The sequence below is a fragment of the Mesoplodon mirus genome (assembly GCF_964341445.2).
Source record: "Mesoplodon mirus genome assembly, chromosome: 15".
Classification (NCBI taxonomy): domain Eukaryota; kingdom Metazoa; phylum Chordata; class Mammalia; order Artiodactyla; family Ziphiidae; genus Mesoplodon; species Mesoplodon mirus.
Window position 1 is genome coordinate 83,782,113 of NC_138991.1, and position 121,896 is coordinate 83,904,008.

At 44.7% G+C, this 121,896-nt stretch overlaps 1 long non-coding RNA gene across 1 annotated transcript; it reads right to left on the minus strand.

The window, feature by feature from the left end:
* Positions 1-28,656: 28,656 nt before the first annotated feature.
* On the minus strand, positions 28,657-121,688 carry LOC309816958. The gene is made up of 3 exons (XR_014296078.1): positions 121,498-121,688; positions 120,904-121,039; positions 28,657-28,736 (listed from the first exon to the last, which is right to left on the minus strand). It is a non-coding gene; the product is annotated as an uncharacterized lncRNA (long non-coding RNA).
* Between the last annotated feature and the right edge of the window lie 208 nt (positions 121,689-121,896).

Sequence of the window (121,896 nt, forward strand, 5' to 3'; positions counted from 1 at the left end):
CCACCTTGTAAAGAGAGAGGCTCAGTCTGGCTCCCACCCAGAGGTGAATGGGGCTGACTCTAGATTCTCCCCGGCTTGGAGGGGGCAGAGGCGGGAGCAGTGGGCTGACGGGGCCACACCCTTCTTGGGATACGAGGCTCTGAGCTGAGCTTTGGCCAACGTTCAACGCCATCTTCCGTGACTTGCGCCCTGCACAGCGTTTTGTGCCTATATTTATCCATCTGCAAAATCTCTTTTCCTTCCCCAACTACTCCCAGGGATATAAAATACCTTCAAGGTACATTTTTGTTCATCAGACAAAAAGAAAAAAAAAAGGCACTACCGAAATAGAAGAGATTACTACTACTGTATGACTGTAAAAATGCTGATCAGGGAATTGGGAATTCAGGCGTGATGGGACAGCCGCGGTAGTGAATATTTTAGAAATAAAACATACGTGATAAAAGAATGATCAGAGCGGACTAATTATAGAACGGAGCCTATTAAGGGAAGCGAGGAAAATCTATGCTGAGGGGAAAATGAGGAGAAAATTGGTGAGCAGACAAAGTAGAAAACGGAACGAAAAATGTTCGTCATCTTTTACACGGAGCGGCCTCTGAAATGTGATGGGTGAAAGGCACAGGAGTATCTGGAGAGAAAAGTGGTCACTGTTGAACACGAATGCTTTATTCTATATTTCTGTATATCGAAGGCACTGAGGTGTAATTCACACCGAGTGCAATCCATCCTTTGCAGTGTGCACTTCTGTGGGTGTTGACAGACAGGTGGAACCTCTCCCGCAGTGAAGATCTAGAACGCTCCATCCCCTTCAAAAGCTCCGTCTCCACACCCTCCTTCCCGCCCACTGCTCAGGCTACCACAATCCATCTTACTGCCCCCCGCGCCCGGGAATGTTCTGCACAAGCCCTGGGATAACGTTTTTTTTTTTTTTTGCGGTACGCGGGCCTCTCACTGTTGTGGTCTCTCCTGTTGCGGAGCACAGGCTCCGGACGTGCAGGCTCAGCAGCCATGGCTCACAGGCCCAGCCGCTCTGTGGCACGTGGGATCCTCCCGGACCAGGGCACGAACCCGTGTCCCCTGCATCGGCAGGCGGACTCTCAACCACTGCGCCACCAGGGAAGCCCTGGGATAACTTCTTGATGAACAAATCCAGGAGACACATTTGAGACACTTCAGATGTTTATTCAATGGAGTGCGGTCCAGAAGGAGGTGTGACGGAGGCACAGGTGTGGGTGCGGGCAGAGGACAAATGGCAGAGCCCAGACCTGCAGGTCTTAATCATCGAGGTGAAGGCGAGGCGTCTGGGGCATCGGATGACCATCTTGACGGGAGCGGTGAAAATCAGGAAAGATCAGGAAGAAGAGGGAGATTCGAACGTGTCTCCGGGTTCCCTTCACTACCTTTGAGATGTTGTCGTCATGGAGACGGGGAAGAGGCCCTGCAGGGGTGGGTGTGGGGCAGCCACCCGTGACCGGTACTGAGAGGATAAGGTGCTGAGTCACCTTGCCCACCTGACCCTTCCCTGTTGGGGGCTTTCTAAGTGCAGTGGGGCAGCGCAGCGATGGGGCTCTGATCCTCAGCTGTGCTATCTAGAGCCTCTTTTGTTGGCTGTTCAAGTCCCCCTTGAGCAAACAGTCCAGTGCACCGCTCCCTCTGCACCTGTCTCATGTCCCCTGGGGGTGAGCGGACGTGTGCACCCAGCTCTGACAAGGTCACGTCCAGCGTCTCCTGTCTGCAGACCTCAGTGTGGTCTTCCGCTCCAGGAAGGCTCAGGCGACACGACTGAGTACAGAAGCCAGGCTTGTGCCTTTGTGCCCTGATGCACTGAGACTCTGGTTTCTCCATCATTTTCTGAACTGGCAGGGCGGCTCCCACATCTGGGAGATGTTTTTCCTCCACAGCGTTGGAAGGAAAAAGAATCCCCCTGGCATCTGGCGTTCGCTTGGAGTCTGCCAGGAGAATGGACCGTGAGATAGAGTGTGAATGAGGGTCCTAGGATGGAGGCTGAACTCAGACGACCAAGCATCCCAGGAGGACCTGTGGAGTCCTGGAGGGACCTGGTGAGAGAGGACGTTGCTGTCTTGACTCTAAGACTTGAGAGCTGCTGACTTCGTGGGGAATCAGGCAGCTTAAGTGTAGAAATACCAGATGGTCGCTCATTTAAAGCGAAAGCTCCAGGTTCTATCTCTCGTTGTGCTGGCCGCTCTGGACTAGGACCCTAACCTCTCCTGGGGGTTTGCACTCACCCTTTGCCCTTGGGGTACCTGAATGAAGATGTGTGAGAAAAAGGGCATTTCTCCAGGGAAGTTGTATCTGTCCAAGGGCCGTGCACATCTTCAGCAGAGGCTGCAGGGGACGCTGCTGGTGCTCAGCCTCTATCCCCTGGGTCCCGGTTATGGTTTGACGGGTCTCTCTCAAGATTCGGTGCACCTGTGCCCTTCTGCAGAGGGCGGCCCCTGGGCCACTGGAACTGCCCCCCACCCCTGCCCCCCATGCTTTGCTGGGTCCCATCCCCGTCTCTGCCCTCCCTTGCTCCCTGGCTTCTTCTGGGAGAGAGTCCTTCATGTGTCCTCCCACTTGACCGAGCTCTTCACTGGTCCCTTCTCACACCCTTGACCACAGAATACTGGCGTTTCCCACCGCCTGGCCTTGGCCTTGCTTTTCCACTTACCTCCCTTCCTTGGTGATCATGGCTACGCTCAGAGCAGATGTCTGTCCAGCTGGAGCTCTGTCCAGTGCAGCTCCTGAGACCATCTCCCCACCTGTGCTCAGGCTACCCTGCCTGATGCCTTCACACCTGTCCACCCCCGACCTGGGCCCCTCTCCTGTGTCACTGTCACACCTGTGCACTGTCCCCTTCCAGGTAGATCTTTGTGACGCTATAGGGATGCCCTCCCATCCCCCTCAGCAGAGAGGGTTCACCAGGTGTCTGGGAGGCCAGGCGGGTCAAAAATCCAAGGTCAAGGTAGAACTGTCCCTTTGAGCCTCGTTCAAACCAGGTCATATCAAACAGAGCCAAACCGACAAACGACACAAAGCAACTTCCTGCAAATCAGACTCAGGGCCACTTAACTAACGTTCCTTGCCTGCAAACGTCTATTAGGATACATCAGCTTTATTTTAACTACTTTTCACAGACAAATGATATAATGTAGAACAGCTTTTTGTTCAGTTTTAAACAGATTGTTTAGTTTATCTATAATTCAAAATACTAAACAGATTCAGCCGGTGCCACAGATTCAAGAATCCTGTACCATTTGTCCAAGTAGCACAGTCTCTCCTCATGCAGGGGATGGCCAGCTTCACCTTCTAATTACAAACAGCTCATACTCAATGCAAAAAAATTCAAAAACAAAACAAAACAAAACAACCAACCCACAGAAAACACAAAGATTAAACATCTTTCATGCATCCTGCCTCTCAGAGATAACCACTACTAATATTTTGGTAATGATCTTGTGGTTTTAAAAATATGTATACACCCACCCATACCCACATAAACTATACGTATTTATAACTTGTCAATGATTTATAGATAATTATAAAATTAAATATTTGTGTAAAACTACGAAGTACACACATTTACAAAATTAGTGGCATACTCATCAGCATACTTGGATGTCTCCTTTTTTCTCTTTGCAGTATATTATGAACTTTTTTGCATAATAAATATTCTTCCTCAACACCTTTTTTTTTTTAAGGGGAATCTATTATGTGAATTGCCTCATTTTCTTTTTTTTTTTTTTTTTTGGTAAAGGGAGATTTTCTTGTGCATTCTTTTTGTCCTTGGGCATGCTCCTATCCTATCTCATTGGGTTCTCATAGCAGCTGGTAAGGAACTCTTATCGTCATTTTGTAGGAAATACACGCCAGCGGCCACGGGTGGCTCATGAAAAGTGGTGAGTGTGACTAAGCAGCCTCAGAGGAACTGGGACGAGGCCACGGGGGCTGGAGCAGAGGGGGCCCATGGCCACGGTGAGGATTCTGGACTCTGCCTTAAGAAGAATGGAAGCAATGCACGGCTGTAAGCAGGGGAGCTGGAAGGATGGAGTGGGGACAGAGTGTGTATGTGGAGACTGCTGAGCAGGTCCCTGCAGTGGGTCAGGCAGAGAGGAGGACAGCCCAGGCCAGGATGCCTGGGGAGACAGAGAGAGGCCGATGGGGTCTGGAGGTATTGGGGTGGCGAAATCGACAGGTCTTGGGCTGGGTGTGGTTACCCTGATTTAGAGAGAGGGGATAAAAGCGCTTTGTAAATGTTGAAACAGACCCGAGATCAAATCGATTATTACGAGAATTAAGGGGGGAGAATCTTAGGGCAATGAATCTTGCAGCCGTGTGTGTTTTTCCTACAAGCTCATGAGAAAGCCAAGGCAAGCATAGCCCCCATGTTTAGATGGTTGTATGAGTCAGCGTAAGCACCGCTAGCTGCTGCGACAGATAAACCTTGAGCACGTTTCTTTCTCTTTCAGGTCACAGACGGATGCAAGCTGGGCAGCTTTCTGGAGTCAGGTCCCTTGTGGAGGGGCAGTTCTGTTGGGAGACAGGGTGCCGCCTGTCTTGGGCACGCTGAGGCCAGGCGAGACGACCCTTCAGTAGAAGCTGGTGTGGCAGAGTAGGTTTTCCAAAGATGCGCCACGTGTTCTTCTACAGACCACTGCGCCACCAGGGAAGCCCTTAGGCATCAATTTTATCCACATCAGTGTATGCATGTCAATCCCACTTGCCCAATCCATCACACCACCACCTCCACCCCCACCACTTTCCCCCCTTGGTGGCCATACGTTTGTTCGCTACATCTGTGTCTCAGTTTCTGCCCTGCAAACTGCTTCACCTGTACCATTTTTCTAGGTTCCACATGTATGCATTAATATATGTGTTTTTCTCTTTCTGACTTACTTCACTCTGTATGACAGTCTCTAGATAATATCCACGTCTCAACAAATGACCCAATTTCATCCCTTTTTATGGCTGAGTAAAATTCCATTGTATACATGTACCACATCATTACCCATTCATCTGTCTGTGGGCATTTAGGTTGCTTCCATGACCTGGCTCTTGTAAATAGTGCTGCAATGAACATCGGGGTGCATGTGTCTTTTTGAATTAAGGTTTTCTCTGGGTATATGCCCAGTAGTGGGATTGCTGGCTCATATGGTAATTTTATTTTTAGTTTTTTAAGGAGCCTCCATACTGTTCTCCATAGTGACTGTATCAATCTACATTCCCACCAACAGTGCAAGAGGGTTCCCTTTTCTCCACACCCTCTCCAGCATTTGTTGTTTGTAGATTTTCTCATGACACCCATTCTAACTGGTGTGAGGTGATACCTCATTGTAGTTTTGATTTGCATTTCTCTAATAATTAGTGATGTTGAGCAGCTTTTCATGTGCTTCCTGGCCATCTGTATGTCTTCTTTGGAGAAATATCTATTTAGGTCTTCTGCCCATTTTTGGATTGGGTTGTTTTTTTAATATTGAGCTGTATGGCTGTTTATATATTTTGGAGATTAATCCTTTGTCCGTTGATTCGTTTGCAAATATTTTCTCCCATCCTGAGGGTTGTCTTTTCATCTTGTTTATGGTTTCCTTTGCTGTGCAAAAGCTTAGAAGTTTCATTAGGTCTCATTTGTTTACTTTTGTTTTTATTTCCATTACTCTAGGAGGTGGATCAAAAAAGATCCGTGATTTATGTCAAAGAGTGTTCTTCCTATGTTTTCCTCTAAGAGTTTTATAGTGTCCAGTCTTACATTTAGGTCTCGAATCCATTTTGAGTTTATTTTTGTGTATGGTGTTAGGGAGTGTTCTAATTTCATTCTTTTACATGTAGCTGTCCAGTTTTCCCAGCACCACTTATTGAAGAGACTGTCTTTTCTCCATTGTACATCCTTGCCTCCTTTGTCATAGATTAATTGACCACAGGTGCGTGGGTTTACCTCTGGGCTTTCTATCTTGTTCCATTGATCTATGTTTCTGTTTTTGTGCCAGTACCATATTGTCTTGATTACTGTAGCTCTGTAGTATAGTCTGAAGTCAGGGAGTCTGAGTCCTCCAGCTCTGTTTTTTTCCCTCAAGACTGCTTTGGCTATTCGGGGTCTTTTGTGTCTCCATACAAATTTTAAGATTTTTTGTTCTTGTTCTGTAAAAAAATGCCATTGGTAATTTGATAGGGATTGCACTGAACCTGTAGATTGCTTTGCGTAGTACAGTCATTTTCACAATATTGATTCTTCCAATCCAAGAACATGGTATATGTCTCCATCTGTTGGTATCATCTTTAATTTCTTTCATCAGTGTCTTACAGTTTTCTGCATACAGGTCTTTTGTCTCCCTAGGTAGGTTTATTCCTAGGTATTTTATTCTTTTTGTTGCAATGGTAAATGGGAGTGTTTCCTTAATTTCCCTTTCAGATTTTTCATCATTAGTGTATAGGAATGCAAGAGATTTCTATGCGTTAATTTTGTATCCTGCTACTTTACCAAATTCATTGATTAGCTCTAGTAGTTTTCTGGTGGCATCTTTAGGATTCTCTATGTAGAGTACCATGTCATCTGTAAACAGTGAGAGTTTTACTTCTTCTTTTCCAATCTGTATTCCTTTTATTTCTTTTTCTTCTCTGGTTGCCATGGCTAGGACTTCCAAAACTATGTTGAATAATAGTGGTGAGAGTGGACATCCTTGTCTTGTTCCTGATCTTAGAGGAAATGCTTTCAGTTTTTCACCATTGAGAATGATGTTTGCTGTGGTTTTGTCATATATGGCCTTTATTATGTTGAGGTAGGTTCCCTTTATGCCCACTTTCTGGAGAGTTTTTTATCATAAATGAGTGTTGAATTTTGTCAACAGCTTTTTTTGCATCTATTGAGATGATCATATGGTTTTTTCCCTTCAATTTGTTAATATGGTGTATCACATTGATTGATTTGCGTGTATTGAAGAATCATTGCATCCCTGGGATAAATCCCACTTGATCATGGTGTATGATCCTTTTAACGTGTTATTGGATTCTGTTTGCTAGTATTTTGTTGAGGATTTTTGCATCTATATTCATTAGTGATATTGGTCTGTAATTTTCTTTTTTTGTAGTATCTTTGTCTGGTTTTGGTATCAGGGTGATGGTGGCCTCATAGAATGAGTTTGGGAGTGTTCCTTCCTCTGCAATTTTTTGGAAGAGCTTGAGAAGGATGGGTGTTACTTCTTCTCTAAATGTTTGATAGAATTCACCTGTGAAGCCATCTGGTCCTGGACTTGTGTTTCTTGGAAGATTTTTAATCACAGTTTCAATTTCATTACTTGTGATTGGTCTATTCATATTTTCTATTTCTTCCTGGTTCAGTCTTGGAAGGTTATACCTTTCTAAGAATTTGTCCATTTCTTCCAGGTTGTCCATTTTATTGGCATAGAGTTGCTTGTAGTAGTCTCTTAGGATGCTTTGTATTTCTGCGGTGTCTGTTGTAACTTCTCCTTTTTCATTTCTAATTTTATTGATTTGAGTCCTCTCCCTCTTTTTTTGATGAGTCTGGCTAATGGTTTATCAATTTTGTTTATCTTCTCAAAGAACCAGCTTTTAGTTTTATTGATCTTTGCTATTATTTTCTTCATTTCTATTTCATTTATTTCTGCTCTGATCTTTATGATTTCTTTCCTTCTGCTAACTTTGGGTTTTGTTTGTTCTTCTTTCTCTAGTTCCTTCAGGTGTAAGGTTAGATTGTTTATTTGAGATTTTTCTTGTTTCTTGAGGTAGGCTCGTATAGCTATAATCCCATAGGTTTTGGATCGTCTTGTTTTCATTGTCATTTGTCTCTAGATATTTTTTGATTTCCTCTTTGATTTCTTCAGTGATCTCTTAGTTATTTAGTAACATATTGTTTAGCCTCCATGTGTTTGTGTTTTTTACATTTTTTTCCCTGTAATTCATTTCTAATCTCATAGCGTTGTGGTCAGAAAAGATGCTTGATATGATTTCAATTTTCTTAAATTTACTGAGGCTTGATTTGTGACCCAAGATATGATCTATCCTGGAGAATGTTCCGTGTGCATTTGAGAAGAAAGTGTTATCTGCTGTTTTTGGATGGAATGTTCTATAAATATCAATTAAATCTATCTGGTCTATTTTGTCATTTAAAGCAGTTTCCTTATTTATTTTCATTTTGGATGATCTGTCCATTGGTGTAAGTGAGGTGTTAAAGTCCCCCACTATTATTGTGTCACTGTTGATTTCCTCTTTTATAGCTGTTATCAGTTGCCTTATGTATTGAGGTGCTCCTATGTTGGGTGCATATATATTTATAATTGTTATATCTTCTTCTTGGATTGATCCCTTGATTATTATGTAGTGTCCTTCCTTGTCTCTTGTAACATTCTTTAAAGTCTAGTTTATCTGATATGAGTATTGTGACTCCAGCTTTCTTTTCATTTCCGTTTGCATGGAATATCTTCTTCCATCCCCTCACTTTCAGTCTGTATGTGTCCCTCGGTCTGAAGTGGGTCTCTTGTAGACAGCATATACATGGGTCTTGTTTTTGTATCCATTCAGCAAGCCTGTGTCTTTTGGTTGGAGCATTTAATCAATTCACGTTTAAGGTAATTATCGATGTGTATGTTCCTATGACCATTTCCTTAATTGTTTTGGGTTTGTTTTTGTAGGTCCTTTTCTTCTCTTGTGTTTCCCACTTAGAGAAGTTCCTTTAGCATTTGTTGTAGAGCTGGTTTGGTGGTGCTGAATTCTCTTAGCTTTTGCTTGTCTGTAAAGCTTTTGATTTCTCCATTGAATCTGAATGAGATACTTGCTGGGTAGAGTAATCTTGGTTGTAGGTTCTCCCTTTTCATCACTTTAAGTATATCATACCACTCCCTTCTGGCTTGTAGAGTTTCTGCTGAGAAATCAGCTGTTAACCTTATGGGAGTTCCCTTATATGTTATTTGTCATTTTCCCCTTGCTGCTTTCAATAATTTTTCTTTGTCTTTAATTTTTGCCAATTTGATTACTATGTGTCTCAGCGTGTTTCTCCTTGGGTTTATCCTGTATGGGACTCTCTGCGCTTCCTGGACTTGGGTGGCTATTTCCTTTCCCATGTTAGGGAAGTTTTCGACTATAATCTCTTCAAATATTTTCTCTGGTCCTTTCTCTCTCTCTTCTCCTTCTGGGACCCCTATAATGCGAATGTTGTTGCATTTAATGTTGTCCCAGAGGTCTCTTAGGCTGTCTTCATTTCTTTTCATTCTTTTTTCTTTATTCTGTTCCGCAGCAGTGAAGTCCACCATTCTGTCTTCCAGGTCACTTATCCGTTCTTCTGCCTCAGTTATTCTGCTATTGATTCCTTCTAGTGTAGTTTTCATTTCAATTATTGTATTATTCATCTCTGTTTGTTCTTTAATTCTTCTAGGTCTTTGTTAAACATTTCTTGCATCTTCTCAATCTTTGCCTCCATTCTTTTTCTGAGGTCCTGGATCATCTTCACTATCATTATTCTGAATTCTTTTTCTGGAAGGTTGCCTATCTCCACTTCATTTAGTTGTTTTTCTGGGGTTTTATCTTGTTCCTTCATCTGGTACATAGCCCTCTCCCTTTTCATCTTGTCTATCTTTCTGTGAATGTGGTTTTTGTTCCACAGGCTGCAGGATTGTAGTTCTTCTTGCTTCTGCTGTCTGCCCTCTGGTGGATCAGGATGCTTTTTAAAATCCTATTCATCCTATTCCCCCAATCTCTATCTATATATGAGAGAACTTTCTATGTTTCTGGGGTCCAGGTTTTTGAAACTAAAAGCCAAGAAATGACTGTCTTAGTTTGTTCAGGTTGTTATAACAAGATACCACAGCCTGGGTGGCTTATAACATCAGACATTTATTTCTTACAATTCTGGAGGCTGGAAGTCCAAGATCAAGGCCAGCATGGTTGCATTCTGGTGAGGACCCGCTTCCTGGTTCATAGCTGGAGCCTTCTCAATGAGTCCTCACATGGTGGAAGGAGCAGGGGATCTCTGTGGGACCCCTTTTATAAGAACCCTAATCCCATTCGGGAGGGCTCCATCTTCATGACCTAATCACTCCCAAAGGCCTCACCTCCTAATACCATCACCTTGGGGGTTAGGGTTTCAACATATGAATTTCGGGGGGAGAGAAACATCCAGACCACAGCAATGGCTCATTTTTTTTTCTGCATTTCTGCTTTGCATTCTTTCCTTGAGGCACCACAAAGCAAGGTCAAAGGAGATAACAGACATGAGAAAACGCCAGCTATGATTTGAAATTAGAGGTGAGGGTTGTACAACATTGTGAATGTACCAAATGCCATGGGATTGTACATTTCAAAAAAAAAAGTTCACTTTGTGTTATGTGGGTTACACCCCAATAACAAAGAAAAAAGGAGGCATTAGTTAATCATTCAAAAACATGATCGCACTGCATTACAGCATCATCTCAGAGCCAGGTGGAGGGTGAACTCAGCACATTTAAATCTGTGCTCGCTAATTGGAGTGAGCTCAGGCTTCTGGCAGTGGCGAACAGACTCTATGTGATTAATTCAGCAAATGTCATGGTCAAGAGGACAGGCTGTGGAGAAGACTGGGGGCCAGGGCTTGGGGTCCACTGCCTGGCTCTGCCACTTATGAGGGGTGTGACCTTGGGAAGACTTTTAATTTTAAAAAATTGTTCATTTATTATTAGTGGCCCAAGAGGAAATAGGTGACAATGATCCAATATTCTATGTTTAACTTCTAATGTCTTATGAACTTTCATCCAAGGAAATGTCAAATCCAGCCATGGAACATCCAAGAAAGAGGGTAATCAGAAGTCATAATGTCCCCAAATGTTTCCAAATGTTAGAAAAATGAATCACTGAGGGACTTCCCTGATGGTGCAGTGGTTAAGACTCCATGCTCCCAATGCAGGGGGCCCGGGTTCGATCCCTGGTCAGGGAACGAGTTCCCACATGCATGCCGCAACTAAGGAGCCCACACGCCGCAACTAAGAGCCAGCGCAACCAAATAAATAAATATTTTTTTAAAAAAAGGAAACATGAATCACCGGCCGACTTTGCAAACACTTCTGGGAGTCACAGGTACTGAAATCCTCCATGCTTTGGTGTCTTCACTGGGGACTTGGCAGTAATGATGCCACCCGTCTGGGTGAGGGTGTGGGGGGTCAAGGTTGTGTAACACCCAGGTCGGCAGATGTCAGCTTTCCTGCTGCTGTTGTGATTATTACTAGTTGTGGTTCACCTGTTGGTTCTGTGCAAGTTCAGTGATGGCGGGAAAAGTGCACCGTAGACTGGCCGATGCAGAGCGTGCCCAGCACTCGATAAACAGTGTAATGGGTAACCGAATGAATTACATTCATATTCAAAATCCCCAAATTCTATGCCCCCTGGAGTTTGAGACTGGGTCATACCCTCTTCTGCGCTCATTTTTGGGTTCCTAACCCCTCACGGTGGCCAGTAGAGGAGCCCCCCACCCCAGGAGGCTCTAAGAACATGTTTGCTGGATGAATGGCCACATCCCAGAAACTGATTCGGGCTTGCTGAAGGTAGGAGATGGTGACGAGCGTGCCTGTCATGGTCGGAAAGAAATATCTCCTGGAAGTTGAGCTTGGTGCCCTAAAGCCGGCAGTGCTCAGGGTGAATCCAGGAGACTTTGGGTCTGGTGGAATCCGGCCAGCTTTGGTCAGCAGCAGCTTGAGGGGGCAAACAAGGCTAACTTGCTCCCGTGTCAAGTCCTGTGACTTGCAGACCCAAGTCAGCCAGAGCTGGTGGGAGAGCAAGAGTCAGTCTCTGCCTTCGATCTCTGGCCGACTCATCGGAACCCTGCAGCAGGAGTCAGTCCACAGTGTGGAATCCTGCCTGATCTCGGGGCTTGGCCAAGAGGGCCAAACTGGGTAGGGTGAGCCAGGACTCCTGACTGGTGGCCCACGGGGGCAGGAGAGCTCCGAGGGGCCAGTCCGGACCAGGAGAGGCTGAGGCAAACCCGTGGCTGTGAGCATCTGTGGCCGGGAACGTCCAAGCAGATAAAGCTGGTGACCCAGCAGGACGCATGCGGGGAAGCAGCCGGGGTGGCTGACACACACGTTGTCATCTTCTATTTGTAAACCAGTCTCTACCTCCTACTCCTCCGGTTACTGCTGTAAGTCTGACTCCTGGGGCCCGCCACTTTCGGACACGACTCAGGGGCAGCCCTAACAGACGTCCTTCCCCTACAGTGAGTCCAAATGTCCATCTGTCACCCAATCAAATGACCTATTGCATGCCAGGGGCCCTGCCCAGTCATTCTGGGCAGCGCCATCTTTGTTTTCTGACCAGCAGGGCATGTTTGATCAATGATTTGAACACCTTATTGCATTTCACCCTAGTATTTCATAATAATACTCTTGTAATTCTGTAGTGCTAAATCTAGTGGTAAGAAGAGTGTGGAGGTGACCCAAATTGAGATGAAGAGAGAAAGCACTGGGTGTGGGGAAAATGGTGATCTTTTCCACAGGTGGATTCAACTGGGAACGAGAAAAATACGAAAGAATGTGTAAAATGACCAGAGTCTAACACTGAGGGGTGTCTCGACAGGGCCTTCCCCTTCAATTTTGCAGTTACGCTCACAGTTATGGTTTATTACAGTACGAAGATACCGATTAAAATCAGCAAAGGTAAAAGAATCACAGGACAGAGTCCAGGAGAGACCAGGAGCAAGCTTCCAATTGTCTTTTCCCAGTGGAATGGTACAGACAGCTCTTAATTCTCCCAGTAATGATGTGTAATGACACCTATGACATATTGTCATCCAGGGAAGCTCACCCAGGCCTTGGCTTCCAGGTTTGTTACTGGGGTCAGTCACATAAGTATGGACTGTCCATGTGGCTGACTTCAGTTATTCAGTCTCCAGCCCTTCCAGAGGTCAAACTGATACAGCAGGGCCCAAGACCCCAACCATGATTCATACTGTTAGCATAAACTATCTGGTGTGGCCCATGGTCCCCATGTAATACAAAGACACTCTTATCAGGTAAGATATTTCATGACCTTAAAGGTTATCTCCCTGGAGCTGGTCAGGACCAGTCCTTTCTTTGGAAGGTGCAGGGTTTGGGCAACTCAGGCCTTCTGAGCAGTCATTCAAGACCCAATACATGAGAAAACTGTATAATTACATGTAAAAGAATGAAACTAGAACGTTCTCTAACACCATACACAAAAATAAACTCAAAATGGATTAAAGACCTAAATGTAAGAGTGGATACTATAAAACTCTTAGAGGAAAACATAGGCAGAACACCCTTTGACATAAACCACAGCAATATCTTTTTGGATCTACCTTCTAAAGGAATGAAAAAAAGAAAAATAAACAAATGGGACCTAACGTAAAAGCTTTTTCACAGCAAAGGAAACCATAAACAAAACAAAAAGACAACCCACAGAATGGGAGAAAATATTTGCAAACTTTGTAACCGACAAGGGATTAATCTCCAAAATATACAAACAGCTCATGCAGCTCTCTGTCAAAAAAAAAAACAAAAACAAACAACCCAATCAAAAAATGGGCAGAAGATCTAAATAGACATTTCTCCAAAGAAGACATACAGATGGCCAAAAGACACATGGAAAGATGCTCAACATCACTAATCATTAGAGAAATGCAAATCAAAACTACAGTGAGGTATCACCTCACACTGGCCAGAGCAGCCATCATCAAAAAATCTACAAACAATAAATGCTGGAGAGGGTGTGGAGAAAAGGGAACCCTCCTATACTGTTGGTGGGAATGTAAATTGGTACAACCATTATGGAGAACAGTACGGAGGTTCCTTAAAAAACTAAAAATAGAATTACCATATGATCCAGCAATCCCACTCCTGGGCATATACCTGGAGAAAACCATAATTCGAAAAGATACATGCACCCCAATTTTCACTGCAGCACTATTTACAATAGCCAAGACATGGAAACAACCTAAATATCCATTGACAGATGAGTGGATAAATAAGATGTGGTACATACACACAATGGAATATTACTCAGCCACAAAAAAGAATGAAATAATGTCATTTGCAGCAACATGGATGGACCTAGAGATTATCATATTAAGTGAAGTAAGTCAGAAAGAGAAAGACAGGGACTTCCCTGGCAGTCCAGTGGTTAAGACTTCACCTTCCAATGCAGAGGGTGTGGGTTCAATCCCTGGTCAGGGAGCTAAGATCCCACATGCCTCAGGGGCCAAAAAACCAAAATATAAAACAGAAGCAATATTGTAACAAATTCAATAAAGACTTTTAAAACATGGTCCACATCAAAGAAAAAACTTAAAAAAAAAGAGAAAGACTATATCATATGATATCACTTATATGTGGAATCTAAAAAAATGATACAAGTGAAGTTATTTACAAAACAGAAAGAGGGTCATAGACATAGAAAACAAACTTCAGGTTACCAAAGGAGAAAGGTGGAGGGTGAGGGATACATTAGGAGTTTGGGATTAACAGATACACACTAGTAAATATAAAATAGATAATCAACAAGGACCTATAGGTGTTAATCAACTATACTCCAATATAAAACAAACATTAAAAAAACACAAGACCTAGCACAAACACGACCTCCTCAGAGAAGCTTCTGCTGAGCAGCCATCCTGAACTACCCTCTTCACTTCCTATCGTTCTGTCTAGGTTTTTTGTCATCATTGCTCTTGGCCATACTTTTTTCTTGTTTGTGTATCGTCTACCTTCTCCTCTAGAATACAAATTCTTTGAGGGTGGAGACTTTGTTGCTCGAGCTGTATCTGAAATGCCAAGCACAGAGAACGGCAAAGAACAGGCAGGTAATAAACACTTTGATGAATGAAGAAATCTGGACCACCCTGGGCTGATTTCTAAGATCTTTTCTAGCTTTAAACAACCATTAATCAAGTAACTGTATTCCTATTTTTTAAACTAGACTTCGAGTTCTTGTAGAGAAAGACTTTCTTGTGATTTTTCTACCTGAAAGTTCTGAAGGCTGGTAGACAAGAGCAGGTGCTGAGAAATGCTGGTTGAATGTGTGACTCTTCTTTCCTTGAATGTCCCACAGCCTCATGCTCTCCCGAGGTTTCCCCTTCCTCGCCTTCCTCTCTCTTCCCCCGTTTCACTAATATGACGTGTGAATCGGGCTGCTGACCTCACCTGTGGGTTCTCCCTACTTGGGCCTCTTTGGTAATGAGCTGGCACTTCCTGAGATGACAAGCGTGTCTCTTCCTTAAGAGCTGTGGCTCTCTGACAACTTCACTCCAGCAGGAGGTTCAGAAGATGCCCAGTGGAAGCCAATCTTATTTGAACCCTCTTTTCTTCTTTTTGCCACAGCAGGCTTGGATGGCACGTGTATTAGTGCCCTAGGGCTGCCCTAGCAAATTACCAGAAGCTGGTGGCTTAAGGCAACAGACATTTATTCTCTCACAGTTCTGGAGGCCACAAGTTGGAAGTCAAGCTGTCAGCAGGACCACCTTCCCCAGGAAGGTTTAGGGGAAAATCCTTCCCTGCCTCTTCCAGCTTCTGGAGGCCCCTGGTATTCCTTGGCTTGTGGCTGCATCACTCCAATCTCTGCCCCCATCTTCCCTGCATCTCTCTGTGTCTCAAACCTACGTCTTCTTTCTCTTCTAAGGACACCAGTCTTCAGATATGGGACCCACCCACAATCCAGGATAATCTCATCTCAAGATCCTTCACTTCATCACATCCGCAAAGACTCTATTCCCAAATAAGGTCACGTTCACAGGTACTAGGACTTAGGACTTGGACGTATGTTAATGGGGGATGCAATTCAACCCACAGTAACACTCACGTTGCCTACAACAAGGAAAGCACCTGAAGAGTCCTCTTTCAGGGTCTGGCTGGCAGCTGGGTCGTGCAGGCTGGGATCGTGGGGCTGCACAGATGCCAAACTTCCACGTAGGATTATGCCCACGACTTTGGTCAGCTAATGGGGTCTTCTTCCCCACCTTGATTGTCCTGTTTATACACTTACATACATCTTTGCAGAAAAACCTCTGAAAATTAGCTGGAAATTAGGTGGTTGGAGATCCCAGGAGCTGGTAGGCTATGTTGGGTGGAAGGGTGGGGAGGTTGGGGTGCATCCAGCGCCAGGAAGAAGGTATCAGGGCCCCCTGTGCAGGAGGCGTGCACTCAGCCCCTGGAGGTGACTATGAGCATCTCACCGGGAGATCCAGGATTTCTGTCATCCGCACCATGGAACACTGTCTGGTAGAAGAAAGGGATGGTGGTGGACATGTATCCAGGAGTGAGAGGAAGTCTGGGGGACAGATGATTGATGAAGAGATGTTTGTCAATTCCTTCCTTTAGCTGAAGCTAAAACTGTTACAAAGCCAGAGGTTCCTTCCCTTCCTCACCTCCTCCTAGGTCATGGTGATCTTCATGTTTGTATCTCAGCGGCTGACTGATTCTTGATTCTTCATGATACACCGTTCATTAAGGAAGGCCTAATTTGGTTACCTAGGGATGGCCTCTATTCTGTTACTGAAATTTAGCCCCCCTTGCATTTCATTTGGAATTCAGAAGGCCAGATAAGCTATACACCCCCTGGTCCTGCCTGTTTTGGTTTAAATTTACCGTCAGATACAGCAATAGAGGATGCAGCCTGCGGATCCCTGCTCTCAGCCCCAAGGTTCTGCATCAAAGTTCTCAAAATTCATTATCAAAAGTCAAATTCAAGCATCACCTCTCCAAATTCAAGGGCAGTGACCCTGAGCAAGCCAAGCCTGTCATCTGTTTTTACAAGGCTTTATCTAAACCTCAGACTCGGCAGAACATTTTTCAGATTATAAATCTAAAATATGCTTCATATGAAAATACATTTGTTACATCAAAATATTATACATATTTATAATTATTTTCCTATCTCCAGGAAATCGCTCCCATTTCCCTCAGAGCTCACAAATGTTCAGTTATTTCTTAGGATTACACAAATGCATCTCCAATTTTGTGCCCCCTCCCTCCCTTTTTCTCATATATTGTCTCTTATTCATGTTGGTTCTCCTCTTGAATCTTCCACACCCACATGGGCTTCATCTCTCTGCCTCTAGCCATTATGCTCTGAGCATTGTTCTTTTTCCTTCCCTTCCCCATTTCCCTTTGGGAAAGGCTCCGAAAACTGTTTTTCAAGGCATGACTTGACTACTTTCTCTTTCTTGTAATTTTCACTAACTGGCTCCAAAACCCATTTATTGCAAGGCTTTCATGGACCAGACTTGGTGATTCCCAAAGAGATACTAAGACCATTTAGAATGAAAGATGCATGCAATAAGATGATGGGAAAAGAAAAATAAATCAAAACCATAAAAAGGAACAAATCTGCTCTTTCTAGGACTAAGTTACTGTGATTAAATTTTACCTTGGGCTCTGGGATTCCCGTTGGTCTGGGCATTGAGGGAAAGAGGGCTGCCTACGTTACACTGTTTAATAGGGAAGAATGCTGGTCCATTTGTTAGTAAAGATCTTTTCTGGTTTTAAACTACAAAAGGAATTTTTCCAGTGGGTGTCATGCAAGGGACACTGACATAACGGACAAGGCAGAGATTATCTTGACCTAGAAGGCTCCTGCCCCTCCAAACAGGAACCTGGGCACCCCCTCCTCAGGATGCTCCTGTGTGACTTAGCTACAGAATGCCCCCCATGGGACTGAACAGGTTGACCCCCTGAGCAGAGGTGAGAGAACGGACCATTTCCTTGCTGGAAAGCACCCGCCCAGGTCCCACTCAGGTGCTGCTGTTGATACAGGTTCTGCTGTGGTATTAATATGCTGCTTGGGTCGGATTCCCAGCCAACTGGTTCTTTTTAAAATAATTAATTAGGTTTTGGCTGCGATGGGTCTTCGCTGCTGCACACAGGCTTTCTCTAGTTGTGGCGAGCGGTGGTTACTCTCCGTTGTGGTGCGTGGGCTTCTCACGGCGGTGGCTTCTCTTGTTGCAGAGCATGGGCTCTAGGCGCGCGGGCTTCAGTAGTTGCAGCTCACAGGCTCAACTGTGGTTCGTGGGCTCTAGAGTACGGGCTCAGTAGTTGTGGCGCACGGGCTTAGTTGCTCCGCGGCATGTGAGATCTTCCCGGACCAGGGCTCAGACCCGTGTCCCCTGCATTGGCAGGCGGATTCTTAACCACTGCGCCAACTGGGAAGCCCCCCAATTGCTTTTTTTTTGTGCGGTATGCGGGCCTCTCACTGCTGTGGCCTCTCCTGCTGCGGAGCACAGGCTCTGGACGCGCAGGCTCAGCGGCCATGGCTCACGGGCCCAGCCGCTCCGCAGCATGTGGGATCCTCCTGGACCAGGGCTCAAACCCGTGTCCCCTGCATCAGCAGGCGGACTCCCAACCACTGCGCCACCAGGGAAGCCCCCCCGCCGATTGCTTCTTGAAGCCACTCCAGGTCCCTGATGATCAAACGAGTTCATTAACTTTACCCAGAAAACTGGCTGCAGGTGGGTTTTCCCATGCACATTGTCCTGCTTTGTGTCACAGGATCTTGTAACTCTGGCTTCCACTGCTTGGACCCCAAATCACTACTTGGCCCAAAGGAAGTTATCAAAAATGATGGTGATGGTGGTGATGATGATGGTGGTGGTGGTGACGACAATATCAGATAACCTCACCTTTTTTGAGAGCGTAAATCGTGAGTCACTGGGCTAAGTGTTGGTCATGTGTCTTCTCATTTAATTTTGACAACAGTCTCATGAAGCACGTGTTGTTATTATTTTGATCTTCATGGCCCAGGAGATCAGAGGCCTAAGATATGGCTGAGCTGGACAGTGACTGTATTGGCGTCCCAGGGCTGCCGTAACAAAACACCACAAACTGGGTGGGTTGAAACGACACACACCTACTCTTCCATGCGAGGACTGCCATAACCAGTCTTGCCTAAGGTCAGAGTACCAGCAAGGGCAGAGCCCTCCAGACCTGGGGCCTTAACCGTTCAGCTGTGCTGTTTCCAAACAACCTCATTAGTCCCCCTGCTGGGGTGGGTCACCCAAAGGGCAGGGGGGGCTTTGAGGTTAATGTTGGCACCGCGAGTGTCCCCTCAGGGCCCAGCACGCTGCTGAGCACATTGCAGGCCCTCTGTGAGGACAGCTCCTGGCTGTTCATGAACCACCTGATGGATGCCCGCAGGCACCGCTCAGCCTTACGCCATGTGGGGATTTCCCAGCACCCCCCATCAGGAGTTTCATCTGAACCTCAAACACTTCTGGGAGGTCAGCAGGGGGTTCTTGTCCGGGCTTCTGTTTGGATCCACAAAGACTTCCTGGGCACCTCTCTGGGTCAGGCACGAGACACTTCCAGTTTGGTGGGGAAACGTCAGACCCATGAGCAGACTGATTCAATATGGCGGGAGGTTGGCCCCGGTGCTTTAGGAGCAAGAGACGGAGTGCTTAATCCCAAAGGGGTTTGGGAGGAGGTGACACACCTGATCGGGGATTTAAAATTTTATTAAAAAAAATCAAATTCATATATGTACATGCTTGAAGAAGTGGAACAGTCCTCCATGGTTTACAACAAAATTCGTGGCGCCTTGCTCTCCCTGACCCCACTCTAGTTTTTCCCTCCAGTGTCCATTTTCAACCCATTTAGAAGTTTCTTCTGGTGTTTATAACCATGTTATTAAATGACACACGTATCCTACTGTTTCCTGATGAGAGTTCAGGTTTCTGACATCCTCTTCGCCTCACACCCACTTCCGGCCTTCCCAAAACATGGAAAGGAAGGATTCCCATTTGGTGTCTGCATCATCATGACCTAAGTTCTCATCATTCACGCTGGAGCCACGCACACTTCTATGCTTCCATTTCTGTCCTTGACATTTTTTCATTTTCTCTGGATTCAGTAGTTCCTTTTGTAATCTGATGAGTTCTCTCTGTTCCATCATCTGTTTTCCACCAGCACCCTGGACCTGGGCACCTTTTTCTTTTTCTTCCCAGCTTTACTGAAATATAATTTACAAATAATATTGTGTAGCTTTAAGGTATACAATGTGATGATGTAACACACGTATGTACTGTGAAATGTTTACCTTGGTAAGATTAGTTAACATGTGCTTCACCTCCCATCTTGCAGCTTTCTGAGGGATGATTTTGGATAGGGATATAATTTTTTAAGCTGTGTACACTAGAGTCAGGCTTTCCTGTTGGTAGCACGAGCTCCGGGTAGCCTTTTTTTTTCCTTCCTCCTGGATTGATTGGAAATTTCAGTTTCTAAGGCAGCCCGAGGATTCACCATCCGGTAGTTTGCATGCACTTGGATTCTCTTAAGAACTGCTAATGCCTGCAGTTTTTTCCACGATCTACTCCACCACTTGTACCTGTGACATCTTTTGGGATTTGAGAGGTGGAACAAGAGCTTTCTGTTTTGCATCTGTGCCATCAAAGGAGGCACCTAGTACGTCAGAGCACGAATGAGTGTAACTGAGGCAAAGTGGTGGTTGTCTATCGACTTCAGATGTTTAACCACTAAATAAATTGTGTTTTCCTTTTTTAAAAAACAAGGCAGAATCATTTATACGAGACCACTAGAAAGGAGATGATCTGACAAAATTATTAAACATTTAACTGAACGGAATGTACTGGGTGACACTGAATTTGGGCTGAGCCTTTGTGGTTCACGATGTCTCCTCCAGGGCCTGGCCCCTGAGCTGAAGGTCATGAGCTGCATCCAGATGACCTTGCGAGCAGGCTGCTCTCTGCCTCGGATTTCCTTTCCTGCAGATGTGGAGCTTGTATCTCAGATCCTGATTCTCCTGACGGAGGTCTTCACTGTCTCCCTACTGCCTAAGAACTTCCTGAACTCTTTTCCCTCTGAAGAAGCAATAATTTCCTCTCCACCTTTTCCAGATGAACTCCTTAGTGGATGCACACCAAGACCCACATTTCTGGGACTCTCTTTTATAAAGTTAAAGCATCCAATATCACAGCAGAAACTCAGCGACAAGGTCTTTTGTTTTTTAAGTTACAAGAGTGAAAACTCAGGGTAAGTGTTTTCATCTGCACTGTCCTTTGCTGAGCTGTGGCATCTCCCCACTTTTTCGGTGTTGAGCTAGAAAATTAGAAGGGAAGTCCACTCTGTCACTCCCTCACTTTCTCACTCACCACATACCCCTTAGACTTCTTTACATTTGCTAGACCAAAAGAGGTCACTGGTACTTTAACTTCCTAATTCTGCTAGAATTCAAGAGAGGGCTCATGAGATAAATGAAAAGGCTGCTTAACTAGGAGATCAAAGTGTGTGCGGGCCACTCTAATTTCCCCTCACCTGTCCATGGAGGATTAACTCAGAAGATTATGAGATTTTAGAGATAACATGAGCACAAGCAAAAGCCCTCCAGAAAGACAAGGAGCTACTTAGTATTCATTGCCAAGGGTGAGTGTTCAGTATCTACAATACTCAAAGAAAATTCAAGAGTGATTTTAAATTCTGTTTCAAACATCTCCTCTATTTTCTCTCCTTTCCTCTAAGACATCTCTGAATAAGAGCTTCCCTCCAACTGCCAGGGAAAAATAGTAAGCCTGATCTCACGGGAGTCAAGTCATTTTTGCCCCTAGTAGAGGTAGGGTTCAGGATGTTTAGATTAGTCAAATTTTATTTTCTTTCTCTTTGCAGAGTTTTTGGGATTTTTGACAAAAAATGTTTTAAAAAGTATAGAAAAATGGACGTAGAGATTATCATACTAAGTGAAGTAAGTCAGAAGGAGAAAGACAAATACCCTATGATATCACTTATATATGGAATCTAAAATATGGCACAAATGAACTTATCTATGAAACAGAAACAGACTCAGACATAGAGAACAGACTTGTGGTTGTCAAGAGGGAGGGGGGGAGGGATGGACTGGGAAATTGGCGTTAGTAGATGCAAAACTATAATACACAGGATGGATAAACAACAAGGTCCTACTGTACAGCACAGGGAACTATATCCAATGTCCTGTGATAAACCATAATGGAAAAGAATATGAAAAATAATATATATATGTATAACTGAATCACTTTGCTGTACACCAGAAATTAACACAACAATGTAAATCAACTACAGGTCAATAAAATAAATTTTTAAAAATGTATGGGAACATGTGGGGGGGTCAGTATTCTGGAAGCTTCCATTGCACAGACTTGTTATGATGTGGTCCCCCTTTGTGGTGTGGAGGACAATCTCAGTCCAGAGCTTCTCGAGATGAAGCCATCTATCATAAAGCTTTGGAGGCTTGTTCTACCAGGGATCCCAGATGTCAGCAGGTATCCAGATCCACAGCCTGAATCAGGTCTGGAGAGCTGCAGGTCATCACTTTTCTCCAGACTTTGAGGCCCAGGGACCCCTGGCATCACTTTCTGTCCAGTGTCTCACTATTCTCCTTTTCTCCATTTTCCTTCCTTAGGGCACCTTTAACTGCATAAAATGCATTATTCCAGAACATTCTAATATGTGCTCATAAATGCCTGCCATTACCCCTTTCCCACATGATTCATTTCTAATTAAAAGCAAAAGTCCTCCTACAGTAATCACAGCAGTATGGTAATGGTGCAAAAACAGAAATATAGATCAATGGAACAGGACAGAAAGCCCAGAAATAAACCCGTGCACCTATGGTCAACTAATCTATGACAAAAGAAGCAAGAATATACAACGGAGAAAAGACAGACTCTTCAATAAGTGGTGCTGGGAAAACTGGACAGCTATATGTAAAAGAATGAAATTAGAACATTCTCTTAACACCGTACACAAAAGTAAACTCAATATAGATCAAAGACCTAAATGTAAGGCCGGACACTATAAAACTCTTAGAGGAAAACATAGGCAGAACACTCTATGACATAAATCTCAGCAAGATCCTTCTTGACCCACCTCCTAGAGAAATGGAAATAAAGACAAAAATAAACAAATGGGGCCTAATGAAACTTAAAAGCTTTTGCACAGCAAAGGAAACCATAAACAAAATGAAAAGATAACCCACAGAATGGGAGAAAATATTTGCAAACAAAGTGACCAACAAGGGATTAAACTCCAAAATGTACAAATAGCTCATGCAGCTCTAGGTCAAAAAACCAATCAACCCAATCAAAAAATGGGCAGAAGATCTAAATAGACATTTCTCCAAAGAAGACATAGAGACGGCCAAAAAGCACATGAAAAGATGCTCAACATCACTAATTATTAGAGAAATGCAAATCAAAACTACAATGAGGTATCATCTCACATCATCCAAAAGTCTACAAACAATAAATGCTGGAGAGGGTGTGGAGAAAAGGGAACCCTCCCTGTTGGTGGGAATGTAAATTGGTACAACCATTATGGAGAACAGTACGGAGGTTCCTTAAAAAACTAAATATAGGGACTCCCTGGTGGCGCAGTAGTTAAGAATCCGCCTGCCAATGCAGGGGACATGGGTTCGAGCCCTGGTACAGGAAGATCCTACATGCTGTGGAGCAACTAAGCCCGTGCACCACAACTACTGAGCCTGCACTCTAGAGCCCGTGAGCCACAACTACTGAGCCCGCGTGCTGCCAACTACTGAAGCCCGCGCGCCTACAGCCCATGCTCTGCAACAAAAGCCACCACAATGAGAAGCCTGCACACTGCAACTAAGAGTAGCCCCCGCTCACTGGAACTAGAGAAAGCCCACGCGCAGCCAGGAAGACCCAACGCAGCCAAAAATAATTTAAAAAAACAAAAAAGTAAAGAGTTTAAAAAAGACAAAATAAAACCCCCTAAAAATAGAGCTACCATATGATCTAGCAATCCTACTCCTGGGCATATATCCAGACAAAATTATAATTCAAAAAGATACATACACCCCTATGTTCATAGCAGCACTATTCACAATAGCCAAGACATGGAAGCAACCTAAATGCCCATCAACAGAGGAATGGATAAAGAAGATGTGGTATATATATATACAATGGAAAATTACGCAGCCATAAAAACGAACGAGATAAACGAATGAAATAATGACATTTGCAGCAATATGGATGGACCTAGAGATTATCATACTAAGTGAAGGAAGTCAGACAAAGAAAGACAAATACCATGATATCATTCATATGTGGAATCTAATTTTAAAAAATGACACAAATGAACGTATTTACAAAACAGAAAGAGACTCACAGAGTTTGAAAACAAACTTATGGTTACCAAAGGGGAAATGTTGGGGAGAGGGATAAATTAGAAGTTTGGGATTAACATACACACACTACTATATATAAAACAGATAACCAACAAGGACCTACTGTATAACACAGGGAACGCTACTCAATATTCTCTAATAACCTGTATGGGTAAAGAATCTGAAAAAGAATGAATATATATGTATGTGTAACTGAATCACTTTGCTGTACACCTAAAACTAACACAACAGTGTAAATCAAATATACTCTAATAAAATTTAAAAAAAAAAGGAAAAGTCCTTCATTTAAAGTTTGGATTTAAGATGTCCTTTCTAAAGAGGGCCTTGGGGGTTTAGGTAAACAGAAGGGGAAACCATTTCTGCTCAGCTTTTGTAACTTTCTCTGCAAGTGTGGAGTTTGCTTCTTTCAATTTTAAGTGAAGGCTTTTCAATAGAAGTATAAACAATTATTGCTTTATCGATGCTGTTCCTCTGACTTTGAACAGATGTGGGATATTTCTAACCCGGAGTGTTTCCGGGGGGCTGATGGCCTTGATGATTTTGTAGAGTGACCTCAGCTGATTGCAGGGGCTGCTCCCTTTTGGAGCTGCTGCAGGTCTGGTGAGCTCAGGGGAGAGGTGTGATGTGGTGCCTGTTCCCTAAACGCCAGTGGGAGAAGGTTTTACTTCCCTTCACCTTTGCATCTTGCTCAGTGGACAAAGCTGGGAAACTGGGTATGTTTAAACAGAACTGAGAATAAAAACGTTTCTTTATCTATCCACATCCAGTGAAGTAGACAAGCTTGCTCTCAAAAAAAAAAAGATCTGATGTATAGCTTATTTCTGTGACATAAATACTCTCATCACTATCAATTTCAAGCTACCAGTGGTTTGGCAACCAGCTCACAAAATTCCTGAATATTTAGCAATTGGTTCTAGAGAACAGGGATGATATATTTACAACATACCACTGTGTCTCTCTTGATCTCTCCATTTATATCTATCACCTGTCTATCTATCTATCATTTACTTATCATTCATCTATACCTATCATTCATTCATCTATATCTATCTTCATTCTATCTACCTATTTATCTATCATCTATCTGCATCTACCTATCTATTTTCATCATCTGTGGATCTATCTAGAAAGATAGAAATGTCTCAGGAACCCCAGGTACCCCAGCCCCTAGCTGTTTGAGTCTTTCCAACCCAGACATATGAAGAGAACATTTCTTTCTTTCTTTTTCTTTCTTTCCTTCCTTCCTTCCTTCCTTCTTTTCTTTCTTTCTTTCTTTCTAGCTGTGTTGGGTCTTCGTTGCTACAGGCGGGCTTTCTCTAGTTGTGGCGAGCGGGGGCTATTCTTCGTTGCGGTGCGTGGCATTTTCATTGCGGTGGCTTCTCTTGTTGTGGAGCACGGGCTCTGGAGCACAGGCTCAGTAGTTCTGGCACACGGGCTCAGTAGTTCTGGCACGCGGGCTTGGTAGTTGTGGCTCACGGGCTCTAGAGTACAGGCTCAGTAGTTGTGGCGCACGGGCTTAGTTGTTCCGCGGCACGTGGGATCTTCCCGGACCAGGGCTCGAACCCGTGTCCCCTGCACTGGCAGGCGGATTCTTAACCACTGCGCCACCAGGGAAATCCTGAAGAGAACATTTGGGATGACCCCAGCTCCAGCCTGTCTGCAATCACATGGCAGACCCCAAGCAAGAGCTGCCCAGCTGAGCCCTGTCAACACCAGATTCATGAGCAAATTAAAGGTCACTGCTCTGGGTTGGTCTGTGAGGCCACAGTAGACAACTGGAAGACTCCTCCTTCACTTGAGAGTAAGATGTGTAGGGCCCAGAAGAGAGAGGAGAACGGAGGGGACTGGAGGAAGTGATAAACCGTCATGTTTATCACTTGATGGAGGCGGCAGTGGGGTAGTGGGTCAGCTCGGAGGACGGAGTGACAAGGCCTAAGCAGGGATGGCCCTTGAGGGTCACATGGTCAGGACAAAAGGGAAAGAGAGGGTGCTGACCCTACTGAGGACCTATCATGTGCTAGGGTCCCTCACCCCAAGCCTTCTACCCCTAGCAGGCCTTCCAGTAGGGCAACACCGTGGCTGTAGGCTGTGGCAGCCAGCTTTGAAGAGCACCCCAGTGACTCTCTCCTCCTGGCATTTGTAACAGGGAAGAAGCTTTGTATTCTATTCCAAGTGAATCCCCAAAGGCATGTTGCCTATACGCTTAAATGATACATAATGGCCCATCTCTGGGAACCCTGCTTCCCAGGTAATGAGCATTAAGCTGAAATACCTTTGTTTAGCTCACGGGAAACTTCCTGACCAGGCCCACCTGTGAATGACTGCAGGGAGGAAGAAATGAACACATCCCCTCCAGAGGGTGATGGGAACCAGGAAGTATTTGATTTTACTCCCTCTCCCCTTTTAGTATAAAAGGAGCCTGAATTCTACCTTGGGCAAGATGGCTCTTTGGGACATGAGTCTACCATCTTCTCGGTCTGCTGGCTTTCCAGATAAAGTCACTATTCCTCACCCCAACAGTTTGTCTCTTGATTTACTGGCCTGTCATGTGGCGAGCAGTACAAGCTTGGACTTGGTGACACATTCACATCCTTGTGTGGTCTCCTCCCACATGGTTAGGGCTGAGCTGTGAAGCCACAGGGATCCTGTGGACATGGTGTTCTGTGACCACTGGGGCTGGGTCAGAAGAGACACTGATGCTTCCACCTTGCTCCCTCTGGGGGGGAGGATCTCCATATACACATTTTTGGGGGACACAAACATTCAGACCATAGCACTGTCTTACTAAATTTAGAAGGTGGTCTTGCAAAAGGAGATGATTCCTTCATTCCCGATTTCATTCAAAATCACATCGCCTGCTGGGGCACATGCAAGACCCCAGGAATGTAGAAATGAATACACTGTGGTTCCCACCCAGGAGGATCTCACGTTTAATGAGAGAGAGAGAGATGGAAATGTTAATTATTGTACAATTAGTGACCAATGTCACCAGAGGTACATTCATGAAATGCCACCACAAGCTCAGAGGAGGAAGTCAAGAGGGGCTTCCAGTGAAGGGGACATAAACAGTTCCCCTCTGGTCCCATCCACTTGAGAGGAAAGGACCCACATGGTCATGTGCTAATGGCACTTCTCCACCTGAGTATTTTGGTTCGTGGGATTTGCCAGTGAACAGGGATAGAATTAACAATCCCATGTCATAAAAGACTGTGGCTTGATGTTTCAAAGGAGTTTTTGAAATATCAAAAAAACAAAGAGGGGCTTCCCTGGTGGCGCAGTGGTTGAGAGCCCGCCTGCCGATGCAGGGGACACAGGTTCGTGCCCCGGTCCGGGAGGATCCCACATACCGCGGAGCGGCTGGGCCCGTGAGCCATGGCCGCTGAGCCTGCACGTCCGGAGCCTGTGCTCCGCAACGGGAGAGGCCACAACAGTGAGAGGCCCACGTACCACAAAAAAAGAAAACAAAGAAAAAGGTAAACAGCACTATGCCCTATTTCTCAGAATCCAGAATTTAAACCATTAATATGTTGTCATTTTTATTTCAAATCACTATTTTTTAACATTTAAAGGAGCTAGAATAATATAATAAATACGAAGTACCCCTTGTATCCATCCCCAGCTTCAATCTCCTTTTTCTCTCCCCAGAGGCAATATTATCATAAATTTGGTATATATTTGTCTAGTCTATTTAAAATGATTTTATCACGTTTCAATGAATATATATCTCTATACCATATCGCAGGGTAGCATTTTATGCATTTAGAACTTCTAAAGAAGTTCTGTTATGCATCACATAACATCCTAAAGCTTGATTTTTTTATTCAACATGTTTTCCAAGATATAGCTGTCTTGATACATATATTAGCTTATTAATTTTAAATGCTGTAGGCCATTCTTCTACTGAATGACCATTCCATGATTTATTTATACATTTTCCTACTGATGAACATTTAGGTTGTTTCCACTTTTTTGCTCTTTCCAACAATGCTGCAAGAAGCCCTGTGTACACATCTGGTAGAAAACTGCAAACATTTTTGGACTGTAGACTACAAGCATCACCAGATAAAGCCACCTTGCTCACCAAAGCGGATGTACCAATTTTCACTCCCACCACCATTTAATGCATCTTTATATTAAACGCTCAGTATTGTCAGGCTTGTTGATTTGCCAATTAGTTGTCTGAAGTGGCATCTCATTAACAGGCACATGCTGGAATTGGTTTGGGCTGCTCAGGAGAGCTGATCACATGCATCTCTTCCCAATTCTGGGTTTGGTGATGTCATGACATTAGCTTGAAATTAGCCAGGATGGGAGTATTTACACCATGGAAAGTGGCAAACACGAGAAATCAGGATTGTCCCCTGGAGAGCAGGTGTTAAGCATTTACAGGCACACCCCTGCTTACAGCACCCCTGAGGTCCACCTTCCTACCCTGAATTCAACTCACAGAATTCAACTCAACTCAATTCAATTCAACCTGGTCCCCGGGTTACCAGATTGATGCGATTCTTACCGTTTGTGGCTCTAAGTCTTACACAGGATAGTTGAGGCAACTGTTGCTGTCGTGGAATGTGACATGGTCTTAGCTGTTCCAGACTGAAGGGGGCACCAGGCAAGAGGCGCTCCTGTAAGCAAATTTTAAAAATATCTGTGAACTTCAATGGTTTCTTTATTGAGAGGGTATGCAAACTTTGTATAACTTTCGGGCAAAATGTCTATTCAACTCTTTTACTCATTTTCAGTTGGGTTATAGAAGGTCTTTAATAATCTGTTATGTTACAAGTTAATCAGATACATGATTTGCAAATATCTTCTCAGTCTGTGGCTTGTCTTTTTGCTTTCTTAATGGTGTCTTTGGAAGAGCAAACGTTTTTAACTTTGATGAAGTGTAATTTATCACTTTTTTAAAAAAGATTATGCTTTTGTTGTCATATCTAAGAAAGTTTTGCTTAATCCAAAGTCACACAAATTTTCTTTAATGTTGTTCTTCTAGATGTTTCATAGATTTAGCTCTTACACTTAGGTCTCTGATCCATTTTGGGTTAATGTTTATATACAGTGTGAGTCAAGGATTAACTTCTTTTTCTGCCCTGTGTGGATGTTCAATTGTTCCAACACTATTTATTGAAAAGGCATTCTCTTTCCCTTTGGGTTGCCTTGGCACCTCTGTAATGAATCAATGAACTGTGCATATGTAGGTCTACTTCTTTCTTTCTTTCTTTTTTTTTTTTGGCCACAACCCATAGCATGCAGAACTTCCCTGACCAGGGATCGAACCTGCACCCCCTGCAGTGGAAGTGCAGAGTCTTAACCACTGGACCACCAGGGAAGTCATGTGGGTCTATTTCTGAATTCATTTCCTCCTTCTATCTATATTTCTATCCTTTCAATAGGTTCTTAAATATTCCTGGGGATATCACTTAAAAAATGTATTTCTTTGGCTGCTTCCTATAGAATCTCTTTTTCTTGGGAATCTGGCCTAAGTATCTTTTTTTTTTTTTTTGCGGTACATGGGCCTCTCACTGTTGTGGCCTCTCCTGTTGCGGAGCACAGGCTCCAGATGTGCAGGCTCAGCAGCCATGGCTCACGGGCCCAGCCACTCCGCGGCATGTGGGATCTTCCCAGACCGGGGCTCAAACCTGTGTCCCCCGCATCGGCAGGCAGACTCTCAACCACTGTGCCACCAGGGAAGCCCTGGCCTAAGTATCTTTAAGGGTTGGGTCAGGTGAGGTGCACAAAGGTGTCCAGGGATGTCCTTTGCAAGTATTTTAATTATTCTCCCCCTCCCGCCCCATCCCCCATCCCAGTTTCCCAGGCCTCATGTATCTACCAGGAACTCTTCTTTAAGAATGGGTTCCTGCCCCACTGGACACAGTTTACTAGGAATCTTAAACCTGGGCCAGGCCAGGAACCCATTCATCTCCCATGGGTTTCATCTCTCCATGGACCCACCTGAGACCCTGATGGCCCCTAGGGATGCCCAAAATTGCAGTGATACCAGCCTAGGACCTTCTGCTCTGCTTATAACACAGATATGTAGGAGAGTCACCACAAAGTCACAGAGTGTGTGTGTTTATGGCCATTATAATCCCATTTAAATTACATTCTATCTCCAAATATTTGGGTCTTCACTCTCAGCCCTGAATGGCTGAGAAAATGCCCAGTTACCCTCATGCCGTCAGGCGCCCTCCCCAACATAGCCCACGTCTACTGGGGAGACAATGTAGACAAGCAAACGCATAGCCAAAATATTATGTGAAAGGACAGCTACAGGAATACAGACATGACAAAGAGGAGGCCCAGAAAGAGACCAGTAACCCTTGGAACAGGCTGTGGGTGGTCGGATGGGGAAAGCCTTCAGGAGGCTGACATTTGAGGTGGAGTCGGTCAAACAACAGGATAAGAGCAGGAAAGAGAATTCCAGGGAGAGGAAACAGAATTGGCAAACCTACCCAGGTGTAGACCAGCAGAGGATCGCCAGCGGGTTAGGAATTAGGGTCAAACTGTGAAGCCTAACATGGGAGCAGAGGGAAGCGGAGGCCAGAGGGATCGCATTAGTTCTGTGACTTTGCCCCACTTAAAAGTTTACAATTGTGGTAAAATACACATACATCTTGACCATTTTTAAGAGTAAGGGTCAGCCGTGTTACGAGCATTCACATTATCGTGCAACCATCACCACCATTCTCTAGAAGATTCTGCTCTATCATAGAATCACACAGCACTTGTCTTCTCATGACTGACAGCTCACTTAGCAGAGCCGCCCTCAGGTTCATCCATGTCGTAGCAGGTGTTACTGAACCAGCTTTGTTCTGCCCGCTTGCAGCAGGTCAAACCGCCAGACACCGAGGTTTGCAGCATCGAGAAGGGTTATTCGCGAGGCAGCTAATCAAAGAGACGGAAAACAAATCTCAAACCCGCCTCTCCCAGGGCAAGGGCTGGGGTGTGTATGGGATATACTGACGGAGTAGAATACAGAGGCAGGGCGGTCGGGGGCGGGGGGAGAGGTGATGGGGAGAAGTGTGGGTCTGCGCAGGCGGAGCTGATTCCCGGGCCTCAGCACCATCCGAGGGTGGAGTTTTCAGCCCTCCGATGTTACAAGGTCACCCTGCGACACTCGCGCATGCCCAGTTGGAGGGTCGGTGGTCTTATCCAGTCACGACCAGCTCAGCTCAAACTAGACACAGCTGACTCCAAGTTCCTGGAAAATAACTTGGGCAAACACCTTACGGTTTAGGCTCCGTGATGCCTGGAGGATGTGCAAGTCTTAAACCGACCTTGATTAGTGGACGCGGGTGAAATGGATCTAACCCACGGTTTCATCAGAATTTCCTTCCCTTTCAAGGCTATTATTTTATCGTATGTATATGCTATATTTTCGTATCTATGCATCTGTCAATGAACACTGAATTGCTTCCTTTTACCTTTTGGCTACTGGGAATAATGCTGTTATGAACATGGGTGTACAAACGTCCCTTTGAGACCCTGATTTCAATTTTTGCGGGGTGTAGACCCAGAAATGGAATGGCTGGATCCTATGGTAATTCTATTTTTAATACTTTGAGGAACCACCATACTGTTTTCCATAGCAGCTGCACCATTTAATTTTATTTTTAAAATAAATTTATTTATTTAGTTTTGGCTGCGTTGGGTCTTCATTGCTGTGTGTAGGCTTTCTCTAGCTGCAGTGAGCGGGGGCTACTCTGTTACGGTGCGTGGGCTTCTCATTGCAGTGGCTTCTCTTGTAGAACACAGGCTCTAGGCACGCGGGCTTAAGTAGTTATGGCACATGGGCTCAGTAGTTGTGGCTTGAGGGTTCTAGAGCACAGGCTCAGTAGTTGTGGCTCACGGGCTTAGTTGCTCGGCAGCATGTGGGATCTTCCCGGACCAGGGCTTGAACCCGTGTCCCCTGCATTGGCAGGCGGATTGTTAACCACTGCGCCACTAGGAAAGCCCAGCTGCACCATTTTACACCCTGATCCACAGCACACAACGTTTCCAATTTCCCCCCATCCTGGCCAACACTTATGCTATTTTCTTCTTTTTGGGGGGACAGTCGCCATCCTAATGGGTAGATTCACCCCACTTTTTCAGGAAACTCATTTACCTCTGAGCCACCAGAGTATAAACATTGGCTTCAGGTAATGAATTTTTTTTTTTTTCCCGGTACGCGGGCCTCTCACTGTTGTGGCCTCTCCCGTTGCGGAGCACAGGCTCCGGACGCGCAGGCTCAGCGGCCATGGCTCACGGGCCCAGCTGCTCCGCGGCATATGGGATCCTCCCAGACCGGGGCACGAACCCGTGTCCCCTACATCGGCAGGCAGACTCTCAACCACTGCGCCACCAGGGAAGCCCCCCCCACTTTTTTTTAATGAGTATGGACTTGACTGACGTCTGTCAAGGTTTGATTCTTTGGCTATCAACAAGCCAGTGAGGACCATCTCCGGACCCTGAACTACCAGGTGGTATTTTCGTTACAGGTCTCACCAGATGTGTTCTCTTGCCCTGGCCGGCGTCCTGACTGCTGCGCCTGCCGTGCGCCTCCCTGTATGGACCCTCGCCTCCCACTCCCACCCCCTGGTCTACTGCAACCACGGACCAGGACAGCCTATCAAACAAAGGGAGGGTAAGAGGGAGCAGATGAAAGTTGGGAAAAATGAACTTATTTCTGAGGTTTCCACTGAAATCTGGGTCCTCCTGTTCACTTTTTGTCTCTCCTCTTTCTTTCCGTGAGTGCAATGGTGTGCGTCCTTATCTCCCTCTCATCGGGTTAGAGTGTTGGATGTTCTTGACAAGCTCACGGGCTGTTATAAGGATCAGATGCGATTAGAGATGAGAAAGCACTCAAGTCTGAAAGTGCTCCATCAATGTACAGGATTATTATTAATCTCCCATTGATCTCTTAATACAGGAAAAAAAAAACCCCAAAACAACTAACCCTTCTCCCGTGGGGTTTCCACAGCAAAGAGATGGCTGTGCCTCTCATCTGCCCGGCCCCTCTCCGCCCTTTCTCTGCTGGATCCAAAGTCCTGGCCCTGGAAATTTCATCACCCTTGTGATTCACCACTGATTAGCCCTCTCCGTAAATCAGGGGTTGCACGTCTGTTCTGAATCAGGTGCATATATTACTTTTGCTTGGCTCATAGAAGGTTTAAGAATTATTTTTATTTTGTGGGCAACGTACAGAAATCAGGAAGAACAAGAATTCAGGTTTCTGACTTTTGGGGAAAAGTTCAAAGACTTGGCTACTCTGGGAATACCTTTCTACCTGCTAACAAGGGTCCTCTCCTCACCTGCCTGACTTGCTCTAGGGATGTGAACTGCAACTCTGATGTGACCGAGTAACCCGGTGTGAGGATGGCAGGGATCAAATGCACCAATACTCTCTTTTGGGAATTCATGAGCGACACTGAATGGATTTGGAGAATGTTTGATTTTGGGGTGTGTCTGTGTCCCTCCCAGGGCCTGTAAAACCATCACCCCAGGAATATGGTCATCCTCCCCACCTTCTGGTGAATTAAATCCCTCCACAAAGCCGGGCAGGAAAGTCTACGGGTGGGTAACAGTATCAAGACAGGGAGACTTTGAAAAACTGCGATTCTAAGTGTAAGCCTACATGTGTTCTGTTTTAGGATGAAAACATCCCAGACAGGGCTTCCCTGGTGGCGCAGTGGTTGAGAGTCCACCTGCCAGTGCAGGGGACGCGGGTTCGTGCCCCGGTCCGGGAAGATCCCACGTGCCGCGGAGTGGCTGGGCCCGTGAGCCATGGCCACTGAGCCTGCGCGTCCGGAGCCTGTGCTCCGCAACGGGAGAGGCCACAGCAGTGAGAGGCCTGCATACCGCAAACAAACAAACAAACAAACAAAACATCCCAGACAAATGTGAAGCGTAATCAAATAAAAAGATCCAGCATGATGAGGGGATCTAGAACCAATCTATGAAACGAAAATCCCGCGGTGCCGTCAGCAAGATGCTGAATAAGACGTTCCTCACGTGTATCCTACCACCTCAACAACAGTTTGGGGTCCATCCACCTACAGAAATACTCTTGTAGGAGCTTTGGGATCCAGGTATGACATTGTAAAAGCTCAATGCAGTCCCTGATGAAGGAGAGGATTTTGAGAAGGCAGGCTTGCACCCCGGCAGCAGATGTGCTGACCACGGTCCCAGCTATGGACCCAGAGACAGCTCTGTATCCCCTGAGAACTCGGCTACAGCCCCGTTTGGCTTGGTCCTGTCATCAGCACCACATGCCAAGGGAGGAACCAGGCCCACCCACAGGTCGGGTGTTAGGTGTACAGACCTTGGTCCTGGCTGTGGGCCTTGAAGTGGCCCGTGAACTGGCCCCAGCCCCTCTTGGCTGTGGTCCAGGAGCCCGTGGAGGTGAGTCCTCCAAACTAAGTCAGACTAGATTCTGAAAGGGCCCTGTAACTGGGCTCCAGAAATAGAAAAAAAAATCCTGAAATTCATATAGAAGCATGAAAGATCCTGAACAGCCAAAAAAATCTTGAGAAAGAAGAACAAAGGTGGAGGCCTCACACTTCCTGATTTAAAACTATACTACAAATCTGTAGTAGGTCAAACAGTACGGTACTGGCATAAAAACAGCCACGTAGACTACGGAGCAGAATCAAGAGCTCAGAAATAAACCCACACATATATGGTCAACTAATATTTGACAAGGGAGACAAGAATACTCAATGGGGAAAAGAAAGTATTTTCAATAAACAGTGTTGGGAAACCTGGATATTCACATGCAAAAGAATGAAACTGGACCCCTATCTTACACCACTCACAAAAATTAACTGAAAATGAATCAAAGACTTAAATATAAGACCTGAAACTGTAAAACTCCTAGAGGAAAACAGAGAAAATAGTCCTTGACATTGGCTTTGGCAATGATTTTTTTTGGATATGACACCAGAAGCATAAGCAACGAAAGGAAAAATAAGCAAGTGGGGCCTACATCAAACTAAAAAGCTTCTGCATGGCAAAAGAAACAATCAACAAAATGAAGAGGCAACCTGTGGAATGGGAGAAAATATTTGCAAACCATCTATCTGTTTAGAGGTTAATATGCAAAAAAATATAAAGAACTCAAAACAACTCAATAGCAAAAAACCCAAATAATCTGATTTAAAAAGTGGATGAAGGACCTGAATAGACATTTCTCCAAAGAAGACATACAAATGTCCAACAGGTACATGAAAAGGTGCTCAACATCACTAATTATCAGTGAAATACAAATCAAAACCACAATGAGGTACCACCTCACACCTGTCAGAATGGCTTCAAAAGACAAGAGATAACAAGTGTCTACAAGGATGTGGAGAAAAGAGAACCCTAAAGCCCTGTGGTGAGAATGTAAACTGATGCAGCCACTATGGGAAGCAGTATGGCAGTTCCTCAAAAAAATAACAGTAGAACTACCACATGATCCGGCAATCCTACTTCTGGGTGTTTATCTGAAGGAAATGAAATCACTGTCTCAAAGAGATATCTCTACCCTCACGTTCACTGCAGCATTATTCACAATAGCCAAGACATGGAAACAAGTGTCCATCAATGGATAAATGGATAAAAAAGATGCGTACACACACACACACACACACACACACACACACACACACACACACACACGGAGTATTACTCAGCCATAAAAAATGAAATTTTGCCGTTTGCAGAAACATGGATGGACTTGGAAGGCATTATGCTAAGTGAAATAAATCAGACAGAGAAAGACAAATATTGTATGATCTCACTTATATGTGAAATTTTTAAAACGCCAAATTCATAGAAACAAAGTAGAATGGTGGTTGTCAGGGGCTGGGGGTGGGAGAAGCAGGGATATGCTGGTCAAAGGGTACAAACTTCCAATTATAAGATGGATAAGTTCTGGGGAATCTAGTATTCAGCATGGTGACTGTAGTTAAAAAACTATATCACACACTTGAAAGTTACTAAGAGAGTCGATCTTAAGTGTTCTCACCCCAAAATAAAATCATAATTATGCAACTGATGAATGTGTTAACTAACTCTATCGTGGAAATCATTTCACAATATATACTTCTATAAAACATCACATTGCAGGGCTTCCCTGATGGCTCAGTGGTTAAGAATCTGCCTGCCAATGCAGGGGACATGGGTTTGAGCCCTTGTCCAGGAAGATCCCACATGCTGCGGAGCAATGAAGACTGTGTGCCACAACTACTGAGCCTGCGCTCTAGAGCCCACGAGCCACAACTACTGAGCCCGTGCACCACAACTACTGAAGCCCGTGCACCTAGAGCCCGTGTTCTGCAACGAGAAGCCGCTGCAATGAGAAGCCCGCGCACCACCACAAAGAGTAGCCCGCGCTCGCTGCAACTAGAGAAAGCCCGCGTGCAGCAATGAAGAGCCAACGCAGTCAAAAATAAATAAATTAAATAAATTTAAAAAAATCACATTGTACAACACCTTAAACTTACATAATGTTATATGTCAATTATATGTCAGTAGTACTGGAAAAAATTTTTAAAAATCTTTACCCCCGCCAAAAAAAAGAAAAGAAAAGAAAAAAAAGTCTTTACCCAGTGTGTTGAATAAAACCTGATTCCAGACAAAAATCAAAACATACCTTTTAAAATTTTTGCTGTTTTGGTAACTTTCCTCTGTCTCCCAGTAAAAATGTGGCTAGCCCATGAGTTTTTGGTTCATTCTTACATGACAGACATTCCCAGGTCAGTTTAAGAAGCAAAAGCAATCTCAGATCAACATATCCGACTTGAGATATTCATCAAAACTCCAAGCCTGTTTTAGCATTAAATCTCCATTCTGGTTTGGACCTGCTTCAGGCTGGGAGCCTGACGTGGAGACCCGATTGGTCTCATCTGTTCCCTGTCCTGCTTCTCACAACAAGCTACCTGTAGCTTGGAGAGACATGAGGGGAAAAAGGCGAGAGCTGGTGCTATTGTAAGCCAACTCTGTCCTCTCTAAGCCTGTTCTCTAGGTCCACACAGAATGCATGTTTCCTTTGGGTGGCTGTTTCAGTTATCTGTTGTTAGTTAACAAATTAACCCCTAACTTAGCAGCTTACAACCACCATTTTATTTTTCTGGTGATTCTGTGGGTCAGGAATTGGGGAAAGGTTGGGATGGGCAGTATTCCCTGGAGTCTTTCACGGGGTTGCCTTCATATGGTTTTGGGGCTGCATCATCTCCAGGATGGACCAGAATGGACATCCAAGATGGTGCACTCACACAGCTGGAGCTCAGCTGGGTCTGTGGATCTGAGCGCCCCCAGGTGACCCTTCAAGGTGCCTGGGCTCAGAGAGGGGTGTCCAGGAACCAGTGCTGAAGCCCAGAGATCCAGATGACCTAGTTCTTCAGATTCTCCAGCACATAAGTCAACCAGATGGAGAGTTAGGACACACCATAGTCATGAGAATTGTTGGACTCACCTCCCCCAGGGGATTTCCTCTTGTTTTTTATTTTTTTCCCCAAAGGCTGTCTTGGCTAATATTGGCCCTCTGCATTTCCACATAAATTTTAAAACATTGTTCATTTCTACAAAAATTATAATTTTGACTGGAACTTGAATCTGTAGATTCCACTAACATCTTTGTATTGAACAAAGGCGATTGTAGGCGATTGTAACAGCTTTACAATACGGAATTTTCCACTCCATGAACATAGTATTTAGGTTTTCTTTACTTTTTCTCAGTAATGCTTTTCAGTTTTCTTTAGAGATAAACTGTATAACATTTATAAGATGCATTTCTAGGTATCTGAACTTTTTGTGTTATTAAAATGTTATCTTTTTACAGGCTTTATTTTCTTTTTGTTGCTGGTAGGGGTGAATAGACTTTTAGGTATTGGCCTTGTTTCCAGCAATCTCGTTAAACTCATTTACTAATTGTAATTATTTTCTGTAGATTCTTCTGGATTTCTACAAACCATTAATCTCTGAATAATGCCCTTTTTATTTCTTCTTTTCCAAGTCTTATGTATTTTGTTTCTTTTTCTTGCCTTATTCTTTTTTTTTTTTTTAATATTTATTTATTTATTTATGGCTGTGTTGGGTCTTCATCTCTGCGCGAGGGCTTTCTCTAGTTGCTGCAAGCAGGGGCCACTCCTCATCGCGGTGCACGGGCCTCTCACTATCGCGGCCTCTCTCGTTGCAGAGCACAGGCTCCAGACGCGCAGGCTCAGTAATTGTGGCTCACGGGCCCAGCCGCTCCGCGGCATGTGGGATCCTCCCAGACCAGGGCTCAAACCCGTGTCCCCTGCACCGGCAGGCAGACTCCCAACCACTGCGCCACCAGGGAAGCCCCTTGCCTTATTCTTATCTCACAGGCTCTTCATTACAATGTTGAATTGAAGTGACAGCTGGTATTCTTGTTCCTGTCCTTAAAACTTTTTTTTCAAAATTTCATTAAGTATTTCATGTAGTTTGGTATTGCTGTAATTTTTTAAAGAAATATATCCATTATCATTTGAGGGAGTTCCCTTCTGTTCTTAGTTTGCTAAAAGTTTTTAAAATCACAAATAGATGATAAATTTTATAAAACTTTCTGCATCTATTGAGCAGATACTATAGTATCATTCAATGATTTTTTTTTTTTTTTTTTTTTTTTTTCTGTACGCAGGCCTCTCACCGCTGTGGCCTCCCCCGCCATGGAGCACAGGCTCTGCACGAGCAGGCCCAGCGGCCACGGCCCACAGGCCCAGCTGCTCCACGGCACGCGGGATCCTCCCGGACCGGGGCACGAACCCGCATCCCCCACATCGGCAGGCGGACCCCCAACCACTGCGCCACCAGGGAAGCCCATTCATTGATTTTTGAGTAGTAGATCCACATTGCATTCCTGGAATAAACCCAGCTTGGTCATTAACTGTTATTCTTTTTGTTTTTGTTTTTCTTTTTATTTACCACTGGGATCAATTTTGATATTTTGCTTCAGAATTTTGCACTCAAATTCATGAACGTAATTGGTTTTGTCAGGATCTGGTATACTAACCTCATAAAACGAGTTTTGGAGTGTTCCTTTTTTATTATATTCTCTATTAAAGTCTGTATAAAATTTGCATTATTTACTCTCTAAACATTTCATAGAACTTCTCAGTGAAAACAATCTGGGCCTAGAGTTTACTTTGTGGCGAATTTTTAAATTATAGATTTAATTCATTTAATAGTTATAGAACTATGCAGATTTTTGATTTTGATTTCTTCTTGTGTCAGTTGTGTTTTTCTAGGTATTTGTTTTTTGTTTTTTTTTTGCAATACGCGGGCCTCTCACTGCTGCGGCCTCTCCCGCTGCGGAGCACAGGCTCCGGATGCGCAGGCCCAGCGGCCATGGCCCACGGGCCCAGCCGCTCTGCAGCACGCAGGATCCCCCCGGACCGGGGCACGATCCCGCGCCCCCCGCATTGGCAGGCGGACTCCCAACCACTGCGCCACCAGGGAAGCCCCTTTTCTAGGTATTTGTAAACATCTAAATTTTGAAGTTTATAACTCTGCTCATATTAGCAAATTTGCTCTTATTTTTATTTTAACATCTAAATATCTATAGAAATGTTACCTTTTTCATTCCTAATATCTATTTATTCCTTCTCTTTTTCTTGCCAGAGAACCACTGATTTTATTAGTCTTTTCAAAGATACAACTTTTGGCTTTTTCATCCTGCCTACTGTATATTTGTTTTTTAATTTCTGCTCTTTAATACTTCCTTCTTATCTACTTTCTTTAGTTTATTTGCAGTTTAATTTTTTTTAAGTTCTTGAGATGATTAGATGATTTTTGGTCTCACTGATTTTTGGTCTCATTGATCTTTGGTCTTCCTTTTTAATTTTGGACTAACATGAACAGGTTTTAAAGTTATGAATTAGAAATATTTCCATCTTACTCCACATATAGCTTAAATAACACAGTAATTACCTGTTTTCTTAAGGTTAACTAGAAGCCATCTTCTTGTCATCTCTATTTTCAAGCTTTCTGTGTCATTTGTTTCAGGTGATTTGTTTTAACTATATGTAGCTGACTATTATTTGATACATTCTGAAAATGTTTGTCTCTTCACAGAACTTAACTGGTTTTTTACTTATGGTTACCAATATGTTTTAATACATTCCCGTCTTATTTTATGTTTTATTTCCTGTCTTTCGAGGGTTGATCATATTATTGTTTTATTATTATTCCTCCAGCAGTTTGAAATCAAGTTATATGTATATTTCTATTTTTCTACTAATTGTTCTTAAATTTAAAAAATGTCTAGAGTTAATCAGAATTTTTATTTTCTCCTAAGTAAGACAAGACCTTTCGTATAATTTTACTCCCCTATTTTCTTACCAGTCTTCCCCCTCTTCTTGCTAACACACCTTTCCCAAGTTGAATTCTTTTGGAATGTTTTCAGCTTAAAGTTTTCAATAACACATTTAAAAATATTATGCATCCTGAATTGTCAACAGATAATTTTTTTCTCCCCTCCATTTTCTCAGTTGTCTACACGTGAAACTCATGAGACTGTTAGAGTGATTTTATTTTTTTTCTCATTTTGGTTACTTGCATCTTATGTTGCCTACTTAAATTCATTATTTTTGTTTGTTTTGGTGGAGCAAATCCTTAACTATTTGTTCAAAAAAGATTTATTGGGTGGTAAATGCTTTGAGTCCTAGTATGTCTGAAAGTGTCTTGATTTTGATCTCACATTTAAATATTAGTTTTGGATGGTGTATAAGATGCTGGATTCAAAGTAATTTTTATCCTTAGAGTTTTGAGGTTGCTGCTCCTTTGTCTTCTAGCATCCACTGTTGCCAACAAGAAGGCAGAACCCAGTTTCATTTTTGTTCCTTTGTGGGCAATCTGTTTTCTTCTCTCTCTCTCTCTCTCTCTCTCTCCTGCTTGCTTTGTAAACTTTTAGGACTTCCCCTTCCTCCTGTTGTTTTGCTTATCTGTTTCATTCATTCTGATCAACTTTCAGTGAACCTATTCAACCACAATCCTTGTGTCTTTCTTTAACTCTGGATAAGTTTATTATTAAATTTTTTTCCTCTCCTCCATGCTTTCATTCTCTACTTAGGAAATTCATTTTGGAATGGTTCGATTATTCAGGAAATAATCAGTTCTTAGCTCCATCTATCTACTATTAATTTGATCTGTTGAGTTTAAAATTTTCAGTATCATATTCAATATTTCTAAGACTCTTAATTGGTTCTTTAAAAAAAAAGTCATCCCCCCCCCCTCCGGATCTGCTGTAATCTCACTAGGCATTGCTTTATCTGGGGAAACAAAATACTTCATGAAAAAACAGAAACCTTGTCAGTGTTACCCAGTATTTCAAATGGTTTGAGACCTATGCATTCATAGTTGACCTTAACCTTGGTCATGTGCAGAAAGATCTGAAGAAAGTAACACATCCAGAAGTCATACTGTTAAAAACAAAATTACTCCTGTCAAGGGTAAAGTTAAAAATCTTGAGATTCATTTTAAACCAGAGTAACACGGACTTACTGTATTCCCCAAAGAGGGACAAGCAAGCTAAACAGACACAGTTTGAAACGCTTTAAGAACTCTGCCACTGCGATTCTAACTTGTCACAGAGCCCCATCTGTAACCCTAAATTTAGACCATTCCTTGTTATGAAACCAGGACATTCCATCTTTGTTCAAAAAGGAATGAAAAAGAAGTCAATTCAGCTGCTTTTAATTCATGAAACAGATTTAAATTCAGCTGAGGAAATAAAGATGTTAATTACAGTATTATTTATAATAGCACAAATTGGAAACAACCCAAAAGGTCAAAAAGAAAGAAAAAAAATAAATCATAATCAACGTATATTATGTAGACATTAAAAACGATAGTTATAAAGATTCAGTGGCAAGATGGGAAATACATTATATAAGGCTAAATGAAAAACAGGACAAATTTGTATGTATATTCCTCTTACAATTATGCATATGTAAAATATATCTGAAAATAGGAAAATATAAAAGAAATGTTATTTGTGGTAATAAACTGGGATGCTTTTTTTTTCTTTCTGTTGTAATTTTATTTAGTTTTTATTGTTATTTATTATTATTATTTTCTTTTCCATTATGGTTTGTTACAGGATATTGAATATAGTTCCCTGTGCTATAGAGTAGGACCTTGTTGTTTATGGGATGCTTTTTTATGGGGCAATTTTTCTGTTTGTTTTTTAAAGCCAAAGTTTTGTAACTTGAGATTACTTTTAAAATATTAAATTATTTAAGACAACATTTGGCAGAGACAGGGAATGTGATGGAGCAATCAGTGGACGGAGCCAGGAGTCCTGGGTTCTAATCACAGCTCTGCTCTGGGCTGGGAGCATCCTTGAACCACATAAGCTTTTCTGTTGCTTTTGGGCTTATTTTTGTTGTCTTTTCTCCCTCCATAGATCATATCCTGTGTACTTTCCATACTTCAAAAAATCTTCTAGTTGGGGAGGGAAGGATTGGGAGTTTGGGATTAGCAGATGCAAACTATAATATATAGGATGGATAAACAACCAGTTCCTACTGTAGAGCACAGGGAACTAGATTCAATATCCTGTGACAAACCATAATGGAAAAGAATATAAAAAAGAATGTATACATGTACTATATAACTGAATCACTTTGCTGTGCAGCAGAAATTAACACATTATAAATCAACTATACTTCAATAAAATTTTAAAAACTCTTCTAAGGGCTTCCCTGGTGGCGCAGTGGTTTAGAGTCCGCCTGCCGATGCAGGGGACACGAGTTCGTGCCCTGGTCCAGGAGGATCCCACATGCCGCGGAGCGGCTGGGCCCGTGAGCCATGGCCGCTGAGCCTGTGCGTCTGGAGCCTGTGCTCCGCAACTGGAGAGGCCACAACGGTGAGAGGCCTGCATACCGCAAAAAAAAACCACCACTCTTCTACAGTCTAGTACTATTATATATTTATTCTCATTAAAATTATATTTTCTGCCATTTTACAGAAGTTGCAGAGGAAAGTGACGCTTAGTCCAGCATTTTGTTATGTCTCTGCTGTTTATCTTTTGTTAACTAATCGATACTTCTAAAGACATGCTTATTCACAATCTTTGTTCTCCTAATGTTACTTCTCCATTAACTCTTTGTTAACCAGTAAATCTCATCCAGTTGTTTCTAGAAACTTAATCCATGAGGCTGGCACAGACTATCGTATGTTAGTTCTGACTAACCTTTAAGATTTATTTCAGTCTTTAACAATTGCTTGCCTCTTGGAGTTAAATAAACTTCATATCACTCACGGTATTGATTATGGATCTCGCATCTTGCTCTTTGCTCTGTTGAGCTTGCTTGGGAGGAAATGTTTAGCGTTGATTATATAACATCGCATTGAAAGTCACAACTCATGGGCTCTGCTTTCAGCTGAGGCTCCAGGTTATGGACCAACTGAATCTGTTTTATTTTACTTGATACATATTTCATTATGCACCATCACCTGTGCTGGTCAGTCTGGATCCATTCATAAAACAGTACCTGTGGGTAGGTACTCCTGGTTGACTAAACTACGAGTTATTAAGATGGTATCCCAATAGCTGCCTGCCTTTTAAAATGTGGCTACTAGAAAATTTAAAATTACACACATAGCTTACATTTATAACTTGTGTTATATTTCTACTGGGCTATGCTGAAATACAGTCTAGAAATAGATCCATGCATATAGGATTAATTTTTGACAAAGATGCTGGAGCAAATAAATCAACGGGGGGAAAGTCTTTTCAACAAATGGTGTTAGACCTACAGACACAGAAAAGAAACGTATGATTACCAAAGGGGAAAGCAGGGGAGGGATACATTAGGAGGTTGGGATTAACAGATACACACTACTATATATAAGATAGGTAACCAATAAGGACCTACTGTAGAGCATAGGGAACTATACTCAATATTCTGTAAATAACCTATACGGGAAAAGAATCTGAAAAACAATATGTATGTATATATCTATATCTATATCTGAATCACTGTGCTGTACACCTGAACCTAACACGACATTGTAAATCAACTATACTTCCGAAAAAAAGTTGAAGAAAAAATGGTGCTAGAATAACTGGATATCCATGTGGAAAAAAAATAAGCATCAACCCTTATACCAGGCCACACACAATATTAACTCAAAATGAAACACACACCTAAATGTGAAAGCTCAAACAAAGCTCCTAGAAGAATGCACAGGAAAAAAATATTTGCAACTTAGGGCATGCAATGATTTTTTCTTTTTTGAGATGTGTATTAAAATTTCCAGTCAGAGAAATAGCAAGACAGTGAGACCTCATGGAGAATGGGGAGTTTTAGATACATAAATTTCATCAAACAGATAAGGAGGCAAATAATATACTGAGAGGCAGCAATGTACCAGGTCCTTTTTTTTTTGGCCATGCTGCGTGGCTTGTGGGATCTTAGTTCCCTGACCAGGGATCGAACCTGTGCCCTCTCAGTGAAAGCGCGGAGTCCTAACCACTGGACCACCAGGGAGTTTCCCATGCAATATACCAGGTCCTTGCTGGCTGCACTTTACATCTGTGATGTCACCCCAGCCTCACAGCACCCCTGCATGGTGGGAAGGATCGTCTGCTTTATAGAGAAGACAGACAAGAAAACGGAGTGACCTGCTCACATCACTTAAGCATAAGACGTGAATCTGGAATATAAACCCAGTCTGCCGCCAAGTCCAATCACCATATCATGCTGCTGCCTTTGAGCTACCAATTTTTTTTCATTCTATAGTCAATCATTTATTAGCCAACAAATGGTCATAAAATGGGAATGAATTTTAGATGTGAATTTCCTTTTATTTATTTATTTTTTTCCAAAGAAGACATACAGATGGCCAAGAGGCACGTGAATAGGTGCTCAACATCGCTAATTATTAGAGAAATGCAAATCAATAAGGTATCACCTCACACCAGTCAGAGTAGCTATCATCAAAAAGTCTAAAAATAATAAATGCTGGAGAGGGTGTGGAGAAAAGGGAACCCTCATACATTGTTGGTGGGAATGTAAATTGGTGCAGCCGCTATGGAAAACAATATGGAGGTTCCTTAAAAAACGAAAAATAGAACTACCATATGATCCAGCAATCTCACTCCTGGACATATATCTGGAAAAGATGAAAACTCTAATTTGAAACGATACATGCACCCCAATGTTCACAGCAGCACTATTTACAATACCCAAGACATGGAAGCCACCTAAGTGTCCATCAAGAAATGACTGGTTTAAGAAGATGTGGTGTATATATATATATACAGTGCAGTATTACTCAGCCATAAAGAGGGATGAAATAATGCCATTTGCAGCAACATGGATGGACCTAGAGATTATCATACTAAGTGAAATAAGTCAGACACAGAAAGACAAATTATTATATAACTTACATGTGGAATCTAAAAAATAATACAGGGAGTTCCCTGGTGGCCGAATGGTTAGGATTCTGGGCTTTCACTGCTGTGGCCTGGGTTCAATCCTTGGCTGGGGAACTGAGATCCCGCGAGCCAAACAAATTTATTTACAAAACAGAAACAGGGCTTCCCTGGTGGCGCAGTGGTTAAGAATCCGCCTGCCAATGCAGGGGACACGGGTTCGAGCCCTGGTCTGGGAAGATCCCACATGCCGCAGAGCAACTAAGCCCGCGAGCCGCACCTACTGAAGTCCGAGCGCCTAGAGCCTGTGCTCTGCAACAAGAGAAGCCACCGCAACGAGAAGCCCGTGCACCACAACGAAGAGCAGCCCCCGGTCTCCACAACTAGAGAAAGCCTGTGCGCAGCAACAAAGACCCAATGCAGCCAAAAATAAAAAATAAATTAAATAAATAAATCTATAAAAAAAAAAAAAAAAAAACAGAAACAGACTCACAGACGTAGAAAACAAACTTACGGTTACCAAAGGGGAAGGGAGGCGGGAAGGGAAAAAAATTAAGAGTATGGGATTAACATATACACACTATTATATATAAAATAGATAAGTAACAAGGATTTACTGTACAGCACAGGGAACTGTATTCAATAGCTTATAATAATCTATAATGGAAAAGAATCTGAAAAAATATAAATACATATTTAACTGAATCACTTTGCTGTACACCTGAAAGTAACACAATATTGTAAATCAACTATACTTCAATTAAAAAACCAAGAATTTCTTAAATAGGATACAAAAAGCAAATTATAAAATTTTTTAAATTGATAAACTGGACTTTACAAGATGTTGAAAACGTCTTATTGAAAACATCATTAAGTAAACAACAGGGCAAGTCACTTTGTTTGCAATATCTGTAATACACACATCTTGCAAAGGACTTGTATCATATATATGTAGATAATAAGAAGATGAATGGTCATCTTCAATAAGTGGTGCTGGGAAAACTGGACAGGTACATGTAAAAGTAGGAGATTAGATCACTCCCTAACACCATACACAAAAATAAGCTCAAAATGGATTAAAGACCTAAATGTAAGGCCAGAAACTATAAAACTCTTAGGGGAAAAACATAGGCAGAACACTCTATGACATAAATCACAGCAAGATCCTTTCTGACCCACCTCCTAGAGAAATGGAAATAAAAACAAAAACAAACAAATGGGACCTAATGAAACTTCAAAGCTTTTGCACAGCAAAGGAAACCATAAACAAGATGAAAAGACAACCCTCAGAATGGGAGAAAATATTTGCAAATGAAGCAAGTGACAAAAGATTAATCTCCAAAATTTATAAGCAGCTCATGCAGCTCAAGAGCCAAAAAAACAAACAACCCAATCCAAAAATGGGCAGAAGACCTAAATAGACATTTCTCCAAAGAAGATATACAAACTGCCAACAAACACATGAAAGAATGCTCAACATCATTAATCATTAGAGAAATGCAAATCAAAACTACAATGAGGGCCTCCCTGGTGGCGCAGTGGTTGAGAGTCCGCCTGCCGATGCAGGGGATACGGGTTCGTGCCCCGGTCTGGGAGGATCCCATATGCCGCGGAGCGGCTGGGCCCGTGAGCCATGGCCGCTGGGCCTGCGCGTCCGGAGCCTGTGCTCCGCAATGGGGGAGGCCACAGCAGTGAGAGGCCCGCATACCACAAAAAAGAAAAAAAAAAAAAAAAAAAAAAAAACTACAATGAGATATCATCTCACACCAGTCAGAATGGCCATCGTCAAAAAATCTAGAAACAATAAATGCTGGAGAGGGTGTGGAGAAAAGGGAACACTCTTGCACTGCTGGTGGGAATGTGAATTGGTACAGCCGCTATGGAGAACGGTATGGAGGTTCCTTAAAAAACTACAAATAGAACTACCATATGACCCAGCAATCCCACTACTGGGCATATACCCTGAGAAAACCATAATTCAAAAAGAGACATGTACCAAAATGTTCATAGCAGCCCTATTTACAATAGCCCGGAGATGGAAACAACCTAAGTGTCCATCATCGGATGAATGGATAAAGAAGATGTGGCACATATATACAATGGAATATGACTCAGCCATAAAATGAAACGAAATTGAGCTATTTGTAATGAGGTGGATAGACCTAGAGTCTGTCATACAGAGTGAAGTAAGTCAGAAAGAGAAAGATAAATACCGTATGCTAAAACATATATATGGAATTTAAGAAAAAAAAAGTGTCATGAAGAACCTAGGGGTAAAACAGGAATAAAGACACAGACCTACTTGAGAATGGACTTGAGGATATGGGGAGGGGGAAGGGTAAGCTGTGACAAAGTGAGAGAGTGGCATGGACATATATACACTACCAAACGTAAGGTAGATAGCTAGTGGGAAACAGCCGCATAGCACAGGGAGATCAGCTCAGTGCTTTGTGACCACCTAGAGGGGTGGGATAGGGAGGGTGGGAGTGAGGGAGACGCAAGAGGGAGGAGATATGGGAACAGATGTATATGTATAACTGATTCTTTGTTATAAAGCAGAACCTAATAAAAATAAATAAATAAAACACGTAACTACGAAAGAAAAAAAATAATAAAAATAAAACGTTTACGGATGCTGATAGATTGCCTTCCAAAGCCGGATACAAGTGACAAGTGTTCTCATTTCCCTCTGCTTTTAATACAGAGTTTAAAAAAATATTTTACTAAAATACAGAGCATCTGGCTTTATCATACTGTTTTCAGAAGCTCTACTTTTGTCTAGCACCTGAGGCTTTTCACTGGGAAACACATACGGGGCACCCACTCTCTGTTCTAAGTGTGAAAACACAGCCAGAAGCAAAACAAAGCCCTTTCCCCATGGCTGCAGCTTGGAGTGGAAGAGACCACAGCCCAGCCGACAAGCACACACAGAACAGGGTTAACAGGCAGGGGCTGCAGAGCAGGGGGTGGGGAGTGGGCGGGGCCGGGTGTGTGTGATCTTAGATCGGATGATAAGGAAAAGCCTCTCCAAGGCGATGCCTTTTGAGCTGAGATCAGAATGAAGCAATCCGTATCAGAGGATCAATAAATGTTGACTAAGTGAATTGATGTTGTATATAAAAAATTTCCACTCACGGCACCGCTTGGCCAGATCATACAACTGGTCCTAGGCTGCTGCTGCTGCTGAAGGACCACGCGTATGGACTGACCCCTGACCCCGACTGGCCCAAACTGAAGATGTTTGCAGGACCAGTGAATGACAAGACTCGTGTTAACCCACTGTGCACACACCTCTGGACTTGTTCTGTTCACAATGGTAGCTGTCAATCTTTAATTAGCACAACTACCAGGGTCCCCTCTACAATCTAAACCCTGCATTTCTGCTCAGCACTTTTCTTCAGGGACACATGCCCCTTTGTCTGCACTGGAATGGACTCGGCTTTGCATGTTTTGTCTAAGCTCTGATCATCTTTATTCTTTGACGGCATCCATTCTGATCAAAATAAGTATATAGAGTCAGAGATGTGAAAAGGCCAGTGAGGATAAGTTTAACTTTGGTTTATTTGCCGTCTATGGACTGCTGCTGATACCCCGGAAATGTGGCACCCAGGGACCCTGACACCTTTGGTGCCCTTACCCTGAAACTGAGCCATGAACAGTGACAACAGGTAGAAACTCACTCCCAGAGGACTTAATGCAGTGAAAGGGCAGGGAAAAAATCACTGTGAAATTCAGGAAGCAAGACGGAATTTACTTTCCCTAGCAGGTGAATTGCTGGACATGTCTCCTGCCCTTTTGGCTGTCTAGGTTTCTAAGGATGGTTAGTTTGGTGCTGATGAAGTGTCCAGTGGGCTGCTCTGGACACTCAGTGAATGGAAATGTATGAAGGTAAGAGCTGAGCCACTGCTTAGCAGCTTTTGTTCAGGATGCTGACAATCATGGTTAACGGAATTAATGATGCAATTCAATAAAGACATGACACGTACAAAAAAAATACTGGGGCTTCCCTGGTGGCACAGTGGTTGGGAGTCCGCCTGCCGATGCAGGGGACACGGGTTCGTGCCCCGGTCCAGGAAGATCCCACATGCCGCGGAGCGGCTGGGCCCGTGAGCCACGGCCGCTGAGTCTGCGCGTCCGGAGCCTGTGCTCCGCAACGGGAGAGGCCACGATGGTGAGAGGCCCGTGTACCGGAGAAAAAACAAAAAAACAAAACAAAACAAAACTGTCTGATGCCTTGCATTCTTCAAAGTGGAATCCATATACGATACTACACCATAATGTAAATTACTATTGATGTATTATGTCATATATAAATATAATATAGTATAATATAGTATGATATCATTATGTCATAGGATGACTTGGTTGTCTGATCTCAGTCCTGGATCTCAATCCTTGGGGGTATAGCTTTCGATCAGATTAAGCAGAAATTCAATTTGATTGTTAAAAGAGCCAGGATTCAAGCCACCACGACTTTCCCTGCTTATTAGCTTGGAACAGTGCTTCTTGAGTTTAATGTGCATATGAATCAACGGGGATCCTGTTAAAACGCCGAGTCCGATTCAGAAATTCCAGGGCGGGACCTGGGAACCTGCATTTCTGACCAGCTCCCAGGGGATGCAGCTGCTGCTGGCCCGGTGGACCCCAGTCTGAGCAGTAGGCAGTGGAGACACGGTCTGCCAGGCATGCGCCCCAGGAGTTAAGACGTCGCTCTCTGCAGACGGGTAGGGCCTGGGGCGGCCTGAATCTCTGGACTGGTTCCCTCTAGCCAAGAACAGCCTCATACTTTTACTCCAGTGGTTTTGGTTTTTTTTCTACACTTACCAGTATGGGGTACGAACTAGCTTTGACTTTATAGACCCTGAACTATCTGTATCTGTTCAAATTCTTTAGATTTCTGGGGACAAAAACCCACAATCCAAAATGACTCTGACAAAAAGGAGATGTACTGGTTCATGAACTGGGAAAGTCTAGGAAGAGTCTTGGCTTTAATGACTCAAATGGTATCACCTGGACCCACTGTTTTCCTATATTCTCTGGTCCCACTCACCACCAAGGGGAGGGGGGTTCCCTCATATTCTTGGACTCCTATTCTCCCTGACAGGCCGGAGAAGGCTGGGGCGCCTCCAGACCTCACGTCCCCTCAAGGTCAAATCCAGAATTCTTAGCTGTAATCTCACTGCATCCGATTGGTTCCTACTGGGTCACATACTCATCCCTGCATTAATCACTACTGTCAGCGATTGAACTGCAGCTGAATTGTGTTTCCCCCAGAGAAGTTGCAGTCCCAACCCCAGCACCCATAATGGGACCTTATTTGGAAACAGCATCTCTGCAGAGGATCAAGTTAAGACGAGGTCATTAGGGAGGTCCTCATCCACTATGATCTAGATCCTCATTAGAAGAGGACATTTGGACACAGGGGCAGAAAGGCACACAGGGAGAAGGAAGAGATCGCGGTGATGCATCGCCAAGCCACAGAACGCCAAAGACTGACAGCAAACCACCTGTAGCACGGAGAGGAGTGCAGAAAGGACTCCCTCGCAGCCTCGGAAGGAACCCACGCTGCCCGCACCTCGATCATGGACCTCTGGCCTCCAGAACTGGGAAACCACACATTTCTGTTATTTCAGCTGCACAGTCATCACTTGGTGATGGCAGCCCTAGCAAACCACTGCCCCAGGGTCATGCAGTGCCCATCTGTCTCTGTTTATGCTGTTCCCTCCCCCGCAGCTCACCCCACCCATCACCCCGGGAATGCCCATCCTTCTCTCCTCTACAGACTGTCCTTCTCCAGTGATTCTCCAATTTCAATCACCTGGGGGGCGGGGCTTGTAAACACATGTGTAGCTGGGCCCCATCCCCAGGGTTTCTGATTCAGCAGGTCTGGGGTGAAGCCCGAGAACCTGCATTTCTAAGTCCCAGGTTGATGCTGAGGCTGATGGTCTGAGGACCCCCTGCTCTGATCCATCCTTTAGATTTTCCCATGCACTGCTTTGTATTGTTTTTTAGACTTTCCTGTTTTCCTCTCATCCTGGCCACATTTAAGCCTCGGGGAGTTCTGTGTGCCCCTCCTCGTTTAGGATGCAATAGACACACCAATTGCCAACTGGTGTCTAGACTTGGGAGGAAAAAGAAGAAAGCCTCCCTGACGTTTGTCAGTCACCAAAGGCTGCAACGTACCCTGTCGCTCGCACCTTCTTCTCAACTTTCCCAATATCGTCCGCGTTTGTGTACATCCTGATGCACACTTCGCCACAGTCCCCAAGAACCCAGCCTAAGTTAAGACTTCAGAGAGTAACACTGCACACGCTTTTCTTGGAGATTTAAAGCAAGGAGTTATTAGTGTGAATGCTGTTGCTACCCAACAATTCGAGGGAAATGGAAATACTCCTTGGCTGGTGCCCATGCAGAGCTGCACACAAGGGGCCTCCTGCCTTTTGCTGCATGTCATCTCACTTGGAGGGAAATGGACTCTAGTCTCCCCTCAGCCCCCAGGATGCTCCCTATACACGCTGGGAAATCCCTTTGTGCCCCTACAACTAAGAGATGAGAAAAGCCATGCCTACAACAGCTTGGGGAGCGCCCTTCCCCCACCAGAGAACCTTCTAAGAGAATAAGGGCTTGGTCAGTTGAATAATTGGTTATGGTTTCCTGTAATGCACCCTTGCTGTGGTCTTTCCTGCCCATGGTTGTTGGGCATTGGCTTTGGCCAGTGGGATGACACAGGCAGGGATTCAAAGTGTGCTTGCGAGGTTGGGCATGTACTCTTGACCTTCTATCACTGACAAAAGAAGAGCTTCCCCTGAATAGCTTCTGCGTCTTTAACCTGGATCCCAAGTGAATCCACATGGCACAGACTAGATGGGGAAGGGGGAAAGGCCAGCTAGACTCGTAGCCTGAAGCAGTAGAAACCCCCCAGATGAGCCCAGACTAGATCAACAAACACATGCAATTTTTTTTTTTTTTTGCCACTGAGATTTTTGTGATTATTCCTTATGCAGTGATAGTTGACTGATGCAGAAGGCAACGACAATGGTGAGGAAGCTGGGGATGCAAAATATACTTTTCTCACCTCAAAGTTGCCCAGCCAGGCCCTGCTCCTGTATCAGAAATCACAGGTCCATGCATGGCTTTTTCAAACACCTGATTCACATTTGTCTCCCTCATTATGATTTGCAGAAAACGATGTCGTTAAGCAGCTTTAAAAACTCTTCCATTAGTAGAGGGATGGGATCATAACCAACACTTTGGCAAGATTTCAAAACCGAAGGAGAGTTGTGGGGTGGGTTCATTTATAATAAAATGCAATGACTTGAAGGTTTTAGTTTTCAATTATGAAAGTTCGAGTGCCAAAGCCTCAGCCGTGCACTTCAGTTCTTAGCTATTTTCACTAATATCTCCTCAGCCCTTCACATCTAAATACCCAGTCAGTCAACAGCCATAATGGAGTTCTTGTTCCCTGCAGGGCTGTGTATGGAGCTGCTGGGAGAAGAGAAGAAAAACACTCTCCCACGCTTTGTGAATTTATAACTTAGAGTTATAATTAGTTATTTAGTGAGTCACTAAATAGATCAATTATTCATTTAAATGCCGAGAGAAATTATCAATGCACTCTTTAGTAACTTTACTTTTGTAAGTTATTATAATCATTTGTGTTTACTTCAAATACTTTACAAAATATGAGAAACAAAGAAAAAAATACATTGCCAGTAATCCTAACTTTCAAATAACCATTCTTAACATTTTGATCAATAACCTTTCAGACATTTTTTCAAGGCACATGTATTTTCTTTAAAGATTTTTTTTTTGATGTGGACCATTTTTTAAGTCTTTATTAAATTTGCTACAATATTGCTTCTTTTTTATGTTTTGGTTTTTTGGCCGTGACGCATGTGGGATCTTAGCTCCCTGACCAGGGATCGAACCCACATCCTCTGCATTGGAAGGCGAAGGCTTAATCACTGGACCACCAGAAAAGTCCCAAGGCACGTGTATTTTCGTACACATATTTCTTTTTCAAAGAAAAATAATATCATATTGCTTTTTTCACTTAATATTACATGGCCATCTTTCCATGTCAATGATTATTGAACTGCAGCATAATTTTATAGCTGAAAAGTATTCTTTGCATGGCTGTGCCATGACTTGCTTAATCAATTTTCTATCAATAGTCTTTTAAGTTATTTTCTTATTTTCTCTAATATAAAGAGTAATGCAGGGACTTCCCTGGTGGTGCAGTGCTTAAGAAATTGCCTGCCAATGCAGGGGACACAGGTTTCATCCCTGGTCCAGGAAGACCCCACATGCTGCAGAGCAACTAAGCTTGTGTGCCACAACTACTAAGCCTGTGCTCTAGAGTCCACGAGCCACAACTACTGAAGCCCGCGCGCCTAGAGCCCGTGCTCCCCAACAAAAGAAGCCACTGCAATGAGAAGCCCGCGCACTGCAACGAAGACTAGCCCCCGTTCACCCCAACTAGAGAAGGCCCGTGCGCAGCAACGAAGACCCAATGCAGCCCCCCCCAAAAAGTACGATGTAACATTTAAAAAAAAGAGTAATGCAGTTAATAATATCATATATTCACCTATGTCCAACGGTCCCATTTTGACCTTAAGACAGGTTCCTATGTGTGGAATTTTCAGGTCGAATGTATGCTTTTTGAATAAAGCACTTGATATATTCAGGTAAACTGACTTCCAGAGTTTCAATTTTAAATGTCTTCTCTAAAGCTTTAATTATTTTGATAAGATGATCATGTCACCATTGAAACATAGACTGTATCTGAGTCTCTCTCTTGATGTTAAAGGCTATTATTTTCAAGTTTGTAAGTTGGTTCTAAAAGCTTGATGTCCTTGTGACTCAATCAAAAACTTGGAATTTTGGTCCTTTCAACTCAATGTTCATTAGAGGGGAACATCTACACATATGCAGGAAAGAAAAAAAAGAGAGACAGACGGTGCTACCGCACCTCTGCTGAGACTCAGCTCCCACGTGCTCTGAGTACCTTACTCATCCCCTCCCAGCTCAGCATCCCTACATCAATAATTGCTTCCAACAAACCAGTACCGATCTCCAATCACTAGACACCTCCCAATGGCTGGGAAATTCCACAGGTTGGAAACTGGCAGCTTCTAGGTGGGACCAATACATCTGTTCACATAGTCCGCACTGTTCCCCAATGACTAAGCCTGGTTGCTTCACTTACTTTCCCTTCCTTGTTTCTATGGCCCTATTGGAGCAGGACCCTGTGGGGCTCTTGGGCACAAAAGCCTTTCTGTGTCCCCCGTTTCTTGTTTTTAGGAAAGAAGCTTCATTCAGCCTCCAGGACCTTCCCTGAGCTCCGAAGGGCAGGTTCAAACAGTGGCTAATCAGGGAAGGGAGGGGATGCGGAGACAAGGGAGGAGCAGTCGAGAAACAACAGTGCAGCCTTGGGGCAGGTCCTGTTCCCCTCAAGGGATACACAGAGTATCTCTGAGCTGTTCTGCAGATACTGAAACTCCCACCAACTGGAAGAAGTTAACTGCGTGCTGCCCACAAGCACGTAGACCCCAGCCCGGCTGGAACCAGAAGGTTGGTAATGCCGACTCCCAATTACCTCACCACCGACCAATCAGAAGAGTGTCCACGAGCTGACCACGCCCTCCTCCTTGAACCATTCCTATAAAACTCCTCACTACCGCCTCCAGGTCGGGACACACAGGTTTGAGTGGTTAGGCTGCAATGGCCCCCTCTGCCTGGCAAAGCAATAAAGCTATTCTCTCCTACTTCACCCCAAACTCTGTCTCCGGGATTCAGCTCGGTACTGGTGTACAGAGGCCAAATTTTGGCTACACTATCTATGAGTTTTGTTCTAAATCTCTTCTGGTTTAGAAGAAAAGGGTCTTACATGCAAATAAGGAACGTATGAAGTGACCTCAGGTGAACTCTATTTCACAGAGCTTTGTAGAACGAATGGACCTGGGAAGGGGGCACTTTCTGCCCTGATTGGGGGCGGGCTTCCCACTGGCTCGCTTGGTTCTTTTCTCTGTGCGTCCCCTTCTGCCTTTGGTCCCCAAGTCCCGTGTCTGATCTCATGGAAAATGAAGGCAACTAAAACAAGTCAAAATATAGGAAAAGGAAAGAGATTGAGCTGCGGTCTCCACCCTTTGTGTAAAAAATGGACTCCTCTGGCCCGTCCAATGGTGCACATGAAGCTGGCTCTTCCCCAGCCACTCCTATGATTCCATCTGGGAAGCCAGAGGGCAGGCTGGGGCAGGAAGTGAACCCCTTCCTTCAATCTAAGCAGTGTCTGCAGCCGTCAGGGATTTTATAATTTGCTCTGGGAGAGGGGAGACGTTGCTATGACCCCAACTATTCTCTTCTACCCTCCGTCTCTTGTTTTTAAGAGGTACATCTAAAGCAAAAGGCACGCAGAGGTCGAAAATAAAAGGATGGAGCAAAAGACCCATCAGTAATATACTACCCCAAAGACTGCTGCTCTTAAATATTAGACAGATTAGTCTTTAAGACATAAAGCGTGATAAGGCATGGCGCTGGTCTCTGCAAAATGGTAAGAGGTTCTATTTCGTGAGAAGATACGGCTGCTCTAATCATGAATGCACCCAACAAAACAGCCCTATATGGAGGAAGCTAAAAACGGTTAGAACTGGAGGGGAAATGGATAAATCCACCCTTACAGTTGTTTCAGTTATTGATAAGGCAATCACACAAAAAATGAACAAGGATTTGGGAGATCTGAACAAATCACAACATTGGCTGAATGGACCCACGTGGAATCCTGCAATCAGTGCTGAAGATGGGCAGGACCCTCGGGCACCCACCAATGTTAGCGGCGTCATTACCAGGCCACACAGCATCCTCTGTAAATCTCACAGGATAGTTTACATACAGCCCTTGTTCTCTGATCACATATTATTAAGTTAGAAGCTAATGTGAAAAGACAATCAAAAAATGCTCAGTAGTTGGGAATTTTAAAGCATGCTGCTAAACAATTTGTGGGTGAGAGAAGAAATCTTAAAAAGCCGAAAGTTGATTCTTAAAAAAAAAAACCCAAACCAAACAAACCCATATAGACAAAGTTCTAGCAAGACCGATCGAGAAAAAAAAGAGAAGGCATCAACTGCAGGTGCCGATGTTTTTTTTCTTTGTTAAGACTTGATTTTTTAAAAAAGCTGTTTTAGGTTTATGACAAAATTAAGGTGTAGGTATGCAGATTTCCCAGATAAATAATGTTATAAAGGAAGAAAGAATCATACTTATGGATAAGGCCGAGATTTAAAAGATAAGAGAACACTATTACCAAATGCAGTTGATTTCTGTTACTGCTGGCATCTATGTTTTATAGAGTCACCACAAACTCTGAATTAATGGTTGCTCCCGGGACGTTTGGGGTTAAGTTCCCGCCAGCCTCTGGTCCCAGCATTTTCATCAACGGATCAGTACGTAATTTTGTTTTATGTGTGTTTCTGTTAAAAGACACCTTATTTTATTTTGTCGATTAGTACTGAACTCACAGCCAACCGCGCTGCAACTTAGGCATTCATGAAGCTCATCTAACACACGTGTTTTCTCTGAAATGCACATCACAGCCTTTAGGCCCTTAGCAACCCTAGACCACACTCCAGCACCATGTTTAGGGGTATTTCCAACAGCAAAGAGCATAAAAGTGCAAACCATGGCGTACACAGACCGCAGGAAGACTGCTTGTGTACAGAACAGGCACTGACACACGAAGGCAAGGGGTCGCATTAGGCGTCTCTAGATTTTCTCTGCTTTGCACGGCGGTCCTGCAAGTGCTGATTTGGGGATTACCAGTAAGTTTTAGGGTGAAGGCACATTCGGGATTATGGAACCCGCAGATACAAGGCAGCAACTGCAGGTGCCGATGTTTTTTTTCTGTGTTAAGACTTGATTTTTTAAAAAAGCTGTTTTAGGTTTATGACAAAATTAAGGTGTAGGTATGCAGATTTCCCACTTCCCCTACCCCTCACACAGCCTCCCCCATTATCAACATCCCCACCAGAATGGTACATTTTTTACCAAGGACGAACCTACATTGACACATCATCATCACCCAAAGACCACAGTTTACATTACTGTTCACTCTGGTTGCTGTACATTCTACGGGTATGGACAAATGTGTAATGACATATATACACCATTATAATATCATAAAGAGTATTTTCATTGCCCTAAAAATCCACTGCACTCTGCTTATTCATCTCTCCCTCACCCCAGAAACCACTGCTTTTTTACTGTCTCCATAGTTTTGCCTTTTCCAGAATGTCATATAGTTGGAATCACACAGTATGTCCTCTTTGCATGAGTTGATAACTCATTTCTTTTTAGCACTGAGTAATATTGCATTGTCAGGATGGACCACAATTTATTTATCCACTCACCTACTGAAGGAGATCCTGGTTACGTCCAAGTTATGAATCAAGCTGTTACAGACATCCATGTGCAGGTTTCTGTGTATACAGACGTTCTCCACTCCTTTTGTTTGCAAACCAGGTTCATTTTGCCTGACGCGCAGCAAGCCACAACACTAAGAAGCCAAGGTTTGCAGCAAAGGTCACCTGACACTCCCACATGCCTAACTGCAGGGTGGGTGGCCCTATTCAGTCTTAACCAGCTCAGCTCGAATAAGACACAGCTGACTCCAAGTTCCTGGAAAACAACTCAGGCAAACACCTTGTTGTTTAGGCTTCGCGCAGCTTGGAGGACGTGCAAGTCTTTTGCAGCAACAATTAAAACGACCTTGATTAGTAAAGGCAGGTTACAGGTGAAATGGATTTAACTAAAGATTACCCCCAGTTTCACTTTGGGTAAAACCAGGAAGCGCCACTGCTGGATCCCATGGTACTATGGTAAAAGTAGAGTTAAACTTTGTAAGAAGTCATCAAACTGTCTTCCAAAGTGGCTGCACCATTTTGCATCCCCTCCAGCAGTGAATGCGAGCTCCTGCTGCACTACATCCTCACCAGCATTCCGCGCTGCAGTGTTGAGGAGTCTGCCTGTCCTAACAGGAGTGCAGTGGTATCTCACTGTTCTAATTTGCTTTTCTCTAATGACATATAATTTGGAGCATCTTCTATACTGTTATTTGACATCTGTATATCCTCTTTGGTGAGGTGTCTGTTCATATATTCGGACATGGTCCACTCTTTTTTTTTTTTTTTTTCCTTGCGGTACGCGGGCCTCTCACTGTTGTGGCCTCTCCCGTTGCGGAGCACAGGCTCCGGACACGCAGGCTCAGAGGCCATGGCTCACGGGCCCAGCCGCTCCGTGGCATGTGGGATCTTCCCGGACTGGGGCATGAACCCGTGTCCCCTGCATTGGCAGGCAGACTCTCAACCACTGCGCCACCAGGGAAGCCCCTATGGTCCACTCTTATAGAGACAAAGTGAAGCACAGAGCTGAGATGATCTGAAGATTCTAATCTAATGCCTGGAATCAGCTAGAACGTAAACTTAATGAGGCCATCAACTTGTGTTTCTAATCACTGCTAAATTTCTAGCACAAGAACGGTGCCTAGCACATGACAGAAGTCCTGTGTTTGCTGAGTGAATCATCAGGTAAGACATTTGTATGGATTTGTTCAAGAGTCAGCAAACATGGTCTCTGGGCCAATGAGGTCCTCAGCCCATTATTATAAATAAAGTTTTATTGGGACACAGACACACTTGTTTATTTACATATTGTCTAAGGCTGCTTTTGCATTATAATGGCATTGTTAAGTAGCTGCAAATGAAACCATCTGGCCTGAAAACCATTTACTCTGTGGCCCTTGACGGAAAAGGTTTATCCAGCTCTGGATCAGGTTGTCAGTTTACCAGTTGCCCAGAGGAAAGCGGCACTTCGGAGCAGGGAAGGACATCCTTTGATTCCTCAGCACTACCTTTAATTGCATTCAGCATTTTCTTAGTTACTCATTGTACTGAGGCTTCAAATTTTATGGATGGCTGGGGAGCCAGTGTCTCCCATCTTCTGTTCAGTCTGGTGGGGTAGAAAGGTCTGTAAACACAGGTGCATAATCCTTACATGCCACTCCAGAATTCAAAAGTTCTTCAAAGTCTGACCTGACCTGATGAGAGGCTATTTATAATCATTTTTTCCCCTGCTTAGTCTGAATATTCATGTGCTTTCCCACAGAAATATTCATGGGTTTGATTACAGGTTGCCGTCCCTGGATCCTTCTGTGTCTATAATGTAATAGAAAGCCTCGGCCGTGCATTCTTTGGAAAGCTGCCAAGTTCTCAATGCGAAAGCATGTACGGCCCCAAGGGTGTTGGATAAGGCCTCTAATGGCAATATGACACAATGCAGTTACAGTTCAGCCTACAAGCAGAGGGCTCAACTCTGGGAGGGGGAAGGTGAAGGGCTGGGGGACTCAGGTGGGCGGCGCTTCGTGGGTATCTGGTAGCAAAGTCGGGGCCATGGACATTCATGAGGCACTCGGGGCAGTTTGGGGAGAGAGAAAGGAATGATGGGAGACTTCTACTGAAAGCAAATTTCTAATTTTTCCCAGAACAGACTCCACCTGAGGCTCCTTCTGCTACAAGGTGAACTCCTTCACCTCCAAGCAAAACGGTGCCATATTTAGCCTCTTGGTTTTCTGTCTGCGCCTCTTCCCCCCCACCCTTCTCTTTTTCACAGATGCTCCCCTCCCAGATAACACGTAGTCTCAAGTTGGGGAAATTCCTTGTCCACGCTTCACAACTGGTCCTGATGAGGACAGTTAGAAGGATGGAGAGCTCCCCGCCCCTTGCATCTGGTATCACTAGCTCAGGAGTCAAAATCAGGCTGTGCTGACTAGGGGGTGCAGGTCCACTTGTTAAGGAACTGTTGACCCAAACTGCCTGCTTTGGGGCAGGCACGGTGGTGACCACTTGCATGAGCTGTCTCACAACAGGAGGTCCTGATAAGGAACGTGGTGCTGCCCCCGAAAACTACCCAGGAGAGTTCGGGAGGGGCCAAAGGAAGGAGGATACGCCAGCCCGTAATATATCCTACCAGCCTCCCAGAATCCTTCACGCTGGGATCCATCTTGGCTGACAGATGCGCGTGCCACCGGAAGGACCCTGAGTCAGACCAAATATGGGCCACGCCGGATGGCTGGCCAGAGATAACCTGGAAGCTGACCCCGTTAGCATAAAACCCGAGGCTGCGAGCCACGTGGCAGAGTAGATCTCCTGGGTCCCCTCATCCCCCTGCTCTCTGCCCGGGCGCTCCTTCCCAATAAAGTCTTTTGCTTTGTGAGCACGTGTGTCTTCACGGACAATTCATTTCTGAGTGTTAGACCAGAGCCAGCTCTCGGGCCCTGGAAGGTGTCCCTCTTCCTGCAACACTTGTCTGATTTTGAGCCGCAAGGGAGGCTGGGAAAGTGAGTGTCTGGCATCTTGAGCCCTGGTCTCGAGAGCTGTCTCTTCCATTCCCCCCCACCCCAAACGCACACCAAGAAGGGACCCTTGACTGGAAAACAAAACGGAATTAGAAAGCCAATGAGATCATGGAAATTCCTAAATCGTCTATCATTTGGTTTTGGTTTTTTTCCTTCTCATGGATGCCAATCTTTGCTTCCCGCCCTTCTCTTCTCACTTGAAATCAAATTATGTTTTCAAAAACTAGTCATTTTTTATGGACTGATTGAATGACTTCATTGACTTGAAAGAACTTTCTGCCAACTGCCTTTAATTGATTTTTTTCCCTTTAAATCAAAGGTGCTTATATTCAGTCCTGGATCTGCTCCAAATTAAGTGATTATATGTTGTTGCTGCTACACTCTCTCTAATTTCTTCAGAGTAAATGGACTATTCACGTCCCTGCCGAAGAGTAATAACGCATTCACAGAGGGAGCACCTGCCATGGTGGGTGATTGGTTTCCTGGGAGAGGTGAATTTTCTCTGGTAGGCAACCCCCTTAGAATTCTTACAAAAAGAGCTAAACAAAAAGGAAAAGGTAGAAAAAAATAAGGGAAACAGTTGGTCTCCAGGATGACAAATTAAGAAGAATGGTAACTGTGACTGAGTTGCTTTTCTCATCTTTGGATTTGAGTCATTAAAACATGGGAGAGACTGAACACCTTTTCTGTGTGGAGCACTTCTGCAGAAGCTTTTAGGAAAGACCTCTGTGGCTTAAGGAAGAGGACAATACAGGGGAGAGGCACAGCTCGGCAAAGACACAGGCAGTGATGAAAAAAGGCATGACTGGGTCTAATTCTGATGTCTCGTGGCCAACAGCAGGTCTCTGGACCCATGCCAATTTTCCTACTTTCTGTAGGAATAGCTTCTTGTGACATACGAACCCTTTGCAAATTCAGTTTCTGGGGCACCGTGTAAAGCAATGATACAAGTTGCAATCATGAAGTGGAATCTAGTTAGAATAAATTGCCCAGGCATGAAGGTGAATTAGCTACAGAGGCACTGACGGCGGGGGGACGGCTGGATTTGGTGATTGCCATCTGCTCAGTTATCAGGGTGATAATTATTTGAAACGACCTTTCCGCCCATCTCTAGGCTAGTACAGAAGGGTAAATGTATTCCCCAATCCATTAACTGTGTGTATGTGTGTGTGTTTTTAATGTTTGTGTCTCTGTTCAGTTTGAATGAAGGGAATTCAGAACAAATTGAGGTGGAGGTGTTTAGGAAACACACAACTTTTCCTAGATGTGATGACTTTGATAAATGGGATGCAGGAGAAAAGAACCCAGGAAGGCATTGCAGAAGGAAGGAAGGGAGGGAGGGAGGGAGGGAGGGGAGGGGAGGGGAGGGGGAGGGGAGGGAGGGGAGGGGAGGGGGGAGGGGAGGGGAGGGGGGAGGGGGGAGGGGAGGGGAGGGGAGGGGGGAGGGGGAGGGAGAGGGGGGAGGGAGAGGAGGGAGAGGAGGGAGAGGAGGGGAGGGAGGGAGGGGAGGGAGGGTCTCTCCGGTTTAGCAAGGCCAACTTCTTCTCTTTTTGTTGGTTTGCCTCATTGCTTTTGCTTTTAGAAATCAAAACAGAAAATTCTGTGAACGCCCACACGTGAATCTAGCAAGACTTGACCTGCTGTGTCTGGGGCTGGGGTGAGGGAGGGGGGCTGAAGCCCCCAACGTGGTCCCCTCCCCACTCATCTCCATTCATTCACTCAGTCACGTGTTTATTCCTTACCTATTTATGGAGCATCTACTATGTGCTAGGCCCTGTGCAATGTGCCAGGGAAACAGTGGTGAGCAAGCAAGCAGACGTGATCCCCTTGAAGCTTCCAGTTTGGAGGAGGAGACAGATAAGGATGTAACCATGAGTGTGCATCGTGTCATTACAGATTGTGAACAGGGTTACGAAGGAAACAGAATTTGGTGAAACAGACCAACAAAACGAAAATACCTTACACAGTTGCTCAGGGCAGATCTCTCAAGCCAAGACCTGGAGGATGAGAAGGAGCCCATTCTGTAAAGAACAGATTGTTCTGAGCAGGAGAAAAGGCAGGTGCAAAGGTCCTGAGGCAGGTCACTGCTTGATGTGTTCTAAAAGCTGAAGACAAGCAAATACGGCCACAGTGACATTTCTTAAGTGCTGGATTCATCTGGAACTCATTTCTTCTGTGGTTGTAAGTTTCCTGAGCATAAGGGTTGGGTCCAGTAATTTTTTAGAATTTCTCAAATAATTCGCCATAGCAGGGAGAACACAAGGTGGCAATGAGGAAATGTTCGTGGAAGGGAATTGTCAACACCTTCTCATAAACTCAAGGCCATGACTTGGAAGGCTGCCAGGCCCACCTCTGGCTTTTCCCGTGGGTGAATGACTTTTCTTGTTTAAGTGTTGGAAAGAGAAAGAAACCAAGTTAATAACCCCGCAGGAGCATGCCCCAGGCCTTATGGTTTATGAAGATTTAACATCACCCATTTATAACGACTTCATTAATTTATGAGGTTACAGTGCTCTTCGTTAGCTAAAACCCTCTTAGGAACATTGTAGGATGTAAATACATAAGTAAATAATTACAATGATAATGTCTTCTGAATCTGAGGCCTGTGAAAATAAAGCATCCTCTGTCACAGGCTATTTGCTAGGCTGACTGCAAACTGCTGCTTCGTTGTTAATAAATTCGATCACGGAAAACTTTGGAGGTGTCAGAAGTCAAACACCGTGCTGGGTGGAGAATTTCATTTAACTAATGACATCATGTACCACGGTGGTGAACTGATCTATAAATACACTATATAAACGGTTGCCAGAGACGGATCCGACGCAGCGTTAAAGGTGGGGTCTCAGAGGCAGACACGTCTGTCCCGCTCGCTGCTCTGTCATCCTCAGCTGTTTAAATTGAGGAAATCACTTAATATCCCCAGGCTCAGTTTCTTCATCCATAAGGGGACGATTACAGTATTACCGCCTCCTGGATTGCTGTGGCCTTTATATGGTTTAATGGGGCCTGTTGGCTAAGTCTGACTCTCTACCCATACAGCCTGTGAGCTAAAAATGACTTTTATATTTTTATTATTTATTTATTTATTATTATTTTTAAATTTTGGGGCTGTGCCGCACGGCATGCGGGATCTTAGTTCCCCGACCAGGGATCGAACCCTCATGCCCTGCATTGGAAACACGGAGTCTTAACCACTAGACTGCCAGGGAAGTCCCTACCTTTTTAAATGATTGCTAAAAACATAAAAATAAACACCAAAAAACCAAACAGAATAATATTTCAGGGCATGTAAAATTATGTGAACATCAGATTTTGATGTCCATAAATGTATCACTGGTTTATACATCATCTCTGGCTACTTTCAGGCTACACAGCAGAGATGGGTATTTGGACAGAGACCACGTGGTAGCCAGCAAAGCCTAAACTATTTTTTATCAAACCCAGTGGTCCTGTCATTTGAAGTTTCTAACCAGCATCTTGCTACCACATAAGCTGGATTTCTATTGACAAATCTCTTTTCGTGCCACTCAAAGCTGTAACAAATGTTAATATACAAATCATGTTGTGAATGTTTAATTATCATCAACACAATAAAGGGTAAGAATCACACCAGGAAAAAAAGTAAACTTGAGAAAAATATATGTATGTTCTCTAAGTATGGATTTAAATAGAGATATAAATGTGAATTCCAAATAATTTTTATGGGTTCATTAAATCAAGTTCAGTAGGACTTCTGCTTTTCAGTGGTTGCTTACTAAATGTATATCCTGTTAATATAACCACATCTTCCCCTAAATAAATCAAAATGAAACTTTTCATTGCATCAGGACCTACCTTTCTTTCCCACCCATCCTAAGCACTCTTTTTGCTACATCATTTAGCACTTACTTGTTCTGTAGATGCTGGAATGTTATTTAGAAGTTACCTTTCAGGTAACTATATTTCAAGGTTATGAGGCAGAGGCAGTGCTCATTTCTGGTATTTCTGCCACAACTTTCTATTCTTGGGTTTTTCTTGATTTTTAGGAATGCTACCCAGCCCTGTAGGACATTCAAAGGTGGGCATCCCTGGGGTGCATTTCTTTGATGCTCTTCGAACTGTAATGGCCTTTCAATAAGTTAGGGCTGGAAAACTTCTCCTTCTTTCCCTAAAACATGTGTTAGGTAACTCATGGGCTTGTGCTGGAAGTGTGAAATTCTATGATCTTAGGCTTTCCAAAAATAGGTTCATGGCCATTGCCTTTCAGCAATCTTGAGGATGTAGGACTCATTTTAAAGAAAGAGTGGTTCTGCTGCTCTGGACATTTATGTCCTTTGAAGGGTTATTTTCTTAATGTATATGCTCTCTGGGGTTTTGACACAGATGGGCAAGTCCCTTGAGCATTTCAAAGTATTCCTAATCAGCCAAAAGTGGTTATAAGATGCTCATGGTTACATAGTTCAAGATGCTAGAATTTCTACTATAGAAAAATCACTGTCTCCTTTCCCACATGGCTCACAGTTCAGAGGGAAAGAAAGGATACAGACAGTCTTTATTCTAAAGAATAAGTCATGGAGTTGTCCCAGGACAGTGACCTGGAAACCTGTCTGTCTTGGAGTTTTGTCAGGACAGGCAGACATTGATGGATCTGCCAGCATCAGGCCATCCTCCCTCAGCTACAAACGAGAAGGCAGGGAATTTGTTACGGGGGTTCAGGAGGCTGGAAAGGGAGGGTTTCTTTGGAGGGTGCCTTTGAGAGAACACTCTGGGGACTTGCCATGAAGCCCGTGTAGTTAGAGATGGAAGAGGGCTCTGTGGAGCGCCCCCTGGTGGCAGCGCAAAGCAATGAAGGCTGCCTTGGGAACAAGTGAGTCATTCGGAAGGTCGCTCCCAGCCTCTGAAGACTGCCTGGCAGGCAAAGTGACTCAGCTGATAGGTGGATTGCAAGAAGCCTGGGATTGTTGAAAGCAGTCAGATGAAGGAGGTACCGCTTGTACCTGGGAAATGTAGTCAGATTCCCAGCAGGGATTACCTAGGGGGACCCCAAAGACACCAGATCACAACTGCACCAGCCAAGTAACACCTCCTCCCCTGTCCTCCTCCTTCCCTGCCTGACCCTGGGGAACTAATAGCAACAGCTATTGTGTAGGAAACAGAAGACCATTCTCCTTTCCATGGGAGGTTTCTAACCCCAAAGCCAGCCTGAGCTGATGGAGGAAAGAAAACGGGAGATTTAATAAAATTAGAAAATTCAATCCCCTGAAAACGCTACTTGTCTATATTTTCTGGAAGTGATCCAAACATCTCTGTGATCTGCCTCAGATTTCATTAAGGGGTGAGAAGGACTAGTCAAGAAGAGGGGTGTGAGGAGTCAGTAGCGGGAAGGAAAAAAGGTGACTTGTTTGCTACTCCGAGGCCAGCTCTGTTGATAAATCTCTTACGTGGGTTTTTCTCAAAGGAAAGGAAAGCTTAAGCCAAGTCAATACTTCATTTTCCTAATTCAAGAGTCACCATCTGTACTGCTTAATTTTTCTCTAAGGGATTAAAACGATGTCTTCTCAATGGTTGGGAGAGGTTAGGTTATGTCTCTATGGTTAGGTGAGGTTAATAGAGAATATTATACAAAAGGCAAAGCTTTTAATAAAACTTAAGTGAAATTTTTTAAAAAAAGAGTCACCATCACCTTCATGGCTTATCTCAACTCCTCAAACATCTACCTTGACAGGCAAACTTTTACCACTCCATATGCCTAAAAACGCCCAGAGTCCAAGGAATTTTTGAGAGCTTTACTCACGGGAGGATTGGGTGGGGATTTTAACACTGGGGGTTGTGTCTCTCAGGGTTTCAGAGGTGCTCTGAATTCCACGAAACTGCAGGCAAAATTTTAAGTGTTTATGTACATTTTTCTGGGGGGAAATGTAGGCATCGTTTTTTCGAAAGGGTTTTGAAGTTTCTAGGCCCAAGATGGAGCCATTCCTGCCCCTGGATGCTGTGTCAGCAAATGGAAACTTAGGTAACTTTTGTGTCCCCGTAAATGCTCCCCTTGACCTGAAACGCCAGTCCACAAACGCCAAGAAAATGTCATGATTTCCTTGCTTTAAATAAGTCCAAATGTGCAACCCCAGCCAATCAAGCTTAAGCCAAGTACTCCTGCCTTATTCCCTGACTGAGCATCCAGCCTTATGAGGAAGGAAATCCCACCTCCCAGCCACCCCTGCCTGCTTCTATTGCTCCATAAACCTCATGCTTGCCCCAAATCCCTCGGGAACGGTGCTCCCCTGCTTGTGAGGCACTGTACTCCCTGAGTCCATGCACTGTTTTCCTTTGAATTAAAGAACATTGAACTCGCTACTAAATTGGTTTATCTTTGTCATTTGGCGAGGGTCTCAGACCTAAAAGAGGTCACGAACTACTGGTTAGACTCTTGGGCCCTGATGAACCATTTAAGAGAACAAACACTCCATCTCAGCACCCAGGCGAGCAGTTTGGGTTCTCTGGAAGCTGAGTCGGAGATGGAGACGTGGGTGGTGATGCTCACTAGGGACCAGTTCCGGAGAACAGACGGGAGGAAGCAGGAAAAAGTGAAGCTGCCCAAGAGGCCAACCAAGCCTCAGCCCGCCCAGCCGGGCCCTGGAGTCAGCACGTCCATCAGATGCTATTTCAGAAGAGCCTCTAACCCTGGTCCGGGAAGATCCCACGTGCTGCCGAGCAACTAAGCCCGTGCGCCACAACTACTGAGCCTGCGCTCTAGAGCCCGTGAGCCACAACTACTGAGCCCACGTGACACAGCTACTGAAGCCCACACGTCTAGAGCCCGTGCTCCACAGCAAGGGAAGCCACCACAATGAGATGCATGCGCACCACAACAAAGACCCAACACAGCCAAAAACAAATAAAATAAATACATAAATAAAAGAATGATAAAGATGTGGAATCTAAATATGACACACATGGACTTATCTACAAAACAGAAACAGACTCCCAGACACAGAGAACAGACTGTAGTTGCCAAGGGGGAGGGGGAGGGGGGGGAAGGATAGAGTAGGAGTTGGGATTAGCAGAGGCAAACTGTTACATACAGGATGGATAAACGACAAGGTCCTACTGTAGAGCACCGGGAACTATACTCAATATCCTGTGATAAACCATAATGGAAAAGAATATATGAAAAAGAATGTACATATATGTGTAACTGAATCACTTTGTTGTACAGTAGAAATTATAATACTGCATATCAACTACACTTCAATAAAACAAAATTTTAAAAAAGAAAAAAAAAGAAGAGCCTCCTCTTCTTTAAAGAGAAGCAAATCTGACGTCCAATTGGACCTCTGTTATGATGATCATTACTGGAACTTCTCCATCACAATTTCCTAAACGCCCACGTGACAAAACACCACAAAGAGCACGCAACAAGCTGTCAGTAAAGAAGCATCCTTGGCGCCCTTCTAGGCCGACTTGCTCAGCCACTGGTAAGGGGGAACCGTGCTGAATTCTGGAATCTGGGGCTTTGTTACCAAACCAGATTCGTTTTGCCCGCGCACACAGCAGGTCAAAACGTTGACACACCGAGGTTTGCAGCAAAGAGGGGCGTTATTTGCAAGGAAGCCATGCGAAGAGGGAGAAGGTTCCAGATCAGCCTCCCTGAAGCCAAGGGTCTGGGGAAATTATGGGATGAAGCATAAAGAAGCAGGGTGGTCAGCGGCGGTGGGGGGCCTGGGCAGAGGGGATGGGAAAAGGTATGGTCGAGGTCGTTCTGCGCAGGCGTAACTAAGCCACCGCCCTCAGCACGACCTGAGGGTGGAGTTTTCCGTCCTCTGACGTCAAAAGGTCACGAGGCGGACACTCGCGCATGCCCAGTTGGAGGGTCAGTGGTCCTATCCAGTCTTAACCCGCTCAGCTAGAAGCAGACACAGCTGACTCCAAGTTCCTGGACCACAACTTGGGGAAACGCCTTATCGTTTAGGCTCCGTGCTGCTTGGAGGATGTGCTTCGTGAAGACCTTGACTGGTGGAGGCGGGTGCGATGGATTTGGCTAATGATTTGGCTTCGACTTCACCTGATCACACCACCCTCCCAGCCTTGCCCACCTCGCCCCTTGGCAAGTTTTACCTTCACAGATTGGAATCCTCTAAAAGATGAGGCTCGAACCACCCAGAAAAACGCTCACCTTTTCAACTGCCAAGCTCTTAGCTCCCGTTTAATCCCTTACAAGTTGCAGAAACAGGAATGAAAAATAGGAGTTCAGCGGGCTGGGCGGCTCAGTGTTGGCAGCACCGGACCCTTGTGGCTATTTTCCCCAATTAGAATGTTTTCTGGACAGTTTGCTTGAGAACTAGGTCATAACCTGTTCAGCTTTCTCCATTTGAGAAGGCCCACTGATGCTCTCTGTGTCTAAGTGTTAAAAAAAATCCCTATTGTATAAATTCAACTCGATTTAACTCTGGAAACAGAGTTTATCCAAAGAATATGCAACATAATTATATTAGTTTCCTAAGTGTATTTATGACTCAAGTAGTTTATCATGTTCAAGAACAAACAAATAGACAGGAAAAGATAGGCATTAACTTGGCCCTTGATTTTTTTAAAAGGTATAAATCCATTTAAAGGAAAAAATACAAAAGTGAAGTCTGGGAATTTTCAGTTTTTTAAAATTGGAGATGAATGGACTGATCTGGAGCTCACTGGAGAGACTGATCTCTAGATGGCTTTGTGATAAAGGTCCCATTTTGATCAAGTACTGCTGCTGTTTATTCTGTTGGGGAACAGATGTTTATTTTGCTGGAGGGCAGCAAAAAAAAAGTCCCTGTCTTAGATGAGATAGGATCACTGGGAACAATTTAGAAGATGGGGTTTGTGAAATCTGCACCGGACTTTGGGGTCAACAGGGGGCTACCGCATTGTCTCTTCAAGGACATTGTGATGATCCTTCCCTAAAGGTGGTCTTCGTGGATCCAGCCCTCCTCCATTAGTGCTCAGACACAACTGACAGTACCTTTCCCAAGTAACTCCTAGGTTTTGGTATTTAAGACTGAGTTCTGTTTTGTAAATAAGTCCATTTATATCTTTTTTTTTTTTTTTTAGATTCCACATAGAAGTGATATCATGATATTTGTCTTTCTCTGTCTGACTTCACTTAGTATGATCATCTCTAGGTCCATCCATGTTGCTGCAAATGGCATTATTTCATTCTTTTTTACGGCTGAGGAATATTCCATTGTACATATACATATACCATATCTTCTTTATCCATTCATCTGTCAGTGGCCATTTAGGTTGCTTCCATACCTTGGCAATTGTAAATAGTGCTGCAGTGAACATTGGGGTGCATGTATCTTTTCGAATTATGTATGGCACAGGGAACTATACTCAATATTTTGTAATAACCCATAAAGAATATATATATATTTATATAACGGAATCACTTTGCTGTACACCTGAAACTAACACAACATTGTAAATCAACTTATACTTCAATTTAAAAATACATTAGAAAATACTGAAAGGAAAAAAAGAGACTGAGCTCTAATTGGTAAGACTTATAACCACTTCTTCAGGAAATACTTATAGGGCCTGATTACGAATGTTACACTATGAAGGCTGAACATATGTGGAGGATAACCTCTGTCTTCAAGGGCTTTGTATGCTCTTAGGGAAGATAAGGCATGACCACAAATAGGTATTACACAAGGTGGCATGGGACAAATACTAGCAGAAAGCTGTAAGTGTTATGGAAGTTTGGGAAGGCAGCGCTAACATCTAGCTATGTGCAGTATTTGTGTGCATGGACTCTTCTTATGTGACTACATGAGGGGTGCATGTGAGCCATGTGATGGTATCTCATCAGGAAATGATCTTGAGGGCAGAGGGTCAGGATTTACTGATGAATCCTCATTCTGGGGCCTGAGCAATGGGAGGACGGTGTTGTAGTAACTGAGACAGGAGCCCAGCGAGAGAGCTGAGTGGCGGGGGAGCGGGGGGTTCCATTCTTCAGCCCCATGAAGGCGGGGAAGCCTGTTAGGCAGTGCGTGGGGAGAAGGGAGTGGGATTCTGAGCCCGAGGGTTGGGAGAGGACCAGGCTGCGGATGTACACTCGGGGCCATCGGCTTCCGCCTGGAAGAGGTGACCGCTAAGGGACAGAGCCCTGGAGACTGGAGGGAGGGGAGAAGAGGAGGAAGCAGCAAAGGGGTTCCAGGGGAGCAGCCAGGGAGGTGGGAGGGAAACCCAGAGGGTTTGGCATCCTGAATCCAAATGAAGGAAGCAGCTGGATGAGAAGCGGGTGACCAGCTCTTGGTGGAATCGACAAAGCGCCGTTGAGACGGAATGGTCTTGAAAACTCTGATTGGAGTCGGCCTGAGAGATGTTAGAAGAGGGGAAGTGCAGTGGTTCCAGAAGCAACATCAGGACTAACGGGTGATGGTTTTGTAAGAAAGAGCACAAGGCAACTGGGGTTGCCCGCGGTGGACGCTTATCCACAGGAGCCTCCCCTCTATGGGACCCGGTCCAAGGAAATAGATCTGCACATTTATCAGGAGGGTTTCTACCGCACGAGGAAGCCTGCGTGAGACGATTTAGGTCACTTGCAGCTCTAAGACCCCATCGTTCACTTTGCCGTGGGCTCTGTGACAGTCACTGTGGTCACATAATCTGAGGGAGTGAGCACACCTCATCCTGGTGATAACGTCAAGGCAGACAGATGCTCCAGCAGGACACCTCCCTTTCCATCGTGTGTTCTTTTTCTTTTCACAATTGTATTCACATTCCCAGCCCCTCTTCTTAAAATGCTGAATATAGACCACCTCCCCAGAGAAGTCCTAGAATTCTTCGTGGGATCAGAGCAAAATTGAAAGAAAACGGTCAAAAAGAAACCTGCACAGGAAGCAGGGCCTCCCCGTGGAGAGGAAACACATGTTCTTAAATGAATAATGATCATGAAACTCATTCATAAATAGTGCTTCACTGGGTGGTAGAGTATAAAGGGCCTAGAAAACTTTGTATAAATGAAAGGAACATCCTGAGAAGTGGATAAGCACAGTCTCAGGATGGAAGCAAAGTCACATCATCACTTTCAGTTAGGAAGCAACCGGATTTTTGAGAACACTGGGTGCTCAGTATCATTTTTCATCAGTGTTATTTTATATTTTGGCCAGAATGATTCACATTTCTGGCATCACTCTCTACCTCTTTACACTCTTCGTTTCTTCAAGGTGTATATCGCCATTTAAAATGATGTTTACTTAATTGCACACGTTTCTTGTCTACATTCCTTGAGGACTGGAATCTTCTGTCTTGTACATTGCTTGGCGTTGAACAGATGCTCAATACGAATTTGTTTACTAACCCTGACTCTTTGTGGTTGCGGCTATGACACCAACCTACTTCACCAGTGTTTGGGAGTCACTGCATCTCTGGAATGAACCCTAATTAAAATAGATGTTCACTGTCAGACAGCAACCATCCCCAGCTCTCTTCCCTTTTGTTTACTTTCCACTTGAGAGAATGTAAAATGGCCAGATGTTTGCTTTCCCAGTTTTTTTGTCTGTTCGTTTATTTTTGGCCACAAGGGATTGTCATATATCATAGTCCCAAGGGAACGTGCTGAAGTGCTTCAACAAAAGTTTTTCTGTTGGTGGTAATAAAAGAGAACCACTACAGAAAACGACCTTTTGCCACTGCACCCATTGTTTCCTGCTTTCGAATAAGGCAACAATGCCTGGAGCTGCAGCAGCCATCTTGTGACCATGAAGCAACAAACATCAGATCAAAAAGCTCACATTGTAAAGATGAAGGAAGCAAAGAATGGAGTGATCTTGGATCCCTGACAACTCTTTTAAGTTAAGGGCAGTCACCACCTATCTCCTTGCTAAGTAAGCCTCTATGAGTTCAGTTTTCTGTTACTTGAAGCTGAGGTGCTCTAAATGATACCATAACCAGCACACAGTATCACTGAACACCTGTAAAGTAAACACTTGGTTTTCCAGACTGTCTCCAGGATGTTAATGAGTCATGTTCATGGTTGCTTCTTGTCTTTCCTATATCTGGGGCCAAACAGAGTGAGGCACAAATGAGTTTACTAACTTAAGTTCACCTAGCTAGGACTGGGGCACCAGAACTTGGACTCAAACCCAAGTGTTCCAATTCTAAGACCTCTAGTTCCCTCTATACTCTCCACCCATTGGAGGGAGCTGATGAAGGCAGTGAAAGCCTAGTGGGTTGGGTGAATGCAGACTTTAACAAACTTACAGGAACTGTTTTCCAAGGCATGGTTTACTTAATGACAGCTACCTCTACTATAAAGAGATCTGTAAGTAGTGTGATGTAGTGATAAAATATATGCTACTTTTAAGAAATTTTAGAAGTGATAAACCTCAAAGAGACATTTTCCCAAAACATACTTGTCCGTGATTAACATTATGTAGATCCCTGGTGATAAAACACTGGCTGGACTTTGGCCCTCTAATAAAGTACTCACCCCTTAAATTTGTTTCTTGTTCACTGATTCTACAAATAAAATAGGTCATAGTGAAATTCACGTTCACTGGCATGGTAAGTCTAGAATAATTATTTAAAAGTTTATGACATGCTACATCAGCTAGGATACTTTAGCTACAAGTAACTGAAAACTTGATTAAGTGAATAGGATGTTTAGGATGATTAGGGTTAAATGATACAAGAGTTTAGTCTCTCTCATTGGAAGAAGTCCAACAGTAAGTTGTTCCAAGACTGGTTATTTCAGTGGAACCATGAAGACATCACAAACCTGGGTAATTTTCTCTTTCTGCTCAGTCATCCTCAGCTTTCTCCCTTAGGTAATTTTCCTCATGTCAACAGATGGCTACCACAGCTCCAGACATCACATCTTTACCCACTCATGTCCAAAAGAATAAGGAGGACTTAATTCTCTCATTCCCTGCTTGACCAGGGAATTTCTCTCAGCAGATGTCCTCTGATGATCCACTGGACAGGAGTTGGGCCAGCCTAGCTGCAAGGGAGGCTGCAATGTACATGTTTTTCACTTTCAGCTGCTATGGTGGGAGGAGGCTCTGCCAGCTGGGAAGAGGGCGGAGGAAGGAACGGCAATAAAGTCTGCTCCACAGGCCCATCTGCACAGGACAATACTGTGAATTCTCATCAAGGGGCTGGGAAAGCAACAGTCTTCACCAAACAATCTCACTCTTTTTCCACAGGATGGCATTGCAGGGAAACAAGTCACCATGATACCTTTCAGTGTGTACTTTGGTTTGAGGCCGTAGGGACCCACTCAGGGGCTCCTGCTGGTATCCTTATATATTTTTTCTCCACTCCAAAAAAGGTTTTAAGTTAAAGTAAAATTTCGCTCCTATCACGTCCCCCAGTCCTCCTCCCTGTGTATCTTTTTAGAAATATTCTGTGAATTTGCAAGCAGACACACATGGACCTCACATAACAATGCCTCAGAGTACAAGCTTTGGCTGTGATAGCTCTCGGAAAGTTACAGCACTTTTTAAACAATGACTCCTTGTGTGTATATATGTGTGTGCACACGTGCGTCATGACTTTTTCACCAAAATCACACTAAATAAATATGCTATAAAGATGTCATATTTTGATATGACAGTTTCAAGCAAGGACATACAACTTACTTGACCCAGTTTCTTGATGAAGAATATCTGTATAATAAACTTTAGGGACATCCCTGGTGGTGCAGTGGTTAAGAATCCGCTCGCCAATGCAGGGGACACGGGTTCGAGCCCTGGTCCAGGAAGATCCCACATGCCGCGGAGCAACTAAGCCCATGCGCCACAACTACTGAGCCTGTGCTCGAGAGCCCATGAGCCACAACTACTGAGCCCGTGAGCCACAACTACTGAAGCCTGCACGTCTAGAGCCCGTGTTCCATGACGTGAAGCCACCGCAATGAGGAGCCCCGTGCACCGCAACGAAGAGTAGCCCCCGCTCGCCACAACTAGAGAAAGCCCGCTTGCAGCAACAAAGACCCAACACAGCCATAAATAAATAAACAAATAAACAAATAAATAAATTTTAAAAACCACTTTAATTTCACGCCAGCATATTTTGCTTTCCTATGTACGCCAGCTGAGAGGTGGTATTTTCAACAAGTCTTCAGTCTGTTTTGTGGATGCCCTATCTCCACATTTTAGCTTTGAACACTTCTCTGTTTTGCCTTTATTTGGCCCTCAAGGTGATTTTATGCGTCATTATTTTTAAGTTTGCTTTGAGTCATCAGGCACCCCCTAAAAGGTTGAAAAATTGGTGAAGAAAGTGCTGAAGACAAAAGAGCAAATGCAATAAAACTTTATTACATTTTATTTTATGGACAAACTGTATCTATTTACTTTAAGAGTGTTACTATTTATAACTTTGTTTTCCTTGCTCAATTTGTATTTTATCTGTGAAAATTGTTTGGATATTTTAGGTTGGGATGGAACACATCACAATTTTTACTTTGAATAATGGAAACATTTTTTTCACTTCATAGCTCTTCACTCAGGGGTAGGGTTTTTCAGAAGTAAATGAAGATTGCTAAGTGAGGTATAGATGTTATAGATACATATTGCTTCTTAAACCCACAAGAACTACACATTTTGCCTCTATGCTCTTAACCACTTGCTGATTTATTCAGTAGGCTGAATAACGGCCCCCCCAAACAATACTGACATCCTAATCTTGGACATTTATTATAATGCTTAGGTATGCAGGGAAGTTGTGTATATATTGGACTTTGATTTTTTTATTGAAGTATAGTTAATTTACAATGTTGTGTTAATTTCTGCTGTACAGCAAAGTGATTCAGTTATACATATATACATTCTTTCTAAATATTCTTTTCCATTATGGCTTATCATAGGATATTGAATATTGTTCTCTGTGCTATACAGTAGGACCCTGTTGTTTATCCATCCTATATATAAAAGCTTGCATCTGCTAACCCCAACCTCCCAGTCCATCCCTCCCCCAACCCCCTCCCCCTTGACAACCACCAGTCTGTTCTCTATGTCCATGATTCTGTTTCTGTCTCATAGATAGGTTCATTTGTGACATATTTTAGATTCCACATGTAAGTGATACATCATATGGTATCTGTCTTTCTGACTTACTTCACTTAGTATGATAATCTCTAGTTGCATCCATGTTGCTGCAAATGGCATCATTTTGTTCTTTTTTTATGGCTGAGTAGTATTCCACTGTATATATGTACCATGTCTTCTTTATCCATTCATCTGTTGATGGACATTTAGGCTGTTTCCATGTCTTGGCTATTGTGAATAGAGCTGCTATGACATAGGGGTGCATGTCTCTTTTTGAATTAGAGTTTTGTCTGGATATATGCCCAGGAGTGGGATTGCTGGATCATATGGTAGCTCTATTTTTAGTTTTCTGAGGAACCTCCACACTGTTTTCCACAGTGGCTGCACCAACTTACATTCCCACCAACAGTGTAGGAGGGTTATTTTTCTCAGAGTTTGATTTTTTTTTAATTTTTATTTACTTATTTTTGTCTGCGTTGGGTCTTCGTTGCTGCACGTGGGCTTTCTCTAGTTGCAGCCAGTGGGGGCTACTCTTCATTGCGGTGGCTTCTCTTGTTGTGGAGCACGGGCTATAGGTGTGTGGGCTCCAGTAATTGTGGCACGTGGACTCAGTAGCTGTGGGGCACGGGCTTAGTTGCTCTGAGGCATGTGGGATCTTCCCGGACCAGGGCTTGAACCTGTGTCCCCTGCATTGGCAGGCGGATTCTTAACCACTGCGCCACCAGGGAAGTCCCTCTCAGAGTTTGATTTTAAAGTTGCTAAGTGTGGTTCAGTCAATAGTATGCTTGGAAATGTCCTATGTGAGGGTGAGTTTGATGTGTCAGCCTGGCGGGGCTACAGGACCCAGGTATATAATCAAACACTAATCTAGGTGTTGTCACAGAGGTTTGAGTCGTTGTGGTTAATATCTAACAGTCAGCTGACTTTAAGTAAAGGAGATTATCCTGCATCATTTGGTCGGCCCTCTCCAATCAGCTAAAGGCCTGCAGAGCACAAACTGAGATTTCTTGGAGAAGAAGAACTTCTGCCTCAAAACTGTAGTGTCAGTTCCTACTTGAGCTGCCAGCCTGCTGGCCTCGCCTACAGATTCTGAACTTGCCAGACCCCACAACTGTGTGAGCCAATTCTTTAAAATAAATATAAAAATCAGTGTATCTTATATAATTGTAATTTGCATAATCAATAATGCATATATGTAAATATTCAATATATTATTTATAAAATTACACTACTAATTATATTGTATATCATATATAATGTACATATAGTAATATACCCATAATTGATAACGTAGTATCCATGGTTTCATGTATACACAGAGTGGTTAGTTAGAGTGTGCAGGCTAAAAAAAAAATAAGCATCTTTGACAGTGAGAATCACACGCTCTCATAGTTGGCTACACACACTGTATGAAGGCAAGTGTGCGTCGGATGCAATTACACTGTTTCCCAATCTATTTGGTCTCAGCCGTCTACTGAGTTTCTATCCAGTCACAGGCACGGGTTGGGTTCTGAAATGTGACGGTGACCAAGGAGCAAGTCCGGGGAAAGCGCACAAGGCATTTATGCTGCGGTCTCAGGGTAACAGAGTTGGGTGTCTTGCAGGCATGGAGAGACCCCAACCAGGAATTCCTGTGGCCAGTGGGACCACACCCTGGACAAGCAGCCCCTTGTCGCCACCAGTCCAAGCTCCTCCCCAGTGAGGAACTGGGAAGATGTGGGAAGCAGTGCTCCCTACATCCTACAGCCTGGAATCTTCTGGTGGGCTTTATGGAGAATGTCCCTTGAGCTCATTACAGAAAACGTCAACTTCCAAAAGATATATGTGGCAGAGAACTCATTTCATCAAATGTCAAACCCAGTCCTCGGAGGAGCTGCTTCAGGGACTAAATGAACACACCGCCACCCTGAGTCATTCTCACACATCTTTTTTTTTTTTTTTTTTTTTTTTTTTTTTTTGCAGTACGCTGGCCTCTCACTGCTGTGGCCTCTCCCATTGCGGAGCACAGGCTCTGGATGCACAGGCTCAGCGGCCATGGCTCACGGGCCCAGCCGCTCCGCGGCATGTGGGATCTTCCCAGACCGGGGCACGAACCCGTGTCCCCTGCATCGGCAGGCGGACTCTCAACCACTGTGCCACCAGGGAAGCCCCTCACACATCTTTGTCCCAGTGAACAGTGACAACAATGACAGTTCCTGCCCTGTGACAAGTCGCACATAGAGGGGCACCCGTCTCAGCCTGGCACGCGGGGAGAGAGATGCTTCAGAAGAGGACTGATGTGAACAGGTGGAAGGTGGAGGGAAAGGACAGACATTCCAATTCCAGGTAGAAGTAAATGCACATGCACAGGCTCCTGGAATGTTCCAGAAGCTGCCACGAAGTGGTGCTTCTTAAAAGCTGCCACAGAACCCTCCTGCACTGTTGGTGGGAATGTGAATTGATACAGCCACTATGGAGAACAGTATGGAGGTTCCTTAAAAAACTAAAAATAGAATTACCCTATGACCCAGCAATCCCACTACTGGGCATACACCCAGAGAAAACCATAATTCCAAAAGACACATGCACCCCAATATTTATTGCAGCACTATTTACAATAGCCAGGACATGGAAGCAACCTAAATGTCCATCAACAGAAGAATGGATAAAAAAGATGTGGTACAGGGCTTCCCTGGTGGCGCAGTGGTTGAGAGTCCGCCTGCCGATGCAGGGGACATGGGTTCGTGCCCCGGTACGGGAAGATCCCACGTGCCGTGGAGGGGCTGGGCCCATGAGCCATGGCCGCTGAGCCTGCGCGTCCAGAGCCTGTGCTCCACAATGGGAGAGGCCACAGCAGTGAGAGGCCCGCGTACTGCAAAAAAAAAAAAAAAAAAAAAAAGATGTGGTACATATATACAATAGAATATTACTCAGCCATAAAAAGGAATGAAATTGGGTCATTTGTAGAGATGTGGATGGACCTAGAGTCTGTCACACAGAGTGAAGTAAATCAGAAAGAGAAAAACAAATATTGTAATATTAACTCATATATGTGGAATCTGAAAAAATTGGTATAGACGATCTTTTTTTTTTTTGCGGTACGCGGGCCTCTCACTGTTGTGGCCTCTCCCTTTGTGGACCACAGGCTCTGGACGCGCAGGCTCAGCGGCCATGGCTCACGGGCCCAGCTGCTCTGCAGCACGCGGGATCCTCCCGGACCAGGGCACGAACCCGTGTCCCCTGCATCGGCAGGCGGACTCCCAACCACTGCGCCACCAGGGAAGCCCTATTATCTACTATTATTATTATTTTCACATTTCCTTCCAGGAAGATGATGTGGGCCCCAGTCCTTGCCTCAGGGCTAGACTTTGGGGGAAGCCAAGTCTAAGACTTGGCTTGAAACAAGCTATCTTTGGGAACATTCCCCAAATTCTTTGTAAGTGCCCCAGCAGGCTTGCCATCCCTCCAGTGGTAGCAAGAAGCATGAATTGTCCCTTTAATTCACTCATTTCTCTCAGCTGACTCCCTGCACCCTCTTCTCTGTGGCTCATGGGAAAGAAAGAAAGGCTCTCATCTCTGGGATATGTTCTCATCGGTTTCCTAATGGCTTGGCTAACTCACTCACTGATCATGCTGAACAAAGTTTATCCCCATAAAATGCCTCTGCTAAATCTCAGGAGCTACTGCTGTCCTTCTCAAACAACTCATGCCAGAGGACAATGGGAGACAAGATTCCCTTTCCCACTTTCAGACTCTGAAATACCTTAGAACAAATTGGACTTGTTTCTGAACAAAATTCTACCCAACCGTTTTGATAAAGGACTTTGTTATGCACTTGTCTCCCCCATCATCGTATTCTGGAAGGTCATGCTACCCTACAAATTGGGGCGGGGTTCCAATAACTGCTGGGTTGATTGATTTTCAAATTAAAAATGTATAAAGTAAGCTACCTGAATGGCACCTGAAGATGGACGTTCTCTATGCCATATTTGTAATTTGCTTCTTGGTAGGAAGTAGTCAGATAAATGATTAAATACGAAATAACATTAGAACTATTTAGTCACCCTAATTTTATTTACCATAAAAGCTAATCAAGGTAAAATTATTCTAGCTTGGAACTGGTTACTTTAACTAAAAGCAGGATAAATCCTGAAAAGAACTTTAAGCTCCCAAAATCTTTAGTGAGGTTTAGTGATTTAGTAAACTTAAAAGCTGGGATGTTCCATATCTTTTGATGTTGCCTTAAATCTCTTCCAGAACAAGAAAGGTTACAAGATGGGGTTACCATATAGTTTTGTTTTGTCCTGACTGGAAAAATTTTGAAGCTAAAAAGTGATGCTAAAATATAAATAACTTTAAAATTATTTATTTATTGACTTGCAAATTGGTTTCATGATATTGGTGCAGCTCTAAAGTAGTTCTTTCTTTCAGAAATAAATATTTTAAAAAATTAACCAAAATCTACATGCATTAAAGGAAAAAGAATTTTAAAATGTTTATATTAATCATCTGAACACTAGATAACAACATGGGAAGAATAATTATTCTTGGCAGCTATTCACGTATTCCCTCAGTTTTTTTAGCCATCTCTACTTCTAACACCATCTCATTGGTATTTTTCTGAAAAAGAAAGTTTTTCAATATTGTTCTATTTTATTTTTTATAAAATTGCCTGTAATCTTCCTCAAAGTGGTTTCTATGACTAATGCATTTGAGATTGCTGACACCTTCCATCAATTTTTCTCAGTCAATCGTAATATCTTAGGTTACAAAAATATTCCTCTCTACAGGTGCTGAGGTATCTGGTAGGCTCAGAACAATTCTGATAAATGGAGGTTATTATCAATTTTATTATTTTTGTGTTAAAATGTGTAAATATTTCAGTCCAAAATTTTACAGAGCCTGTCTTTTTTGCTTCCATTCAGAATACCTTCTGTTATTGAACGGTGAAAAGATGAAAGCATTTCCTCTAAGATCAGGAACAAGACAAGGATGACCACCCTCACCACTTCTATGCAACCTAGTTTTGGAAGTCCTAGTCATGGCAATCAGAGAAGAAAAGGAAATAAAAGGAATCCAAATTGGAAAAGAAGAAGTAAAACTGTCACTGTTTGCAGATGACATGATACTATACATAGAAAATCCTAAAGACACTACCAGAAAACTACTAGAGTTTTCAATGAATTTGGTAAAGTTGCAGGATACAAAATTAATACACAGAAAGCTGTTGCATCTCTATACACTAACAACAAAAGATCAGAAGGAGAAATTAAGGAAACAGTCCCATTTACCATCACATCAAGAAGAATAAAAGACCTAGATATAAACCTACCTAAGGAGGCAAAAACCTATACCCTGAAAACTATAAGATGCTGATGAAAAAAATCAAAGATGACACAGATGGAGAGATATACCATGTTCTTGGATTGGAAGAATCAATATTGTCAAATGACTATTTTACCCAAGGCAATCTACAGATTCAATGCAATCCCTATCAAATTACCAACAGAACTTTGTTTTTTCTTTTGCAGATCTAGAACACAAAATCTTAAAATTTGCATGGAAACACAAAAGACCCTGAATAGCCAAAGCAATCCTGAGAAAGAAAAACAGAGCTGGAGGAATCAGGCTCCCTGACCTGACTATACCACAAAGCTACAGTAATCAAAACAATATGGTACTGCACAAAGACAGACTTATAGATCAACGGACCAGGATAGAAAGCCTAGAAATAAACCCATGCACCTACGGTCAATTAATCTACAACAAAGGAGGCAAGAATGTACAATGGAGAAAAGACAGTCTCTTCAATAAGTGGTGCTTGGAAAACTGGATAGTTACATGTAAAAGAATTAAATTAGAACATTCTCTAAAAACATACAGGAAGGCTTCCCTGGTGGCGCAGTGGTTGAGAGTCTGCCTGCTGATGCAGGGGACGTGGGTTTGTGCCCTGGTCTGGGAAGATCCCACATGCCGTGGAGCGGCTGGGCCCGTGAGCCATGGCCGCTGAGCCTGTGCATCCGGAGCCTGCACTCCACAACAGGAGAGGCCACAGCAGTGAGAGGCCCATGTACGGCAAAAAAAAAAAAAAACATGAAAATAAGCTTGAAATGGATTAAAGACCTAAATGTAAGACCAGATACTATAAAACTCTCAGAGGAAAATACTGGCATAACATTCTTTGACATAGATCACAGCAATATCTTCTTGGATCCACTCCTAGAGGAATAAAAATAAAAGCAAAAATAAACAAACGGGACCTAATTAAGCCTAAAAGCTTTTGCACAGCAAAGAAAACCATAAACAAAATGAAAAGACAACACACAGAATGGGAGAAAACATTTGCAAACTATGCAACCAACAAGGAATTAATCTCCAAAATATACAAACAGCTCATGCAGCTCAATAAAAAACAAACAGACAACCCAATCAAAAAAATGGTTGGAGATCTAAATAGACATTTCTCCAAAGAAAACATACAGATGGCCAAACAGCACATGAAAAGATGCTCAGCATGGCTAATTATTAGAGAAATGAAACTCAAAACTACAATGAGGTATCACCTCACACCACTCAGAATGGCCATCATCAAAATGTCTACAAACAATAAATACTGGAGAGGGTGTGGAGAAAAGGGAACCCTCCTATATTGTTGGTGGGGATGTAAATTGGTACAACCATTATGAAGACAGTGTGGAGGTTCCTTAAAAAACTAAGAACAGAGCTAACATATGATCCAGCAATCCCACTCCTGAGCATATATCCAGAGAAAACCATTCTTTGAAAAGATACACGCACCCCAATGTTCACTGCAGCACTATTTACAATAGCCAGGACATGGAAGCAACCTAAATGCCCATCGACAGATGAATGGATAAAGAAGATGTGCTGTATGTATACAATGCAATATTACTCAGCCATAAAAAAGAATGAAACAATGCCATTTGCAGCAATATAAATGGGCCTAGAGATTATCATACTAAGTGAAGTAAGTCAGACAGAGAAAGACAAATATCATATATCATTTATATGTGGAATCTAAAAACCGACAGAAATGAACTTATTTATATAACAGAAACAGACTCACAGACATAGAAAACTTATGGTTACCAAAGGGGAAAGGCTGGTGGAGGGATAAATTAGGAGTTTGAGATCAACATATACACACTAATATATATAAAATAGATATTCAACAAGGTCCTACTGTATAGCACAGGGAACTCTACCCAATAATCTGTAATAACTTATATGGGATAAGAATCTGAAAAAGAATGGATATATGTATGTGTATAATGGAATCGCTTTGCTGTACACCAAAAACTAACACAACATTGTAAATCAACTCCAATATAAAATAAAAATTAAAAAAACTTCTGTGAAGTAAGTTTATTCTATTTATGACTCTCTTAAGTGTGTCACTCATCAAAAATGTTGAGAAATTCTAAGTACTGTCTGTCACTTTATCAAATGAAAAATAGGAGCTCCATCAGAAGATTCTTTCTGCAAGTCTAGATATTCCCAATCACAATTTTAGAATTTTAAAATTAAATCCTGTACATGGTTTGAACTCTCACATCATTTATTTCCTTGCTTACTTTTACGGCAACAAATTTTAATACCTTTCTGCTTGCAGACTTTGTTTTCAGTAATTGCATTTGGCTAAGATCTTAAAGTGCTGAAGATCTCTTGGCACTCCATGATTACTTTAAAATTTCCAACGTATTTGGGAAAAAATGGGCCCCAAATTTGGAAGATTCATTTATAAAAAGGCAAAAAAAAACCCAAAAACATTCACTACCATTGTAGGATGCTTAAATGAAATAGTTTTCTCTAACAGTGGAAATATTTCTAAAATGCATTGATGATGGGAAGCAAAGATAGAAAGTGTTGAAATTTTTTCTTTTAAATTTAGCATCAACATCATTTAAATAATTTTGTAGTTCAGTTACTCTGTGCATAAAAAAACTATCCGTAAATGGTGACAGGCACAGTTTCTGTTTCTATTGTTAGAATCTTACTTCATATTTGGAAACAATTGTGGGCACCACAACCAGTTCCAAGTATGTTTTTGCTCCACAGATTTCAATAATTTAGTAAGAACGCTATTTTTATCTCAACATTTTTCTTCATAAAATTTTGTACTGTATGGTTACAGTCCCCTAAATTATTTTATCTTCAGTGTTGAACTTTTAAACTGAATTTTCAATAGTATTTATAATACTTTTAGAGGTTTCACCTTCAAATAGATGAATTTTCAAAGGCTTTACTTTGATAATGTGAATTGGATGAAAAAGATCACACTATTACTGGAATGAACTGATTTTCTACTAGAAACATCTCATGATGTTGATACAATACTGGCATCATTTAACTGTTTGTGAAATTATTCTGCCAATGAACTTGACAACTTAGCAGCTATTCCTTCACTTTTTATACATATGTAGTAAAACTTGGGAGTAAAATTAGCAACACTGATTTAGAAGAACAGTCATTTGATCTAAATGAAAAGTCATGCTCCATGGAGTGCCATAGAAATGGACATTCTGCAGCTGGACGTTGTGTTGTCATCTTTGTCATTTTAAGAAGGCTGTGCTCAATTAACTTTATTTAAAAAAATTTTTTTTAAATCATGGCCATTTTCATTTTTACTGATTTTTGGCTGTGTTGGGTCTTTGTTGCTGCACGCGGGTTTTTCTCTAGTTGCAGTGAGCAGGGGCTACTCTTCATTGTGGTGCGCAGGCTTCTCATCATGGTGGCTTCTCTTGTTGTGGAGCACGGGCTCTAGGCCCACGGGCTTCAGTAGTTGTGGCATGTGGGCTCAGTAGTTGTGGCTTGCGGGCTCTAGAGCACAGGCTCAGTAGTTGCAGCGCACGGGCTTAGTTGTTCTGCGGCACGTGGGATCTTCCTGGACCAAGGCTCGAACCCGTGTCCCCTGCATTGGCAGGCGGATTCCCAACCACTGCACCACCAGGGAAGTCCTCAATTAACTTTAAACAAATTTTATTATTTGGCTGTGCCAGGTCTTAGGTGCAGCACCCGGGATCTTCGTTGAGGCATGTGGAATCTTTATGTGTGGTGTGTGGGCTCTCAGTTGCGGCATGCAGGCTCTTAGTTGTGGCATGCAGGATCTAGTTCCCTGACCAGAGATCAAACCCGGGCCCCCTGCATTGGGAGCACGGAGTCTTAACCGCTGGACCACCAGGGAAGTCCCTCAATTAACTTTTGAAGTAGATACTGAAGCATCTTCAGCAGGTTGGCCTTTTTTCTGGTTTTCGTTGGGGGAAGTACAATCCCCATGGCCCCCGGGGTGAGTGGTAAATGTCAACAAGCATTTTGTGTCAATTATGCATTTGTCATCAATTTTCTGGAGAAATGGAAATTCAGTCCTTAGTTTTTATTAAACATGCACTTTTGCTTTTCATTTCCAGTTTATTATTACTGTAGGAGTTTGCTGTGAAATAAAAAGGCATTACCTAGCCATAACATACATAACTAGTTGTTGATTTACTCCATGCAATAAGTGTCCGTACTTCTACAGCAAGAGTGTTCAGATGGTTCTAACACACTCACCAGCAGGGGCTCAGTCTCTATTTCCCACATAAATTCCACACGCACCTACATATATTTTCCCCCATTGCTTACCAGCCTCACCAACCGCTGGCCTGGTCGTTTCACACATTTTGCAGGTCAAAGCACAGGCAGCTATACTGAATACTTCCCCCTCATTCCCAAACTGGAAGGAGTTAGCCGTGTCCAGCCTCTCCTGACTTCACTCCATTGATCAGCAAGCCTGCTTTGTTTTCTCAGTGGGTCTCCTACATGCTATCCTTGAAAGACAGGTATCAGTTTCTGTTGGAAATATGTGGAAAAAAGGGATGGATGATCTCAGTTTAGCTTTCAGATTTCGTCACATGTGAGAGTGAAAACTCCATCTCCTGCATGTATGTCGCACACACCACCGGGCGAGGTGAGGGCTGAAGCCCCACGTACACAGAGAGTGCTTTCCATCTGGGCCTATGCTGATGTGGCGATTACAGCCCTGGGTGCTCAGAAGTGAGAAATCTAGACAAGTGCTGACCTGGAACACAGAAATAAACTGACACTATTTCAGGCAAATCAGGAAGTTGGGTCACTCTAGTGATGACAGAAAAGAGACAGATCTATATCTGTATCTCTGTATCTATGATAAATAGATAAGTGATAGATGATAGATACACAGATGACAGATAATGAAACCAAGTCCCTCTAAAGCTGAGCTTCTCTGCCGAGGTTGTGATTCACCTCTCTATCCAAAATGTTATTCCCTTTCTTGTCCAACACCTGTTCCCCTCTAGATAGAGGAGAATCAAAGACAACGGGGGGACTGAAATTGAGCAGGACCCTGTGGGGCCCTCCCTGGCATAAGAACATTTCCACGTCCCCCATTTCTTGTTTCAGCCTCCTAGACCTTCTCTGAGCTCCAAAGGGCAGATTCAGTTACCTATTAGGGAAATGAAGAAAGATGCACTTCCTGGTTCCTCCTGTGGGCGTACGCATACCAACCTGATACGTGTCTCTGAGCTCTTACACAGCAACGAAGGCCCTCACCCAGGTGGAGAACGTCGCTTCAGGCTAAGCACAAAGACGGGGACCCCAGACTGGCTGGAACCAGAAGGCTGATGATTGAGATCCCTGTTACCTCACCACCAACCAACCAGAGGAGGGTTACACACCCTGCAACCCTCCCCCGAGATTTTGTCCATAAAAACTCCCTCCCTGAACTCACCAGGGATTTTGAGTCTTTTGAGCACGAGCTACCCATTCTCCTTGCTTGGTCCTGCAATAAACCTTTCTCTGCTCCAAACTCTGATGTTTCAGTTTGTTTGGCCTCACTGTGCATCAGGCACGTGAACCTGGGCTCAACAACAATGACACATAGATGATACATAGATAAATGATAGAGATATAGATAGATTGGTGACAGGAAGAGAGAGATGAAAAATAATGATAGACGATAGGTAACTAAATGATAGATAACACATAGATGATAGATGATTAAATACATGATTCATAGATGACACATAGATATAGACAATAGATAGATGATAGTTAAGTGATAGATGACAGGTAGATAGATGATAGATGATGATAGACTGCCTGATTGTTTTGCTAATTGTCAATGAATTTTAGAACCAACGATGCTCAAGCTGACCACTAATATTTGGCAAATTTACTATTTTGTGAAATGTTAAGCGCAGTGTGGTCTGACTGGGTACTGAGAAGCCTTCTACTCTGGGAACTTAGAATTAATCTAAGTGTTAGTTTCCTTATTTTAAAAATGAGGATAACAAGCACTTCTGGCTCATAATACAAACGTGTGATATTGAATAAGGTGGTATCTGTGAGCACACTTTGAAAAATGTGAACTAAAAGCATCGTCTTTTCATTAGAGAAGGACCTCTGATGTCAAACTCAAGTCATTCCAAACGGCTTCCAAGTTTCTGCCAGTTCCATCAGGGAGGAAAAATATGTTATTTCTTCTTCTGGCGAGATAAGACACATGGAATAGCAATGGTAGTTTATATTCTTATATAGATTTTCTTTCCTTCCAGCTAAAAGATATCACCTACTGTGTTTGATTTTTTAATTAAAAATATTTATCAAAGTATCATGTGCATGTATTAAAAAATCAAATAGTACCACAAAGCTTATAAGGAAGATCAGTCCTCCCATCCCCAAGTCCTACTCTTCACAGATAACTGCCTTTGACTTTTTTTTAATGTGGGTAAAATATATGCACCACAAAACTTATCATTTTAACCATTTTTAAGTGAACAGTTCTGTGGCATTAAGCACATTCACACTGTTGTGTAACCATCACCACTGTCCATCTCCAGAACTCATTTCATCTTCCCAAACCGAGACTCTGCCCCCCATTACACACTGACTGCCCCTGGCCTCCCAGCCCCTGGCCCCCACCCTTCTACTTTCTGTCTCTATGAATTTGACTCCTCTAGGGACCTCACAGAAGTAGAATCCTGCAAGATTTGTCTTTTGTGTCTGGCTTCTTTCACTGAGCATCACGTCCTCATGGTTCATCCATGCTGTAGCAGGTGGCAGAATTTCACTGCTTTTTAAGGCTGAGTAATATTCCATTTATGTATTCCTTTATGTGTAAATGGAATACACTATTAATAAAATACCATATATAAAACGTATAGACCACATTTTGGTTATCCGTTCATCTGTGGCTTGGTTACTTGGGTTGTTTCAACCTTTTGTCTATTGTGAGTAATGCTGCTCTGAACGTTTAGGCTCACCAGGAAGCCTTGCATTTGAAACACAGTTCTCGTTAGAGCCCTCCCACTGACAAGGTAAGTATTCTCTCAATCCTGACAGAGTCTGATGCTTGGACACCCAGCCTTGCTCCTTTGGCTGCCTCTGCAGGAAAATTCGTTACTGTGAACAAAGCCCCATCGTGGTGAATTAATCCTTGTTGAGAGACTGGCGGCGTCAGGAGGTGTGAGTCTACGTGGAAACTTTCAGTTGCTTCGGGTGAAGAGATGAATCTACTGGTCACTGACTTCTCTTTCAGGTGTTGGAATCCTACCTCCGAGGTAGGAACCCAAGTGATGCTGTCGAGGCTCTGCGTGGCCCCTCCACCTGCTGGAAGAGAGAGACGTGGAGAGAGGACGCGGTGCAGCTGTCGGGGAGCCCAGCGAGGACACCCCCTACCCCCGGGGCTGAGTGTGCCGCCTCATCTGGGAGCACGGTCTGACGAGATGCGCAGGACCACTCCAGCTTCAGACACGGGGGACAAAGGGTGTTGCCAGCCCTGCTCTTCTGCCCTCTGGTTTCCAGGAGCAGCCAGGGCGACACCACCATCCACTTCGCAAGAGAAAGCTCACTGGGCAGTGGTAATGCCATCCTGCATTTCCAAGAAGAAACCCCTTCGCTGATGAGCCAGGGAAAGTGGACTTGGAAAGGCCAGGGAAGCTCTGATGCTCGGAAGACAGATGCGTCGTGAGCTGGGTCTTGAACATCCGAGAGGACGAAGACAGAGAGTCCTTCGTGGGAGGTGGCAGAGGACGGATGCTGTGGGCCGGGGCTGGTGCCTGTGAGCACAGAGGGCACGCTGACCCACCGACCCCTCAACAAGAGAACAGTGTTTCCAACCCCCCTGCAGAAGTGCTCCTTGGAGCGAAGGCAACCGTGGTCGAACAACAGAGACATTTTCTCCTGGAAGCTTCCTTGTCTGTTGGCTTCTCAGCAGCATCTTCCACAGCATCCCCCACCGTATCTCTGTGCCTTTGCCCGTCCCTCCTCTGCAGTGCATCCCTTAGACATTGGTGTTGCCCAGGGCTTGGGGCTCGGATCTCTTTTCTTCTTGCTCTGGTTATGTGGTATCCCCCAACCTCGGTTATCCCACAAAAAAAGAAAAAAATCCAAGGGGAAATGAACGTAGGCGGGAACAGTTACACACTGTAAAGCCAGTTTTCCCCGCAGACCTCCATCTGCAGTACGAACGCTGAGCGCCCCCTGGAAGCAGCCTTCGAGGAACCATTGGGTCAAAGCTGCTTAGCTGACCCTCCAAGCCCAGTGGTCACTCAGACAGTCCCGTCCCTGACTCTGGGTGCCCCCATCCCTTCCTCTCACCCCTTTCAGATGGGCTGTTACCATGTAAAACCTGCAGCGTCTCAGGTGTGACCCCCTCAGATGTGGAAATGAGATGCAGCTTCTTTGTTTCCTACCACAGGTCTCATTTTCCTTATTAGGTGCCCCCCTGGAGGATGGAAGGGTGGGAGGGAGACATATTTGTCCAGTCAGCCTCTGCCACTCCAAATACCATCTTTGGGGCAAACATTCAATCTCCCAGCATTCAATCTCCTCCCCAAGGAGGCAGCTGTGGGTCCAGGGGCATCCACGTCCTCAGGGCATTGGGTCCGGGAGAGCCCCTGGCCTTGTACCTGCTGGTCTCCAGGAAGAGGGGCTGCTTTGTCCTTTGTGGGTCCTCTGGCTGCCGTCCACTGAGAAGTGGGGTTCCTCGTCCCGTTCCTGGGTGTGTGAAGCTCCTTTCTATTAGGACAACCATGGTTTGTTTTCTTGTCCCCAGGAAGCTTGGCCATTACTAGCAGGGTCCCACCTTGGTGGTGTTGGTGCTGAGGACCCCAGACGTGTGGCCGAGACCCCCCACCAGATGTTGGATCCTAACAGCATCTCCCTTTGACATCACTTGCTCCAGGAACTTCTTCAAAATCAACTTATCTGAACCGTGGATTTCCCAAACAGACCCCTTCCAGGACATGCGACTGCTCAAATGGGCAGAGCATTTGCCCATCAAACAACTGTGTCTTTATCAAAACTTCTCCTAGATCCTTGCTTTAGTGGCCCCGTCAAACCTGTGCTGTTACAGTGAGAGCTTTGTCCAATCCCGGTATGATCTCCCCATTGAAAGACCCACCTTAAACCACTGGTGACATGTAGTGGGCTGAAGGGTGCCCCCCCCAAAGATATGTCCACCTCCTAATCCCTGGACTCTGTGAGTGTGGCCTTGTTCGGAAAAAAGGTCTTCATAGATTTATTAAGGATCTTGAGATGAGGAGATCATCCCGGCTTATCTTGGTGGCCCCCAAATCCAAGAGACACAGAGACAGAAGAGGCGGGAGCAGTGTGACAAGAGGAAGAGACTGGAGTGATGGGGCCATAAGCCAAGGAGCACCGGCAGCCACCGGAGGCTGGCAGAGGCAAAGAATGGAAGCTCCCCTGGTGCCTTTGGAGGGAGTGTGATCCTACTAACATTTAATTTTGGGCTTCTGGCCTCCAGAACCGTGAGCGGAGAAATTTCTGTTGTTTTGAGCTGCTCAGTATGTGGTGGTTCGTTTACAGCACCCACAGGAAACCGATACAAGCCTAGACCTCAAAACCGTACACATGTCAACCCTTGACCCTCTCCCCTGAGAAGCACTAAGACTCCGTTGAGCTGGGGTCAGACTGAAGTGCTGTGGGTGAGAAACCCAGCTCTGCTTGGTCCATGGGTAAGTCATCTTCCGGGGAGCTGACAGTCAATACCTCTCTGCTCTTATGTCAGACTCTTTCCCTTCAGCACTGTGTTATAGTGTGTCCCCAGAGTCTGCAAAGAAAATACCCAACAGTAGTGTGAAGGGCTCTCTCTCTCTCTTCCTCCTTCTCTGTCTCTGTCTCTGTCTATCTTTCTTCATCTCTCTCTCTCGAGCAAGCATGAATGCCGTAGGGTCACACTTTTTCATAAGGATTCTCCTCTTGGAATATGCTGCATTTGTTCTGCGGCATCTTGGTCCAGAAAACTGATGAATTAATTCATTTGTTTGTTCTTTATGCATTTACCGTATATTTTTTTGTTTACATAGTATTTTTACTAAGGTCCTTGGGAAACAATAGTGCAGAAAAATCGTTGACAGCGCGTAGAGTGGGGAATACTGAAATAAAATAGATTAAGTGGGAAGAAAATACACATCTAAAATGTGTATTATGAGTGTCTAATGCCCTGCTACCGTATTAGTATTGATGCTTTACCCAGGATGGAGCCAGTTCCTGCTAACAGCAGTCACTCCAAACAATAAAAGAATTACAGCATGCTTAAAAATACATAGATGAGGAAGAAAAATCACATTTAATAGTACTCAACACGGATGCAATTGTATTAGTATTGATAAAACTCAGCATGGCACCTACATGCCCCAGAGTTTACATGACAGCTCTGATTTCAAATATTCTGTTTTTTTGCTCAGATTCTATGTTATAATTTCAGCATTGAGCTACAGGAACAAGCCCAGTCAACCATGAAAACGATCTGTTCCTCTATTCAAGAGATAGCTGAGTGACACAAAGTGGAAAATTACAGATTTTGGACTCAGGTACCACAATGCCCGTGGTCTTGGGCAAGTCACTTCACCAATCTCTGCACCCATTTCTTCACCTGCAAAGTAAGGATGGTAACTAGTAGGGAGGAAAGGAGATCATCCAAGTTTGGGGGCGATATTGTGAAGAATTTACCATGTTCTTTTTCTTCTTCTGTTAAACCCTCAATGTTGTCACTTGTAACTAGAGGGCTTCCCTTGCAGCCCTCAGTCCAAGGTGGGGGCGGGGGCAGGAATATCAAATCAAATCACTGAATTTTAAGTTTGAAAGAACCAAGGCTTAGATATAAGACAGAGGGATTTGGTATAAGCACTGTGGCATCAACACCCCCAAACTTCATGTCACTCCAGAGGAAATAAATCTTCCCTGCATTTGTGGAGGAGGAGACGCTTGGAAAGACAGCAGAAGTTTAGATGCTGGAGAGATTCCTGCCCCCTGCCCCTCACCAGGTGAAGGCTGCAGGAAGTGGGCGCAGGGTCTGCACGTGTGAGCTCAGCAAAGAAAAGAGGACACACCATCACATCTTATTATAAACTCCCTCAGAGCACGGAGATTTGAATTTTAGATATTGCCTTTTCAAAGGGGTTACCTCACCCCACTGTGGGAACACTGACCACATATAACAAAAAGAATATGGTCACTGCAGTCAGGAAAATTCGGGCTCAAATTCTATCTACAGTGAGAGATATTGCACCAAGGTGGCCTGGGGGATTAGAACACAGCAGAAGTGATGGCTTGTCACTGTCTAGATCAGGTTACAGAAGACACTGCCTTTTCCATCCTGATCTGCCCCTCTCAGATCCCACACGCTGGGGGAAGCCAGCTGCCTTGTCTTGAGCAGCCCTTTGGAGGGTCCCACCTGGTAAGGAGCTGAGGCCTCCTGCCAACAGCCATAACCAAGAACCTGGAAGCCCATCTGCCAACCCAGTCAAGGCTTCAGACAACTTCAGCCCTAGCCAACAGCTTGACTGCAACTCATGAGACCCCCCACCCCAAGCAAGAACCAAACAGCTGAGCCACTCCCAGATTTCTGATCCTTAGAAACTGTGTGAGATAATCAATGCACGACGCTTAAAGCTTCAAGGTTCGGGGATAATTTGCTACGTGACTACTACACCATCTCTCCCAGGTACTGTTCGGTAACCTTGGGCACCTTGCTTCCCATTTTTCATCTGTAAGACGGGGACTCCCATCCCCTTGATTCTTCCAGAGATCCCTGAAAGGGGGTCTTATACACACCAGCAGCTCCCAACGTCTCCTGCCAGAGTCCGTTCTCTGGCCACGGGAGCATCCCTGGCCCGTGCGTGGAGGCCAGGCTGGAAGTGCCAAGGAGTTGATACCCCAGGAGAGACCCTCCACCAGTGCAGAAAGGGGCTTGGCGGACAGATACCCCAGCTCCCGCGCCCACGTGAGAGGGCAGTTCTGAGTATCCTACGCCATCTCTCGTGGTGATACCCTTCACTTCTCCTCCTCCCTTCCCTGTCTCATCCTCCCAAGACCTCACTGTGCTCCCTGGGACTGCTCTCAAGGAGGATGCTTGTACCCACGTCCTTGTCTCAAGGTTTGCATTAGGGACAATCCAAACTAAGACAGGGGTAATATTCACTAAGTAGGCTTCTGGATGGCCAACCTGATGCACTGAGGTGCCTCCTTCTCCAGGAGACTTGCAGTGAGAACTTGGCTGAAATGCCTCATTCAGGGGAGCTTCATCCATAGGAGGCTTCGGTATGGATGATGTGTTGGACGTAGTCTTCCTTCCTTCTTTCCTTCCTTCCTTTTCCCTCCCTCCCTCCCCGTCTTCCTTTTTCTTTCTCTTTCTTCTCAAATACATCAGGTACTTTTTCTTTCTTTTCTATGGAAGAAATAGTATATAAATATAGATCTTCCAATCTGAATGACAATTTGATGCATAATTACCATGAGCTCAAGAGACAGATTCTAAACTATCTAGAATTAAAGCCCCATCTTTTCTTAGTGGTCCCTCTTCTGAAGAAACAACCTGTACCTGAATGACTGTAGAGAAGGCTTTGCAAGCTCCATGAAGAAAGCTATGAAAACATCTGGACATCCAGGCCACCCCACGGTGAGGAGGATTACCTCAGGGGGCGGGGGAGGAAACAATAGAATAAATAAGCTGAAGACAGGCCAACGCATCTCCTTCAGACCAAACTGGGCTCAAGCTTCGGTTGATTTTAGTTACTCATGGTAGTTACGTCCTATAAACTCGCCGCGAACGTGGAATTAGTGAATATGGAACCATTTCTCACGGGGGGAATACAGGGTCAGGTTCCTGTGAGCCTCTGGTCACAACACTCTCGCCAATCAACACGTTCCTTTGTTTTATGTGTGTTTCTCTTTCAGGACACCTAATTCAGTGATACTTTTGATTCATTAACATCGGACTCACGACCAGCAGTGCAGTAACGTGCACCTGAACATAGCTCATGTAACACGTGTGTTTCCTCCACGGGGCCCATCACAGCCTTCCTGGGCTTGGGAACACCAGCCAGCCCTTCGGCATCAGGCTTGGGGCCTTCTTCAACAGCAAAACCACCACCAGAAAGCACAGAAATGTGAACGAGCTTCACCAGGTAGACCGTGGGAAACATGCTTGTTTGAAGTGTGAGCTGAACTGAGAAGGCAGAGCATCACCTGTTCAACCTCAGCTGGAAACGTGTCACCAGGTAACCAGCCTGGGCTGAACTGTGTCCTTTCCAATTCACGCGTTGAAGCCCTAACCCCCGGGACCTCAGAGTGTGACTGTATTTTGAGATGGGGTCTCTAAAGAGGTGACCGAGTTAAAATGAGGTCATTAGGGTGGCCCTCATCCAACAGGACTGGTGTCCTTATAAGAGGAGGAGATTAGTACGCAGAGAGGCTCCAGGGGCACTTGTGCCCAGAGGAAAGGCCAGGGGAGGACACAGGGAGAAGGTGGCCGTCCGCAAGCCAGGGAGAGAGGCCTCAGGACAAACTAACCCTGCCAACACCTTGATCTTGGACTTCCAGCCTCCAGGACTGTGAGACAACAGGCTTCTGCCGTTTCAGCCCCCAGTCTACGGTATTCGGTTCTGGAAGCCCTGGTAAACTAATACAGAGACTCCAACGTTTGCTGCTCTGCGTGTGTCCACGATGGCCGTGTAAGCACCGTCAGTACTGGCCTGGGGTTTCACCTGCGTCTTAGCGAGCAGGCAAATTCCCCAGTACTGAAGCCACGAAGTGCAGGGTGACTAGACTGTCACCAAGCCCAGCGTCTGGTCTATTCCTCACATCTACAATCAAATATCCAGAGTGTGATCGAATCACAGCCCCACCTTGCGGAGAACAGGCCCTGGATCTCAGAGGCCTAAGTGGGTAAAACAGAGACTGAGGAGAGAGATGTCTCACCAAGAACCCAGCTCCGTTCATGCTCTGTGGGCCGATTTTTTCTCAACTCAGTTGTATCTCAAATCCCTTACACAAGTTTCACTGACTCCTCGTTTTAGCGCTGAACACATGGCAGAGGCTGACGGAAGCAGGGAGGGTGACCAGAGCCCACTGGGGCTGCCCGGGCTTTGCTGCCTCGCTGTGTGAACTGGTGCTCTGTGACAGACCAGTGCTGCCACTGCAGGATGAAGCAAAGCCCATTAAAACCATGACACCACTGACCCACATCAGTGAGACCCAGAGCCTCTGTTCTTTTGCCAGTAATGACCAACGATTTACACTGAGACATTTGCCCTCTTAACGGGCAACCCCTTGGATCACTGGCTGGGATTTAAAGGATGGCTGGAAGGGGTGAGCAGTCCTTCTTACAATTCCCTGAAATACTGACCTCATGATGCTGGCCTCATTAGCAGCAGGCTGTAAAACCAAGGGTGTGGCCCAGACAGAATCCCTCCTTAGCAAAAACTGACCATTCCATGTCCCGAGAAAGTGAAGAGGCTTTTCCTTTATTCCTCCTGACAACACCTCTTAACACCAATTTTTGATAGAATGGTACCTAATGTTTTAATTGATTATTGTGCATTTCAGGGAAGTTCATGAATTCTCATCCATTTACTGGGTCTCTTTTATGGAAATGAACAATAATTATTTCATAATCATGGAGATACAACAACCTTAAATATATATTTTAAAGTTAAAACTTTTTCCTCTTCCAAGTTGATAACAGCTTTTTGAATAGATATTACATTTATGTGGTTCAAAATTCACAAGCTACAAAATAGGACATAGTGAAAATCTTCCTTCTACTCCCGTCTCATGCTACTTAGTTCTTTTCTCCAGATGCAACTGTTCTTGTTTGTCATCATACATGTGTATGGTCAGCTCTTCGTATCTGTGGATGCAGAACTACAGATACAGGGGGCTGACTGTACAACATCATTTATACAAGGGACTTGAACATCCGTGGATTTTGGTATCCTCTGGGGGTCCTGGAACCCATGCCCCGTGGATACTGAGGGACAACTGTATATATTTCCAGACATATTTTCTACGTACAACCAACCAGGTGCAGGTGTGGGTATATATGTGTATATGTATATATGTGTGTATCCACGTATGTGCATGGAGATATATATACACATGTACACACGTGTGCATACAGTGGTGGGTAGAAGGGTTGGGCTGCCGTTGAGAACATGCTGGTGGGAGCTGGTGGGATGGAGACCCTGGTTCCGGGGCGGCAGAAAGCTTAGCTGAATGGTTGCTGTGGTAACATGAGAAACAGGAAATGTCTGTAATGAACGGATGGATCTGGTTAAGATTTCCAGGCAGAATGGCAAAAGTGTCTCTGGTTTCTCTGCACTAAATTTCCTCTTTGAACTGTCTCTTCATAGCCTTTGTCCTTTTAAGGTTTTTGTGACTAGTGTCTTCTTATTAGGGAATTTAGACCTTTGTGATACAACTTGCAAATATATTTCTAAGTTTGTTGTTTGTCTCATGAGTCTGCTTAGGGTGGATTGTCATACAGAAGGTGTGATTATTATTGTTATTATGTGATCAAATCTGTTTTTTTCTCTTACAGTTTCTGAGTTTGTATCACAGATATACAGCTCCCCAAATCCAAGATTATTTTTTAAACCTAATGTATTATTCTTTATTACTTTTGTGGTTTCCTTTTAAAAAATAATTTAAACCTTTGTTCTAACTTATTATTTACGTGGATGTGAGAATGGCTGTCCAATTGATCTAAAACCATTGATCGAGATGCCAACCTTGTCATAAATAGTCTATTTCTGGACTTTTTATTCTGTTCCATTGATTTTCCTGTCCATTCACGTGTTAGTGCCACACTATTTTAGGGAAGGTAAGTTTAAAATATGTTTTAATATCTGGTAGGACTGATTTTTCCCTTCTTTTTCAGATGTTCCTGTCTGTTTTTACCTGGTTTTCCACATCAACTTGACATCAGCTGTGTATACTGGACACACACACACCTTCTTGGTATTGTTATTGGGGTTATGATAGATTTACACACTAATTTTGGAAGTATGGGCATCTTATTATGTAGATCTTCCAATGTAAGAATGTGATATATTTTCCCATTTATTCTAGGCTTATTTTTGTGCCCCTGAGCAGCATATTGAAGTTCTCTTCATAATGACCTTGCATATTTTATTCTTAGGTTTTTTTTTTTTTTTTTGGCGGTACGCAGGCCTCTCACTGTTGTGGCCTCTCCCGTTGCAGAGCACAGGCTCCGGACGCGCAGGCCCAGTGGCCATGACTCACGGGCCCAGCCACTCTGCAGCATGTGGGATCTTCCCAGACCGGGGCACAAACCCGTGTCCCCTGCATCGGCAGGCGGACTCTCAACCACTGCGCCACCAGGGAAGCCCTATTCTTAGGTATTTTATCTTTGCTGTTGATGTTCCTGCTTTTTTAAGGGAATTACTTCTTCTGTTATATATTCTAATTAGTTGTTTTATATGTTAAGACATTTTTTATGTATTAATATTTTTTCTTTTCTTTTTGCCTGCAGTTTTATACAAAGCAAAAGTCTCTCTTCTATTTGTGATTTCCACTTTGTCCCATCTGCCCTGCTTCTCGCGTTCAACCTTCCCTTTCAGGGGGACCTCTGTCTCCAGGGCAGGTATCTGATTTATGTTGCTGCAAACAAGGGAAGGCCCCGCTTTTGCCAGAAGTGTTCTTGGAGGCTCCTCCTGTGCTGTGCAGCTGCTGTTGCTCAGATGTCTCACTATTTGCAGTCAAAGACGATTCTAGTCAATATAGAAGATAACATGGTGAAAGTAGAGCTTAGCAATGGAGCCGGGCTGGGCCTGATGACACCAGCCCTGGATCAAGGTGAGGTCTCCCCTTGGATTTTTGGCTATACAAAGCAATAAATGCTGTTTTGTAAGAAACCAGTTTGACTTCAGTCATCTGGCCCCAAATCTTCCCCTGTGACTCAGGGAATGACCCCCCTCTATCCTCTCAGTCACCATTCACTGAGTGCCACTTGATGATGGGCACGTGTCACGGCCCATGGACATCCACGGTCAGATACCGGAGGTTTATTTTGTTCTCTTGTTCTCCTGATTCTTTGTGTTGCTTGTAGCTCTGCATCAGTGTCTGCATGTTTGAAGAAACAGCCGCCTACCTCAGGTGTTATGGACTGGCTTTGACTGGAAAGACCTTTACCAGTCAGCCTGGTAGGGATCTGGGCCTTTGTTCCTCACTGCCCAGATGTCCCGTCTTTTTTTTGAGGCGGGGGAGCCTATAATCTCTTGTTCTGACTGGTGTCCGACTGCCAGCTCGGCCAGTGCCCCATATGAGGCAAGGTAGAAACTGGCCCCTCAGGTCCCCTGACGGGCAACCTGAGCTCGAATGAATGTGGCCATCTCTCCTCCATCTGCTTTGTCAGTCGTAGAATGACTCAGGCCACCAAGGCAGGCTTGACCACTATAAAGTTTTAAAAGTTTTAATTGTGTAATTTTACATGGCTGTCATCCTTAGCCACAGCTTAAAGCATACATGGACCAGACCATTGTTCAAAGATGGGACGCATAGTGAATGCTGAATTTTAAATACAAGTTAAATAGGAGAATAAAAAAGAAATAGGGAGACTTCAGATTTGTCTCTAGATGACACTCAGTAGCTCCTTACAAGAGCCATAAATTGCTGTCTTTGTATCAAAAATGACACATTGAGATTCCTTTCTCTTTTAAAAACGTGTCACAAAGAGTGAAGCAATAGTCCCGCCTGACTTGACTCTTCCCAGGAGAGTCTTTACCCATCTCTCTCTGCTGAGCTCTTTGTGAAGAGATGCCAGCAGCAAGCACTTGAAACCATCTCTCTCATCTTTTCACTTGGAAAAAAGGGAACACTCTTGCACTGTTGGTGGGAATGTGAATTGGTACAGCCACTATGGAGAACGGTATGGAGGTTCCTTAAAAAACTACAAATAGAACTACCATATGACCCAGCAATCCCACTACTGGGCATATACCCTGAGAAAACCATAATTCAAAAAGAGACATGTACCAAAATGTTCATAGCAGCCCTATTTACAATAGCCCGGAGATGGAAACAACCTAAGTGTCCATCATTGGATGAATGGATAAAGAAGATGTGGCACATATATACAATGGAATATTACTCAGCCACAAAAAGAAACGAAATTGAGCTATTTGTAATGAGGTGGATGGACGTAGAGTCTGTCATACAGAGTGAAGTAAGTCAGAAAGAGAAAGACAAATACTGTATACTGACACATATATATGGAATTTAAGGAAAAAAAAGTCATGAAGAACATAGGGGTAAGACAGGAATAAAGACACAGACCTACTAGAGAATGGACTTGAGGATATGGGGAGGGGGAAGGGTAAGTTGTGACAAAGCGAAAGAGCGGCATGGACATATATACACTACCAAACGTAAGGTAGATAGCTAGTGGGAAGCAGCCGCACGACACAGGGAGATCAGCTTGGTGCTTTGTGACCGCCTGGAGGCGTGGGATAGGGAGGGTGGGAGGGAGACGCAAGAGGAGGGGATATGGGAACATATGTATATGTATAACTGATTAATTTTGTTGTAAAGCAGAAACGAACACACCATTGTCAAGCAATTATACTCCAGTAAAGATGTAAAATAAATAAATAAATAAAATAAAATAAAACCGTTAATGATTTTGAAATCCAAGATTCAAGAATTTCAAACATCTAGCCAACTTTTGTCCATTTTTAGGATGTAACAGGTAGTTGAAATTCAATGTAGATTTCAATATTCACTATTTATTTTAAAATTTTAAGTAAACAAATCAAGCTTTTTGTATAGCTTATTGGAAAACCCCACCTATTTCTCTATATTTTACGAAATAAATGTTTATAAAGTAACTTGTGTTAAATATGCTTTCAAAATTATACTGACCTAAATAAAGTGTTTTAACTTCACTTTATCATTCACCATGTGTGCAGAATCACCTGATCAGCTTGGCTGAGGCTGAGAACTACATTTCCCCGTCTCCGCCCTATAAGCTTCTGGTTAGAGTTGGTGGGAAGAGGAATTTATGGGGGATTTGAGGGAGGGGCGAGCAGCAGCTGCCGGTCAGCGGTTGGAATGGGCAGACGCGAGGTGCCCCGGGGCCAGTGGCCCTCACACTCTCCACCCTGCCCGGGGCGGGTGCAGACATCCTCTGGGCTCCATGTCACAGCGTCCTCTACTCTTTTCACCTGCAGACCCTTGGCCATGGTCCAGAGGGACAGTAGCCACCCAGGTGTGTGTCCCACCATCCTCTCCATGGAATTCCCAGCCAAGTCTGCTAAAGTTGCCGCGTGTGCTTGACTTCTTTTATTTCCCCCAAGGACCCACCTTGCCCACTGCTCCATGTTCCGGGAAAACTGCTGAATGACTTTTCTGTGATCTCCCAGAAGCACCTTCCAAGCCTTCACTTCCCGGGTGGGTAAAGGTCCAATGTCTAGAATAAACCCCTAGTTCCACAATTCTCATAGTGGCCCTGCTTCCCTGATTGAACCCTGACAGATGCACCAAGAAAAAGTTATGAAATGGTTAAGACCCCTGCAATGGTTCTCACGATGACATAATACTGTGAAAAAGGCTGGTATTCAGAATACATAGGGAAACCCTCAGGTAAATTCATAACTAAATGCGATTTTGTTTTTATTCCTTTGTATGATACTTCTACAAACTCCAAGCCAACAACACCCCCGCCACCCAGATCCCACAAAGCCACATTTGGAGGAAAACACGGTCACTGTATCTGTATTTTATTCTCAAGACCTGGCACAGATGCTTCAGAAATACTTTGAAGCCAGCTGACATTTTCTGCTCTTGCCTTTTGTGTTCTTCCTCCCAAGGTTTTACAAAGCCTTTCCTAGTCTGACTCTTAATGCAAAGGAGGCTTTTGGATTCCAGGTAAAATCTGGCTCTTTTTGAAATCCTATGCTGGTAGCGAGCCCTTCCATACCCCTTGGGATTTAAATGAAAACTTTCAACTGCTGGCCAGCAGTTGGGACTTAATCTTTCCAGGTTTTTACTTTGACACATGCAGTACTTATCTGTTTTTTGTTTGTTTGTTTTCATTTGAATTGTTAACAGCTTTTACACGATAAGTGACCTGTCCCAAAACGATCAGAAGATGCAGCATTACAGGGTCCTCAAACACGCCTGCCCACAGGTGGGTGGGGTTGAGCAGCAGCTGCCCTTCTGGGCTGTGAGCCCCAGTCCCCACCAAGCCCTACTGTCCTAACCTGAGCCTGCGGCCTGCATTTATGCTGGCTGCCAGGCTCCCCTGGTGGGTGGTGAGTCTGTGCCTCGGTCCTTCCCATGTACACCTTTCCAGGCATTGACCCTGGACGTAGTGAACTGCAAGGTGCTCTTCTTGGGCTGCAGGATCCTTTAACACACCGTCCTGCCACCAGCCCTGGGAGCTCTTCAGATACTTAGTGCTGTCATAGATGAGACAGGGTGAGTAGGGGACATCACACCCAGCGTGCAGAAGCTTAGATTTCAGTCAACTGACATTTTTTTCTGTCTGGGAGATTTCAGCCCACTTACAAGCTTTTTATCCTTTTGGTGTTTTGCTCCAATTCTTTGTTGACTTTCACACCCTATCGGTCTGGATGATATTTTCTGCTTCCATGACCCTCAGTTTGTCCATTATCAGGCATAGCTGAAAAATCAAGTCTCATCTGGAGATGCCAGCATTGTCTAAGGTTGCTATTTATTATTATACTCATTTCACATTGAATTTTTCTTTCACTATTTCAAAGTCTCTTTTTAATCATTTTCAGGTTTTTACATCAGATTTTTTCCAAAGGACTTTAGAAGCGGCTACTGGTCTGGTTGCAATGGGGTGCAGTGGGGTACAGGGCCCCAGTTCTGGCCCCATTTGTCAATTTACCTGCCCCTAACATCCCATACTCTGGCCAGACTGCATGCCAGCAGACCCATGGACACTGCACCCACTTTTTCTCTTTGCTTAAAAGCTCTTTCTTCTCCCTTAGTTGCTTGATAAATCTCAGTTTGCGTTGCCTTCCCAAGGAAGGGTACCCTGATTGTAATAGGGAAGAATAAATCTGACTCCATACTGGATCTGTTTCTTTTACTTTTAACCTTTGTACTCTATTGCTTTAGCTTCCAGTTAAGAATGTTGCCTATAGCCTGAAATACACAGGAGAGCCCATTCTCAAGGCTCTGACCTTTAAGGGTATAACACTTTTCCATTTAGATAAAAAGTTGCAGAACAGAGAAAGACATTTGTCCTGTTGGAGGTTTACAGGAACACGGTGACCTGACCTACGTGCAGAGCTGCAGGAACAAAGGATTCTTGACACCAAGAAGTCGGCCTCGACCAGCCACATCGCCTTCCCTTTTTAGTATAAAAGGAGCCTGAATTCTGACTTGGCTAAGATGGTTCTTTATCTTCCAGATAAAGTCGCTCTTCCTCGCCCCAGCAGCTTGTATCTTGATTTACTGGCCTGTCGTGGGTGAGTAGTACGAGCTTGGACACGGGAACATGATCTCTTAGAAGGAGCACAGCACCCTGCCCTGCCTCTAGGTTCCTACGACCGTGGCTCATACATTGGTAACAGCACCTCTGTCAGTTTTGCATCAGTTTACAAGTCTGCACCCCTCACTCGACTTCAAGCCCCTTAAACACTGGGATCTTCTTTTATAAAACTTTTTTCATCTTTGCACCGAGTTTGAGAGTACTATAGGAGTGTATTGGTCAGCTATTGCCACAATAACGCTGTGTAACAAATCAACCCCAAACTCACTAGTGAACAATGGCAAGCATTTAACAATAACAAGCACTTATTTCTGGCTCCCGTGTCTGCCAGTTGGTGGGGATTTGGCTGATCTAGGCTGGGTTTGGCTCTGCTCGGCCAGAGCTTGCCTGCTCTGTGCTTCTTATTTTGGGATTAGTGGGACACCAGAGGCATGCAGCATGTAGCCCAACTGGATGAGCACATTTTAAGCCTTAGCATGTCGCCTGCTAACACCCTATTAGCCATAGCATGACATACGGCCAAGGCCAGTGTCCAGTGGTGGGGAAATACTCTGCCCACCATGAATATTTGGATGTACAATACAAGGGAGGGAAGAATTCACACCAGTAATTCAGTCTACCCCATATATATTTGTGGAATCAGCAAATATGGTCTATTCAAGAAATTATGAAAGATTCCTCGTTAACTGTGTAGAATTTAGCAACTGCACATTTACTCACATGTGAGAACGAACTTTGGGAGGCTGTTTCCCACATGTGCCTCTACATCACCCCACCCGTTTTCTTTCTTTTTTTTTTTTTTGCGGTATGCAGGCCTCTCACCGCTGTGGCCTCTCCCATTGCGGAGCGCAGGCCCCGGACGCGCAGGCTCAGTGGCCATGGCTCACGGGCCCAGTCGCTCTGCAGCACGTGGGATCCTCCCGGACCAGGGCACGAATCCGTGTCTCCTGCATCAGCAGGTGGACTCCCAACCACTGCGCCACCAGGGAAGCCCACCCCCACGCATTTTTAAAAGCAGCACTGACTGTTTCAAATCCACCTGGAGGGTCCATGCCATAAATGGACAGCAGCCTTGACTGGGATGTTCGGTTCCCTGGTGAACTGAGGCAACACGGGGCCATGTGGGTGAACCCGCCTCCGGACCCCATCCGCGTCTACTGTATTAACATTCACTCACGCGTCAAAAGGGAGCAAAAGGCTGAAACCTTATGAAATTCTTGTCGACCGTCGTGTTTTATTAAACCAGAGCTGTAGGATGAGTGTGGGCGTATGTACGGGAATTATTAACAAAGCTTATGAAGGAGAAAATATTTTGGCCCATTATTGTTCCTAATGTTTGTTCTTTTGATTATTTGCTGAATTTCATTACAGAAACCCGAGGGAGATGGGCCCTTTCCAAGCTCTTGCCCATGGAAGTTAATCCTGGGGATTTTTATGCAGTGAAATTTGTTTTTAAGGTTCGTCTTTGTCAGGTTGGTGCAGAATTTCCCTTTAACGTTTTGAAGAGAGGCAGAGGTCAGGAATAATATGCATAAATTTGTTTCCTCAACAGTTAATTCTTTCCCTTAAGATGATTTGGGAAAGTGGAGGGGAATAAATTTGCATTATGTAGCAGAAAATGTTGAATAATTTAATGGGCATTTTCGAATACCTGCCTGTGAAATAAAGGCAAGGCACAAAAAGTGAAGGGATGCTTGGAATCGTTCAGGTAGGGACATGTGCCCAGCACAGAGGGGATAGGAGAGTGATAGGAAATAACAGAAGGGCACTGTGGGTCAGCGAGGGACTGTGGTCTGCAAATCCCATTGACCTGGTTCTTATCACTTGAGGCTGGAGATGCTGAATTACATGTGGGCAATCGCACTGCTAATCCCCGTTGACAGGAAGTCCTCACTGCCATTGTGGCTGGTGTACTTCATCCTAGAGGGCGGCTCTCCAACGCTCGTGTACGGAGATGAGGTTTTGCTGAGAAATGTCTCATCATCCTCGTTTTCTATAAAAACCACATGCCTTGTTCTAGGGTGCGCTCAGTTACAGTGATAGGTTTCGTACACTATATTTGCCTTCTCCTTGGTTTCTCAGCTTTGGCCTCACTGATCTTCTTTGTTGTGGGGTGTCCCGTACACTGTGGAATGTTCAGCTGCATCCCTGGTCTCTACCCACTAGATGCCAGGAGCACTGCTCACCCAGCATGACAACCGAATATGTCTCCAGACTTTGCTACATTGTTGCTGGAGGGGATACAATCACCCCTGGTTGAGAACCACTGCCTTCGTCCAATCCACAGACAATTATGTGGTTGTCATCCAGGGAAACGGAGATGAAAACAAAAATTCAGAACTGTTTTCCTCATGAGATTTGCAATAGCATCAAGTTGGAGAACGCAGGGTGTTGACAAAAGAACAGGGAGACAGGTTCTCCTAGTGGAGCCTTGGGACAAGCACTGGGAAGGAGGGGGACAATTGTTAGATTCTATTCAAACTAAAAATGCACATTTCCGGCGACTGAGACCTCTTTCAGAATCAACCCAGCAGAAATCGTGGCACTTTTACAAGAGGAAGCGTTTAAACGATGCCTGTAGCAAAATGACTCGGTAGAGTGAAAAATGGAAAACCTCCTATGTGCCCATCAACAGGAGAGGAGCTCATTAAGCAGCAGTGACTGGGACGCGGGGCTATTTTGCAGCAGCTAAAAATAATTAAGTGCATCTGTGTGTACTACTGTGGACAGACCACTGAGACAAAGCGTTAAGAAAATAAAAAGCAAATTACCATATGAAAGGTCCAGAATAATTTCATCGATGTTTCCCTCTCACTCCCTCTCTCTCATAGAAACACAGTGTTTCCTTCCGTTGCATGTTTGTGTATGCAAATAGAAGTACATAGAAAAAGGTCTGGAAACACTCTGCGAGCGGCAGGGCCCCTGTGACTCCATTCTCCCTTTCCTCAGGGCTTGGCGAGGGCTTTGGTGGTAACTGGGCTGGGAGTCTGGAGGGAACAGAAGGACAGGGTGGAGGTGAGTGGGGAAGTGGCACAGGCCAGTGTTTGTTCAAAAGTAGGGCATCTACACGTGTGTTCACAGCATCGTTATTTACAACCCAAAGGGTAGATAAACCCAAGCGTCCAACAGATGAATGGATGATATAGTTACACACCTGATGGAATATTATTCGTTCATACCAAAAAAAAAAATACCGATCACACTACGGCATGGATGAACCCTGAAAACATGTTAGGTGAGAGAAGCCAGACACAAAAGGCCACATATTACATGATTCCACTTATATGAAAGGTCCAGAATCGGCAAATCCATAGAGACAGAAAGCAGATTAGCATTTGTCATGATCTGCTGGCGGAGGGGTCGGGGGTGGGGGTGGGGGAACGGGGAGTGACTCCTTAAGGGTACAGGGTTTCCTTTTGAGATGAATAAGTTCTAGAATTAGAGATGGTGGCTGCACAACCCTGCGGATGTACTAAATACCACTGAACTGTTCATTTTAAAGTGGGCAATTTTATGTGATATGAATTTCACCTCAATAAAAAATAAATTTTAGGGTTTCCCTGGTGGCGCAGTGGTTGAGAGTCCGCCTGTCGATGCGGGGAACACAGGTTCGTGCCCCGGTCCAGGAAGATCCCACATGCTGTGGAGCGGCTGGGCCCGTGAGCCATGGCCGCTGAGCCTGCGTGTCCGGAGCCTGTGCTCCGCAACGGGAGAGGCCACAGCAGTGAGAGGCCCGTGTACCGCAAAAAAAAAAAAAAAAAAAAAAAAAAAATGCCCGTTTCGAGAGGGTGTGAGGAACAGACTTCCTGCGTCTGCAGGCAGCCAGCTTGGCCGGCTAAGGGCCAGGCCCTCCGTGCCCCCAGCACGCCCACCAGGTCCTCTCATCAGCTTCCGTGTCTGTGATCCCATGTTTGCTTTGACTCTCAAACCCCGCATCCTCCCCCCCGCCCCATTTTAAGACAATAACTTGGCACCCTTCTCCACCTAGAAAACGAAAGCCGCCAGTGTGAGACTCCTTCACTTTCCCAGCTGTGCCCACTGGGCCCTACGCCTGGGCTGCCTCCTCCTTTCCACCTGCTGCCCTTGGTGGGGGGGGAGGCCCAGATCAGGGCCTGACCCTCCCCTGTGCCCTTGAGCCCCTCCTTCATTCCCCCGTTGTTTACATCTTATCTGTGCAAGATGTGTGCTACAACCGATGGACCAATATTGCTGCCTTGTCACGAACTGAGTCCACAGTTTCACTCTGCATCAAACAATCCATGGTTTTGACAAATGCATCCACCGTGACTGCATCAGAGTCCTCGCACTGCCCTGGATATCCTCCGTGCTCACTTATTCATCCCTGCCTCCTTCCTTCTCCCAACCCCTGGCAACCACTGATCTTCCGACTGTCTACACAGTTTCACTTTTTCCAGGATGTCACGCGCTTGGCCTCACAGCCTATGGCCCTTGCAGTCTGGCTGCTTTCGCTCAGTGACATGCATTGAAGGTTCCGCCAAGCCTGTCCACGGCGTGACAGCTCATTTCTTCTCTGTGCTGAATAATAATCCGTTGATTGGATGAACCATGTGTATCCATGCACCTGCTGAGGGCACCTTGGCTGCTTCCAATTCTCAGCGACTTCGGTGAAGCTGCTGCGAGCATCCAGGGGCAGGTCTTTGTATTTAACACGGGCAAGTCTCGACGCCTCAGTCCGTTCCCTACGGCTCCTTCTCCATTTCCTTCCTTGTCTCTGCCTTTCTTCCCTCACCTCCCACTCGCTTCTCAACTCAACCCACTCTTGCTTCCTTTCTCAAAGCTGTTAGCCAACCAGGTTTGCTTTGGCCGCGCACAGCAAGCCCAAACGCTGCGGTGCCTGGGTTTGCAGCACAGACAGGGTTCTTGGCAAGGCAGCCAAGTAAGGGGACAGAACAGGTCTCAGATCAGCACCCCGAAGGTGAGGGGCTGAGGCGTTTGTGGGATGAAGAACGAAGCAGCGGGGCAGTGGAGGCGTGGGGAGCCTGGGGAGAGGGGATGGGAAAAGGTGTGGTCGAGGTCGTTCTGTGCAGGCGTAACTAAGCCACGGCCCTCGACCCGAGGGTGGAGTTTTCTGTCCTCTGATGTCAAAAGGTCACGGAGCGGACACTCGCGCATGCCCAGTTGGAGGGTCTTAACCGGCTCAGCTGGAACCAGATACAGCTGACTCCAAGCTCCTGGACCACAACTCCGGCAAACACCTGATTGTTCAGGCTCCGTGCTGCCTGGAGGACGTGCAAGTCTTCGGTAGACGACCTTAATTAGTGAAGGCAGGGGAAATGGATTTGAGTAATGATTACCCACAGCGTCAGTAGTTTGGCAAAGTGGTTCTCAAAGTGTGGTCTCTGGAGCAGCAGCATCACCTGAGAACTCATCAGAAATGCAATTCCCGGCCACCCCAGACCTGCCGAATCAGACTATGGAGCAGGGCCCGTCTTCTGCATTTTAATCTCCCTCCGTGATGCTGATGAGCGTTCAAGTTTGAGAACTGTAGCACTAAACCACAGCCCTGGACGGTCCTGGCATCTCTGAGCTTAAAGGCACTCAAAGACAGTGGGATACCCCTCACACCCTCCAGAACAGGTAGATCAAACAGTCTGACAACAACAAGTGTCCATGAGGATGCGAAGAGACTGGAACCCTCATCCACTGCTGGTGGGAACGTAACGTGGTGCAGCCGCTGAGGTAAACAGTCTGGTGGCTGTAGGACTGACCACAGTTACCGTACGACCCAGCAGTTCCACTCCTATACACGCATAAGCAATGACAATGTATATCCACGTGAAAACTTGCACACCCGTGTTCACAGCAGCATTATTCACAGTGGCCTAAAGGTAGAAGCGACCCAAGTGTCCACTGATGGATGAAAGGATAAACAAAATGTGGTCTATTCATACGATGGAATATTATTCAGCCATAAAAAGGAATGAAGAACTGACACATGTGCTACAACATAAACCTTGAAAACATGATGCTCACTGAAAGAAACTAGTCATAAGGGACCACGCACTGTATGATTTCATTTGCATGTAATGTCCAGAACAAGCAAATCCATAGAGATGGCAAGTAGATTAGTGGTTACCAGGGGCTACGATGGGGGTGGGGAACAGTGGGGTCATGACTACATGTATGGGACTTCTTCTTGAGATGATAAAAATGTTCTAAAATTGACCGTGGTTATGGCTGCACATATCCGGAAATATCCAGAAAGCCATTGATCCCGTACACTTTAAATGGATGAACTGTAGCCCAATAAAGCTGCTTTAAAAAAACACACAGGGATTCCCTGGTGGCACAGTGGTTAAGAATCCGCCTGCCAATGCAGAGGACACGGGTTCGAGCCCCGGTCCGGGAAGATCCCACATGCCACGGAGCAACTAAGCCTGTGCGCCACAACTACTGAACCTGCGCTCTAGAGCCCGCGAGCCACAACTACTGAAGCCCAAGCGCCTAGAGCCCAGGCTCCGCAACAAGAAGCCACCACAATGAGAAGCCACCACAATGAGAAGCCCACGCTCACCACAACTAGAGAAAGCCCACGCACAGCTACGAAGACCCAACGCAGCCAAAAATAAATAAATAGATGAATTTATATACACACACACACACACACACACACACACACACCCATCCCACTGCTTTTACTATCAAGTTAGGAGTCTTTCCAGCAGGCTATGGAGCCCTGAATGGCTACAGAGTGACCCAGGGGAGGCTGTCTGCCCACTGCGATGCTTTTGCTTTTCTGTGCTCATACTTTTTCTCAGATGCAGCTCACGTGGGTCTCTGCTTGGGTCTGCCCCTCCCTCCCCAGCCCCACTCTCTCAGGGTGCCCTGCCTTTTCCTTCATCATGCTTATCACAGTTTGTGAAGCATCTTTGTTTTTGTTTCATCAGCGTCTGGTTCTCTCACGAGATCCTAAGCTCCACTAATCCCCGCACCAGATCTCTTCTGTCTGTCTGCAGCACCGAGCACGGTGCCTGGCACGGAGAAGTAAATATTAATCATGTTAACTAATATTAATGGAAATGCTAATTAGCTTCCATACACCTGTGGGGAATGCATCAATATTCTTCAAGTGCACGCAAAAATCATTATAATTGCTTTTCTTCTTAGCTGAGCATAAATTTCGTATAATTGCCCATCTTTTTTGAGTTGGAAATAAACTTGGAGAGGTCGCTGTCATTGATTGCATTAGGTTAAAAAGCCCATAATCCCAGCTGACCTTTCGTCTATAAACCCCTGCTGTTGGGGGGAGGGGGGAATTAAGTCAGAAGCTTCGTAGAAACCCAGACAGAACTTGGGAATAGCCACCTTCATTATCCTGTCTGAAAGGCAGGCCTCTGTCGGTATCCTGACATAAATTTATCCAAGTTGTCCGCTCATGTCAGTCTTGGGTTTCAAGATATTTATTATTTCTTTAGGGGTTTGTTACAAGAAGGTCAAAGAAAAGCATGACAGCGGGAGACTGCTGTGAGGAGAACAAGATTGTCCAAGGATGAAGTCAGGTGATGCTTATCAATGATGTTCTGTGACGGGGTCCACGCCTGTTTGTTCCGGCTCAGACTGGGTGGCTGAGCCAACAGAAATTGATTTCCTCACGGTTCGGGAGCCTGGAAGTCCAGGGTCAAGGTGTCAGCAGGGTTGGTTCCTTCTGAGGCCTCTCTCCTTGGCTTGCAGATGGCCGTCTTTTCCTTGTGTCCTCACATGGTCACCCCTCTTTGTGTCTGTGTCCTAATCTCGTCTTATAACCAGTCATAGTGGGTTAGGGCCCATCCTAGTGACCTAATTGTACCATCACTGCCTCTCTAGAGACCCCGTCTCCAAATACAGTCACATTCTAAGGGGGTTAGGACGCCAACATATTAATTTTGAGGTGGGAGTGGAACACAATTCAGCACATCACACCATCCCCGTGAATAAAGGACAAGTTCAGGAGGACTCAGCATTTGTAACTCTTTCCAGAGTAGTAATGCCAACATTAGATATTCCATGAATGATATTTTGATCAAAAGTAGAGAAAAACCACCATTACTCACAAGGCACACACTCTCTTATCAGCATCACGTTTACTTATTGTCTAAACAAATCTGAGACTAGCTCTCACAGTTTTGATAAATCTGACCACATAGTCCTGGCACAACATAGATGCTTAGTGATGACAGTCATTCCAACAGGTGTGAGGTGGTACCACCTTGTGGTTGTGATTTGCATTTCCCGGGTGATTAGTGATGCTGAGCATCTTCTAATATGCCTGTTGGCCACCTGGATGTCCTCTTTGGAAAAATGTCTATTTCATTCTCCTGCCCATTTTTTTTTTAATTTAAAATTTTAAAAATTTATTTATTTATTTATTTATTTTTGGCTGCATGGGGTTTTCGTTGCTGCGCGCGGGCTTCCTCTAGTTGTGGCGAGCGGGGGTTACTCTTCGCTGAGGTGTGCGGCCTTCTCATTGCGGTGGCTTCTCTTGATGCGGAGCATGGGCTCCAGGTGTGCGGGCTTCAGTAGTTGTGGCACGCGGGTTCAGTAGTTGTGGCTCACGGGCTCTAGAGCACAGGCTCAGTAAGTAGTTGTGGCTCACGGGCTCAGTAGTTGTGGCACACGGGCGTAGTTGCTCCACGGCATGTGGGGATCTTCCTGGACCAGGGCTTGAACCCGTGTCCCCTGCATTGGCAGGTGGATTCTTAACCACTGTGCCACCAGGGAAGCCCCTCCTGCCCATTTTTAATCAGACTTTGTTTTTTGTTATTGTTCTGTAAGTTCTTTACCTATTTTGGATATAGTTATCTATTAACTTCTTATCTGATATATGGTTTGCAAAAATTTCGCATTCTGTAAGCTCTCTTTTCATTTTGTTAATTGTTTCTTTTGCTGGGCAGAAGCTTTTGAGTTGGATGTAGTCCCGTGTGTTGATTTTTGCTTTTGCTGTTTGTGCTTTTGGAATCATGTTAAAGAAAATCATTCCCAAGACCAATATTGATGAGCTCTTCCCTACATTTTCTTCTAGGAGCTTTATGGTATCAAGTCTTACATTTCAGTCTTTGGTGCGTTAACGAATTAATCAAAGATGTTTTTCATCAGCAGTTGTTTCATGCTATTATAAACAAAGGCTGCTCCTCATCTTATGGTAGGGCTTGATGCAGTCCTTTTCTTTTTGACCAGGCATTCTCATGTACTTTTAGAGACAATTCCTCCCCCCTTACTTTTCAGCCCACTGAATGGTGGGAGTTTTCAAGCCCTGAAGACTGACTCAGAGATACTTTTGGGCAAACAGGGCCATTGGACTTGCCTTTGATCTTTTCTCACCAGGATCCTAAGAGCTACCTTCATAAATAGTGCTTCATCCGGCTAGTGGCTGGGGCTAAACTACCTTACTTGACATGTTGTTAGTTTTTTTTTTTTAATAATAATTGTTCTTTTTAAAAATAATTAATTAATTAATTTTATTTTTGGCTGCATTGGGTCTTTGTTGCTGCACGCGGGCTTACTCTAGTTGTGGCAAGCAGGGGCTACTCTTCGTTGCAGTGCGCGGGCTTCTCACTGTGGTGGCTTCTCTTGTTGTGGTGCATGGGCTCTAGGTGCGCGGGCTTCAGTAGTTGTGGCTCGCAGGCTCAGTAGTTGTGGCTCGCAGGCTCTAGAGCGCGGGCTCAGTAGTTGTGGCACATGGGCTTAGCTGCTCCGCGGCATGTGGGATCTTCCTGGACCAGGGCTTGAACCCATGTCCCCTGCATTGGCAGGTGGTTTCTTAACCACTGCACCACCAGGGAAGTCCTGTTGTTAGTTTCTGATTTAACAAACAAACAAACAAAAAATTTTGCCTGTAGGATTTTCCTTGCAGAAGAACTAGAAAAAAATCCCATTTGGTCCACTCAGTTTATGGAGCCATTTGTGTTTGCCAAGCATGGTGCAAGGTGCTGGGTTGGCTGGAACTTATCTTTGATTCCAGATCAAGTCTCTCCCTTCAATGATGAAAAATTTCTAGATGTTTCTCAAAGTGTGGCCCAAAGATTTCTTTCAGTCAATTGAGACACTTGTTAAAAATTCAGATGAGAATTATCTTATGAACATATCTATGAAACTCAATTTCCCCCATACTCCAAAAAAAAAAAGTAAAAAATGCACACTTCATTTTCAGCCAATGAAGATAAACTCTAGCATATAGGTAAAATGCTGCCAAAAGCAACTGAGTTCCTCCTAGAGCTGGCAGAAGGAAATGGAGAGACGTTGAGGAGAGATCCAAATGGTGACAGTCCAGGTGCTGCAAATCTCAGAAAATACCAGCAAAAATGCAGTTCTGTAAGGTAAGAGAACTGATGAGCAAAAGCTTTTCACCTGCTGCTGCAATGTGGACAGAGAAATGGAGGGTGACAAACGCTCCCACTGGAACCATTCCAATTTACAGAAGTCTACACAAAGGATCATGAAGACATGCCACGTGACAGGAAAAAATCTGTTCTTGCTGCAGTTGACAAAAAGCAAGACTTTGCATCATGAGACCCTGCAAGGCTGGAATGCTACCTGAACTTCCCTTCCCACCTACAGGATTGTCTTCACAGTGGTTGGTACAAAGCCCTAACTCATTCGGTAATGAGTAATAAAAATATGTAGAAGCAGCACAACATCTACATAAATGGACTAAGAGGAAAAAGTGAGAAAAACAGCAGCAAAACTTTTTACAAAGAGTACTCAGATATTCTGCAATGTGTATCAGTTTCCTATTGGTGCTGTAACAAATTACCACAAAATAAGTGGCTTATTTTGAAGGCCAGAAGTCACAAAATGGGCTAAAACTGAGATGCCAGTATGGCTGTGTTCCTTTCTGGAGGGTTGAGGGGAGAAGTGTTTTCTTGTCTTTTCCAGCTTCTAGAGGCTGCCTGCTTTCCTTAGTTCATGGCCTCTTTCTCCACATTTAAAGCCAGCAATGGCCAGTTGAGTTTTTTATCATGTTGCATCACCCTGACCTCCTCTTCTACCTCCTGCTTCCACATTTAAGGACCCCTGTGAGTACATTAAGCCCAACCAGATAATCTAGGGTAACCTCCCCATTTTAAGGTCATCTGATTAGCAACATTAATCCATTTGCAACATTTATTCCCCTTTATTATACAACATAACGTATGCACAGTTTCCACTAATTAGGACGTGACTATCTTTGGCGGGGGCTGGGGTCATTATCCTGCCGACCACACCAGAGTATACAGATGAAAACTGCAAACAAACATTTCACCAGGCATTGTTTTCAAAAAGTGAATGAAACAACTGCAACTAAGGAAGACGATAAGTAAAATATTCAAAATCTCAAGTGAGAGAGCAAGAGGGATAAAGCAAAAGCTGACAGCACTTGGGAAAGAAGTAGAAGAAAAGAGTAAAACCATCTTGGAAATGTAGAGTTGGAAGGAGAAAGGGGAGACTGCCACAATAAATACTGTCCCAAATAAAGACAATAAAAAGTAAAAGTTGTAGTCTACAGCTGACATAGAGAAGCAGAAAGAAAAAAAAAAAGGAAAAACCAAAAAGAGACCATTTTAAAATAGGGTATGGAGGGAATGATGCACAAGCTATGTAAGGTGACCGCTACATCCAGGTAACTGGAGTCCCTGAGGAAGAAACCCAGAAAGGAACAGAAGAACTATGAGAAGATACAATTCAAGAAAACTTCTTTGAAGTAAAAGAAGACTTGAATCTATGTAATCAAAGAACATACTACATGACTCTAAGCAGTCGACACTGAAACATTTCTAGTTTGTTACTAAACTTCAAAGATAAAGAAAAAATTCCTTTGGGCAGCCATGCAAGTAAAGGAAGACTCTTAGAAGGAAAAAGTCCAAGTAGGTCTCAGGTGTTTTCACAGTAACACTCAAAGCAAAAGAGAGACAGAGAGAGAGAGAGAGAGAGACAGAGACAGAGAGAGAGAGAGAGAGAGAGACAGAGACAGAGAGAGAGAGAGAGATAGAGGGAGAGGGAGGGAGAGAGGGAGGGAGGGAGGGAGAGGGAGGGAGAGAGGGAGGGAGGGAGAGAGAGGGAGGGAGAGAGGGAGGGAGAGGGGGAGAGGGAGGGAGAGAGAGGGAGGGAGGGAGGGAGAGGGAGGGAGAGAGAGGGAGGGAGGGAGAGAGAGAGGGAGAGAGGGAGAGAGAGATGGAGAGAGAGAGAAATCCTTACAATATTCTCATGGAAAGAGGGTGCGAGCCATGATTTTACATCCAGCCAAACTATCCTTGAAGTGTAAAGACCAGCCACAAAAATGCCTTTTGCTAATAAAATATCATTCTATGAGTCCTTCTTGGGGCAATTAGTAGCAGATCTACTTTAGCCAAGCAGCGTGTGACCAGAAAAAGAAGCAAATGTTTCAAATTCTTTTCATGAAAAGAGCATAAGCTTGATATTGATACCCAACAGACTGCAACAGTAGCAGACGTGATACAACCATCACCAGTTACCACGGACGATACAGTAACAACGACAAGAACCTATCAGCTACTCTCACTCATGAATGCAGATGCAAAATTTCTACTAGTGAGTGAATCTAGTAACAGTTTCAAATACATCATGACCATCTTTATCATGGAATATAAAGACAATCCAATTTGAAGAAATCGAATAAATAATATAATTTAAAGGGAAAGGAAAAGATAAACTTCATTTTATGCTAAAAGGGTATTTAAAACTTTTCAACATCCATTCTCATTTTACAAAAGGCACCCAAAGAAATAGGGATGGCTGGATACTATCTTATCCACCGCGGACACCTAATAAAGCATATTTACCCCAGCTCAAAATCCAGGGTCAGGGACTTCCCTGGTGGCGCAGTGGTTAAGAATCTGCCTGCCAATGCAGGGGACACAGGTTCGAGCCCTGGTCCGGGAAGGGCCCACATGCCGCGGAGCAACTAAGCCCGTGCGCCAGGGCCCTCTTCCCCACCCATGTGAACGTGGCAGCACACTTACTATGGAGGCAGAAGAATGAGCCGTCACACGGAGGGCAGCCGCCTGGACGGTCACCGAGGCCCCCCAGGCACTCCGGGGCAACCAAGACACCAGCCCTTTCCATCTGCAGCCACTGAAGTTTTGGGGCCGTTTGTTGCCGCAGCCTAACCTGGCCTATCCTCGGGAGCGTGTGCAGGGGCTACAGACGTGCCTGCCTTTGACAATGGTTATCCTGGCCCACACTCGGGAGAAAAATGCTGCTGTTCTACAAACTGGGGAGGCTTCTCAATGTAGCTGATAAGAGGGAAAAAATGACAACCAGTTGAGCAACGCTGAAGGTCTTCATATTTCAAATACACCACAGACAATTCGTTTTGATGACCACATGATTTCCACCTATTTTGAGATCCCCACAAATGCATTCTATTATGAAAGAAACAGGTGACACTGTTTCCCCCCACTTATTTATTCAACAAATATTTATTGAGTCTGGCACACTTCTGGGTGACAGATCGGAGAATAAAGAAAGTAAAAATGCCTGCTGGTCTTGAGTTTACATTCTAGCAGGGGAGACACAGACAATAAACAAACACAGCACATAAATAAAGGGCAGAGCATGACGGAAGGTGTTACGGGCTATGGGGAAAATAGGGCAGGATAAAAATGATGGGGAGTGCTGGTGGCAGGGCTGGTATTTGGAATGAGTGGTCAAGAGAGAATTTATTGAGGTGACATTTGAGCAAAGATTTGAAGGGGGAGAGATGCTGAGCCATCCAGCTGTCAAGGAAGTGTGCTCTAGGCAGATGAAGTGGTCTGTGCAAAGGCCCTGGGGTGTTAGAGGGACAGCAAAGAGGCTGGAATGGGATGAATGAGAGCACATGGGAGAAAAAGGGCAGAGAGAGAGAGAGAGAGAGAGAGAGAGAGAGAGAGAGACCGACCAGTGAGAAAGGACCTCCTGATCCAGCACGTGGAGGGGGAGATTCTGCTTCTCCGATTCGGGGTTCATACTTTCCAAGTGGGAGCTACAAGATTTCCTGATGGTTTGTCTGTGAAATCTTAGAGAAAGAGTCAAGAGTGTCTCCAAGGTTTTATCCTGAGCAGCTGCACACAGGAGGCGACATCAACGCAGAGGGGAAGGTTCTGGGTGCCGGGGCCTCAGAGGAAGACGTGGGGCTCAGTTTTGGACACGTCAACATGAGTTGACCGTTAGCTGTTATACTTGTCTCTTGTGGCTGCCCTAACAGACTTCCACAAACTAGGAGGTTTAAGACAACAGAAATTTCTTCCCTCACAGTCCTGGGGACCGGAAGTCCAAGTCCAGCGGGGCCACGCTCCCTCGGGGGGTGGATCTGTTCCAGGCCCCTTCTGGCTCTGGGGGCACCAGTGTTTCTGAGCTGGTGCCGGTCCCACACCTGTCTCTGCCTGTGTGGTCACATTGCTTCCTCTTCTTCTGTCTGTGTGTCTCTCCTTTGTGTGTCTTGTAAGGACACTCATCATTGGATTTGGGGCCCATCGGGATAATCCAGGATGATCTCCTCATCTCCAGATCCTTAAAAACACCTACCAAGCCCTTTTTTCCCCCAAATAAAGCCACACTCACAGAGTCCAGGGATTAGGACATGGACATATCTTTGGGGGGGGCACCCTTCAGCCCACTATGTGTCACCAGTGGTTTAAGGCGGGTCTTTCAACAAGGGAGATCATACCATGATCAGGCAAAGCTCTCGCTGTAACAGCACAGGTTTGACGGGCACAGTAAGGCAAGGATCTAGCAGGAGTTTTGATAAAGACACAGTTACTTGGTGGGCAAACACTCTGCCCACTTGAGCAGTCGCGTGTCCTGGAAGGGGTCAGTTTGGGAAATCTGTGGTTCGGATAAGTCGATTTTGAAGAAGTTCCTGAAGCAAGTGATGAGGTCCTTTACTGCATCACAGCCATACGGCTGAGCAGGAAGTCCCAGTTCTTAGTTCTGATACTTCAGCCAAGGGCCTAGAGATGGACTCTGCCCTCAAAGGGGCAAGATGGGCATCCCCAACCTCCCTTCTCTGGGCCAAAGTCTTGGCGGGGGGTGGAGGTGGGCATGTTGGACAAAGAGAAGGCTGGTGACAGATAGCCTTTGTGGCACCGCTGTTGGGACCCTCGGGGATACTGCTTCTCCCAGGGGTCCCCCAGCCCCTCAGTGCAGGGGCCCTGCGGCAGGTGGGCAATGACATCACCATTCAACCCAGTGCAGCCATCCAAGTGGAGGCATCAAGTACTATTAGCAATGACTTTCACGTCTGTAACGCCAGATGAGACCTTCAGATCACTTGCTAGAACTCCCGCATTCTTAGGTGAGGAGGCCCAGAGACATAAAAACAAGGATCTCGTTATTGACATCTCTGCCACAGCTACCTTCAAACGCAAGAGACCAACCCTCAAAGCAGAAGAGTGCTCTGGGTGAGGGGTTTGACTTACAAGCAACAGAGACGGAATCTGGTTCACGCCCTGGAGGCTGCTTTGCCGATAACAACACCCCAAATCCTAAACAGCAAGGACCTCCTGACAGCACAGGGAACTACATTCAATATTTTGTAAGAACCTTTAATGGAAAAGACTCTGAAAAAGAATATACGTATATATAACTGAATCACTTTGCTGTACACTTGAAACTAACACAACACTGTAAATCAACTCTACTTCAATTAAAAAACAAAAACAGGACTTCCCTGGTGGTGCAGTGGTTAAGAATCTGCCTGCCAATGCAGGGGACATGGGTTCCAGCCCTGGTCCGGGAAGATCCCACATGCCGAGGAGCAACTAAGCCTGTGCGCCACAACTACTGAGCCTGCGCTCTAGAGCCCACGAGCCACAACTACTGAGCCCGCGTGCCACAACTACTGAAGCCCGTGCTCCTAGAGCCCGTGCTCTGCAACAAGAGAAGCCACTGCAGTGAGAAGCCCGCGCACTGCAATGAAGAGTAGCCCCCGCTCGCTGCAATTAGAGAAAGCCTGCGCAGCAACCAAGACCCAATGCAGCCAAAAATAAAAACAAAAATAAATTAATTAATTAAACACGAAAAACAAAAAAAAAACAATGCCCCCACCTCACACTGGAAGACGCTGCAGTCCCCACCCTGGGGCACCGCCTGGATCTCACACGTTGGGGTTGCCTCTATGGTTGGCTCCGGACACTGGACAAAGCTGCTCTGCCATGGCCACTCTTGGCAGGATGGACCCAGGAGGTCCCTTTTCTTCGGCCTCCTGGCATCGACTCCAAGACTAGAGAAACTGGAGCCCAGACCACAAGCCCTTGTCCACTTTCCAGTCTGTCTGCGGGAGGTAGAGGCCCGGTGCCCAGTTCCCCAGACACACAGGAGAGGCGCAGGTGGGGCGGCCAAAGTGCACGGCCACGTTCAGCACGAGAAGTGGGATGTGTCCACTTGACATAGTGACAAACAAACCAACTATCTTCCTCAACTACAGGCAGACCCTGGAGAGACTGCGGCCCGTTCCAGACCACTGCAATGAAGCAAGTCACACGGACTTCGTGGTTTCCCAGGGCATAGAAAAGTGACGTTTACACTACACTGGAGTCTATTAAGTGTGCAAGAGCATTACGTCTAGAAAAACAATAGGCAAACCTTATTAGAAAAAACACTGCTAAAAAATGCCAGCCATCATCTGAGCTTTCAGCGAGTCCTAAAGTTTTTGCTGGTGGGGGCGTCTTGCCTCTGCATTGGTGGCTGCTGACTGATCGGGGTCGGGGGGTTGCTGAAGACTGGGGTGGCTGCCGAAATTTCTTAAAATAGGACAACAATGAAGTCTGCCGCATAGATGGACTCTTCCGTTTACGAACCATTTCTCTGTAGCCTGCAGTGCTGTTTGAGAGCATTTGACCCACCGCAGAACTACTTTCAAACTTCAATCCTCTCAAACCCTGCTGCTGCCTTATCAACTAAGTTTATGTAATATTCTAAAGCCTTAGTTGTCATCTCAACAGTGGGTTAAGTTCTGTATCTCACACGGGCACAGATCCTGGCGCCCCACAACTACAACAGGAACATCAAAGACTGACCACAGATCACCGTAAGTACAATAATAATAAAAAGTTTGAAATACTGCCAGATTTACCACCACGCGACGCAGAGACACACAGTGAGCCCATGCCATCAGAGAAACGGCACCAACAGACGTACGGGACTTGGGGTGGCCACAGATCTTCAATGTGTAAAAACCCACAGTATCTGCAAAGTGCAATGAAGCAAAGCCCAACAGGACGGGGTGTGCCTGTGCAGCGTCGGTGGCATCGTGCTCTTACACTAAAACTCAGTGCGTCCCGTGTAATGCAAACCAGAGTCCCGTCACCTGGTGACGGCTCGGGGGTGGGCTCCAGCCGGTCTGTCGGGGGCTCAGCTCTCGCTGTCACCTCCCACCCTCACTCTGTTCGGCTACAACAGGCCACTTGCTCTGCCCACCCTCAGCACTCACGCTCCCTGTTTGCTGACGCTGCTTCTTTTTTTAGGTAAAATTTACACACAGTGAAACGCACAAGTCTGAAGTGTTAGGATCTGAAGAGCATTGCCAAGTGCACACACCTGTGTGAGGCAACCCTCTCTCAAGACATAGAACGTTCCATCACCCGGTCATTCTCTCAGGTCCCTCCCCATCTCCATCCACCCCCAGCAGCAACTACTGATTTACTTCTGTCACTCAGGATTTGTTTTGCCTGTTCCAGAATCTCACGTCAGTGGATGCAACAGTATGTACTTTTGATGCCTAGCTTCTGTCACTTAGCAAGACGTTCGTGAGATTCATCGCTGCTGCTGTGAGCATTAGCAGCTCGTCTGTGACTTCTACTCACTGTGACAGGATCAAGGGGGTCCATAATGGACCCACAGAGAGGCTGGGAAATTCACTGCTTCGAACAAGGATTTTTCTGATCCCGGAGACTGGCTGAGGAACGGGGGATGGGGGCCCTTGTGCCCTCCAAACCCATTACGTAAGTCAGACCCACTTTCGTCTCTTTTTACACAGTGACGCTTTGGCTAAGACTGTGTTTCGGGAGAAAAAGAAGAGTTTCTTCTCCAGAACAACATTTGAGAAACACGGACTGGAAACGTCAGGTCAGCTCTTTTTCTCTGAACCAAGCACATCCTCCAGCTAGAAACCATTTCACAGTCAAGAGCTTGAGATTTTAGAAAATCAACGAACAAACGTTTGGCCGCCCAGCGTGGGCGCAGAAGCCCGCGAGACTCAGCGGAATGCCCCCCAGACCCCGGCACAAGGCTGTACCTGCAGGGGCCGCGGTCCGGCTGGTGACGCCGCTTGCCCGGAATGTTGCTGCTTGTCCCCGGTGAGCTGCACTCGTCCTGCTCAGAGAGCTCTTGTCTCGCGGAACATTCCGGAAGCCTGAGGAGCCCTCCCGGAGCTGTGAGATAGGAAAGGCGGGGAGATTAGAGGCAGCTGACAGTGCAATGTTCACAGCGGGGGTGTTGCAGAGAAAACACCTGCGCGTTTCAAAACAATTTTGAGGCTTTCTGGGCAAACATCTCTGAAACATGGGATCCTGATTAAGAACAAACTTTGGAAGTTAATTGGCAACTGTGTAGAGGGTGAGAGATTCCTGTAATCATGCAGGGGGAAGACGCGGGCTCCAGGACCTGGAGACGCTGGGCTTCCGTGGCCCCTGGAGGGGGGGATTCCATGCAGAAGGGCTGGAAGGAGGACCCGGCTCGCCCCACTCCTCTGGGCGCCCCCCCAGGCACTATGCGAGGTTTTTGCCATGGCCGCACCCCACTTCTGGGTGCACATTTATATTAAGGATGTATCACGTAGAGTGTGGGCTGAGGATACAGGAAGCATGGCTCCCGTGAGGGTCTCGCTTACACAAGTGTCCGTGGCTCTCAGTCCTGGCTGCTGCTGGGGGGTAGGAGGGTTCTCCATGCTCCACGACGTCACTCGGGACGCAAGGGCCTTCGGTTCTGTTACTCCCTTCCCCTCAGACTCCGTCCACATCCAGTACCGCGGAAGCAGCACTGCTCCCACGTCCGCCTTCCGGCCTTCGGAGAAGAAGGAAAAACGCCAAACTCCGACACAGGTGTTTTGCCTTAGGCCGGAGCCCCGCGCGCCCCTTCTGCTCACACCCCATTGGTCCTTCAGAGTCACATGACCACGTGGAGCTGAAAGGGAGGCTGGGAGGTGTAGTCTCTGCGGGTGGCCATGTGCTCATGGCTAAAGCTCCGTTTACACGGGAAAAGGAGAGAGAATTTGGGGAGACAGGGAGCG